General features: G+C 39.5%; 3 protein-coding genes across 3 annotated transcripts; 1 reads left to right on the top strand and 2 right to left on the bottom strand.

Annotated features, from left to right (window-relative positions):
• Positions 1–2933: 2933 nt before the first annotated feature.
• On the bottom strand, positions 2934–28369 carry LOC139722071 (equilibrative nucleobase transporter 1-like). The gene is made up of 9 exons (XM_071633392.1): positions 28200–28369; positions 23744–23867; positions 20501–20593; positions 19968–20340; positions 12532–12783; positions 11977–12090; positions 11267–11462; positions 8469–8592; positions 2934–3044 (listed from the first exon to the last, which is right to left on the bottom strand). The coding sequence occupies exons 1-9, from the start codon at positions 28367–28369 to the stop codon at positions 2934–2936; spliced, it is 1557 nt and encodes a 518-aa protein (XP_071489493.1).
• Positions 28370–43722: 15353 nt separating this feature from the next.
• LOC139722070 (equilibrative nucleobase transporter 1-like) lies at positions 43723–77841 on the bottom strand. The gene is made up of 11 exons (XM_071633391.1): positions 77703–77841; positions 69001–69294; positions 65866–66053; positions 60540–60663; positions 58313–58405; positions 54787–55207; positions 53908–54159; positions 52868–52981; positions 50681–50876; positions 49143–49266; positions 43723–43833 (listed from the first exon to the last, which is right to left on the bottom strand). Exons 2-11 carry the CDS (start codon positions 69181–69183, stop codon positions 43723–43725), a joined length of 1806 nt encoding a protein of 601 aa, XP_071489492.1. The 5' UTR covers positions 69184–69294; positions 77703–77841.
• A 16840-nt stretch (positions 77842–94681) lies between these two features.
• On the top strand, positions 94682–104869 carry LOC139722069 (uncharacterized). The gene is made up of 5 exons (XM_071633390.1): positions 94682–94733; positions 96663–96817; positions 102212–102334; positions 103066–103183; positions 104670–104869. Exons 1-5 carry the CDS (start codon positions 94682–94684, stop codon positions 104867–104869), a joined length of 648 nt encoding a protein of 215 aa, XP_071489491.1.
• Positions 104870–140568: the final 35699 nt, after the last annotated feature.

Genomic DNA, 140568 nt, shown 5'->3' with positions numbered 1-140568 from the left:
ATCACATTTTTGGACCAATGAAATTTGTAATAGTTTATTTGGGGTGCTTAGTTCATTTATGAATGGTCAAAAGCCATCAGTCTGAATGTGAACTTGGTATCAGCGCATTTGATTTTGCAAATTTGATTAATTCATGCAAAATATGGTATTTTCGTTTTTGAAAGTGATTCTTCATATTTGGAAAAAATGAAAATTTGTACAGTAGGTATTGTAGGGTGCTGATTCCAAATATAAATGTTACTAAATCAGTTAATTTGATGATTGTACATATTTGTGCTTGATTTAGTTAATTAGTGTATGCAAGATGCAGTAATGTCTTCTTTCTTGGTTGGTCTCTTTATTTGGATTTCCAGAGTCTGAAGAGCTAGAAGATTCATAAATTCCTGCCAAAACAGGTAAAGCTTCCATGATGTGTGCATTGTCAACAGTTGAATGATACTTTCACTGAGGTCTATTGTTGTGTAGTGATACTCAACTCCATTGCCAACCCCTTATAATATCCATCCCACTTTAATGGCCATGCAAGAACTGTCTCTTTTTCGCGGCCAGTCATTGACCTCTACCAATACTCAGTACTCCATCTCCACTTGCAGTGAGTTATGGACCTCCATCATCCCTCGAGTATAGGCCTGCCACTATCTAAAATGTTAGAACAACCCCATTGTCGCCTCACTGCATATCAGACAACATCCAACCACCACTTCATAATAAGGAACGAGTGTAGTCTAACCATGATTTACGACCAAGGTGATTCAACCCATCACGTCCCTGGTCAATCCCAAACATCAAGTCCTACCACTACTTCGAATTGCTGCCGAGCCAAAAGTCTAAGAATTTACCATGGAGTTACAACGAAGTATAGCTACATGAATAAAATACCTCTTTTCTAAAAACTAGTCCCACCTTTGTTCCCCTGGTATAGCGACTAAAATTTAGTCCAATTGAACACTTTTCAGAGATGTCCAGACTCCATCCCCATTCACCAGTTCATTGTAAGTCTTGTTGTCTTTGAATATTTATCGATAAAGAAATATGTTACCGGTATTCGAAAAAAAAAAATCATTTGAATTGAACTGAGAATGGTACGTCTACAAGTTGTGCATCATTGCTAAATCATTATGTGACATGCAAGAGGACTTTGTATTGAAAGCTGAAAGAACATAATATCGCATGTAATACATCAGAAAAAGAAGCCTCTTGAACAAAAATTACTTTATACACTTCAAAACTACATTCATGATGCATCACACGTCTAGTCCATGGTACACAACCTGCAGAGATTGGTAACTACAATTGTACCTAGTCTTTGCAACCACAGTTACCACACACACAATGCATGTGCACAAAGATAAGTGAAACACACTGAAAGAGGGTGGAAATCCCATTGACTGCTGCACATTGCACTCACGCGCACACACACATACAATTGTATGCACCGACGCACACAGCTGACTGCTCAGGCATGTCACTGCACACGATCTATAGTGATCTCGTTCATGTTGAGTCCTTTTTTTTTCTTACTTTTGAATTCTTTTTTATCAAAGTAAAATGCACATTTAGCTAAAATGGCAACAACTTTTTGAGTGCAATATATTCTATACTAAATTGTTACAGAAAAAAAAAATCAGGTGGGTCCCTTTAACGAATAACAAACAGTCAGAATTTGGGATGTCATCCCATGGTCTATCAAGACTGACTATAAAGTACATTACTTGAGATACCTTGATCGGAAAAGTAGCTAATGTTATCACTTTCTTTCCTGCTTAATGTACGCAAATGGTGCAAAAAATCGCGGTATTGCCAGATTAAACTCCTTCGTTGAGATAGTTTGTACCTCTGGCACATCTTTCTCAAAGAATACCGTATACCGCATACTAAGAATAGTGCCGTGCTTTTAACACATTATCAAATTCTCATGATTTTCAAAAACTACGAAAGATCTATGTAATTGTTCTGCCGGATATCAGCCCCACGGGTAATCATGGCGACTTGCAAGGACTTGTGCAATAAATTCTCATGCAATAGTATACAAATAATGACTGCTATGAGGGGCACAGTTAAAATTATGGGCCCAAGGTGATGTGAAAACCATAACTATGCCCGAAGAGAAGCTGAGGGCATAGTTATGGTTTTCACATCACCGAGGCCCGAGGGCCTACATAATTTTAACTGTGCCCCGAATATCAAGCTGTCATTATTTGTTTTATATACCGAAAATACAGATACCGAAATATAGATACCGAAAATATAGATGCTAGTCTCTTTTACAGCACTCGTAATCAACGCTGATCGACAGCGCGGCGATCGTATCATTGGTGCGTACATATGAGTGATCTTTGTGTACGGGGTTGCGACTGTCTCCAAACCTATATTTACAGGGCACAGTTGATTCTATGCCCCGGGCACAGTTAATCATGACGTAATTTTGATCAAAAATGGGGCACAGCTATTTTCATGACTCCACTTTTAACCAATTAGATGAGAGTAATCTATATATGAGGTATATAATATTTTCTTTTGACTTCTAATAGTGATCAGACAAAACTTTTTTTTTTCTCAAGTTACGTGCGTTTGTCAGGTCATTACGTTGGTAATTACCTTGCATTCATCTGACATTCATGAAAACAACAACAAATGCAAATTATGTTTTAACATAATTATGGTGTCTTACCCATGTTGTAAGTTTTAAGAAAAAATATAACTTCGCTTTTTGGAATAAAACCTTCATTCAGATAAGGTCAATGCCTTTAGAAAAGCGGCAAGCTTTCAAACACAAAACTTGCTAAAAAAGATATTTGGTTTTGCAAGATCTGGACCTAATTAATACTTTGGCTATATTTCCAGTAAATAGACATTATCCATGCATGCGAGATCTTCTAAAACTTAAGTGCGTCAATGAGATTCGCCAATGCTTTAACACAGCTTGCACCCGACTAGTTTGTTGCCATACTCCTGGCTTGCGCGCGTCTTCTGCGTGCGATGATGTAGAGTCCTATGGGTAGAACTAGGGTCAAGATGTCCGCTGCAATAAACCCGATAGTTACCTGCGAATATGAAAAAGTTGAATAACAAGAACAACAGAGACACTAGAAATTATAGCCACCCAACTCATGGGCGTCACCAGGGGGGGGGGGGGTGCGTTGGGTGCGAACGCACCCCCCTTCAGATCCTTAAAAAAACAAAAACAAAAACAAAAAAAAACAGTCTGCGAGCGACCTCAACGCCGGACGCTAAATAATTATTCTTTTCTATTTTTTTTTTAATATTTGGCACCAGAGACACACACACACAAAAAAAAATAAAAAATCGTCGGCAAAAACAATTCGCACCCCTGGTTCTGGCAGCACTGATTTTATACATATCTATTAGTATTCTACAGTGTTTACTATTTATCGACCGTACTGTACATCCGTGCGATACGGAGCACTTATACACGTTTGCACGTACGTGTGCTACTTACAAGTATGTAGGGTCTATGTACGTTACTTCTGACCAATCCATATTGCCAGCCCAAGAGCGAGCCTTAGCCTCATAAAAAAAAAAATGGAAAAAAAATGGAGGGCAAGCATATCATTTTGCCCACCCCCCCCCCCCCTCCATAATTCCAGAGACGAGAAGATTTTCTTCTTTTTTTTTTTTGACAGAAAAACAAAATGTTACCCCCATAAAAATATTGGAGGGGCAAGCATATTTTAATTTTGCCCCCCCCCCCATAATTAATAATTCCCGTAATGAGAAGATTTTCTTGCTTTTGAAAGAAAACAAAAATGTTGCCCCCATAAAAATATTGGAAGGCAAGCGCACCATTTGCCCCACCCCACATAATCATAATTCCCGCGATGAAAAGATTTTCTTACTTTTTTGTTAGAATTTAAGAAATCTGTCCAATTATTTCACCCAAAAGCAGTGGCGTAACTACGGAGGGGGGGGGGTGCGCCCCCTCCCAATCCGCTGGTAAAAAAAAAAAAAACAAAACAAAACAAAACAAAAAAAAACAAACAAACAAACTTACCGAAATAGTAGTTCAAGTGTTAGTAAACTGCTTTTTGAATGAAAGGGTGATCAAGAAATAAGATATTTTTTCTATGATTTCTTTTAACCATTATTAAATAGGTATATATAGTGTGAAACATTGTTCAAAAAACGCGAACCCGACAAAAGATTGTGATTTAGCGTGACTCCTGGTTGGCATTCTGCATATTATAAGCAGGATGTGCGCAGTGTACTCAGTACATCCGAACGAAGAGTCGCTACAATGTTGCGCAATGTGATGTAGAATGTACACCTTTGTACCTCACGCTTCGTTATATCAAAGCTAGATCATTGATTTTGCAGTGTTGCTTTACATACTAAATGTCTTGCATTGCCAATAAAAAGAAAATCCTAACTTTTCCATGTATATAATACACACACACAAACAAACACGCACAATTAGTTTAGGGAATGCTCTAAAGTGCAGATTTTGGACATCCTTTCCACGACGCCACCTCGCTGGTCATAGCTCCCCCAGTCATGAACATAAACCCACACCCTTGACTACAGTGGCGGATCCAGGGGGAGGGGCGCACCGGGCGTCCCCCCCCCCCCCCCTCCCCCTTTAATTTCCAAAGTGAAAAAAAAATAATATAGCTTCAAACGACAGTTTTTGGACAGTAAAATGTCAAAATTTTCAAGCTCGCTCGCTCCTCTCGCTCGCATTTAGTCGTAATGCCATTCTCCTGAAGTTGCTGCCAGTAATTGCCGGCAGTTGCGCCTGGTGCGCCCCCCCCCCCTTTGATTTCCAAAGCGAAAAAATATAGCTACAAACGGCAGTTTGGGGACTGTAAAATGTCAAAGTTTTCAAGCTCGCTCGCTCCGTTCGCTCGCATTTAATGTTTATGCCATTCTTCTGATGTTGCTGCCAGTAATGGCCTGCAGTTGCGCCCCGTGCGCCCCCCCCCCCTTAATTTCCAAAGCGAAAAAATATGGCTAAGAACGGCAGTTTTTGGACTGCAAAATGTAAAATTTTCAAGCTCGCTCTCTTCGCTCGCTCGCATTTAATCGTTATGTAATTCACCTGATGTTGCTGCCAATAATTGCCAGCAGTTCCGCCCGGTGCCCCTCCCCCCCCCCCCCCTTAATTTCCAAGACGAAAAAATATGGCTAAGAACGGCAGTTTTTGGACTGTAAAATGTAAAATTTTCAAGCTCGCTCGTTCCGCTCGCTCGAATGTAATCATTATGCTCTCCTGATATTGCTGCCATTATTTGCCAGCAGTTGCGCCCGATGCGCCCCCTTAAATTCTAAAGCGAAGAAATATAGCTACACAACGGCAGTTTGTTTGTTTTTTGTTTTTTACTGTAAAATGTCAAAATTTTCAAGCTCCCTCGCTCGCTCGAATTTAATTGTTACGCAATTCTCCTGATGTTGCTGCCAGTAATTGCCAGCAGTTGGGCCCGGTGCGCCCCCCCCCCCCTCCTTTATTTCCAAAGCGAAAAAATATGGCTACAAATGGCAGTTTTGGGACTGTAAAATGTCAAAATTTCCAAGCTCGCTCTCTTCGCTCGCTCGCATTTAATTGTTATGCCATTCACCTGATGTTGCTGCCAGTAATTGCCAGCAGTTGCGCCCGGTGCGATCCCCCCCCCCCCCCCTTAATTTCCAAAGCAAAAAAAGATGGCTACAAACGGCAGTTTTTGGACTGTAAAATGTCAAAATTTTCAAGCTCGCTCGCTCGCTCGCTCGCATTTAATTCTTATGCAATTCTCCTGATGTTGCTGCCAGTAATTACCGGCAGTTGCGCCCGTTGCGCCCCCACCCCTCCTTTATTTCCAAAGCGAAAAAATATGGCTCCAAATGGCAGTTTCGGGACTGTAAAATGTCAAAATTTTCAATCTCGCTCTCTTCGCCCGCTCGCATTTAATTGTTATGCCATTCACCTGATGTTGCTGCCAGTATTAAATTGCCAGCAGTTGTGCCCGGTGCGCCCCCCTCTTAATTTCCAAAGCAAAAAAAAATATGGCTATACAAACGGCAGTTTTTGGACTGTAAAATGTCAAAATTTTCAAGCTCTCATTTAATTGTTATGCAATTCTCCTGATGTTGCTGCAAGTAATTACCGGCAGTTGCGCCCGTTGCGCCCCCCACCCCTCCTTTATTTCCAAAGCGAAAAAATATGGCTCTAAATGGCAGTTTTTGGACTGTAAAATGTCAAAATTTCCAAGCTCGCTCTCTTTGCTCTCTCGCATTTAATTATTATGCCATTCTCCTGATGTTGCTGCCAGTAATTGCCAGCAGTTGCGCCCGGTACGCCCCCCCCCCCCCCTTAATTTACAAAGCACAAAAATATGGCTACAAACGGCAGTTTTTGGACTGTAAAATGTCAAAATTTTCAAGCTCGCTCGCTCCGCTCGCTCGCATGTAGTTGTTATGCCATTCTCCTGATATCGTTGCCAGTAATTTGTCGTTTCACACCGTCATTCCGTAATCCATTTATAGGGGGTACAACCCCCTCCGGCACTTCCACACCCTCCCCCCACCCTTGCTCGCTCCCTCGCATACTAACCCCCCCCTCCCCCCCCCCCCCCAAGATGAAATCCTATAGCTACGCCGGTGCCCTTTCCCCGCTTGGTTTCCCTAAAAAAACAGTAAAAGTCTAGGGATTGAAAGCTTCCTATATTCCAAATGTCTGTCCAAAAAATCTCGTAAACATTTTAGTGTCAAAACGCACCCCCCTTGAAAAAGTGCTGGTGACGCCCCTGCAACTGCCATCATCATCATTGTCACCATGCTTAATATGATGTTATTATCATTGCTTCGAAGGCTATTATCATCAGAGAAATAGATACATATCGTCACTGGGAAGACAAGACTTTGTATCTCAAATTTTGGTGAAAATGACTTTTTTGATAAATGGTCATTTAAATAAGATGTCTTTTTCAGATCCTAGCTGTTCTGCCCCCAAAATGAAGCCACCATTGCATGTCAAAGGAAAGGCTATCCCGTTTGGAAGAGTGGTTTAGCTGTCATGTCTTTTTGCTCTCTTGAACATTTGACTTTTTTAGATACGAGGTCTTGTCGTCCCCGCCATGATATGTGGAAAAAATGTGTTCGCATAATTGAAAAACTACACCAACGCATAATAGAAAGGCATGCAAAACAAGGTCGTGGGCTTGTACGTTTTGCATTTCACCCGTATTCCATACAGGAGCTTATACAACCATGTCATGTCTTTTTGCTCTCTTGAACATTTGACTTTTTTAGACACGAGGTCTTGTCGTCCCCGCCATGATATGTGGAAAAAAAAAATGTGTTCGCATAATTGAAAAACTACACCAACACATAATAGAAAGGCATGCAAAACAAGGTCGTGGGCTTGTACGTTTTGCATTTCACCCGTATTCGATACAGGAGCTTATACAACCAGATGAGCATTCTCCCGATGATATCGCAGTATATTGATATTTCTTTCATCCTGTGTGTCATTTCAATATAAAGAGATAAAAACAAATAACTGACAAAAACTGATAACCATACTCATGTTGTCTTCAAACATAAGCATCTGTATTAAAAATTATCATTGCCGTTATTATAGGGACAAAGGTTTTGATATTTTTTTCCCTTTAGACATATAAAATTGAATGGAAACAATAGAATTTTAATAAACATTTATAAAATTAATTCCTGATTATTATAAACACATGCATGTTAATGCTTACGCAGATGTACATCATGATTTGAATTAGAGCCAGAAGCATGTGCCAAGTGCTTGACATGACCGGATTATTTGTGTATGTATTACATGTATTATTTCCCTAGTTTAGGCAAACCTTCCACTTGTAGAATTTGAATTCAAGGAATCGTCATTTGCAGCCTGCATTGGTCAGTGTGGCAGAACATAATATCCTTGTAACACTAAATCTCTCCTCTTGCAGTCAGGTGCCCACCTCTCTCTCTCTCCCTCTCTCTCTTTCCCTCTCTTCCCTTTAAAAGAACGGTATAATGTTGATTGAGTTGAGGATTCAGCTTTTGAATTTTTGCAATATGCTTAAAAACCACTCCAAAAAACGTTAAAGAGCAAGGAATTCTAAGGAGAATTCAACGTTTATTTGATGAAAGTTGGTTTTCAAATGGCTGAGGCATCCAAAAACAAAGTAAAACAAAGATATTTTTGATAAAATTTTGGTGCCGTCTTTTTCTTAGGATCGCTATATTTCGGATATCCTAGCAATTTCAAAACCTATAATTATATAATAAATTATTCATTAGAGGTTTGTAATAATCTAAACAAACAACATTATATTAAATCGAAAAACGTTGGAAACCTGAAGCCCCACCTCAACCGGAGCTGTGTCATATCGTTAACCTCTCAATCTATTTTCCTTCTTCTCTCCATCACTCGATATTCCTCTCCTTCTTTTAAGACCGCCCATCTGGTTGATATTCGTCTGAACGAATACCGATAACAGCACTATTTTATAGTGACTTACGTAGAACGGGTTATTGTCCAGGAAAGTTTGTTGGATGATAAAGATTGGGTACTGGAGGAAGGAGAAAATGCCGCTCAAAGTCTTGATGGCACCAAAAACACTGACCAAATGCTCGGCCGGAAAGCTGTGGAATAACAAGGCATGATATTCACTAAATTCATGATCGTATTCACTTTTACCGTCCGAAGGGGAGGCTGAAAAAGAAATATGTGTACATGTTACATGCTCTACACTACATAGGTTGCTATTTTACTTGCAAAAGTATGTTGTGATAACAGTAAAATTACAAAATGCCTTCAAAAGTTCATTTCTTGGGAAACTTACAGACGTTTCTGTAACCAGGTTGCTAAATCGGTTCACACTGCACACTCAGATTATGTCAATTCAGTCACTGGCGCGAGCCCAGCAGAAAATCCAAAACGATCCTCGTCCTACATTAAGTCCTGCCGGACCGAGAGCTTTGGAATACGATCACTCCGCTGGACCTCTAGGCTGTGTGCAACATAAGTCGACACAGCTGAAAATTTAAACGAGTTCTTCCAGTCAGCTTTTATCCAAGAACATGATCAGTTACTGCCCCACAAAGGCTCCTCCCCATTTCCCGAAATAGAGCACCTCCATATCTACAGTAATGGTGTTGAAAAACAACTTCAACAGCTGAACCCATCAAAGGCCAGTTGACCAGATGAGATACTAGTACCTCCTAGGCTATTGAAATCTATAGTCCATGAGATTGCACCAGCCTTGTCCTTCCATTATTAACAAAAATATGACAGCGGTGTGATTTCGCATCTAAGGAAGCAAGCCCTTGTCACCAGGTCACGCCAATCCACAAATCTGGTGATAGAAGTGATCCATCCAACTATCTTCCAATTTCCTTAACCTGTATACCCTGCAAAGTAATGGAACATATAATGCTGAGCCACTTATCCAAACACATAGCAGCAAACAACATCTTTGCAGACTCTCAGCATGGTTAGGCTTATCACCAACAACACAACTCACTTCTGTTATCAATGACTGGTGTCAGACACTCCAAATCGCAGCCAATCTGATGTCATATTTCTGGACTTCCAGAAAGCCTTTGACAGGGTGTGCCACATGAGCGATTTTCTATTAAGCTATACGATATTATGGCATTACTGGAGAGTCTCTGAACTGCAACTGGATATGTGCTTTCTTGACTGATAGGTCACAAGCTGTAGTTGCTGATGGAACCCAGTCATCGTTGAAGGAGGTCTCGTCAGGACTCACGCAGGGTTCTGTTATCGGCCCTGGAATTACCACAGTATAATGTTCATCAACGTCATCCAGGATGGCGTGTCATCACCCACCCGTCTGTATGTTGATGACTGTGTGACTTATCCGGAAATCAGGTCGACGATGACTACAACACTGTGCAACAAGATCTTCAGACATTATCATTATGGTCATCCAAGTGGCTCATGAACTTCAACACCAAGAGGTGAGGAGTAATGTCAATCACCCGAAAACGCAATCCTAAAATCTACAAATACCACCTTCAGAATGGTGTATTGCCAAGAGTTACGGAGTATAAATACCTTAGGGTAAATGTAACACCTGACCTACGCTGGAATACACACTGGCATCGCAAAACGCCAGGTGCAAGGCCCGCGAGACCCTCGGACTTAAATATATGCCGAACATTGTCATCATGCTCAAATGCAGTGAAGTATAGAACCTACACAGCACTGGTTAGGCCTAAACTTGAGTATGCCCCTGAAGTGTGGAACCCTCACATCTTGACGTCCATTAACAGCCTCGAACAAGTGCAGAAGGCAGCAGCTCGGTTTGTTGCTGGCGACTATAGACATGATAAACGGTCTACGTCATCTATCCATCTGGATAGAATACGTTACACCATCGGTCACACCTGGATCAATGTTCACTTTTTTTCACAAAATCCACTATGGATTGGTAAGCCCACCAGTGCCTTCAGAGTTACCCCTGTAACCTATCATGCAAGGAACGATCATGACCTCAAGTTTAACATGCCCAAGACATTCGCTGATGCATTCGAGTACTCATTCTTTCCAAAGACAATTTAGATCTGGAACAGCCTACCTAGTCAAGTTGTGTATGCCATCACCCTGACAACATTCAGAGAGGCTGCTCTCCCCTGTATTACAACCTTGCAGCCTTCTTCTGAATCCCACATCCTTTAAAGAAGGATGCGTTTAGATTTTACTTGCGCAGCGCACACTTTTATGGTAAATAGAGATCATCACTTTGGCCCCTCCCAATGACACCCATGTGTAGTTCATCCCAGTATAGCTTCTTGGAGCTGCGAGATGAATTACAGTACCAAGTATCAAGTACATACAACGAATATTGCATGATCTGCATGCATTTATGTAACTGAGATATTAATATTAGTCTCATATAAGACTTCTCCTGACGTAGAACAATCTAATCATATCATCAGATATGTTTTTTACTCATCAGAAATTTAACATGTGTATATCTCATATCATATTTGTGTGCATCCCTTTAAACACGCAATGCTCCATGCACTTAAACTTTGTTCACAATTCGATTACCCTCTCCTGCTGTTAAAGGGAAAATGCATGCTTACTCACAAAAACAAGCAAGAAAAAAATAGGACAGCCCTACAAGAACAGTAACTAGATGATAGAAAGGGTCGTTTTGGTCACAAGTATAAGAAGAGCTGTTGCCGTAACCATGAGCTGTATCATTGCTCTATAATAACCATTGAACTGAAAACATGTTTTACGTCTTGGTTTATTTATAAAGCAGTAGTATTCTGTAGTACGTACATGATTGCGACCACAGCTGGCCCGATTCCTTTGAGGAAGGTGCGCGTAATGAGGATGAAGACGAATGTCAGGTAAAGTAGCTCGAGACTCGGGATGAGGAGACAAATCGAGTAGCCGAGTGAAGCCAGGCTGGTCAGGGCCAGGGGCAGGCAGCTGTCTTGGAGGTCAGCAAAAGCTTTTCTCTCGGTTGATCCATCTGTGTGAACAAGCAGTGAGTCAGTATGTAGCTTTATTGAAATATATTTCAGTTTCATTGCTATAAAAATTGTGCTTAATAACTCTATTGACTGTTTACCTAATTATGGTGAACGGAGAGTTTTGTAATGACATGTAGATGCCGAGCATATCGTTGCCAAGAATAACCACAATTCAGTACAATCATGCAGGATATCATAACGAGACGATTTTAGTATTGAAGTCAGAATGATGATTTGATAATTGAATGAGAAGAGTTAAGGTGGATTCATATGAGCCGTGATCGAATACAGTAATCCTAGAGTTCTTTTTAAACTGACCAAGGAGAAGAAAGGTCATAAAAACGTGATAATTCACAGTATAACAGCATAATTTTATGGTGCCTTTCATCACGAGTTACTATTCTGCCCACATTATCTTGTAAACATGTTCTCAGCTTTAACGAATTTGCGTGAAAATATGGTGATACTGGTCTTTTTACAGTCCAGAAAGGTGATTCATGATAATGGACTCACTCTTGTCGCGGCAGGATCGCCACGACTTGTTGCGGTCCATCAGAAGTCCGCTCAACGGACCCATGATTATTGTCATGATCTGGGTGATGGAGAACACATTCAGGTAGGAGCTCACTGTCATTACCGTGGGCGACGGAGAAGAAAGAAAGCAGGGAAATAGAATGATCATATACAAGGGAGAGGATGCAAACACATATATCCATTCAGGTGAATTGTCATTCTTGATATTTTCACCATCATGATCACCTATGTTGATACCCATACTCAGCCACGTTTCTATATTACATTCCATCTGGACATCGTCATCAGCATTGTTACAAGCCAACTGACAATTAGATGCCATGCGGTTTTTGTGCTAATTGTGCTTGAACATCTATATGTGACTACACTGTCATGTATGTTTTGTATGTTTGTGTGTCATCATCTATGTGTGTGCGCGCGCACGCGCGAGCGCGCGTATGAAGGAGCCGATTGAAGGTAATGTGGTACTCCATTCTTGTTCTTTTACTAATCAACATTCATGATACTGGTGTATAAAGACAACATTAAACATACCCACGTCGTCATCCCCTCCAGCCAGTTCTTCTATGACGTAGTTGACGGTCCCGAAGGTGTACAGTAAGTCGAGCTCAAGAAACATTTGCCAGACGAAAATCAACCAGAACGGCGTAGAACAGATGCACGACGTGAGGGAGCTGTATCCCAGACCGTTCTTCTCCTCCATTTCATTTCCCTCTCTGTAAGTAGACTTCTGTTTATTGTCAGCTTTCTGTTCCGGAACGGCATAATAATTGTCCTCTTCATTCCCTGCGTTTAAAAGACAAATTATGTTTGGGTATGGCAAGGTTAAACGTGTTTTATTATCCTCCATGTAGCAAAGGCCTTTATGGCAGATATAACGAAAATTCAACATAATATATTTTTACTTTTCTAGCATAATGAAAGAGCACTAGACTTACCTCTTTCATCGTGTTCATAAAGCAGGGGAAATACTATCATCCTTGTCATACTATTATGTCGGCAACACGTACAGAGAATGTATTTTTCATATGAAATTATATTTCGTAGAATTTTCTTTCGCACAGTTATGGCATGATCTGTTGTAGTCTTCTGATCCAGTAGTTTCGTCGCAAAAATTTAGAAAATTCATAGTTTTTGAACGGATTGTCCTATTGGTGAACAATTTTAAAGAAAAAAATAATCGCAAAGGGATGAAGTCAAATCTGGACGGTTCAACTCTTACATACCATGCAAGTGTCTTTGAGATATTTGAGGGTCTCATTTATTTCTTGGCGAGTAGGCGATGAAAAACTGATCCTCTGAAGTGAGAGGAATTTTGGACCTACTGTGAAAACCAGTAATTTTGAATTTTTCAAGTATTTTAGTAAACTAAATTTCAGTTGACTTAAAGGGATGGTACAGTATTGGTGGAGATGAGAATTGGGCATTTCACTTTTTGCGAGATACCAAGAAAACACTTATGAAATAGTACAGAGCATATACCATTTTAAGAGGAATTCAAAATTCAGTTGATGAAAATCGGGTTTGGAATGACCGAAAAATCCAAAAACAAAGTAAAACGAAGCGATCGCAAAAAAAAAAAGGCGGGTCCAACACTTTTCATCAAATAAAAGTTGAATTCCTCATGGAATTACATGCTCTTTCATATTTCATAAGAGGTTTCTCATTATCTCACCAAAAATGTTAGAAACCTGAATAAGGTCTCAACCAAAACTATACGATCCCTTTAATTTGTTACATTTGTCCAATGTACCCTCCCCCCCCCCCAAAAAAAAAGACAAAACAAAACAAAACAAACAAACAAACAAGCGAATTGTAGCTAAAATATGTTTCATGGGTACAGGCCTTTAAAAGGCTAAGATACTTTTGTTTTCGTGAAGTGCAACGAAAATGATTGAGGAGAAATTGTTCTACAAGATCTACAGAGTCAAATTGTTGCACATTGAACTGCAACCGTTTGGGTAGCATCCAAAGTTGCCCCACCCCCACAGCCCCTATACAAAACATACATTAACCAACGCCAAATTTAGTTGCAATAAGAGCATTATTTTAAAGAGTCGTTAGGCCGTCTAGCAAAAACACTTTTATTTTCTTGAAATACAATGACATTGATGGGGGAGACATATTTCTACAATATTTAATTAATATTTTAGACAATAAAAAATGTTGCACATTCTAAGGCAACCCATTGGGAAGTGCCCAAAGATACCCCTACATACCCTCATGTACAAAACATGCAATATACCCACGTGAATACACCTGTTTTATATAAGCTTACACACCTTTGAAAAGTCGTTCCTCCACACTCTTATTTCTGCCGATTCAAAATTTCAACTCTGAATCCGAGTTAAAATTTTTTCACTCCGATCCGTGTAAATTTAACACCAACCGTGTACTTCTGACTCAAATCCGAGTTATCATTTTGGTTATCGGACTTTTTACACCTGCGCAGAGTCACATCAGAAATACCCAGCGCGGTGTACATGACATACGCGCGCTACAATTGGACAAAACATGTCATGTGTCCTACGTGACGTAGTACCCCCGAGAAAAAAAAAAAAAAAGCGTCATTTCTCGTCGATCCGCCGCGGCCGCAGGATGTCTTGCAACTTTTTGTCTTCAAGATGGACAATTTTGTGTGCACTTTTCTAGAGGAATGCGGAATGGAGGAATATATTGTACATAGGAGTTTTCATCGGTGAGTACCCACCTCATTCACAACACTCATATAAATAATTGCCTGAAACATGGTCTAAACAGTCAGTTTTATTTAGGGCAAAATGAACTTTCGACACGGATACATTGACTGGTAATGGCGTAGCCGTAGGCGGCCGTACGGTAGCTCGTACCTTTTGTACGTAGCCTGGGCTATATGCTATACGTTACAACCAATTGTGAACCTACCTATTCTAATAACATGTAATAAATAAGTTTCAATCCACCCCCTTCGCGTAGTTTCATCGTACCATACGGGTAGGTTCCATGCATGTACAGTGGAGGTGTAGCAAGGTAGGTTCACATCTATTGCAGATTGGTACTAACGTATAGCATATAGCCCAGGGCTACGTACAAAAGGTACGAGTTGCCGTACGTCCGCCTATGGCTACGCCGTTACCAGTCAATGTGTCCGTGTCGAAAGTTCATTTTGCCCCAAATAAAACTGACTGTCATGTAATTATTTATATGAGTGTTATGAGTGTTATGCGTGTTGTGAATGAGGTGGGTACTCACCGATGAAAACTCCTATGTATTCCTCCATTCCGCATTCCTCTAGAAAAGTGCGCACCAAATTCGAGTCATTACTACACCAAAATGGGTTACTTACAATGCGGGTAACGACACCGTATCAGAGTGAAATTGTGATCTTTTGATTCGGAAATCCGTGTCATTTTGCACCTAACTGACCCAATTTCCGAGTCAAATTTGACACTTTCCGAGTTAATTTGACGCCACAGAAATGACTCGGAAAGTGACTCGGAATCGGAGTGAAATCATTGACTCGGAAGTCCGAGTAGCTTTCACTCGGAAGGAGTTGACTCCCAGCTGGCGCCATTTCCGAGTCATATTTCACACTTTCCGAGTTATTTTTGACTCCGCAGAAATAAGAGTGCATAAAGAAAGACATGTTCACGTCAAATAAAATGTCGTGGAATTTATGGGAGAGACAATGTTCTACAATAACTATGAAGTACAATGGTTCACGTATAAAGGCAACCAAGTGGAGGTGCCAAAAATTACCCCACCCCCAGAGAGTAGAACACATGTAATACATACCAACGCATATACATTATGTTCCATGGGTACATGCCATTAAAAGGTCCGTCTGGCCCTCTAGCAAACACATTCTAATTTTCATGAAATGTATTGCATTCGATAGAAGATACATTTCACTACAATATCTATAATTAAGATGGTGATAATTCCGAAGAAATGACACCTTTATTTTCATGAAGTGTATTGCATTCGACAGAAGATACATTTCACTATAATATTTATAATTCAGATGGTGAAAATTCGAAGCAATCCCTTTGGAAGTGTTAAAAGTTACCCCTACCCTCATGTCCCCCTACAAAACACGCATCATACCAACACAATATTGCGGTGTTCTAAAAGTGCATTTACCAGTAAAAAGTCGTTTCTCCCATAATTTCAAGACACTTTTATTTCAATTAGATTGCTTTGGAAATGATGGAAAAGACATTTTTTTACTATCATGATACATTCAGAAAGGTTCACACAAAGGCCCGAATTCACGAAGGTGGTACAAATGAAACCATGTTTTAAACCATGGTTTAAACCATGGAGCGCCAAGTGTCGCATGGAATATTTCGTTACGAAATCAGTCATTTCGTCGATGAAATGATCATTTTGTGACGAAATGACAACGTTTTGTAACTAAATGAACATTTCGTCCACGAAATGATAATTTCGTTAACGAATGGTCATTTTTGTCTACGAAATGACCAATTTTGTAACGAAATATTCCGTGCGACATTTGACGCTCAATGGTTTTTGTCCATGCTTTAAACCATGGTTTCATTTGTACCACCTTCGTGAATTCGGGCCTTAGAGGCGACCAGAGTCATTGTGGGAGGTGCCCAAAGTTACCCAACCCCTATACAGTAATCATAGATAACAGGCAGTATATCACCGCCAATACATTATGTTCCATGGGTTTATGCCTCTGAAAAGTCACTCCGGCCATTTAACCCATGTTCTCTTGTTTCATGAAATGTAATGAAAGTAATAAAGGAGACATTGCTCTACAATATCTATCTTGTCAAAAGGATGAACATTCAAAGGGCAACCCCTTCGGAAGTGCTCAAATTTACCCCTACCCTTACGGTCCCTTATGCATATACCGACGCAAATTCAATTGTTCTATAAGTATACATGCCTGTATTGAAAGCTTTTTACTTTAATTTTCATGAAATGTTATTAAAAAATGATAGAGGAAATATTGCGCTACAATGTTTAAATATTCAAAAGGGTGCTACTATATCTACTATACATCTATTATATACGCTCATGGCTCCTACAAACACACATTACACGGGTATAATGCTAAAAACAAATGTGAACCTAGCTGCATTACGAAACCAACAAAAAGTCGCCAGACATGGATTTTTAGTTAAGGCCATATTCTGAACGAGCAGACTTGCAGCACTGCTTTAAAATGATGTAAGACTCAGTACAATACAATGGAGTCAAAGCATACACTCTGAAAAACTGTTTACTGGGAAAAGAGACTTTGAATTAAGGTAAGGTCACATAAAGTTATGCTCTGTGCAATAAATTGCACAACACGAACAGAAAATAAAACTCCACAGCAACCACAAAGAAAAGATTATCAGATTAAGCTAAAATGTTGCACTCTTTAAAAATAGCTATCTCAATAACTTATCCACTAACTTTCAAAACAGCAGCACCATCCTAACTATACAAAACAAAACAATAAAATACGGTGATGGTCAATACGATGATTGTTTACTTTGATACGCTCTTCCCAAGAAGCTCGAGTGCTAACAAAATTACAGAATTAAAAAAGATCATCAAGATTAAAAAAAAAGAAAAGTAAATAAAATAACGACTTATTGATTGATCTTAGATCCATCATAAGGACACCACACAATAGGAAAACACTGATAAAGGTCCTGCAGTTCATATACACATTTAATACACATACACACACACATTATACATATAGCTGTGAAGAGCTGAAGATTTAGAAAAGATGTATTTACAGAACTTTTCTGAAAGAGTTTGTTGATACACATATTGCCTGATAATCAAGGCAAGTTATGACACTTTATAATGTTTACAGAGCTTTTCTGAAAGAGTTTGTTTTGATTGCCTGATAATCAAGGCAAGTTCTGATAGTTTGAAGGAAAGAGTAAGCGAGGGATTTGTAAAACATGTACAGTAAGGAGTCTGTAAGACATAGCTAGAGTGTTCTACAAATTGTTCCCCATCAGAAATTATAGAAAAGTAAAGACAGACTTGACTGACCTATTATATGTCACGTATTTTGAGTCTTCAGTTCAAGAAGAAGATAGGTCCATGATTTCATTTGATTTGATTTGATTTATTCATTCTCCGTTTGGCATCATTTACAATTTTTTCAACATAATCAAACATAATGATATACAAATATGAAACAAATATGAAACATAATGATTTACAAATATGAAACAAATATGATGACCAGGTTCTAATAGCATTTTCAAATGTACCTGAGCAATCTGATTGTGCTGCATTTGTTACGATGTATCAGAGAAACTGTTTGAGAGACTGTCATGTAAAATAGAAACCTCTTCAAACCTTCAGTCCATGTCCCAACATGAAAAATAGTTGACATTGATATTCTGAATAATATTCTGAATGCAGTCAAATGTTCTTTGATTTCAGGATCATCTTATATAATGGATGAGATCAATGAAGAATAATTATGTGACTTAACTTGAGGTAATCAATGTTGATCCAGGTCTTAATCATCATAAAATCATCTTTAAAGAATAATCAGTTAAAAGTTTATAGAGGAACCTAGATTTTTTTAAGGCATTATCTACCATTTGCAGATGAAACAAAAACCCATCTTAAGTGCTTCAAAACAGTTCTAATAAGATGTTTGTAGACTAAACCGTCTACATACCAGTTAAGGTTTAGTGGGGAAAAGATGTATATTTTAGGCTTTATTAGGAAATTCTTTAATATACGGTAGGATGTTTGGTGATATAACTCACCTGGCTACCTACACACATGCATCATTTGTGATATCTCGGACATTTTTTAAATCACTTCTCCCAATGGTAAATAGTACCTTTAAGTCACGTCGGGCATGTGTGAAAGTGACTTTGTGTAAAGTGAGAAACAATGAGGTAAATCTTTAGGTGATATTCGAGAACAAAATGAAGAGAGAGTTGTCAAATGCTTCGGAAAAGTAGCCTCTCTATTGAGGAAAGAACTTTCCAAAAAGTAACCAGTGGAAGTTTGCTGGCTCTCAGTTTCTCAGGCTAAGAAATCAGTTCTCCACCAACGCTGGCCAGCTTCAAGGTGGCTCATATTCGGAACACAAACAAAAAAAGATGTGAAAGTCAGACGTGATGAAGCTGAAAAAAAAGAGAGTAATAGGTTTCGCTGCACAGCGGCTACTTCACAGCTTCAAAAGTGAATGACAACTCTGAGTCGCTGCCATATTGAAATTAAAGATGACTGTCAAAAATGATCAGGTAGAACACAAAAATGATTGAAATGATAATCTGTGGTATCACAAAATCACAAATTGTATGCAATGCCACCATTCTACTACTTTTCATCGCTCACAAGTCGAGATACAGAACGAATCCTATTCTATAAATCCGCGGCCATACTGAGATTCAAGATGGCCACCAAGCCTGATGAGGCATTACAAAATGATGATTTGGACATTTAATCACTCAGTGCATGCAGATATGGGACAAAACTTCTTTTTTTTTCAATTGGTGGCCAAATTGAAATCGAGGATGGATGCCAAACCTGATGAGGCATAACAAAAGTGATGATTTAAATTAAATCTGTTGCATCAGATACATGAGTATATGAAAGCATTTTATACGAATTTTATCCCCCACAAGTGGAGAAATGGGACAAAACTTACTTATAAATGGCGGTCAATTTGAAATTCAAAATCGCTGCAGAAGATGTGCTTCGGAAAAATGGTACCTTAAATTCTTGGAAACAGCACCCCCAAATTGACGAAGTTAACAAATTAAATCCATTTTGGCCCGAAAATCCAGGTAGAATGCTTATCGTACAGTACTTTGATTCGTGAATTTCCGAATTTACTTACCATCAGCTGGGGCATTGAAACATACATGAAATGCGTTGGCGATGTAAGGGACAGGATGTATAAAAGGAAGACCTGTATTGACTTTATATAGAGCTACTAAAACACCTAATGAGAACGGGAAGGACCAGTAGTTGAAACTTACTGTTTTTCGCTGGTCCTGTCTCTTCTTGATTAGCTGCTCCCACAGTCTTTGGGGCAGTAATGCTGATTTCATCTTTGCTAGGTTGGTCAGCGTTAACTGCTACCTTATCTCCAGGTTTTTCCCCGTCTTCATCAACTTCATAGGCGTCGTTGACGAATACGTTCGTGTCTTCAGCAGCCACCACCTCTGCCTGTTGATCACCCAACGAACGCCCTCCCTGCCCTCTGCATCCGGGAAGTCGATAATTGTTTGGCAACGGCCAAGGAATGAACGTGTGCGGGAGACAGAGCGTGGTGTTAATGCCCATGAGAACGACGGATGCCGCCATAAGGAAAAAGAATACGTTGAAAGCAAAACCAGCCTCATGAACTGTCTAAAAAAACAGAACAAAACAAACAAACAACAATAGTAATTTCAAAACCAACAACAATTATTTTTGCCTCGCTTTCGTCGCAGACAAACCCAAACACACAGACTGATAATGGGACTAAGAAAACAAGTAGACAAATAAATTAATTTGTCATAATTCTTACTTTTAGGAGAAGAAAAATGATCACAGATCCGCTATACATGGAGCTGACCATGGAAATAACTGTAGAGCGCTGTGATGGAAACAAATTGCCAACCTGAAAGATAATAAACATCAAGAACGAGATGATTCTTAATATAGATGAGGGCATGATGTCATACGGGTTCGTTTGCATTTGTGTGTGCGTGTGTGTGTGTGTGTGCGTGTGTGTGTGTGTGTGCGTGTGTGTGTGTGTTTACGTTGTATTTGCATATTAAAGGGTGTGTGCAGTTCTGGTTGAGGTGAGGATTTAGCTTTTAACATTTTGCGAGATATTCAGAAACCACTCTATGAGATGTCAAAGAGCATGCAATTCTAAGGGGGAATCAAAAGTTTATTTGATGAAAATCGGTTTTGAAATGGCCGAGATATCCAAAAACAAGGTGAAACAAAGAGATCCTAATAAAAGGCGTGGCCTGTCGCCTTTTATTATTAACACTTTTTGGGATAACTCAGCCATTTGAAAACCAATGTTCATCAAATAAACATTGAATCCTTCTTAAAATTACATGCTCTTTCATATATCATAAGAGGTTTCTCATTATCTCACTTAGGAGTGCTCAAAACATGAATCCCCACCTCAACCAGTACTGTACAGTCCCTTTAAATGTTATTATAAAAACTGGGTTGATATGACTACAAGTCTATGTACCATCCAGAGGGTATTTTGTATTTCTTTCTTTCGTACTTATCTCAAAGGACTCATCTTGTTCGATTCGAGTTCGGTTATCATCAACATTTCTGAATATTATTGCGTCTTAGTATTGAAGCGTGATCTCTGAATGATTTTCATGGAGATGGCACACACTGCTTCTAAAAATTTGAATGGATTTATACATATAACACATTTTCAGAGCATCATCTCTCATCTCATCTATCCGAAAAAAAAGTCTCCAAAGTCCATTTTCAGCTGCACGAGCTGGGTACCGTTTCATGAATGTTGTCGGCACTGACAAGTTGTCAGTCTCTGACAATAACAATAGTAACAGTCAGTGACCAGAGCATCTCAGCCAATCAAAACCAAGGATTTTGCTGAAATTGTCAGAGACTGACAACTTGTCAGCGCTGACTAAGTTGATGAAACATCCCTTGTCTCCCATGGAGTCCAGTTACAGTATCTACAGTACTAGAGGAGGTACATGATAACGGGCTGCACAAAATGTATGCACACTGATCTTTCCTATGAATGTACGGCAAGTAAGCAGGAATGTTTTTTACGTGCGTGGGTTATGATTCTCCTTTTCTGTCCTTTCCAGGGTCAGTATCACATAAGAAAAAAAAAATGTCTATGCTTTAATGGCAGAGTGCGGGAAAGTATACCAACGTGCAAAAGTGAATGAAAGGGCAATAGTGCATTCCTTGCCACGAAATAATTATTCATTGAAAAAAATACATTGTTACAAAACAATACTGAAAAGCATTTTTCCTAAATCGTTGCGTTCGGCATGTTCGGAGCAATAGAGTGAAATAACATTACAATTAATTTCTGCAACGTTTTCTTTCAAAAATACATTGTACAAACAAAAATACAACAATGCTTAGATAATTTGGTAATGTTTTATTTTCGACTAAGATATTTTAATGAAGGTAATTTCAAGTAGGTGATGATATAAATTTTTGTTGTTGTATGACAGAAACTCTATCGTAATTTGAGATCTCATACAGCAAATTTACTGCCGGTACAGTGTACTCTTTCAAGTCGATGGTTTTGGAGAATATTTCTCTCTCTCTCTCTCTTTCTCTCTCTCTCTCTCTCTCACTTACAGTGATTTTGTTTCTTAGGTGCCATGCAGTCCCAACAGTCAGAAGTGTAAATATTTTATTAAAAAATGAAATATGTGGTCTATTAGTTCATTCTTTAGTATTGATTTTATTTATATTGAAACAATTTTAGTTGGTCAAGTTATGCATATCATCCGTTCTCCATATTAATTCCACATCTATGAATTTGGGTGCCAACAGTTTGAAAAGGTATCTTTTATGTATGTAGGCCCCATCATATTTCTGTTATTTCCTTGTAACATCTTTATATCATGATAATTATGACCATTAACATTTGTGTTAAATTTATGTTCCTTTTTTTCTTCGATCAAAAGACACGGCTGCATACATTTTGTATTCTTACTTGTGTTATTGTCAATCATTTTGAAATTCCTTGGAGAAAAATGGAATTGTGAAAAGGAATTGAACTGAAGTGAACTGAACAGTCGTATATATATATGTGACCGTGCACCTCAAAACGAACATAAAGTCGCACACAATGATTTTGCGTGAGGACTGAAAATAAGTGAAATGGGTCAACCTACCTGAACTTGACTTTTTCATATTTTCTGAAAGAGCAGGTCTTCTTTTACATTATGCTAAATTTTGGTACCATTAAACGGGCAGGAAGGTGTGTTTTTTAGCAGTTTTATCTCAAACATTTTTGGTAGAATAGTGTGATTAGGTGTGTCTTTAGAATCCCTTTTTCATTTCTGAAAAAAACCTTGTCCACACTCTTCACTTACAACTCTAATAACTTCTGAAAAGATAGGGCTACTGCTTTGAAAATTGGCATTGATTATGGACAGAAGAAGTTAATGAGGCATGCTTAATTTCACTTTTATCTGATAATCCCTTCATTGTAGTTACTCTGGTGGTTTACTTCCTGTTTTTTTGTCCCATTCATCACACAGCCAGCACGGTTTGGTAAAGATTAAGCGCTTGAATAGACATTGTACTTCAGAGCCTCTTTTCTCAGTTCACGCTTTTCCTGAGTTTGTGCTTTCTTTCCAATATTTAGATGGGTTAGGAGAGTCCATTTGATTTGAGTTATATATCATTTTAAAGCTTAAAGTCTGCTCTTTCAGAATATAGTCTGAACTAAAAAATCATGTCTGGCGACTTTTTGTTTGTTTTGAGGTGCATTGTCACATATATATATATATATATGCATTTATATTATATAGTATGTAATTATAAAGTCCTAATACACACCAAATAGCATTCCAATGCCTATCCATTTGTCTCTCTCTCTCGCTCTCTCTCTCTCTCTCTCTCTCTTTCTCTCTCATGTTTTTTTTTTTTTGTCATTAGCAAGTCTAACAAACTTCCTCATAAATATACTTCTCCCATTTTAACACTACTTCCCTGCAAGAATTGTGTGCTAGTCTGTTGGTGTATGCATCTGTAGTATTCCACGTTTACATTTTGCAACTCGGAATATTACCTGTATGCTAGATAGAAACAACAGGACGCCTCCAATCGTGAACAGGATGGTAGCGGGAAAAATAAGAACCAAGTATTCCGCCGAGCTAAACGCCATCAACAGGTACCCACTCACAATGAGCAAACTGTGAGAGAAAAAGAAATAAAAAAGAACGTTACTTGAATAATTTCAAGCACATTGAGAGTTAAATCTCGTCAATTTTTGAGTCCGCTCTGGAAAATCCCTACTGCTATGTCGAACAAAATAAAAGCGTATTTCATACCAATATATTGCTATATACATTTTGCACAAACGCATACACTTGGTAGAATACAAATCAAAAATCAAATATCATATCGCAGAAGAACATAGATTATTGATAGATAATCTTGTAAACTACTGGACTCAATCTTTTTCTCCGAAGCATTGCTTTTCATTAGCCCACCTTTCATCCCTTTCTTATGGACCATTGATAAAATGAAATGCTTATTTGAAAGAGTTTGTTGCTTATTTTTCATACATCATTGTTGTGGTATCTTATTGGTAGGGTAGTATGTTCACGTTACGTACATTATGAGTTGTTTTTGCCTTGAATGTGTAACAACACAATTAGATAAATGAATAAAGTTAAATCAAATTAACTAAACCATAACGTGCATGAGAGTTGCAGCATACCTTGAAATTCCGTCAAAGAAAACTGATGAATGCGTCAATACCTCACTTACTGACAAACACTCTATTTTTATTTCTAAGCGAACGCTGCAAGGGACAAAATGTTTGAAGTTACACGAGCATCCTCTCCATTACTTTTTTACAAACAAAACTGTAGATATCCGACAAAGACGGCTTGAACTCGCGACTTATCATGGCGTCGATTGCGATATAATTATAGTATGTCTAAAAAAATATACAACGGGACCCCTCGCAATGATATCTCTAAAAATAGTGAATCAATCTAAATACAAATTCAGGGTATGAAACTATAACTCATTGCCCACATCTTACAGAAAACCCCATTCGATTTGCTTCAGTGGTCAAAGAGAAATGAAGAATTTTGTAGAGGATGTCGGGAATCTCTTTTGTCCAAGTTCTGTCTATTATTCACGCACTAGAGCATTGAATTGCTAAAATTGAAAAAATTAGACTCATGACATGCTTTGCAACAATCTACATTTCTCTGTGACCGCTCAACCAAATTGAATGAGGTTTTCTACAAAATAGAGCTAAGATGTTATATTTTAAGGCCACGAAGTAGCACTGAGACAGGTCGATCACTTTGGATGTTATCAATTCGAAGGTTTTATTGTAATTTTTGAGGGACATACTGCAGTATGTCCCACAAAAATTACAATCAGATTTTCGCATTGATAACATCCAAAATGATTATTCTATTTTCAATGCTACTTCAGGGTCTTAAAATATAACATCTTAGCTCTATTTTGCAGAAATCCCCGTTCGATTTGGTGAAGCGGTCACAGGGAAATGGGGATTGTAGTAAAGCATGTCATGAAGCAAATCGAATGGGGTTTTCTGTAAGATGTGGGCAATGAGTTATAGTTTCATACCCTGAATTTGTATTTAGATTGATGCAATATCTTTGAAGATATCATTGCGTAGGGCCCCGTTGTAATTATGCGTAAGGCCCCGTTGTAATTTTTTGGGGGACATACGGTATATGCACTGTGAACCAATTTGTTCATTCCCTTTTGTTTATATAACTTTATATCTAACTTTATCGCTTTATATAATGCGATTGAGTTAGATCCGTTCAATGTTGTTGATTTCATTTCATTTTCATTTCTGTTCATTTATCAAGTTTACACACAAATCATACAGTGTTGTGTTTACAACAGCCATCCACGACAAAGTAACACATAGATGAATAAGTTATTCGTTTAGTAACACAAATAACATTTACATGACACAAAATCAATTGAAATCATTCTCGAGTACCTAGTACATTCATGACGGATGAATAAAATTGTGTGTGGTGGGAACCTAAATAGAAGCAGGTGCTTGTTAGAGTAGGTTCCCCGATAGATAATTTGGGTATAGGCCAAATTTTTGTGCATTCCTGTGTGCGAAAGTGTGTTTGTCTCAAAGAGATTATTCCACAAGAGGGCGTAGTCAGTGGGGGAGGCAGCCGCGCGAGGGAGCTGCCATTTCGCGTTGTGGGAGCCGCCATTGCACGGATCCTGTACTGTCATTAATCAGTAGATGGCAGCACACTGTTTAAAGGACAAGTTAACCTTCATAGACATGTGGGTTGAGTAAATGCAGCAATACAGTATTAGTAGAACACATCAGTGAGAGTTTGAGTAAAATCGGACAATCCGTTAAAAAGTTACGAATTTTTGAAGTTTCTGCTCAGTCACGGCTGGATGAACAGACTACTATAGCTTGTGATGTCACATGGGTACAACGATATAAAGAAAGAATCAAGAAAATTCAACATATTTCCATTTTTTTCCAATAACAAAAGAACACTCGTCTTCTCTCTTTCAGAAGGCAGGGGGAATAATATTACCCTAAACATACGTCAGTAGCAAGTCGAAGAACTGTGCACTTTATTCAAAAAGTAAAGTTTTGTGAAATTCTCTTTTTATTTTCCTTATAATAGTTGCACGCATGTGACATCATACACTGTAGTAGTCTTCTCTTCCAGCAGTGACTGCGCAGATACTTAAAATATTCGTAACTTTTGAACGGATTGTCCAATTTCCCTCAAACTTTCACTGATTTGTTCTACTGATATTGCTGCATCCTCTCAATCCTTATGTATATGAAGGTGGACTTGTCCTTTAATGCGCTCGACTTGAATACTAGTATTCAGCGCAGTGACTTTGCGCCGTTTTATTGTGACGTCACAATGGCCATGTTTAAGCGTCATAATGGTGCTGATGTTGTTTGATTTTATGGCGTGATGAGGGGGAATGTTCGCGAAACAAACGTCTAATGCTCAGACTACTGTCTAGTCTACACCCAAGTTCCCACTGTTTATTTTGCGAACAACAAAAAGGTCTGGACTTTATCAAATGGTTCAAATGATATGATATCATTGCAGAAACTAATATGTAAACAATCAACCACATTGCGATTCTGAAAATGAAAATGTGTTATGGAGAATAAAATATTACTCCTGGGTGCCGTTTACATAAAACTTTTTTAGCAACCTTAAAAAATTAAGGTTGGCATTCGCTTAACCTGCATTTTTTAAGGTTGCTAACATATACGAATGTAAAATCCGTTGCATAAAAACTCTGGTTGGGAGCTTCCAACTGGAATTTTGTGATTTCAACCGGAAAAATATCCAGTTGGAGTTTTATGCAACAGGCCCCAGGTATTATGGTATGAGAAGATAAGACATGAACGTAGCCTTAGATCCAGTGCCTGGATGTGTGAGGGTCAGAGAGATTTTACTCCTCCCCACCAGTCACTGGGGAAAAATCTCTTTGGTGAGGGTGCGCTCCCTCTTCAATTTTAGACGCACCATTTGTACGCACGCGTATGGCGACTACTTACTCTATAATCTCTTTGGTTTGTCTCTTTTTGTGAAATATACTGTGTGTTTGTGTGTGTGTGTGTGGGGGGGGGGAGGGTGTCCTGCATGACAATATCTATGGAACAAGGGCTTCTCCAATATGTAGACTGCACAATGAAAACAAATCAGGTTTCTTTACAAACATGAAGCAAGTAGGACCTACATATACAAGGCATTGACAATGGATATCTGAATGTGTCCCAAATAGAGTTATAACGGTTTTTTTACGTGTGTAAAGTCGGATGCTGTGTAAAGAGGGAAAGTGTCTGGAGAACATAAGTGATTCTTAACATGTCAAAATAGGAAGTTAGTGATTTCACGAGGGTGTGAAAAAAGTATGTAGGCCCTATTTGACTCGCAACTTGAGAATGAGGAAGTGGATTTCATAGCCTGTCATTCAGCCATAATCACTCATGTCCTTCCACATAGTGCAAATGGATAATCAAAATTATAGTAAATGTATATATATATATATATATATATATATATATATATAATAACAGCAATTAGTTTCAGCTCGGAGTCCTAAGAAAGTATAGATTCACAACAGTAGGTCAATATAAAAACTCCTTTAGAGCCGTAAATTTGACGAATTTTCGCCCATAGGGCTTTGTCAAGTCAATACATTTGACATTTTATTTTGAATAACCACTTTTACCACTTCAAAATAACCACTGTTACCACTTCAAAATAAAATGTCAAATGTATTGACTTGACAAAGCCCTATGGGCGAAAATTCGTCAAATTTACGTCTCTAACGGAATTTTTATATTGACCTACTGTTGTGAATCTATACATATATATACATACATAAAATAGTTTACATATTTGTAAACTGTGTGGTCGTGTGCTACTTTTTTAAAGGTGTTTCATACAAAGCGTGCGAAAAAAAAATGAATGTAATCAATCAGACAACAATTAGTTACTGAAACTAACCTCACAACCAAACGGGAAAGAAGAGTTCCAAAGCGGTCAAAGAAGTATCCTACGGGAAACATACATAAAGATTGCGCAGCTGTTGCCAGAGAGTATACCAACTGAAGCTGAGCGTCTTGCTCAGGGCACGAGGCTGTTACTCCTTCTCCAGTCTGGATGTTTGTTGCCATGGTGATAGCATCGCTAATTTGCATGGATGACTAAAGTTTAAAAAAAAAGAGAAAGGAAATGATTGCTGTTCATATGCTCGAAGATAATGTTCACGTCCGTTGAATATACTGTAACGCGAGACCCTCTCACTAATAGTACATTGTACTAATAAACCTCTTGGTAACGCTGCCACCACTCGGCCAACCATGGCCAGCTCTATGCCCATACACAACAATCACGTTGGCACACATTGCACACTAGGTACAGCCAGCAATCCAGGCGACCAAGACTCCATACTTCACTAGTCTCACATTCTATCTCTGGTAGTCGTGAATCATATCTTTACCGAAAGGTCATTCGATGACAGGTAAGAACTTGACGAACTATGTGCTGCCTTACTATTGATTATGCTACGGAAAGAGAAAGAGGATATATCTAAAAACGATCTAACAAGCCCCCATGGCCCATATTGATTACCGAAAAGCATTCGACAGGGTGCCATATCGACGTCTGATATGCGAACTTAGATCATACGGAATAGATGGTACCTTTTGCCTGGATTGCTGACTACCTTACAGACAGAACCCAAAAGTGATGATCAACGGGAAGGAGTCTAATTCTATTCCCGTGACAAGTGGCATACCACAGGGTAGTGTGCTAGGACCAACATTGTTCAACATCTTCATTAACGACCTGCCCTCTACAATTGATTCCAGTGTGAAACTATTTGCAGATGATACTAAGTTATACAGGATAGTGGACTCCAAAACCGACTCAGACTTATTGCAGAGGGACGTACATGCAGTAACAAATTGGTCTAACAAATGGCAGCTGCCATTCAACGAGAGTAAGTGCAAAGTAGTGCACTACGGAAGGAAAAACCACAGGTATGATTATACACTGGATACTGACACAAATCCCATTTCAATTACATGTGGAAGTGAAGAAAGAGACCTGGGGGTGTTGTTTCAAGAGAATTTGTCTTTCAGTAAACACACAGCAGATGCTGCTATACATTGTATTAAGAGCCAACATCAAAGTGGGAATGATTAAGAGATCTTTCACAACTCTACAGAAGAAGGGCTTTCTCTCACTCTACAAAACAATTGTGAGACCAACATAAGAATACTGCAACTCAGTATGGCACCGAACACTGAAGAGGGATGAGGACATGCTAGAAAAATTAGAGCAAAGGGCAACAAGGCTTCTTCTGGAACTGAAACAAATGACATACCCAGAAAGACTCAGAGAGCTGCAACTTCCCACTTTGGCTTACAGAAGACAGAGGGCTGACTTGATAGGCCTACAGATGTTCAAAATCCTGAAAGGCTTCGACAGAGTAGAACCCTCTAAATTCTTCCAGCTGGCCAGCGGTTCAACAACGAGAGGTCATGGTCTCAAACTTGTCAAACAACGTATCCATTCTAGTCTGAGGCAGTCTGCTTTCTCAATAAGAAATGTTAACAATTGGAATGCACCACCCAAGGAAGTCATCAACGCTACCACCATAAACCTATTCAAGTCGTCCCTAGAAAGACACTGGAGAAACAACCCAATCAAATATGAGCCCTACCTGAGACGGGACAGAACTGTAACGAGGGACAAATAAGCTTTGCTTCCAGTCTCTACACCCAAGTATACCCAAGTAAGTAAGTATTTCCTAGGTCCATATAGCAATACTGTAATTATGAGCTAACTTGAGCTTGCCTGTTAATGTATGCGTATTGCTTGTCACATGCCACCTCACTAGCATTCACACTTGCAACGACACTTGTCACATCATATGCACCCCACAGTAGCCACTACACTCACTAACGCTCGCTACTGTTGCCACTACACATGCCACGACACTTGTCACGTTAAATAAGTCTCCTACACTTACTTATTCCTCTGCCTTGGGTAAGCTATGGTATGGTATACACTTCGACAAAGAAAAATCGAAGAAAGCTGTCCAATACATTTGAAAACCAGTTTATTATACATGACGGATTCATTCTATTCCGTTCCATTCACAGCAAAAGATACAACTATCACACTGGCTGTATTCATATTGTTCACATCTGATCTTGAACAAAACTTACACTGATTCATAATTGAAATTACTGTATATGCAGTTACACTTGTAAATCATACACCTTCACTTGCAATTTATACTGACAACCTTCAGAATGTAGTTTGAGCATGTCTGAGTCTGAGCAAGATTTACACATGTCGTGTATATGCACACACTAGGTCACCTATTGTTATCATTCAAAACTGATGTGGTCGTTACTAAAAGGGAGGGGGGCTTTGAGATCAATGCCTTAACGTGTCAATAAACAATGGCCGACTGATTTACATAAGTCAGGGTTTTATTATGAGTCACTGTAGATCTTCACTCCACACAAGTTATCTCGCTTGTGGGTCTTATCTTTCCACTAACATTTCCTAGGATGAGATCTTGCGTTAATGCTTCCCATCTTCGTTAACAATCTCCATATCAGTATCACTCAGTCTGGTAATTGGCCATAATTATTACCCTTGAATCTTTTTCTGGGATAGACCCACTATTCCACTCAATCCACCCTTCCAGGATTCCACTAATGCCACCGGCCCTAGCCCTACTCTCTTCGCATGTCACTCACTCTGTCGGTGTACATGTTACTACAGATTGTAGTGCTTAACCAGCACTTGCTTTCAGCACTTGCATCTATCTGGTCTCAAGTTTAATATTCCTTAAACTTCCAGAAAATAATGCCGGTAAAAGAAATCACACCTAGAAAAGTTTCACTAAATTAGTAACAAGTTTGTCGACATTACTTGTCACTCGTCCCTTGCTTTCTGTGATCTACAAACTTTTCACACCTGACTATGAAATCTCTCCTATTAAATCAATGTATAACTGAGTTATATTCAGTGACATCACAATAACAACACTTGTCGTAACAAGTGTCAGTAACAATTACACTTGCCGCAGTGTCAACAAGACAGAACCTCAGTCACAAGGGGGGGGGGGGGGGGGGGGGGGGGGATGTTCCTTGGGGCTGTATGTTTCTGATGAAGTGACACTCGGGATCTCTGTATTCAAGATTGTTACTATTGCAACTGTCAGTGTCGGCATTTTCCTTGTTCAGGAATGAAATCAGATGACGTTCACTTTCCCTGTTCGGGATTTATAGTGACGCATCAATAATGGGACATCGATAATAAATGGGACATGCTTATTCCAGTAGAATCATTATCCACAATCCAAAACTTATCTCATCAATTTCAATAACATCTTTCAACTTTCACTAAGAAATGTAACAATTGCAAAGGTTCTTAATATCTATCGTATTCCTGGCCAGTAACGTTTGCCATAGCGACAACTGTTATAATTTGTTTAACTGTTCCTAATCCTTTCAATTGTTCTTAGTCCGTTTTAACTGTTGACATCCGTTAAGGAGTGGCAAATACTTAAGCCAGGGTCCCAGACCCTGTTCTCTTTCCCTATCACCATTGTATATTATTACCTATTTCACATTGCAAATGTTAATGAGACAAATGAAAGAATAAATGCATTCGTAAATCGACATATCCTAGACTCCTCTCCGAGTGTCTTATTATCTACTCGTCATAATAGAGAGAACTGGTCGAGGCTAGACTGTAAGACTTTGGGTGACAGATGACTTCAGCCGCTTACCATCCTTGACCTGATCCAAATTAAAATGGTAGTGACGATATTTTGTAGTTGTCACTGTAAGTGATCATCACTCGGCCAAAATTGTATTACTTGTTTCACCTCGTCCATCAGTCATCTCTTTACAATGACTGCATGTAAAAATGTGTCTTTGTTGGACAATAGCAGACACAAAAACTTGCATATGAACTATAGCACTTATTCTAACTGAAAAGCTATATCAAATAAAATTATTATATTTCACTTTGTTTGAAATCGAATTTGGCAATCATATAAAAACAGATTGAGGTAGTCTATATACCTAATTTGAGAGGTAAATTTAGAATTTAATACCAAAAGGGTGAGAATGATTTCAAAGATTTAGTTGTGAAGGAAACTAACTATCCTAACTTCTTCTCTAAAATACTTCCTATATACTTACTTCCTATAAACTTACTTGAAGAGTGTCAACACTGGAAAGAACTGGAACAAGAAGCTTGGAAAGGACTCGAACAACAAGCTTGGAAAGGTGTCAAGAGCTAGGTGTGGCGGAGGAAAGTTTCTTGCAAGAAGAATGATGTAAAAAAAGTTTTTAGCATCGGCTGTCTACCCTTTTATACGAAACCCCAGGATCCACTGTCACCAAAATCTAATTTGCATATTAGTGCCAATTGGTTTAAAGTAATACCTCAGACAACCTAGTAATGCTGACTGGTTAATTCATTTCCAATACATTTGTACATGTCTCTATTATCAAAGTTCATTGACTGTACAAGCAGTTCTCGTCTGTGTTTGACTCTACAGTTTTCTTCTGTGTCTAACATACCCACAAGACTCAATTGACATAAAAAATGCCACTTACTCTCCTAATTTCAAGCCATAAAATTTACATTGATAAAAACTAGAACATCATACCCAGATGAATATGATACCTTTTATTACATTAATCACTATTTTCCTTCCTAAATGTTTCACAATATTCCATAATGTATTGGGCTTAACCCACTTCTTTTCACTGCTACTGATACCTCAGTTTGTATTTGCCGGTCAAAACAATGTGGACACACCCACTACTAAGGTATGGAAATTAGTGTGCCGGTGAGTGAATCAAAATTCCAATCACTACTACGTGTTCCTGCGTAAGAGATTTCTTACGCGGGAAAAGCTTCTGTTTGCAAATAAAAAGAATGGGCGGGGCCTGACTGGGAATCACGCACACACAATAAACCAGTGCGCGTACTCGACTTGTCCGCCGGAACAAAACGGAAATCAAGTTGATAAACAACTTAATTGTATCCATTCATAACAGCGTCGGAGGTAAATAACTGTTACAAGAGCTCCAGAGAGCGCTATGCCTAAATACCACAGCTTCCTAGGGTTCATTTCCCTATCGCCAGTAGTTATACTCGGAACCTAAATCTTCTTTATGAATAGACTGTCTTCTCTTGAATTACATACATGAATCCTTCTGTACTGTGCTTCTTAAAAGGAAATATATATTTTCGATATATATACATATATATATATATATATATATATATATATATATATATATTGAAACAAGAAAGGGAAAACTGACCAGAAACAAATAATAATAAATAGTGAGAACTTTGAGCAAAGAAAATTGGTTTTCTTTGCTCAAAGTTCTCACTATATGGGTGAGAATTTTGAACGATGTACAATTGCCAATTTTCGTACCTTATGACATTCTTTCCCCTAGAACACGCTAGGATGATCTAAGAAACCAGGTTTTTTTCATGTCATCTCAAAGATTGATAAATTTTCTTTCAGGAAATATATGGTTTGGTTGACTTTTGCCTGATATTTTTCATTTGACAAGGACTTAAAGCATAAAAATACGGTAAAAACGCTATTTTCACAATAATTTTTGTTTTTCAAACTAATGACGTGCAATTTTTATGGTACGTGGCATCTAATATCTGACCATGTTCTGGATCTGACATATCATGGGTATGTACCACAAAATTACAAGAACTTTATGAGCACGTATAAAATTACAGAGAACAATTAAAATATCAAAGTCCTAAACAGACGAACGTCCGTGATGCTTTTATTTCTATCGCTGCTGCAAATTCTACTTTGTTGTCCCAACTGTAACGTATACGAAAATTTGGTGTTCCACCTACTGAACATATCCTGCAAAAATTGTACGTCTGCTGGCTGTACATGGGACGTAATATTCTTTTATGCAAAATTATACTCAGTTTTCGTCACGGACGTGTTTCCGCAATTTTCTAATAAAGATCGTAGCCCATGAAACGTTATTGGCGATATTGTTCAGAGTCGTAATCAACTAAGATCTATCAACACGATAATATGTTTGTTTTTGGTTTCTGTCCATCCTTTGTCAAATAAGAACCGAAATTATATTTTTAGACGAACCTCCAAGAAAAAAAGAACGTCCGTGATGATTAAAACGTTTTCGAGTGGGACACCATCTTGCTTTGATGGCGAAGGTGCATTTTACCTTTGGCTCTCTAACCGAGGAGCTGCATGCCATTTTTGGAGCGGATTGAGGTTCGTCCGCAGTTTTTCGACCATGCAATTCACCAAAAACCAAGCATATAATTAATATTTTCTCTGAAAATTCACCTCCTGATCCCCCTCTGAGCAATACATATGTTGTAAGGATGTCAAATTCCTTATAATTTGCATTGACAATACCTTTGAAATTTTTGAAAGAGTTAGGAATGCTAGGTACTTTCTGCCGATTAGTTATCCGTCCTGGAACATGACCCTAGTAGTAGAACGAACGTCCGTGATAATTCCAGAGAACGTCCGTGACGTATGCAATCCCTCCGATAGGGATAACTTGTCCCGAAAGTGTCCTGTATTCTTTAAAACTTTTGGCTCGAATAGCGACAAATAAAGTTTTACAAAGTAGAAAATGAGTTTAGAGCAGTAGTTTCAGAATTTCTAAGGCGTTATGTGATCATAATGAACAAACAATTGAAAATTTACTCACAATTTTACGCTTGTTTTCCCTCTAATTAGACAAAAAACAGCTAAACACTTAAAATAAAGTTATAGGAAAATGGAATTTTGCGTAATCTGTAATTTCTGTGCGTTTAAATTTCTTTCTAATGAGGTTCTGGAGACAATGTGTACTGTTACAGGTTCTGGAAGTTTCGCTCACGGACGTTCTGTCCGAGAAAGGAAATTTCTGACAATTACAAATATATCACTGCACATAAGATTAATGTTAGTTGAAAATATTACCAAATCACCGAGCCGCTCATACCCGAAAGTGAATAGCGTTCATAACTCAATTTACCTGTAATAACAAACGGAAAACGTTTTTTTTTTTTTTTCACGGATGTTCGTTGGTTGAAGTCAGTGGATTACATAGTAGGAGAAAGAGGATCAGTGCCACTTTTTAGTGACAGGTGCTCTAAGTGTTTATCTTTTGAGTATGGTAGTTGCCGTCTCAAACAGAACACATCCAGTTTTGGTCTCCATAACGGACGTTCGCTGTATAATTGTCATGATATTAAATGCCTTAATTCATTCTTATTTTTCTCTTCATGACGATTTTTCTCTCATTCCCTCAATAGCCTGAACATGCTGCGACCATATAGAAAACAAAAAACAAAACAAAACAAACCAAAACAAATCCGAAAAGTGCTACGCAATCACATTCAGGATAATGACGGAAGAAGTCTGTAATGAGCATGTATTGAATAAGAAACGGAAAAGTTTCAAAAGGACGTGGAAGCAGTTGAATGAAAATGACTGAGAAACAGAGAAGGGATCGAGCTCCAACACACAGAGAAAAGAATTGCCAGTGGACTCCCGTTATACCAAATTCCTCTGGATAAGTTTTTGTTTGTTTGTTTATGTTTTTAATTCATCGAAATGCCGTCACAAGCGAACAAAAATCATGCAATATACAATTATTGTCTGATGAAAACACACAAATCTTCCGCTTATCATCACATGATGTTGTTTTATACTCATCAATGAAAAGCAATATTCATTTGTAATTTTTTCCAAGATTTTTTTTTTCATTTTACTTTTAAGAGACAGAGAGATCGTCAATTTGTTTGTGTATTTGTGCTTACTTTGAAAACACATGTTAAAAAAAAGTAATGATTAAGAATAGGTTTAAGGTTGCACTTTGATACGTTCGCTCCTCCAAAGATTCGTTACTCCGATGTCCAAAGGTTTGTTATTCCAAAATGAAAAAAGAAAATTGTAGTTAATTCAGGAGGTTTGTCATTAGAAATGTTCTTCGAAAAATAGATACCAAGGATCATTATTTTTAGGTCCGTTCTTCTAAAAGTGGAATGGGCCTAATATTCGTTTAGGTGAAAACGGTTATTATGAGGTTTTGAAATTGGAGTATTTTAGTTGTTAACTTGTTTCTCCACATTTGGATAAGCGAACATAATTGTTCATGTTCCAATTAATAAGCCTTTCGATTAACCTTCGGAGATTCCTATCATTTACCGAATAAAGAAGATTCATAATTATACGAACTCTATCAATTTTCGTATTGACAAATTGTATGAATAACGAGCCTCCGAAATGACGCGTTACAAAAGGTTTGTTATAACAAACCATATTGTATAATATCGAAGTCACAAACATCCATCCACGTTATATGGACTTATTATGGACTTGTTATGACGAAACTTCGCAGTATCGAACCAATCATCATTTCTGACTAATATAATAACACAAATTCTCCTCGGTAACAGTGTGTAACACAAGGAGCAAACACAGAGGGATTTCTTCCTGACGTATTCGTTTGCCCTCCCCAGCTAAACTTTGTATTTCTATAAAGGAGCACATTTCTGTTGTTTTTCTATATTAATTCTTTGTCATGATTTTAGCTGTGACCTTGTTCGTTATATCAAAAGCAAATTTTGCATTGTAGACTTTATATAACAACTTTAGGACCTGAATATTTACTTCATGATAACGAAATTTTGATAAATATATTCGTTCTCAAGGATGGACTACGTCACTGAGATTACACGTCCGTTTGTACGTTCATTTACGAGAGATCGAAAAATTGTTTTCTTTGATTCCCCAGTATGAGAAGATAAACAAGCTTATATAATTGAGAATTGGTAATATCTATTCAGGATTTTGCAGAGGAGTTTGTTCTCGACATGAAATTGCTGTTTGTTGTGAGTAGAATGCGTTTCCAACTCAAGAGAGCTGCATTTTTCAATATCTTGTTTGTTCCGAACGTCCGTGAGCTACATGCGAACCTCCGTGATGAAAAGTATGCAATGTTTGTTGGGTTATAGAGACTGCCCAGATGAGATACATCTTAAAAAGGTATATTATTATTTGGGAGTGAGGATTAAAGTATGGGATAGTGAAATAAGAGGTGAAAATATTGAGTTTCTGTAAAATGCGCGTAAAGTTAAGAAAGCGTTTAGCGGAAGAGCAATATTTCCACAGAAATGACGAATTTAGTTAAATCATCAGTTGTCTACCATTACGTACAGGTTAAGAGTGCAAGCTTAATATTCTGCAATCACGTACACATGTCCCTTAAGATATTTCGTTAGGATTTTGAACTGAATCAGATCTTTGGAAACTATGTTAAATGGTATTCAAATGTATGTGCAGTACTATTCCTCACGGACGTTCACTGCTCTGGACATGGTAAACTTCAGCGGTGAATAAAAACGTGTTCCTCTGGGAAAATCCTGGTATAATTGGGTTCATATTAAAGCTTGAGTTATACTCTTTCAGGTAAGATGAATGATTTGGAGAATTTCCTACTTTTTAGATTTTGCCTTGTTTTCGCTCAATTGTACATCGTTCAAAATTCTGACCCATATATATATATATATATATATATATATATATATTAGAGGGGGGTATATGTCACAATATAATATGAATATACTTCGTGTATGTTTTAATCAGCCATAACTTATTACTCTGGAACATATAGGTGGAGGACGACAATTTTACTAAAAATGAAATGTCGAAGACCGCATTTTTTAATTTAGTTTGAAATCATCAGATTCAAAAAAAAATCTATGATATTTACTATACACATATATGTATATTTGAGGCGGACACAACGGTTATAAACAATAACAAGGCGAGCAACGATTCACCAAAATAATAAGGCAGACAGTGACAAGTCAAACTATTTGTACTATTATTGTCAAATATCGGGATACCCGTCTATTTACTATGATCCATTTCACTGCAGATTTCAGACATATCCAAACCATATTGTCAATATCGCTGACAATCAGTTGTACCAGTACCAGTTGCCAACTGGTTTTTCGACATGGGTCATCAAGTATGTACAACGATGTCTAAAGTCGACTTGGTATTGACATTATTGAAGGTGATATAAATCCCCTGATGCTCTCTGCTGAAAGAGATAAGTGAAGTGCTATTTTCATTTTTGCTAGAAAAATGAAAACACGTTTTTTTTTTTTTTTTTAACATACTTTCTTTATCTTGTTGTCCATATTTCAAGTGACAAAGGCTTGTAGTCGTCTCATCCAGCGATGGCGTCGCCGAAACTCTAAATGTATATGTGTATACATATATTTTTTTTTTCAGCGGATTGTTCAATTTTCGTAAAATGTTTGAGAAACCAAAGAAATTATAAGTAAATCATCTTCTGTAGATTACGAAATTAAAGCATTGATACCTTGTTTGTTTGTTTGTTTGTTTGTGTGTTAATAGCTTAACTTTTATCTTATTTTAGTAAATCATGATGATGAAAGAACGTGAAAAAACATGAGGAAAACGCAGGCATGTATTTTTTTTTACAAAGAATATGGTTACCATATACCCTCAACATCACTTTTGCGGTGAAACGGATATCTAGAAACATTCCATATATTTTTAACAAATTTTTTCTTCTATGTTTTCTTCAGATTACTTGGGAACGCCCACCAAAAAATCCTTCCAAACCAATATTCCTCAGATGACCTCATCTGTCAATCATTCTTATAAAGTACTGAAATGTTTAACAAAAGACTTTGGAATGCACCTTCCCCTCGATTCAGCATAACCTGCATGTTCCCTCGCCATGTCTTTTGTTAGTCACATTAATATCACAGAACGTGTATTCTTCATTAAACATCATAAAAACATACTCTAAGCACCAACATAAGTTGATATAAACATGTCTTTGATCAAATTAAAAGTCACAATTCTTGTAAAGCCATGGCTACCTCATAGCAACGATGGTTGCTAAGGTAACAACTATTTTTATAAGGAAATAGTGATATTTTCATTAGAAAGCAAGAAAATATGATAAAAAAATCATTTCACTTCCTTTTCGTTGCTATAGCAACATGACAAAAGCTGCCTTTTAAAGAAAAATTGGTATTTCAATTAAAAGAAAAGCAAGAATAAAATAAATCGGTAGATAATACATTCCTGTAGAGTTAAATTTTTTGTGCTCTTTTCCCTTATTTTGGGAGTGCCGTACACGAATCCAATTGTTGCCATATTTCTAAATTATATCTTTAGCCGTTACCATGGCAACAAATTATTTTCTTTAAAAGAACATGTAGGTAATTCTTCATTAAACATTATAAAAACATATCGTAATTTCCAACATATGTCAATACAAACGTATTTCTTTTATTAAATCAAAATTACAATCCCGAATGTCACAGCTACCTCATAACGATGACGATTGCCATGGTAACAGCTATTTTTAAAGAAAAAAAGCATGAAAACATGCAAAGATTGAGTAGTTATTCATTACCAGCTAGGGTCCTATTATGATTATCAGCTTCTTCTTTTTCACTACGCTTATACCACATTATTATTGTTGCTATGGCAACAACATGAGGCAAACTTTCTTTTATAGAAAGAAAAACTTTCAATAAAAAGGAAAGAAAGAATAAAATAAACAAATTATCAATTTCTGTAAAGTTTAAATCTTTTTTGCTTTTTCCTCTATTTTGGGGATGCTGTACAGGAATACACCTCTGGCCATTTTTCTAAACGACGTCTTCAGCCGTTGCCATGGCAACAAATTATTTTCTTTAAAAGAACATGCGTTTTTCTTTAAACATCATAAAACATGCTGTTAGCACCAAAATGTGTCAACATAAATATGTCTCTTTGATTCAGTAAAACATCACAATTTTCTAATTTCATGGTTGCTAGCAATGACAGTTCCCATGGTAACAACAACTTATTACAGAAAATTATATTTTCATGAAAAAACATTTAAAAAGACAAGATTGAGTACTTAGCATATTCATATCAAATTATTATCAGTTCTTTTTTTATTCATTATATATTCATCCTACATCGGCACTGTTGTTATAGCAATAATTTAATGTAACACGAGGAAAAACTCCTTTTTAAAAGAAAAACAATAATCTTAATCATTAGATTAGGAAAGAAAGAATATGCTAAACAAAAAACAAATAAGTAAAATAGCAAGCTTCCTTAATTTCTGATCACATTGCACCTTCAAAGCCTTTAGATATCGGTAATTATGGTTAATATTTAGCATAATGGTTGCCATGGACATGCATCAATTTGTTAGAAAAAAAAATCTTCTAGAAATAAAATCTTGAAATTATGGCCTGAGTTTTGAAGTATTACAAATGAACTAGACTATTAGCCATACATAATTCTGTTCATGGAACATCATTTCTGTTCCTATCGCAACAACATGTTAAGGAATAGATTTTGTTTTGATTTTTTTTTTTAAATAGGAATACCTAGGGAAAATAAAATTTACAAATAACAAGCAATACAAATTTGTAAAACCTCCCCAAAAGTTCAAATTTTCTCGTCATGATGTACTCTGTTTCAGCATTAATGTCTCTAAGACATTTGTAAACCTTAAATGACTATGATACCTCCCTATAGCAATTTCTAACAGATTGGGAACTAGGAATATAGGATATAGGAACTTTTATTCTTGAAAAAAAACATTTTTTATGTTATTGCTATGGCAACAGAAATGATGATGAATGAACGCCTGTGAAAAGGAAAGCTCATAGTAATTTTGTAATGAATGTGCTATTTAATCTTGTCACATTTTCTTTCGTTTTTTTCCCATTAAAATATTTGTATTTTCTTTTTAAGAATTGTTGCCATGGAAGGGATCATTGCTATGAGGTAACAATGAAATCGGAAAATTTCACTGTTTTTTAATTAGTTGAAGAGAAATGTATTTTGACATAGTTTGGTCTTAACAACATGTTTTATGATGTTTGATGAAGAACACATATTCTTTTAAAGAAAATAATTTGTTGCCATGGCAACGGCTGACGACATCATTTAGAAAAGTGGCTACAGGTGGATTCCTTTTCAACATTTCCAAAATAGAAAAAAGGGCCGAAAAATTGAAACTCTACAAAGATTGTTTATTTTTTCTTTTAATGAGATACTTCTCCTTTCTGTGGAAAAGAATAATTTTGTTGCCATAGCAACGATAATGTGGCGTGAACATAGTGAAAAAAGCTGATAACTATCAAAGTAATTTGATATGAGCACGCTACTCAAACTTGTCATGTTTTCGTACTTTTAGGTGAAAAAAAGATCATCTTCTTTTAAAAAAATAGCTGTTACCATGGCAACTGCCATTGCTATGAGGTAGCCGTGACAGTCGGATATTGTGATGTTTAATTCTACTGAAGCAAAATGTTTATATTGACTTCTTTTGGTGTTTATAGCATGTTTTTCTGATGTTTAATGAAGATTACATGCTCATTTAAAGAAAATGATTTGTTGCCATGGCAACGGCTAAAGATGTCATTTAGAAATATGGCAAATGGTGGATTCGTGTTCGGCACCCCCAAAATAAAGGAAATAGCCCCAAAAATCTCACTATAATACAGAAATGTATTATCTATCGACGAATTTTATTCTCGCTTTTCTTCCAATCTCAATATTCATTTTTCTTTAAAATGCAGCTTTTGTCATGTTGTTGCTATAGCGTAATGCGTAATGAACATAGTGGAAAAATAAGCTGGCGTTTATCAACTCGTAAAAATTCTTTGAAAGCTGCTTGGATAACCTGACCGGAATTTCTGCCGAGAAAGGAGAGTTGATAAACGCACCCTTTGTCATATCGTCAGGCTATAACACCTTTTTGACCGGAATGTCTTTTAATTCATCCTCTTGATGGTTTCATCTTTTTATGCATTGGCCAGAATTTCAAGAACTATCAAAGTATAGGCCCCTACATACAGCACAAAGAAAATAATGGGAAAAAAAGAAGCAGACATGCACGGACACACATACAATCACCCTTGCGTTTGCCACGTGAATATGCATGAAATCAGCGGTTAATTTCTGCTTTTATCCAAAATGAAACTGTGAATCTTGATTTTTCTTTCTATTTACACAAGTTTTTATTCATTTCACTTCTGCATTTTCAAACACAAAGAACATTATACAGCAAATGGTACTTAGGTAACAGGACATAAATTGAATACATAACTGAATACAAGGTGCAACATACAGTATTATTCGGTATAATTTCTCGAGAAAAAAAAGAATATAAAACAATTAAGCAGAACCCCTTATGCACAACTGATATTCATAATATTTTCATGTTAAGTAATTAATCTTTTGGAAATAGTGATGAGAAATGTAAGACACCCTCCCATTGGTGATCAATCGGGGGGGGGGGTGGAATGATATCGAGTTATTAAAAAAACTGTACATTTGAAAATGAGAGAAAGTGAAATTCATGAAGTGAGAGCGGGAGTGGGAGTGGGAAGTTTTACGTAAATTTGTACTAACACTTGTACTGTGCAATCTTGTTATAACGAACACTGTTATAACAAAATTCCGGTTACAATGAAGTTAAAATTTAGGCCTTAACATTATCCGTTCTTTATTTTTTACTGTTTGCATGTTTGGCTATAACGAAGTTTTGATATAACGAAAGAAAACTGCCGCTCCTGAGGACTCCGTTACGGGAGTCTATTAAGTATCCGTCAGTTGTAAGATCAGTTGTGATCGTGCAAGCCCAGATCCCACATCAGCATGTTTTGGTCAATACTGTGCTACGAAAGGATTTTAGCCTGCCGAAGTCCTTAATTTTGTCGTTTTAATCACGAGATTAACATTCCTTTACATCTATTTGAGGAAAACTGACGACATCTAATAGATAAAGACTGCTATACGTAATATGAGATACCTTGCTTGGAAAATGATTAATGTTGTCTCTCTTCTCTTTTTTTTTTCTCTCGCAAATGTACGTAAATAACGTAAAGAATACTTGGTTTTGTCAAATGATACTCCTTCGTTGAGACAGTTTATTTGTCCGGCAGAACTACTTACATGCATGATACACGCATTTATTTTAAGCAAATCTTGCTTCACATAACAAATTTTCATGATTTATAAAAATCTTACACGCATCTTTAGTTAAATACTGTGCGTGCCGTGACGAAAAACGAACGATTTATGCATGCAATTGTTCTGCCAGATCTCAGCCCACGCATAATGATGGCGACTTGTTGGTACTAGTGCAAATAAATTGTTGTACTACTGCTAAACTGTCTTAATCTTGTATTATTTTCCTTGGATTTGTAACTGTGTTGCGGTTCATAAACATGATGAAACATTACTTTAGATTATAAGAATAAACTTAAGAAAACAGCACGCATTAAAAGAGATACGTAGTTTTGCCGGAATTGTGCCGATTTGATGTTTTTGACATGTTCGTATTATCGTTCTCGTTCAAACTTGTGCTTCAGTAGAAAGACTCGACAATGATTCACAGCTTGTACCCAACTAGGTCGCTGCCATACTTCTGGCTTGCGTGCGCCTCCTGCGTGCAATGATGTAGAGTGATATGGGTAGAACAAGGGTCACGGCGTCCGCTGCGATGAATCCGATAGTTATCTGAAAAAAACAAAAAACAAATATGTGATGGCATATGACATGTATAACATGACAACAATAATCTATCTCCATCACTGCCATTATCAAATAGCCAACATGCCTAATATCACTACCATACCTGATTACCTTACTGAGATTGTACTTATTGTTGAAACAATCAATACTATCCCTATTATTAAGTAGATGCATATCCCAGATTGCATAAACAACGTATATGAATAAGTGAACACATAAAAAAGCAGAAAATATTTGTTCATATTTATAATGTTTATGCATTTTCCGAGTAATTTCCACTCGTAGAACTTCCATTCAAAGGAATCTCGGTTTACAACATGCATGAGTCCGGGTTGCAGAACATACCATACTTTGTCTTCTTCTTCTTCTTCTTCTTCTTCCAGTAAAGTACAGACCGCCGTTGGCGTATTATCGTACTTGTGCTTGTCAAGTGCCCAGATGAAAAGTGCGAGTAAAAGGATCACTACAGGTTCTATATATGTGCAGTTAAAAAAAACAGAAGAGGCTTAACGAAGCCTAATCTGTTGCACCCCATGTTTGAAGAACTGTAGGGAGGTGCTTCTACTTATACTTGGTGGTAAAGAGTTCCATAGTTTAATTGCGTCAGGAAAGAATGTCTTCTGATATGTTTGGGTTCTGGCATACGGGATTTGAAATTTGTTTGGATTCCCTCGTGTAGATGGTCCAGTGGCTGGTATGAAGTGTTCATGCGGGATGTCGATCAGCCTGTGGATTATGGAGTATACCATGCACACTCTCTGCTGAGCCCTTCTCTCCTGAAGAGTGGCCCACTGAAGTTGCTTCAACATGTCAGTTACGCTGCTTGTACGGCTAAAATCTCCTACAGCAAAGCGAGCGTAGCGGCGTTGCACCATTTCCAATTTCATGATATTCTTCTGGGTAAATGGGTCCCACACAACGGCAGCATATTCTAGAAGTGGGAGGACAAGTGTTTTGTAGCAGAGCACTTTTGTCTTCAGGGGGCAGTCTCTGATGTTTCTCTGAAGGAAGCTGCTTGTTGAGTTAGCAGACTTGGTAGTGACATCCACATGTTTGTTCCATTTGAGATTACCCTGGAGATTGAGGCCAAGGTATTTTGCCTTTTCAGTTTCTGTCAATGGTATTCCATGTATGCAGTAAGGTGTTGAACTCTTGACCAACTTCCTCTTGTTGGTAACATGCATGACTTGGCATTTCTGAGGGTGAAATTTCATGAGCCAGTCTGTTTCCCACACTTGGAGTGCATCCAGATCCCTCCGCAGCTGTTCAGTATCTTCCTCCGTCTTGACCCTCCTATACACGATGCAGTCATCCGCAAAAAGTCGCACAGTGGTCTCTGCAGAGACATACTCGGGGAGGTCATTGATGAAGAGGAGGAAGAGGAGAGGACCGACCACACTCCCTTGAGGAACCCCTGAGAGGACAGGTGTTGTATGTGATGCCACTCCTTCAAGCAGAACCCTCTGGGAACGATTACTGAGCAGACTTTGGATCCAAGTGTAGGTGCTTCCTCTGATTCCATAGAAGTTGACCTTGTACATCAGCCTACCATGGGGAACCTTGTCAAATGCTTTTGACAGGTCTAAGAGAATAACATCAAGTTGTTCACCATCCTCAATTCCTCTTGCAAGATCTTGTACAGCAAGTAGGAGTTGAGACGTGCATGAGCGTTTCTTACGGAAGCCATGCTGGGCATCACTTAGGATGTTATGGTCATCGAGGTGGTCAAGAATGCTGCTACACACGATGTGTTCCAAGATCTTACATACGATGGATGTCAGTGAGATGGGTCTGTAGTTCTCTGCCTTATATCTCTCCCCCTTCTTGAAGACAGGAACTACGTCTGCCTTTTTCCAATCATCAGGAATGATGCCTTGGTTGACTGAAGCCTGAAAGAGGACAGTGAAGATAGGCGTGAGTTCCCTGGCAAGTTCCTTCAGAAGCCTTGCTTGTAGACCATCTGGGCCAGTGGCCTTGTGTATCTGCAGGTTTGATAGCAGTTTGTGGACTCCAGCTGGATTGATATAAATTTGATCCATGTCTGGATAAGGGCTGGGTCCTTTGTCTTTAATCGTTGCCATGTTTTCATCCCTGTTGAAAACAGATGAAAACTGATTATTCAAGATATGTGCCTTGCTTGCACTATCTGAGACAGTCCTTCCGCTGGGAGCTTTGAGAGGTGCCACTCCAGTGTTGTCAGTCCTCTTGCTGTTGATAAAGCTCCAAAAACGTTTGGGTTTTGATGACATGTCAGAGCTTACTATGTGGTTGATGTAGGCACTGTACGCTTGTTTGCAGGCAGTCCTTGAAGACCTTTTCAGGTCCTTGTACCTCTGGAAGTCTTGTGGCTGGCCAGTAGAGCGGGCTCGCTTGAATGCACGTTTCTTCCTTCTAGCAAGTCGCTTGGCTGCAGAAGTGATCCATGGCTGGTTAAAACGGCCTGATGTCATCTTTGATGGTACATGCTTTTGGAGTAATTTATGTAAGGTGGTCTTGATTTCCTCCCACATGTCAGCAACAGAACTGAGTTCATTATGTGACTTTAGGAATTGCTGTTGGTACGCATGGCATTCCTTCCTCATTTCCTCCAGGTTGGCATTTTTCCAGGTGTGCACTAACCTCTTTACTGGTTTGCGTCTCTTTGCTGTAATATCTGTGTCTATGCTGACTATATCATGGTCTCCAATGCCTGGAAGTGGGGTGCACTTGTTGACCAGGGTTGGTCGATTAGTCAGGAACAGATCCAAGGTGCTCTCCCCACGTGTGGCAAACATCACCATCTGTTGGAGAGCACAGTTGTAAGTCATGTCCATGAATCTATTGTTCAGGCTAGCTGGGTGGCTGTGACCGCTGATGTTGAGGTCACCCCAGTCAATATCTGGTAAGTTGAGATCACCGCCAATCCACAGAGCTGCTTTCTTGTTTTGCGATGCAACCTTTTCAACAACGGAACAGAGGTCATTGAGGTAGTGAATGTCACTGTTTGGGGGGCGGTATAGAGCTCCAATTATCAAGCTGATGTTGGCACCGAAAGAGAGTTTTACGAAGACCTGCTCTCCAGTATCTGTTGTGTCCATGATGTCATATACGAGGTCATTCCTTATTGCCAGTAATACACCTCCATAGCCATCCTGTCGATCTTTACGAACCACTTCATAGTCACAAGGGAAGATCTCTGAGCTCCTGATGGTGGGGTTGAGCCAGGTTTCGGTGCCGATAATAATAGAGGGATTCGTTGTCTCAATGAGTACGGCCAGTTCTTCCTTCTTATTCTTGATGCTTTGAAAGTTTATGTTGAGCACCTTCATTGTTCTTGGCCTAGAGTGTTGTTTTTCCCTTCCAGCCTTTAATGGAGAAGAAGCCCGCAATGGAGAACCGGGACCATCGGCTGATAATGAAGAACTACTGGTCGTTGTCTCCATGCTGTTTGTAGCGATATTATCAAGTGATCCTAGGACATCAAAAGTGTTACTAACTTCTACATTTGTGGAGTTAAAGAGGCTGGATGAAAACTGTGGCATGCCGCATTTGATACAATGCCATGACACATTGTTCAAAGCTTCATAAACTTGCGTCGACATTCCCATGCAATCTGCATGATACCACTGGTCGCAGTCATCGCAGGCTACACCACGTTGTCTCCAGGTTACAGCACGTGAGCATATTTGGCATGGGTATTTCGGAGTTCGGGGTCCTGGATTCAGTTCAATGTCAGCAGCATTGGATAGTAGGATAAAACTCAAGTAAAGAAGTGTATGGCTCTTACGATGCATGGTGTACTGGCAGTTCCTCAACTGCTTGCGAGCAAGTGTTGACATAACTAGGGAGTCATGAAACAAACTGGAATAATTGCTTTTGGGATTGCAAAGGTTCCCATGAATTTGTATGAATACACCACTCAGGTTGCCAGTCAATTGCAAGTTCATCAGCTCAGGATCGTCAGGCATGTAACATGATGAGGTATCAGATGTGATTTGCCCTTGGTGTGCATATATGTTGATGATAGAAGCTGCTAACAGTAGCCAGGAAAGGTGGTCTAAAAGAAGGCTAGGCATGATGACATGTAGGCCTACATGCAAACTTTCAGTACCAGTATGTGTTCACTCAACCACACAGCCACAGCATCCAGATAGAAGCAAAACAATCGATATTTCGTACCGGTAATCAGATTGTTACTCACAGTTCAGCAGTTGAACATGTTAAGACAGACTGATATAATCTGATCATCATCATGAATGATCATATCATTGCTTGCCAAGTAGAAAGCATGTTGTATGTCACAGGTCATAAATGATGTCTCCAAGCATGGGCACATCCAACATGAGACCTCATGTGTGGGACAAGAATGACAGTGCTTCCAACATGAAACTTCATGTGTGGGACGTGAATGATATTGGATCCTTCAGGCTGGTGCTCCAGGGTTGAAAAAATATCCTGTAAAATCTCTGCAATCCTAAGAAAGGACTCCTTAAGAATTCAACTCTGAGCTTCTGCTGTCCTTAATTGTCATAACCAAATAGGTTATGACGAATATTTTCGAAATTCTTTGAACAAAAAAGATGAAATTTGGAGGAGGTTCCACAAGCACAATCATTGGGCACTGACATAAAGCACAATCGAGGAGAACTCTCTCTCTCTCTCTCTCTCCCTCTCTTGCTCTTTCCCTCTTTGACCTGCTCTTTCATCTGCCAGTTTTCTTCTTCTATTGTCAAGACTTTACATACAATTGAAGACCTGAATATAAGAACGACCCAAGTCAAATTTTTGGCCAAATTCAGTTTGACATGGGAAATTACAGCTTATGCATGGACTCATCTTGTGTATAAATGATAAATCCTAATTATTCCCGGAAGTGCCTGAAATGAATGAGTTAAATCTTATATGAATATAAGAATGAAGGACTTGGTCATTCTTACATTCATATTATAGCGCCCTCTCTCATCCTTCTCTCATCTCTATAGCAGAATATCATGTATATATGATTCAAAGAACGACCCCAGTCCATATGATTCAAAGAACACCCCAATCCATCACACAAAATGGCCTCTCCACAATTAATGTAAATGTTAATTGTCATAATAATATATGTTCTAATTTGTACATACCATGTTGCCTTCCCATCACAGTTGAATAGGATATCATTGCACAAATAAAAAAGATATGAAGGTTTTTTTAAGTTTACTCGAAATGGTCTTCCATGAACTTTGGTCGTTCTTCTATTCAATTACTGTATTATACTCAATTGCTGTATGTCTCAATGAATACTTTAAGAGCAGTATTAGATAATGACTTACGTAGAATGGGTTATTATCCAGGTAATTTTGTTGAATGATAAAGATTGGGTACTGGAGAAAGGAGAAAAAGCCGCTAAGAGTTCTGATGGCGCCGTACACACTGACGAAATGCTCCGCTGGAAATCTGTGGAATAAAAAAGACATGATATCTCAAGCAGAAATTCATCGTCTGAGGTCTGGACTTTGAAAGAACTTTGATATGTGCATGCTACACATGTACTCTCCATTAATCTTTTACTAGCCCTATTCACATGTCAAGAAATTTGACAGGACCGATTATATCTATATACCCGCGGTATGTTGTGAAAACAGTAAATGTTGTGCAACTATACTGTGACCGTCATCATTTTCCATAACAGCCCCAGTAATCGGCTTCTCCACATAGATTTGGAGTAAATTTCAGGGGGTAAACTTAGAGTTAACATGCACTCACAGACACGAACGCATGTAAAATTACAAATACCTTCAATAATGTTCATATCGTCCACAGTGAAGATCGCATAATGTACATACACGTACATATGTGTCTGGAACTCTTTGATATCATAATCACACCGTAACGTATTCAATTATTCCACATTAAAAGAAATACGACATGTAAAATGTCTTCCGCTGGTGTAAAAACGATTTCATATATACTCCTATTACACTAAAAGCAAGACACTTCGAATCCGGACATGCCGGATGGGACAAAGTGTTTATATCTATACACTTTCTCTACATACAGATTTTACGATGTGTTTTCAAATAATAGATTACAGATAAAAATGTGAAAAGTCAGGCTCCAATATTGGTACAGTATCCCCTTCCCTGCTAGAGTCACAAATGTACTTCCTCATAAAACAAATTTAGCTTATCACTTTGAGTTCGAGGGGAGATTACATACGTAGGTTTTGTCTCTTCTCTCTCCCCAAATTGAAATGGAGCCCCCAGGGGCCCCACGTGGAGAAATGATGCCCACTTGTGCATATATGTATTCTGTCAGTCCTGCAATGATACCGGCCAAGTTCGGTTTAGAATTTGGCCATGAGCTTTTAAGAAGAAGATGAAAATATATGGGCCTATTGTTTCTGGGTCCAATTTGGAACACCCCCACCCACCCCCACGACGGATGATGAAAAATCTTCATAATTCGAATATATATTTCCTGCTACAGCATTGTAGGATTACTTTAGCTAAAAGGCTCGAGTGAAATATTACTATTATTCTTGTCATCGTCCGGAGTCCGCATCGTATATCGTTCATCGACCCACGATGGATTTTCACCAAACTTGGCAGAAGGCATCGATAGTTAGATAGGATCGCAATTCGATCAACTAGGCACCATGCCCCAAACCCTAAAAGTACAAAATGCAATGAGTTTTGTAATAGAGATAGTAGATAGTGCTTGAGTAAGCACCATTGGTGACTGAAGATTTCCTTTCACCTGACAACAGGTTTACACGAAAGATCATGACAGATGATCCTTGCTCTTCAGTAATCATCAAACGCAATCATGGTTTGGCATGAATAATCGTATCCTGCATAGTAACACGTACATGATTGCGACAACGGCTGACCCAACACCAAAGAGAAGCGAACGCATGATCAGGATAAAGACGAATGTGAGATACTGAAGTTCGAGGCTCGGGATGAGGAGACAAATCGAGTAGCCGAGTGAAGCCAGGCTGGTCAGGGCCAGGGGCAGGCAGCTGTCTTGGAGGTCAGCAAACGCTTTTCTCTCGGTTGTTCCATCTGTGTGAGCAGACACTGCAAGGTCAGTTCGTTTTCATTTCATTGTAGTTCCATCTCATAATTTTTTGTATAAAATTATACCCGCATACTGTTACCCATATAGTTTGTACCAATAGATGCCGAGTAACATAAAATAACCACAATTCTATACAATCACTCAGGTTATCATATACGACACGCTTTGACTGTGTCGGAAAAATGATAGTATTGTAAAGAAAGGAGAGGCAGACTCATTCCTACGTGTTAACATTAAACATAAGTAAATAATGGGGTGATCTTTTCGAACTGACATCGGAGCAGAAAGGTCATAGAGACATCATGACATAACGACTGCGGATGCGTGTATAACCCTTTCATCACAAGTTATAAAAACCTCTAAAGGGCTTTTTACACTTGTGTTTCTTAACCCCGGACTTTCTCTGACCCAGGACTATCGTTAGTCCCGTACCAATTTTTTCAGCTTTTTACACTCGCCAATTAGTCCCGTACTTTCTCTTGTCCGGGGCTAAGGAGAAAACTGACCTTTTTACACTCGTATTTTTTAGCCCCGGACTTTCCAAACCACATGAATATTCATAATTACGCTGTGTACTGTACACGTACACGCACGCACCGGCAGCACTTCATTACCTCGTTTCTGATTGGTCAGTGAGGGTCGGACTTCGTCTCCGTCGCTTAGCCCAGGATTATTTTTTCGTTCTGTTTACACTCACTTGCTTCGCACCGCAATTGCGGTGCTAACCCCTGCTATTTTGCAGGGCCAGATAGTACCGTACTATCGGTGGGGATAGCCCACTTTGGCAAAAACGAGTGTAAACAGAAAGTGGGCTAAGGATAGTCCCGTACCAACGGTGGGGCTAAGCCCCCCCCCCCCCCCCCCCCCCCCTTAGCCCCACCGTTGGTCCGGGGCTAAGCAAAAATTTACAAGTGTAAAAAGCCCTTTTCAAGTCAGATATATTGTTTACATACAAAATACAGCATAAATTCACTGAAACATCAGTGCACACAGAGCTGCCTTGGGTAAGAAAAAAAAAGGTTATCACCATGATGCAACACGTAATTCCGAGAGAGCTTTCCTTGCTAGTGTCGTATATTTGCAAACAGTAACTTTACCTGGAGAAGATTGTAGAGTTTAAATACATTTAACGCATAAAAGAAATGAACGATCACCAATAGAACCTTCAGCTCGATTGACTTGAAATGGCTCTGATTACACGCGAGTGTGTAAAGTGCGAGGGCACAAGGAAAGGATAGTAGATAAGTAACTAGGTTGAAAAGTAAGGGGTTTTTATTCGATATCCCAAAGGTTAGTCATTCCAAATTCACATCCGTGAATGTGAGAATGATTGTCGTTGTTCCAAAGGTTCATAGGTCCGAAATTTAAAAGGGGTTCTCTATTTGCAAGGTTTGTTAATCTGAATATGAAATCAGGCTCGTAATTCCGAAGGTTAGAACGTTTTTTGGGTTTTTTTTCTTCATATTAACAAACCTGATTTCAATTTCGGATTAACAAACCTCAAGAATGACGCCACAAGAGTAATGTTCGGATCAATGAAACCTAATGATAGTCCATTTTCGGATTAACGAACATCTATAGTAGGTATACGAAATTGTATTTCGAAATACCGAACCCTCAAAATAACCAGTTGATAACGAACCTTATTTCATTTTCGGGTAAACGAACATCACCGGATTTACAAAAGTCCGTTACAATGGTCCGTTTATGTTCTTTCGATAATACTTATTTTGTGGACCCTCATCAATATGAAAATGCTGTCAAATGTCCGGAATAAGGGTACGAATAGCCCTCAAATCAAGTTACCCTTTTTGTCGACATTATCTTCTATAAGAATGTCAGCTCCAAAGTTTTTTTTTTAATTATTTTTTGCAACAATTGCACTGTCAAATCATGGAGCTTGTAGCTCCATAGTCAAACAGATCTTTTTACGGAAATGAAGAATGATGTATAATAAGCATGGCAAGGGACTTACCTTTGTTGCGGCAGGATCGCCACAACTTGTTGCGGTCCATCAGAAGTCCACCCAGGGGACCAACAATTAGGACCATGAATTGGGTGATGGAGAACACATTTAGGTAGGAGCTCGCTGTCATTGCCGTTTCGAAGGGGAAAAAAAGAAGAGAAAAGCAGAAGAAGAATGATTATTTTGAAATTAAGATGGTGCAAGCGCAGGGTACTGTTTCTATCAATGCGTGAAGATGTTCAATTAGAACATGTAAAATTAAAAGCGAATTATATTCGGAAACTAACAACCACTCCGTAAACGACTATTCATGTTATCTTTATATTCATCGTCATTCTTGCCGTTTTAACCGTCATTACCACCCATGGCACCATCTCATTTTGTTACCCATACTTTTCCTTGTCAATTCCTCCATCGACATCACCAGCCACTTTATTAACTTAATGTCATCACCACGATACAAGAACAACATTCACTGTCTTCCACAATGTACTTCCTATCGCTGTCATAATTTTCATCAATTATTGTTAATAATGATAGTAATAAGGTGTTATTCATCCGGGGTATAGCCTCTTCAGTGTTGCCACTGCTCAACCAGAGGAACCTGCCATTATTATTACTCTAGCGTTGCCAGGTACCCATTTATACACCTGGGTCGAGAGGGACATGGTGGGTAAAACATCTTGGTCCAAGAACGTAAACACTGGGCGGGATTCGATCTCGGGTCCTCCGATCGCGAGTCGAGAGTCTTATCCATGTTATGCCATAGCGCCCCCACATCATGATTTTGTTCGTTTTCATCAAATTCATTAAAATAATTTATCGTCATCTCTACACCTACCACTACCTTCATCAACGTGTGCGAGTTCATAAACCCACAAGCAAAACTATAATTCCAACTGTGCATAATGTAAACTTCTATATGATTATCGTGAGATTCCAGTTTGTGCACGCTTGTCTAAGGAGCAGGAGCAATATAGTACAACCTTGAAATTCTTTTACTATTCAACATTGATAAAACTGGTGTATAAAGAGACAATAAAGCATACCAACAGACTCATCCCCTCCGGCCAGTTCTTCTATGAAGTAGTTGATAGTGCCGAACATGAAGAGCATATCGAGCTCAAGAAACATCTGCCAGACGAGAAGCAGCCAGAACGGCACCGAACAGATGCATGACTGGAGGGAGCCATACCCCAGATCGTTCTTCCCCTCCGGCTGATTTCTCTCTTCGCCAGTAGGCTGTGGCTCACTGTCGATTTCTTGTGCCGGAACGACATTATGATTTACCTCTTCAGTCTCTGCCATGAAAAACGGAAAGGTTAGACAGTCATAGCTGTTTTGTCTCACGAATACACGAATAATGTCATTGTAATTCAAACTGTCGATTACCGCCTTCGCAAGTTTGGAGTTTACGAGTTACTCAACGCAACTGCGTCTATGTACGCTATTTGATAGTGTGAGCTTTCGGCAGGTGTCTGAAATTGCAACGCTTAACACTTGTAAATCTATTCTCAAAACAGATTGTTATCCATATATTATGTGGAGTGATTTCATGCTAGTTCCTTATCATTTGCTATAGATATAGGTCATTATGCATGATCCCGCAATTTAGAGAGCTTACATACATTTTGCATACTAAAATGTATTCAATGTAGGCCACTTTTCCAAGCCAATTTATATGAAAAGAAAAAAAAAAACCACTTCATTTTTTATACCTTTTATCCATTATATTGCTTACATAATATGCCCTTTAAAAATATTTGACAGATTTACATGAATACATTGGCGATGTAAACTCATTGTGGATGTGAAAGATTGCATCAATCATTGTGTCAGATGTAGAGAGGAATAAAAAGTTAGGAGAATCTTATAGGAATGAGGCAAAATGATAATGGAAACGGGTAGGAGTAATGGTTGTGACGTACTGTTTTTCATTGGTATCGTTGTCTCTTCGTGATCAGCTGCTTCTGTCGTCTTCATGTCGCTGACAACACCATTTTCTGTAGCGACCGTCTCTTGAATGCTGATTTCATCCTTGTTAAGATGGTCACCATTTGCATCCTCCTTTTCCCTAGGTTTTTTGTCGCTTCCTTCCCTTTCCTCATCAACTTCAAAGGCCTCGTTGACGAATGCGTTCTTGTAAGTCTCAGCCCCCATCTCTGCCTGTTGATCATCCGACGAATGCTCTGTCAGCCCCCTGCATCCGGGAAGTCGGTAGTTGTTCGGCAACGGCCAAGGAATGAACGTGCGAGGCAGACAGAGCGCGGTGTTGATGCCCATGAGAGCGACGGAGGCCGCCATGAGAAAAAAGAACACGTCGAAGGCAAAACCAGCCTCATACACTGTCTGAAAAAAAAAAAAACCAAACATACAATCCCATATCAACAACTGTGAGAAAGATGTATATATCTTATGTCTCTTAGAGAGAATAGTAATGATCTTTGTTTACAACTGACGGTTGCGAGTAAAATATACCTTGCATTACTCCATTTTTCCTTTTCTGCTAATCTCTCTCTTTGCATGTATATGATAATGATTATGCACCACTCATGCAAACACTTATATGCAAGCACAAACACACACACACACACACACACACATATATATATATATATATATATATATATATGTAAAGATTTAAAACATATCAATGCATTTTTGGTAAATTAATCCATTACCTGTGAAATTTATCTTTTTTCTTGAATGGGTTAAAATAACACCAATGCTGGCTTGCTTCTCAACGCCTGTAGATGCTATCATTGACACAGGTTTTTCCTTTTACCTAGAGCTTCATTTGAATTCCTTCATAAGATACCATATATAAATCATAAAGCAATTTTTAGAGTTGCATGTTCTACAGTATCATTTCAATTCCTTACATTTCCACAATCTACTTTCATAAGGCAAATTTCTAAAGTATAATTTCAAAAGTCATTTATTAATCGCATTTTCTGTCATACACATAACGCAAATATTAGATAAAAGATGACACATATCTCAATTGGTAAGATGTATTTACGCAGAAAAAAATAAAGACAAATAAAGGAAATCTGCAAGTACTTAACCTTTGTATACTCTCATTTCTTAGAAATGCAAACAAACCCACAAGCGCTTAATAACACAAAAGCATACACTTCATTATCAAAACACTCTCAAGCCTCACCCATAATGTATCACTTCTTCCCACACACCCTTACCCTGTTTCCTTACCAAACCTAACTCACACATGCATATACCCTTTTGAACCTTGCATCGTACCCTTTTGAACCTTGCATCGTACATCCGATGTGCATCAGAACCTTCCTGTTTACAATTCAGATTATGGCATCCTTGAGTTGTTTAAAGTATAATTATACAATAGAATTATAATGACGTTATACATGTGTGTACACAAACACATACATATTGCCATATGCATTTAAGTACACACATTATACGCAGAGACACATTTAATACAAGTATAATACTTGAATGAAATACCCATGCAGGATATACATTCTTTAATAATTTCTAAACCTTTGCATTTCTACAAATGGGGAATTGATTATCTATGCCTTTGGTAGGATCATTTTTCTTTCATTTTCCCTATATCAAACTTTATTGTTGTTTAGTCATAATGCAATAAAGGAATAGCTGATTTCAAATCATCATAATCGTCTGAAAAATATGTTTGATTATAAAGGTAACTGTAATACATTACTTTATTGTTAGGAAAATTCCTTGTATTGACACAACAGGTTTGGGCTTTGTACATTTTCAAAATGTGCGTTTATTTGTCTCTGTGAATTTGGTTATTATGCAGAACACTGACTGTCTTCAACAAAGCTTAACTTTAGGAACGATTCCTTGATGTAAATTGCCCCATGCATGGTATTGAAAATCTCTGCTCGATGGGTTTCCTGAGCGAAGCAGTGTTTTATGTCTTTACCAAAATATACCCAATGTGCTTTTCACCAAACCTGTTTCCTGTCTCCGATAAACTCTGCTAAACAGAGAGCGGGGATTTTGTAACCTTGATCAAAGATGTAGATACATTCTCTCAACGTATCTTTCAATATAGCTTTCTATCCCTAAAAACAGAGAAAATGATCCATAAATCATTGTATTCATATAAGGCCTACATACACCATGTCCACCTTATAGTGCCGAGTGGGTTTTGTCCCATAATTTCTACTTTTCAATATCATAACACAGCACCAAATTTGAAAATTCACTTTTCAAACCAAAACTTTGAAAATATACAATTGTTTTAATATTTCCTCTCTGAAATATGTGGTCCAAACAATAATTACCTCTATGTTTAAACAAAGTCCTTGTCATAAAAATATTAGGATGAATTTTCCCACTCTCATAACTGCAACTGCATACTTCTTTCTAGGCCTTCAAAATCTTTAAATGAAACATCGTAATTGCAAATGAATTTTTCTCCAGCAGATCTAAAACTGTAATTAAGACCACCTTTCAACTCATATTACGTTCACCATAAAAAAAAAGATATTATAAACGCATAACCCATTGTGCGTAAAAAATCATTCAATATTATTCATCCCTTAATCCCAACATCTCTATAACCCTGCAAGTATAGTGCCCTCTTGATTCCATTCTTGCCATTGTAGATCAATTTTTTTTTCTGAGAACAAAAAAAAAAAACTATCGGTGATGAATATGATTTGGAAAGCGCAAAATGTTTTCGGTAATTAAGTCATTTCCTCCATTATAGTTAAATTTCTCTGTTTCCGCAAACTAACAATCTCTAAATTTCACTCAATGTTTATTCATGCTTAAGATCTTTTCCATCTCTAACATCCAGAGGAAAAAAAATAATGTTTTTATTATTAGTTCTAGCACGGGATAAAAACAACCGATGTAAAAATTTGAATCAGGATAATCCATGTCAAATATTGTAGAATATACAAAATGTGAAGAATAGTCACATTGAAAAAAAAAAGCTTATAGACTAGACCGTCTAAACTTATGGTTTATTAAGAAGAATGATGATATCTCCTTATATTTTAGGTCTTATTGCGAATTTGTTTATATCATAGAATGTTTGGTGATACAACTGACCTACACATATTCATCAAAATGATATCTCAAATGTTTGGTTTTTGTTTTTTTTAATCGCCACTCCCAGTGGTAAGTAGTGTACCTTAGATTTAACGTTTAACCCACTAACTTTTAAAAGTTAATAAAATTTGCATTATCTACTAACTTAGCAACTATCTCTAACAAAATAGTAGTCATATCATCTGCCTATATGTGATTTGTCTTACACACCGCACACACACACACACACATCCATCCACACACAAACACACACATTCTCACACAAACACATACATTCTCACAGACGAACACAAGCACCAGTGCACAAGTGCAGAAAATGACGCGAATAGCAGTATAAAGGAAAAGAGTGGACAAATAAATAAATTGATATATCGCAATTCTTACTTTTTGGATAAGAAAAATGATCACAGATCCGCTATACATGGAGTTGACTATGGAGATAGCTGTGGAGCGCTGTGATGGAAATAAATTGCCAACCTGAAAGAAAATAAACAAACAAGAAAGAGAATATTTTTAGACGTTAAATCTTTAATCCCTGATAAGGGTTTCTTCGTGTGTGGTTAGATTTATTTTTCCAGATTTTTCCAAAACATCCAGAGGTGAAACTTTTTTATTTCTTGCAAGTGGGTCACACCTTTTAATTAGCTTCACTTTTTTGTGGATATCTCGGCCATTTCAAACCAATTTTCATCAAATGAACTTCGCATTCCTCTTTGAATTGTATGTTTTTCAATATTTTATTTACGTGGTTTGTGGTTCGCAGTCTGATGAAACCGACGTGTGTTTGGTTGACTATCAGGTTAGTGTCGGGCATATGTTATGTCACACGTGATCCTCACCGGACGCTCTTGCCCGATCGGATCACGTCCGGCATGTCTGACACTGACCTGATTGTCGACCAACACGAGTCGGATTCATAAGACTGCGATCCGATACACTACGGTGTGTGGTCGGAAAAAACAAGCTTTGCTTTTGAGGAGTTACTTTTGTTTGTTCATTTTTCATCTGTGAAGATGGCGGGATAGCCCATATTCAGCTATGCTAAGCTGGTCTTCCATGGGGTCCAGTTATGGATGTGAGGCGGGACCACTTCACCGGGTTAAACACCCTCCTCTTTGCGATGAATGAATGCAGCGGGATCTTTATGTGCATGAGTTGTGATTCTCTCCCACACGGGACATCCATTGCATGTCCTATCCGATTGTTGTCGAGGAACAGAGTGTTTTGCCTCTTGCAAGAGGGGACGGTATGATTACACACAGCATCACTCAGTCCAGACTCGGGTTCTAAACCCGGGACGCGCTACCGAAGGAACTAACTCACTGCCGTGACTAATGAGAAAGAAATCTCAGTGGAAAGGGGGTAAACCCCTTTGTTTTGTCTTGGACCGAAAGGCGCAAACCCATGGACACCTCACAAAGAAAGCAGACACAGAGAGAGAGAAAAGAGAGAGAGAGACTGAATTGACAAGACAGAAAATAACTGAACAAAAAAGATGGGTAAGGCAGCTTTTGTGTTGAAGTTCAAATATTGCACTCAGTTTGACAATCACTCATGCGTAGAGCATTGTTTGCTCCTGTAAATCCATATTGACATACAACAACTGTATGCACTACATTCTTTTAAAGGAGCAACCACAACTATTTCATAATCACAAACTACAAAACAAAACTTTAGCCAGCTATTTTATCTCGTCTACTTCCTGTGGTTTACACTGGTCAATAACCTGTATCAAATTCGTGTCAGGGTGGCTTCTGACGTTGTCTGAGATGATGCCAAAGAACAGCCGTATTTAGGCATAAGTACTATCTGCAAGAATGTGACGAAACGACAATACAACCTATCATTCTCTTTAGTTCTCTAGGGTATTATTAAACAATGCTAAACTAATCTTTACCTACTTTACACTATTACAAAAAAAAACACCCACCACCTCACCACCCCCCCCCCAAAAAAAAAGCCAATCTTGAATAATTTTATCAAAAGAAACAAGCGATTCTGAACTCATTAAGTCTCTTATTTCATGTCCTGCGTTCATGAAACCTCTAGCATTCCGTCAGCGTGATTTTTAGCTTCAAATTACAGTCTGACATACATATAGGCCTTACTAATAAATTTCTCCTTTTCATTTGCTTGTAAAAGAATGTATAATTAAAAGAAATGGCCGTGTTAAAGGATATGACATGATAGTAACTGAGAAGTCATAATTTCTGACAGAAATCTGTTGTAATTAAGAATCCAATGTGGCATATAATGACTGTTGTTATATCCTTTCAAGTGTATAAATATGGACTTCATTTTGTTTTGTTTCTTTTTTCACTTCAAGCTGTTTTGTTTCAAAGCTCCATTGATCAGATTTTTTTAATGAGATATTATCAAACATAATATGATTCATAGATTTATTTTATACACCATGTGTCACGTAATATACCGATCTTTTCATGTCTCTGTATATAATGTCCGTGTATGTATGTTTGCGCTTTTCATCAACATGTCTGAAGAATCATCGTCATGCTTTTCTACTATCTGAACACTTATTGTCTATAAGAATTGTGTTTCCGTAAAAGTTATACTCAACCTACCTTGATATTTTGCAAAGTGGAATCTTTACCTGCATGCTGGATAGAAGCAACAAAGCACCACCTATCGTAAAGAGGATGGTTGCGGGAAATAGGAGCGCGGAGTATTCTGCCGAACTAAACGCCATCAACAGGTACCCACTCAGGATTAGCAGGCTGCAAGACAGGAAAGCACGCAAAATGAATACACTTTAAAGTGATGATAAGAATAATATGTTCAAAAGCAAGAGTCAACTTGATACCAGTCAATAATCCTTGAACGAAAATATTTCTTTTCACTAGATTTCAAATTGTAAATTCGCATCAATAGAAACATTAGCAAAGAGTTATCACGCCGTTACGCTCTATGTACAGTGATGGTGTCTGTCTTTTGAAATATGCGGATCGTAGTAATCATCTTTCCATTCAAACAATGCCGAAATGCATCATGAAGAGGATTTTTATCTGCATACAAAAGAAATACGTGTATGAGTGAAGATGAAAAAACTGTGTTAATGAGAAATTAGTAGCTCTATACCTAATTTGGACTTACCTTTTTGTGAGCGTATTTCCTTACTTATTTGTTTGTTTGTTTGTTTGTTTGTTTAGTCATGATTATAATCATTTTGAAAAAATATATAATTTATATATTTTCTTTCATCTAGGAAAATAGCTGGAGAGTTGAATCACCTCAGAATCTCTTCCGGTTCAACGAACAGAGTTGATTGAGGTCTATTCCCAGATGACTGTACTACTCTTGTACATGGTTGTTGTGTTTAATTTTTTTTTCTCAACGAATGTCTTATTTTTGCAGACTGCTAGAGGTATAACACGTTTCCTTCCCAGTAGCTTTTATATACAGAGATGTAAACATCTGCCAGCGAGATGGCTGCGACTCATTTGGCCTTGATTCTTAGAACTGTGTCTCATTTTATTCATTCTGTATTGTCCAAAGTTTGATGAACCGAATAGAATGAGATCCGTGCAAATATTGCTGTGGGCAAGTTTATTTGCATGTCTTTGTGTGAAAGTATATATGTGTGTGTGTTTGTGTGTGTGTGCATGTGTGTGTGTGTGTGTGTGTGTGTGTGTGTTCTGCATGACACTCCCTGAAAAGGAGCTCCATTATGTAGACTGCATGCGAAATGAAAACACATCCAAATTCTTTATCAATACGCGAATACACAGTAAAAGCGTTGACAATGGATGTCTGCATGTGTCAAAATTAGTGCCGACGTATGCTAGGAATCTCTAATGCAAATGCATGCTGACTTGTGTGGATTTATGATATCCTCAACATCACTTTATATGGTTAAATGAATATATCTAAATTAGATTACTTGGATACGTCCACACACACACACACAAACACAAATAAATAAAAGTATTCCGACCCATTTTGCCAGTGACATCATCTATCAATCATTTCTGAATACTATAATTTTGATGAACAACGGGCACTGGAATCACCCTCCCCAATAAATCGAGCATGACTTACATCTTTCCATGTTACTGATATTATGATTACTAGTAACAAAAGATGTTGCAGGGAAACGTGCAAGTTACTCTCGGTCTTCAAGGAAAGGTGCATTCCACTGCCCTTTTGTTAATGACAATAATACTTTGGCAATGATTGAGAGATGTCATTAGCAGATTCTTGCCTTCGGCAGGTTTATTTTGTGGCGTATTCAAGTAATCTGAAGACAAATAGTAGAAATATTATCATAAGATATGTAGCACATTACTATAGAATATTCTTTTGGACACATAAGTGATGATCAGGAAATTACGAATCAATGTATATTGACATGAATTTCCACTACATTTTTCATTTAAGATTGTACGTGTGTAACTGGATACTACAAGAACAAAAGCGTCTGCAGTGCTTTATAATGATTATTACCATTATCCAAATAATCTTCTTCTCGAGTCACTACGCAGAAAGGAACGTTAGATTCGTTCAGTCCAATGTTGGATGCACTGCCTGGCACAGGGCGTTAGAGCTGCCAGATCCTCCTTTGTGCAAGGCTCTGGTAGAAGTGGACAGACCAGGAGATGTTGCATAGTCTGCTCCTCTCCACACAGGCAGGTGGTGTCATCATTCTCACTATACCCCCACTTTGCTAGGTTAGATTTGCAGCGGCCGACAGCACTTCTTAGGCGATTGCAGCAGGACCAGAAAGGCCATGCCTCACTGGCACCTGATGGTGTAGTTTCCTTAGGGCCGGTAGTAGACACTGTATGCGGTGTATGGGTAAGACGTTCAATCCACATGGATACACGCTGCTTGTCAGGGCTTTTGTTCAGGGCCTTTACAGAAGCATGAAGCTGCGCCTGGATTTTAGCCTCTTTCTTGAATGATCATGATTGAAGAGAGGATGGCGAGGGTCATTTTCTTGCTTCAGCTTTTCCTTCTGGGATGCAACGGTCCTACGGATGCTTGGAGGAGCAATCCCACTCAGTAGGTAGAGGTCTTCAACCTTTGTGGGCTTTAGGCAACCAGTAATAGCACGACATGAAGAGTTTAGAACAGTGTCAATCTTAGTGGCATGAGCTGATCTACTCCAGACATGTGACGCATACTCAGCTGTAGGGTAGCATAAAGCCAGTGCTGTTGTACGTACCGTCTTCCCGTCAGCACCCCACTTCGTATAAGTGAGCTTTCGGAGGATACTATTCCTTGATGCCACCTTTGCCTTGGTCTTAATGATGTGATCCTTGAAAGTGAGGGACCTGTCAAGTGTCACCCCCAGGTAGACTGGCTTGGATACATGTTGCAGGCGTTTCCCATACCAACTAATCCGTAGTTGACGGCTGGCTTCCCTATTCTTAAGATGAAACACACTGATTTGTGTTTTGTCTGGGTTAGCTCTTAGATGGTTGTTGGCATAGTAGGGATGAGTAAGTCCAGTGCACTGGAGAGGGACTCCTCTACTTCTTCGAAGGTGTCCTTTTGAGATGCAATGCAAAGGTCATCAGCATAGAGGAAGCGTCTAGTGTCTGGTTGAGTAGGTTGATCGTTTGTGTAGATGTTAAACAACAAAGGGGCAAGCACACTCCCTTGAGGAAGTCCGTTCTTCTGTGTCCTCCATCTACTCTTTCTACCACCGAGGTCTACGAAGAATCTGCGGTTTGATAGCATGTTGCAGATCAACTTTGTGAGTCTAACATCTGAGGTCATCTCATACAGTTTCTTGGCAAGGATACGGTGATTGACTGTGTCGTATGCTGCAGAAAGATCGACAAAGGCAGCACCAGTGATTTTTCTGTTCTCAAAACCATCCTCGATGTACTGCGTGAGGTTCAGTAGTTGTCCTGTACATGATTTTCCCGGTCTGAAACCCGCCTGCTCCGGGATAAGGTGATCATCAACGAACAATGCTATGCGGTTCAGGAGGAGGCGTTCAAACAGCTTGTACATGTGGCAGAGTAGGGATATCGGCCTATAGCTCTTAGGGATGGCAGGGTCTTTGCCAGGTTTCAGTAGAGCAATGACTTTTGCTTTCCTCCACATCTTTGGGATCTTGTTGGACTTAACACATTCGTTGACCATGTCAAGAAGCCATCTGCGTGCACCTGGCCCGAAGTGTTTGATCTGTTCCACTAGGACATCATCAAGACCTGCAGCCTTGTTGTTTTTCATAGACTTCATTGCAGATTCCAGTTCACTCATTGTGAATGGCCTTGTGAAACTTGTGGCGTCTTGTGAGGATGCATTAGCAGCTCTGGGAAGTTTAGCCCTCTGAGGACGGTGATTTGGATTTCCCCGGCTATTCAAGAGGAGTTGGTGGGCAACCTGGTCAGCGGTGACTTGCGGCCTTGGCTGCGGCTTTGTGTAGTCATTTCCTAGGATGCGGATGGTCTTCCAGGCTTCCTGCTACTATGAGTCATATCTGTGCTTTCAATGAGCTCTTGCCATTTCTTCCGCCTTTCTTCAGTGATGGAATTAGCTAAGGCTTCACCAAGCTCAATGGTGTCATCACTAAAAGGGTCATCCTCAAAACGCAAGATGTAGTCATCATATAATGCTTTAGAGTCATCAGTCAAGCCCTGGATGTACCTTGTGCGGCAGCCACGAGGAATGTTATGGCGCGATGATGATTTAACTGATTCTACAAAAGCATCATAATTGTCAGGGGTAGCAGGAAGATCTAGAATATCAGAGTCTAGGTCATCAGAGAAGCCCTTCCAGTCGGCTTTCTTGAGATTGAAACGTCGCCTGAAGGGAACAGCACGGGGAGAGATGACTGCAGTGATCTTGAGACCACTGAAGGAGCGTTCACGTCGCGGTCCCTGACAGGTGTTTTACACTTGCGAATCCTTCAACCACACTACGCTATCAACGATTATCACACATCATTATCATGACTCAACTAGGCCTTAGAACTGTTGATGATGCCCAAGGTCGCAAGCATGGGCCCTTGTCAGGGCCGGCCTTGAGTATAATATCATCGAACATCGAAGGTCTAACTGGCGCCAAACAAGATCTTTTGGCAGATCTATGCACCAAGCATAGCTGTGATATCCTCCGTCTCCAAGAGACTCATCGCGGACCTTCACGGGTACGTCCTCGCATCTCGGGTATGACCCTCATTGCTGAGAGGCCACATGACCAGTATGGAAGTGCAGTATTCTTACGTAATGGGCTGTCTGCTGACAAGATATCTATTTCTGATACGGATAACACTGAAATCATTACCATCAACACCAAGGGAGTATCTGTCAGTTCGGTGTATAAACCTCCTTCCATCATATTTGACATTCCCCCTGATGTCACCAGCGGTCGCATCAATGTTGTCATCGGAGACTTTAACAGCCATCATGTCAATTGGGGTTATGCTGAAACTAATGAAGATGGTGAGCTAGTCGAGAGCTGGGCAGACTCCAACCAACTGTCTCTCATTCATGATGCCAAGCTCCCCCCTTCCTTCAACAGCTCACGATGGAGGCGGGGGTACAACCCAGATCTGATTTTCACATCCAGTATTGTTGCCAATCAGTGTGAGAAGATTGTTCTGGATCCCATTCCCCACACACAACATCGGCCAATAGGTCTCAAGATCCAAATAATAAGATGATGATTTCATGAAGATGGGAAAGTGTTTGTATGACTCACAGCTTAAAAATGATGAAATAGATTTCGCTGCTTGTAATGCAGCCGTAGTTATTCATAATGCCAACTGGATAGTAAAAAGTACGGTGTATAACATAAATGTATGTGTATAATGTATATGTTTATGTATATGTATATCTATATGTATATAAACACATAGGTGCATATATGAATATATATATGTATATATATATAGATATAGATATAGATATAGATATAGATATAGATATATTACAACCAAACGAATATCAGTCACACATACTAACCTCGCAACCAAACGGGAAAGAAGAGTTCCAAACCGATCAAAGAAGTATCCTACGGGAAACATACATACGGGCTGCGCAGCGGTTGCTAGAGAGTATACCAGCTGAAGCTGAGAGTCCTGCTCAGGGCACGAGGCTATTACGGCTCCTCCCGTCTGGATGTTTGTTGCCATGGTGACAGCATCGCTAATCTGCATGGAAGACGATGATCCAAAATAGAGAAAGATATGGCTACTGTTTACTATCAGGTAATTTTTACATCTGTTTTGTTTCGTCTTACGCTGTATTACGCTAGACTAACTTGATTAATAATAATGGTTTGATTCTTTGTTTGCTCGTTTGTTTGTTTGGAGTCGTCTTTATTTTTTTCTATTTCACTTCAGTAATGCCAGTCATCAATTGCATACAAAGAACAAGCACATAGTATTATGTAAAAGCTTTTATGGTATGCCTATGATACAAACTTATCTTTATAAAAAAAGAAACATGATTGATGTTTATGGTAGTTTTATAGAAAAATAAAGGTCAAAATATGAACGAATATACAAAACAAGACACACAGCTTGAAAGTCGCCAGACTCCCAAATGGAGAGAATGCGTTTGTCTTGACAGAATTGGATTTTACAGAACAGAGCACTGTCAATTATTAAAGTTAAATGCAGTACTACTACAAGAAAAAATACATTAATCATGTTAATCGGGGAAAAAAACCAGCATTTGGCAAATATCAGAAGGGTTATGCCAGGGACATACTATGGCTTACAAAAAGAAACAAAAAGGTTTAAAGAATGTCAGTGATCCCGGAAGTTTCGACATTTGGAAAAAACCAACAACAATGCGCCTTTCCCGCGCAAAATAGTTGAGATCTGAGTCATGTCTTTGAATACATAACGACGGTAGCAAAATGGACAACAATTTCTTTCATGGAGCTTACCACTGCACTGCACATACCAAGCCACTACACATACCAAGCTGATAAAGAGTATTCATGCAATAGCATCAGGGGGTGTTTCATCAATTTAGTCAGGGCTGACAAGTTGTCAGCGCTGAAAATTTCAGCAAAATCCTTGGTTTTGATTGGCTGAGATGATCCGGTCACTGACGGTTATCATGGTGACTGTCAGAGACTGACAACTTGTCAGCGCTGACTAACCTGATGAAACAACCTAGTTTAAATCTATGGTCTAAAACCACTTATTTCTGAATTTTGATATATGAATAACTTTAGCAGGGTAATCACTTTAAAATTTAGGGTCTTTAAAAACCAATATTTTGTATTCAATTGCAAGTAGAGTGCGCGCGCGGGGAAGGTGAACAAAGTCCCTTTGGCGCGTCTGTTTAGAGATTTCTGGCAAACTTCAGTGGATAATAAGATGCATATACTCCTAGATTATACAAAATGATTCAGTAATCTTCAGATACTTGCTTTCGGAAAGAGAGTCTATTTGTTTAATAATTGTAATCTCAGTGATTTATATAAAGAATCGTTTAATTTTTGGGCAAAATATTATATCAATGCGTAGTTTCCCAAAGCAGGAATATCATAAACTGAATATTGCAAAATTACTGTAGCATGTAAGTGAAGTTAAGGGAAAAAGGAAAATTGGTTTATGTTGCCATTATTTCTTGAAATTTGTCTGCATCAATAATTCATAGATATGGAATATCAACAACAAATCACATTCAATGTACAATCCCAGAAATTTTGTAGAATCCATCCGAAAAAAAAAAATCAATAGCTCTGACACCTATTTTTTTTTTTTTTTTTTTTGCTGTTGTTGTTGAGGAACTTGATTATGATTCCTGTAAAGCACAAGTGTGTTTTGTCTGATATTATTAAGCAAACATGTGTTGGCTTAATATAGAAAGAGGTACTAATATAGGTCCCTACAAGTGAATTTAAAGAGCACACAAACCAATAACAAGGGTGTAAAGAACTGGCATCGGGAGTAGAATTAAAGTGAACTTGTCATTGTAACTATTATTACTATATCTATTATACCAATTGTTTTATCGTTATAATCTTAATGATCTTGATATTTCATTCATGCATGAGTATCATCATCGTTATCATCATCTTTAAGGTTACATCATTAGAATCGTTATGACACTGCCTTGATTTATAGATTTGATTCATCATGAAGTTGACATAAACTTGAACTCTCGGGCGTCAATCCCATATGAGTCCTTTATCTTCATTACAAAAGGTTGCAAACTCTATGAAAATTTGTCGTCGTCTGAATGTGTAGGGATATCTTTTCATAAAAGCATGAGTTCGTCAGTTTGATTCATTCATCAGATACAGCGAACAGGATTTTATATGTCGAAATTGCTCACGCATTCATTTTTGTATTCAATACACCTACGTGTCATTTAGGTTGACCTACATCTAAAAATGGGATAAGCCAACTCTTTGAATATTGTTCCTGATCGCATTTTTCTGCTCTGTTATATTATCATCTAGAAATGAACTATGCCACGATATATCCTGTTTGGAATCAAATACTTCATAACATGGGAGTGACAGTGCAGCATATACATATGAATATTCGATCCACAGCATTTGTATAGCGCCATATATCTGTTGTAGAAACATCAAGTTTCTACAAATTTCGTGTTTGTCTGCGTAGTTACAGCATAGCCTTATTATACTGAATAAACTCACGAGTATGTAATATAATATATTACGATACATACAAATGATGTACTTGAGGGTTTGTTTTTTTCCCGACTCAAAGCCGAATTTCGACGGCGTTATAGGCAGTTTTAGCACTTATCAACCATGTCAACAGATCTCACAAATTTCTGCTGAGGTAATACTTGTATCAAAAGAAAGACTTAAAGAGAACACGCTGGCCAATGATCAAACTTCATAGGTCTATTATTTTCCTATTTCGAATTATAGTTGTATTGAGCATCTCGAGGCACCTTTATCAGTATTTTTATCAGGATGATAGGGTATAATATATTATATTGCTCACTTCATTCCCCTTATCAATTTCCATTTTCGAGCTCTCCAATGTGGTCCCAGATATACAAAATGACAATCAACAGACCAAAATAACTACCAACGAGCACGACTAATGAAGCATAAAAATCATTTTGTAAGTAACATCACCCATTTTTTTTTTCACTTACGCCACCAGCTTGAGTTGTTGTGTTTGAATGGCTGTTCTCCGGGCAGAGGTAACCAAAAAATCCCATATCATTGAGCACGAAAATCAGTGAGGACCAGCCAAAAATTATACCGCCATGCACCAGATTTTCCAGGCATGCTAGTGTTATGGCGATTAAACGCTCGACCAGAACCACTCCCTTCATTTTGGCGTCTGGACAGGTCAGTGGTGTCACGTTATGGACCGAATGTCTGCTGTTGTCTTCCTGGCTTCTTTACTCTTTCAGTCGAACTAATTGTCGTTGGTTGGTTTTCTCCTGATGGATATCAATGAGAATCGTATTTCAAGTTGTATCAAGTCAGAACTAAGCACTCTGTTTAGACACCATGCATGACTGATGTAAAGTTTAAAACAGATTTCGCGTGCCAAGTTGAAGTTCACAATCATTTATTTCAGCGAACTATTATATACATGCTAGGTGTTACAAAAAAAAAAACATTCCCACTTTTGATCCTTAATAGTTCGAAAACTATATATCACATAACAATGTCATTGATATTAGTAAAAGCTGAATAGTGTGCAATTTAGTTGGAGGTAATTTTGAATATGAGAGCATGAATCAGTTTTGTTAAATCCATAATTAATTTCAAAGTTAAGTTCCAGATTTTGGTCAAAATTGAACCCTCTGTACAAAATTGAACTTTTCGCATGAACCAACTATGTGCATGTGAGTGTGGGCCTACAATGACCCTGAACAATAGACAACCACGAATACTACCTTTTCAGAGCTCTGCTGACTAGGCTTCTGGAATCTTGCTCAAAGGCTCATGAATGCTTTATTGATTATTCATGATGGATTGCCTTAGGCGCTGCTAGTCTAATTTCATGGTGAAGGTTAAAATGCATGCACATGGAAAAAAAAGAAGAAGAATAAGGACATGTTTCTATGTGCTTGCATACACTATGATATTTCAGGCTGAATAAAGACTAGATGTAATAGTGGAATTTCTCATGAGTATGTAATAGAGCATTCCAATCCTGGCCATTGTTCAGGACCATTGTCAGGCTGTTAACCACAGTAACCACACAGTCCCATACACACAATTGACCCTTGTGCAAAATCAACATTATTTTGCATTGAGTGTTGGAAACAGGACAAAATGAAAAACCTAACTTAAAAATAAATCTTGAATTTAATGAAACTGATGTATGCTAACTTCTTTTAAATAACCTCTAATAAATTGTACACTATTCTATTCAGCTATTGCTCATGTCAATGTCAGTGTTATTTGATATATAGTTTTTTAACTATTAAGGATCAAAAGTGGGAAATGTTTTTTGTAACATATAGCACTTAAAAATCAAAATGGGATTATTTTGAACATACTTCGCTCTACCTCTCTGCTAGAAAACAAAACAGAAACAAATGTAGCCAGTAAAATATAAAACATCATGAGGGATGGCGATATTGTAGAAACAGAGATATGGAAAAGGACAAGAACAGACAAAAAAGATAGAAACATGAAGATAAACATTGACATTGAAGGCCACTGACACTTCTTCCCTGTTAATTGTCTAAACTGTTATATCATTTGTTTGAAGACACTTTACTACATACATTTCAAAATTTATTTTAACAGTAATGTCTGTATAGATGTCAAACTAATCAAGTAATGAATTATAATGCACTTTATATAGACCTAGATACCATCCATACAAAAACTTGTTTGATATTAAAATAACTACATTCGTGATTATATAAAAGCACAAAAGGACTATGAACAATGGTAATCATGGTCATTTCATTTAATAAAATGAGAGAACATAACCATTAAAAAAAATATGATAAAGTACTGAAAACATCAAAAATCATATTTGAATAGTAATGCCCCATCCCAGGGGCGGATCCAGGAATTTCGTAAAGCGGTTGCGGTCCTCCCTGGATCCGCCCCTGCATCCCCCCCCCCCCCCCCGAAAAAAAAAAACAGACAAAGGGCCTACCCTGTGAATCTGAATCGTAATGTATTGTAAATCTACAGCCTGTCTGTCTTAATTCATCATAGCCCTGTGAGTACAGATCACCATATAATATATATACATATATATATATATATATATATAAAAACATAGAAGTAAGCCTATAATCTGCACCCTTGACCCTAATCTTCCTGATAATACAGACTGGCACTAAAGACATAATAGACATCAGTTTCGTGTTCTGCCGATTTGTCATCGTAAACGACGCAAAAGCTTGTTATGGTAAAGGCATGGACGAATGGAGAAATGTTATGATATTCTATTCAAAATCTGACCTCGAGACCTGACCAGCAACCGTAGTTTCAAACGGTTTAATAATCAGAAAGCCTCTCCGAAGGCCTAGCCCTGAAGACATACTCTTCCAACAGTGAGGGTCATCCCTTTTTTTTTACAGGAAAGTAAAAATATTTTGAATATTTCATTTGCTGTTTATGTCCAGAGGGGATATTTTCTGTTTACTTTAAGAGGACAATGCCCAGCCTCTAACAGGAGGGTTACTCTGTTCTCAGCTAGGGGTACATCAACATTTCGTCTTTTATCCCTATTTCCATGGAGGACCACCCCCTTCTCACAGAAAGATGATCCCCTTATCCCTATCCCCTTATCGTTTGTAGCTCCATGCTATAACACAGGCCTATGCATTCCGAGGATCCTCCCCTACCCCCTCCATCCGGCTATCCCTCCTCGCATGAGGACTAATCCCTTTTCTCATGATTATCAATTTCCAATAAGAGAGCCATTCTGGCAACTCCTTCTATTGGAGGACTATATCCCTCTCTCTAAATTAAGAACTATTTCCTTTCTCAAAGGCATCATCTCTTCACACATTAGAGAACCATCTCACTTCTCATCGGAGGACTATCGCTTTCTTATACATGAGATCTATTCGCACTCACTGGATGACTTTCAACATTTTGTAGGATTATTCTAGTCTTATATCCAATAATCCCTGGCTCATGAATAGGAGCGTCGTTAACTTTCGACACCACCAACTCCCTTCCATGGTCGATGCTGCTCCACCTTCCATTCTACATACATACGTGCGGGAGGGGGGGGGGGACTTCTGGCAGACTGAAGAGGTTGGGAACGCAAACTCCAAATGAAACGACAATTTCTTTTTTTCCTTACCATTCAAAGAGTATTTGCTCTGAAAGGTGTTTTTGAAATCTGACATCAATACAATTGTCTATTCGGCTATCGTTTTCGATAAATTCCAGTCGTCTTATATCTTTACACATCACATTTACCATCATACAACGTCATTATTATGCGCCATAAATGCCAGTCCTTGGGTTCCATTTTTTTTTTACAGTACACAAAAGCAAAACGACCACCTATAACCATTTCCAGAAGGATGACTCAATTACAGGATGGTACATCCGTATCGGCATTAGAGGATTACCTGCCTTCCATGTTTATTCAAAGCCTGAGTGGTTGCACTATCATGATTGTTCTTTTATGACTCTTTCATTTTATTTATACACTAAGCATTTTTCTCTTTATTGCCCTGCCCACTAGATAGGTGAGTGAGCTCAGATTTAAAAACCGTCATTATGACTGAAACCGACCGAATCACAAATTTCAGGTGAATATTATTTCCTTATGGACTGACACTTATTGTTTGTTCACTTCGGTTGCCTTTACTGTTTTCAAAAAAGAAAAAAATATCAAAGAATCCCCCCAAAAAAAAATAAAAAATAAAAAATAAAAATAAAAAATAAATGAATAAATAAATAAAGAATGAAATGGACAAAGAAACAAACAAAAACTTTTACGTGTTTGGAAGTATCAAAAAGCTCTAACCGACCAACACCGGGCGCCGAGCGGTCGTCAAGGATCAACAACAGTCACTAGCATGATATTCTGATATTGGTCAATTTGTATCACTACATCGTTATTTCATCGCATACCTTGTGAATCTGTGTTCTGTTGAAATACAAAGTGGCTATTTTGCAGCGAATTGAGCTGAATTTAAATGCCGACTTAAAAAGAAATAAATGAAAAATAAACTCTGACAACCAAATGCCGACCAGTGGTTTATAAGGTTATAGAAAGGTCGGCAAACGCCCTTTGCTTTTGTATGACCGGGGCCAAAAGAATTGATTTTAGACGAAAAAGGGCTGCAAGCATGACAAGGTGGCACAAGCCACTAATAAATGTAAACCTAATTGAACAAGATTTATGAAATGGTATATGTAAGATCCTAATCAACTGACAAGCTGCAAACTTTCGCGAGATCAGTCACATTTTTCCTGATAGTTGAAATTTACTTTTTACCGGACGCAATACCCAACCACATGTCAGCGCTTGCAATAGCACCACTGACTATGTGTCAAAAATACATCGCAATATCATGTTTGTGCGTTACGCTCAGTCGATGTAGAGCTTCTGCTGGTCTAAAAATCTTTTAAGAATGGCTGCCGCAGAAAATCATGTCACTATCTTATAGAATAAATAATGTCCATTTCTGAGTTGGGCGTTAGTAAAGTTATTCACCCTATACATGACGTTTGTCCTCGCCTCGCATGGTTTCGGGTGGCTGATTCTCACTAATATCCTCTGTAATGTGAATTATCATTTTTTTTGTGCTGATGTTAAACGCTCCATTTTACTCAATGAGTATTCTTACTTTTATGCAAGCATTAACCTGTACAAGGATTAATACAAGAATACTATCAACAAGGAAAAATATTTAAGTATAGAATCACACACACCCGTGCAGACACATGAATTAAGCCTTACTGTAATAATCATAATCATGATAAAACACGTATCAACATGCCTATACGAACACCCACACACATACTTGTGCATAATATACACACACTACCACATCAAAGGATAAGACCTCAATAACCATTTCTCTCTTTTCAATAGTGCTATAGACATGCCATACATATCGGGACAAAACATGTCAACGCATTGAGATTCTTAATTCATCCTCACCTCACTGATCCCATTTTTTTTTCAAAATCGTTCTTTCTCATTCTGTTTACGAACGTCTTTACACTTTGAGCAGCGGCAGGATAAATCATACACATATTCATGTCTTTCCTGCTACCTGGAGTTACAATGGTATAGCAGGGAGGTGTCCACCTCCCTGGGTATAGCTATAACACACAGGCGATTTGCGACACAAACTTTCAAACAAATTGTTGCTTTCAACCCAATATCAATCCGTTCTCCATCGTTCGATGTCGTTCTTTTTTTATATCACTGACACACACCCACAGGACTCGACAAACCAATATCATTCTGATAAGCTGACAAGTGACAAAAATCTGAGTTCCAAATCATTTGAGTATGACCTCATGTTTCTTCATGATGAATCGCAGAAAAGTATGCGGATATCGAGAAATTGTGCACATGGTCTATGCACTGATCTTATCAAAGAGGATCACAGAATTTCAGGATAAAGTTCGACGACCTGGCTTCGCCGAATCACAGCACCAAATGAGTTCTACTATAGATATTTAGTCTAAAGGCCGTGTCACACCATTCCGGGCAAGCTACGCGGGCTTGTGGCGAGGAGGTAGTTTTCAGCAAGTAGAAGATTTTCAGCGGGCGAACAAGAATGTTGTGAGTTGGCTCAGTCGGTAGCGCGTCTGCCTCACGATCACGCGGCCCGTGTTCGAACCCGAGTCTGGACTGAGCAGTGTTGTGTGTAAACATACCGTCCCCTCTAGCAAGAGGCAAAACACTCTGTCCCTCGGATAGGACATAAAATGGAGGTCCCGTGTATGAGAGAGTCACAGCTCATGCACGTAAAAGATCCCGCTTCATTCATTCATCGCAAAGAGCAGGGTGTCTAACCCGGTGAAGTGGTCCCACCCCACATCCAACTGGACCCCATGGAAGACCAGCTTAGTGTAGCTGAATATGGGCTATCCAGCCATCTTCACGGATGGAAAATGAACAACAACAATGTTTGCAATTTTCATTCATGCCTTGTCATACCGTACGGGTGAACTTCTGCGGCTTGACTTGCGGGGAAACAAATTTACTCCCCGGAGCTCTCCGCAGTTGGTCCGCACCTGACAGTATCTAGCGCGTAGTTGCCCGGAGGTGCTCACGCACGTCCGATTTAACCGCAGCCAAGTTTTGAGCATGACCAAAACTTTTTCCGGGTGAGTCGCGGGAATGCCCGTAGAGGTCCACGCAGAACGCCAGTAAGAGACCCTTAGCGGCAGTACTTCCCAGGCAATTCCCACGCAGGTACTTCGCAGTCCCGTATGCAACCAAGATAATGAAATTCTGTGAGATTTCAGCCATTCCATTTGAGGAATTCCTTCACTGAGTTGTCAGCCCCCACGCGACTGGTACAAAGGTCACACAGTATACTCGCAAGTATAACGCGTCCAGCAAGTAAGACACATGCGCTGACTCGCACAAATCCTTTTCCGCCCTCAGGAATGTCCGGTATGCTAGAAAATCCCTACGCGTAACAAGCCCGAGTAGCTTGCCCGGAAAGGTGTGACAGGGCCTAAACGCGATTGCGGGTAAAAAAAAAAATATGCGTGCGCACCTCCGGGCGACTACTTGTGAGATACATGCTAGGTACTGTCATGTGCGGATCATCTACGAGGACCTCCGGGTAGTCAAAATTATTGTTTGCAAGTCGCACGCAAGGCTGGTGTGACACGGCCTATGGTGATTGAGTGTCTGAAGCCACAGGAGAGTCGGATTCTGAACATTCTAAAAGTACCCCTTCACCTCCCTAGAAACAAAATGCTGTGATCCAAAGTTTCGAATTATATTCACAGGTAAGTTTTAGCAACAATCAGCTGGGTCCCTTCAAACAATATTCAGAGACGACATTCTGCACTAAGCACATTTCTTTTGGCATATTTATGCAGCTATACACATTTCATCTTTTCCTATACCTATCCCCTTAACTGGATGAGGCTACTTATAGCCTTTATTATGGTGGGTATAAAGACTCGCAAGTTCCTGTCGAAAAGGATCTTATTCAGAAAGAAATCACACTACTTATAAAATTTGCCAAAGAAAGATAATTGTAGAATAGCCCGCCATTGGAATCCAGCAGTTTTATTGCTTCAGATGGTATGACCTGCTATCCCGGCTATTGATACGGTATTCCAAAGGTTCGTCATTTCGAAAGACACAAATACCGTATACCTATTGATGTTCGTTAATCTGGACGTGGAAAAAAAAATTGGTGTTCGTTACTGCGAAGGTTAGATAAACCAAAAATGAAATACAATTCATCCATCCAAAAATAAAAAACAAAACGCGACATATGTAAATGAACCTCCGGAATAAGGATTGCTTCTTTCTTCTTCTTTTTTTCATTTTGAGATTGATAGGCCTACAGAATAACAAACCTCATTTTATTTTCGGATTAAAGAATCTTCGGAATAACAAACCTAATTCCATTTTCAAAATTTTTGAACCTTCGGAGCATCTAATCTTCGGAAAATCGGAACTTCGGAATAACGAACCATCTGAACAATAGACGTCATTGGACGGGGATACAAACAAACCGCTTCCGATATGATATCCAAGAGTCGGGAACATAGTTTTTACATAGTTTTTAATGTAGAGCCTCCGATAATAAGCCTACACATGAAGCAAAGTGCCAATCTATATTGATCTTAATATATAATACGATTTATTGTACCTGAAAGGCAAATTCTACTTGAATTTTACAGCCAAGACTCGCAAAAATTTCCCTGCGCTGGCAAGAGACCATCCTCCAGGTTAAGGCGACCCGCCCCTCCAACCCCACCCCCCCCCCCCCCCCCCCCGTCCTCCTGGCGCGCTCAGTATCTTCACTCTCCCCTTCATTAGGGTGTAACCAATTGTGCAGTTTATGGATTATAATGTCTGCACATGGAATGACACTTGAAAGCATACTTCATAATGAATATGTATTTTTCAAACGTTCTCCATTTGGCTGTTTTGTCCGATAACGAATTAATCAAATTTGATTCAGTTTTGCGTCTCCATGTCTTCCTTTCCTTCTTCTATTTTCAGCTATCTGTCATACTATCTTTACAAGGTACCGCGGAAACAACCACTTCAACTCTAATTCCCGCCTCCACCCTCCACCCCGAAAACAATGCAGAACATCGTATATCCACATTGAGCTTTGAGCTCGATTATTCTACTTCTACCTAAACATTTCCTTCCATGGATGATGATAATGAAATTTGAATTGACTTGAATTGAATTGAATTGAATTGAATTACCCTTAATCCTTCATACACATACCGGGTACACACTATACCAGTGTATATAGTGAAACTGCTACTAATTAAATCAATTCAATTCAATTCAGTTCAACTCAATTCAATTCAATTCAATTTATTTTTCATTATTTTTCCAACAAAGTATAACATAGAATAAATCAAGAATTATATCATAGGCACATAGCAAACGACTGTGAAAAATAAATGATAGTTAACAAATAAAGATAGTATATGGCCTTGTATGGGGCCTACATACCGGCATACCGGTTACCAGAGTGCAAAGTTATGTTCAGAGGGGGAAACGAAACTGGTGATACTTAGCCCTCTTTGGTAAAGTGTAAGAGAATGATGATCATGACATAAATTATGGTATGATAGTAGCAATGTGATATACGGATAGGTCATGTAGATATTAAGAAATAGTGATATAAACACCAGAAGAAATATTAATTTTGAGAACAGTGATTCCACTTACGATATCGCTGTTGATGATAACAACATGACCATGTTCAATGGGAATTCTCGACAGTTGGCCTAGCGGTCGTCATGGACCTCCACTTCCCGGACTATCACTGCCTTCAGTGCGTAGCTACCTATAGCTTTGATCATGCAATGTGGAGCGCGGCACGCGTGTCAGCCAAACTTGCCCGACCGCCAACTAAGAATCCCAGTAACTTTATTGACAAGAGGACCAATATTTATGGCACAAGAGGAGAACCATATTTTATAGAATTGTTAGCACCGAACTGAAGGAAGCCTTTTCGTACCGACAGCTCTTTATATTGTGTTCTGAACGTTTGCTCAGTCGGGTCGCTTGGTAAACACAACTGTCCTATCATACAGTTCAATCAGAAAGAATGTTTGTTGTTACGTCACTCTGAATCCGCTTGTCAATCGGAGGCTAAACAGAAAGAAACGTGGTTTGCGTTTTATGACGCACTGACTTTAATACGAATTTTTGAACATAAATCTGTATTTGTAATGTTTGACGCCAGACTTGCTGCATGAGTGCTTCTTTGCTTGAAGCTAACAGTCCTGTATTTTCAAAAGCGTTACCACACACAATGAAAAGTCAATGGCAAGGCTCGCTCGGTAAAGCGCGAACAATAGGCCTGACAATAACGGATATAATGTCATGTTTTTGCGTCATGATCAAGAATACATTGCTGAAAAAAAAAGGGCATGTGACGACTATTCTCATGATGTTTTTGATACTTTCGCAGAAACAGGTGATTTCAGTGCGATTGTGACGTACCACGTTATCCACCTTTTCATTTCTTTCATGTCATGTCACTTAAGTATATTGTTTTTTTTTTTGGAATTTGGAAAATTAACAATTAACTTTCAGAAATATATTTCATCATTTTGATTTATATCTCATTATTTCATTCCCGGCTAAGTTTGCACATAACAGATAAATAACCCATCGTGGTAGAATACAGACATAAATACGGGGGAAATAAAACTATTCCATCAGGTGTGTCAGGAGGATCTCAAGTAACCCAAGCTTAATATTTGGGGCCTCATTAGATACACAGAAAACAATATAGACCTATAGTTTTAGCCTCATATTGACGATATGCATTTTTTAAACCAAAATACTGATTTAAAAAACAGCAAACTATTTCACAAAACAAAACATTTAGTGTAGAACACGCGCAGTGCCAGTACCTGAAAAATATAAAAATATATGTAAGTCACAATCGACTTAAAACACCAACCAAACGGATGCAGTGAATAAACATCTTGAATGGAGTGGTATAGGCGCACAAACCACCTGTGATTGTGCAGCAATTATTTCAGAAGAACTCGCTTTACATTGCATAGGCCGGATTTAGATTTTCACAGGGTTAAAAGAAAATACCTTGTAAGTAATGAAAACAAAATATCAGTGATGAAAAAGAAGACAAAAGATGGGCTGATAAGTAAAAACAAAAGAAACAAACATCATGAACATAGAGAACAAATTGAATGCAAGTAATGGAACAGAAAATCTAGCTAATGGTAATCATATAAAATTACTATTCTGGCATTGGTGTAAATGATGTCTCACTTACTTACACGGCATGACAAATGTCAATATCAAGTGCTTGTGTTTGTTGTTAATTTTTTTGCTTGCTTCTAGTCGGTAATTTTGCGGTCCAATTACTTTATATCAATTCTGGAGAAAGATGTAGATGGAACAAGTTGTATTCAGTAAATTTTGCGCAAAATCGACAAAAACAAATCCATGCATTCAGGAAATTCTTAAATTAAGACAGAAACATTCAACATGATCTCACATCAGTATTACCAATTTAAGGATCAGTTGGATATTATAAAGCGATTTGAAAGCTTCAGAAAATTATAAATAAACAATGACGAACAATGACACATAAAGTCAAAAGTTTATTGGCTCAAAAGGTAAAAGTTACATTCCACCTCACAAAATACTATAACCAGCAACGAATAATCATAAAAGATACTTATCACAATAAAGATGGTAGCATGAAACTACCAGAAATGGGGTGGTTGTGCATGCGCATGCTACATCAGAATTATATCTTTAACATTATCTTTATGAATATCATCGTCTTTATCTTTATTGAATCCCAGGTACCAAAGGGCTACCATACTGGAGATCAAAAAAGGCTACACTCTACACTACCCTATACCCTTGTTAGCTTACGCATTTATGCACACACTCACATACATTTTGGCAAGTTGTGGGGTATAGGGGAAACAATGAAGTCTTGCACACACACAAAAGAGACAGAATAGAAAAACTTCCTCTATAAAAACCAGATATGATTTGAGTAAATACATTAGAGAGTTTGATGGCAGATTTATCTTTGTGGGCCCTTGGCACATTTCCTGTATGATACCAGTATGTAAACATTATTATCTCTACACAATGACACAGGGCATTAGCAAATATGTTCGATCCGATCATAGAATGTGTTTTCTGGGCACGGAGGGTGGATGTTTTTCCTAACGCCTGACGAAAGTACAGGGTGACGCGTATTATTTGTTTTATGAGATCTTGACATGATTCAAATACCATTTTTGCAAGATGTTCGGGCCATAGCAACTCCAAACTGACTGAAGCAAATAATAGCCATGCATTAACACACGTGCAGTGTAGCTGAGTGCACCAAATGCAGTTAAAGTATATTAAATTTTAACCTTATGACAAAACGATTTTAAAAAGGTCACGTGATGTGACCTTATGTAATGTGACCTTTTATTACTGAATAAATGTATGAGTTGAATTAAATTGAATTGAATTGATGTCTTTCAGCCAGTCATTTGATTACAATCACTATCTTAAGCAATATAGCATAAATAAGGGAAACTTGATAAAAAGCAAACAAAACACAAGTTCCTATAAATGGGTGGCTGGTGTTATGAGATGAAGCAGAATATAAAAACATCAATGTAAGGGTTTAATCAAGGTTCATATCAAGCTGGATTTTTTTTTTGTTTCATTTTTTCAGTGGAGTACACACACACACACACACACACACACACACACACACAATTAAAAAAAGATGGCCGAGCTCGAAAACACAACGTCGTTGACGGGACGTTTGCTGGAAATATAAGATGCGGCTATAACTCCTGGAATTGATTGCAGTGCAGCGGTTCAAATACATAGAATCTGATGAAGTAGTTTTCAGATCACATAAAAAGGAAGCCACGATAAGATCAGTAAACTTGGCTCACCTGAATGTTTGCAGACAGTTCATTCAAGGCGAGAGCCACTGTTTAAACGAACCTTTGGACCTACAATCAACCCATGAAGTTCAGACAACCCCAGTGGTACAATCTGTCGTTCCATGCTGCATACCTCTTCATGATAATTTCTATCATTCACTGCTATACCTTCCTGATGTTTAGAAACGTGTTTATGTATTGTGTATTTCGGTTTTAGAAATATTAAAACCTTTAAATCACCAAACTCTTCACTGATTTTTTTTTTTATGTGTGTGTGCAAGTCGGCATCATTAATACACATATTTAAAGGGATGGTATAGTTTTGGTTGAGTTGGGGCTTCAGGTTTCTATTTTTGTGAGATAATGAGAAACCTCTTATGAAAATGACATTAAACAGAGCATTCTATATGAAAGAGTGATTCAAAGTTTACATATGTGATGAACATTAGTTTTAAAATGCCTGATATATCCAAACAAAGGGATCCTAATAGAAGGAACCCGACTTTTATTGAGATTGCTTTGTTTTACCTGTTTTTGAATATCTCACTCATTTCAAAACCGTTTTTCATCAAATAAATTTTGAATTCCTCTAGAATGGTATGCTCTGAAACATTTCATAAGTAAGTTTCGAAGTATTTTAACAAATGGTTGAAAGCTCAATCCTCATCTCATCTAATACTTTACCATCCCTTTAATATTTTCGTCTCATTTTGGCAACATATCTTTGTATGCAGTAAGATCCAGAGGTTCATAATTACGAGATATATATGTCGATTTCTGCAGCAAAATTACCCCAGTACTTCGATAAACAGTCATAGCAGACAAGAGAATACATTAGACGCTCTTATAAAAACAGACGCTATGATAGAGTGTTTGTGGCCACCTGTACCATTGACATCTTTCCTGTTTGTTTCACGTTCGAATGTACATGCCACTCACTAATGCTGGCACGCTCATTCTCACATCCGCCAGTCTCCCTCTGCCTCCTTGGTATAGCTATTAAATGATGCTGAGGTGAATGTGCACGTTTCTCCTTCTTCTTCTCCTCCTCCTCGAAGTCCTCATCCCTCTTATTTTCCTTCTCTTTCTTCTTTTATGTCCTTAAAAAGGATAAACGATTTCTATCAATCTAAACTTTATGTCACGGTTACCCCTGGCTGCTAGAACACAGCATCTCTCTTTCGAAAATCTACTTGAATAAACTTTATGATGCACGCATTTATGGACTATTTCACTACGTGTTCAAACACATTACAACAGTATACAGCGTAAGCCTATTTCAACAAGAATAGGGCCCTATTACGAGGAAAACATTAAGTCTGTGAGGTTGAATCGCTGGATCACAATACGAACCATTCACTTATGCAATAATCATCAGGGCTTGAATTCTTGAACAGCAAGTGCATGGCACTGGGTTTCTTTTGAATCTTGTCAGCACTATGAGTTTGATAATCTATCCCACATTATTTCTGGTTTCAATATATCTGTACTAATGTGTCATAGTGCAGTCAAGACATGTTTATATATTAGAGAATGTGTGCTCAAATATAGTTTGTAGCACGTTTCTGGCTTCTCAACATTTGGCATACATATCATCATTTCTGCTGGTGGATGCATTGATCCATAAAAGATAAAAGACAATTGACAATTAAAAAGAATATAAAGTAAAGAGAATTCCATAAAAATTCACTTTTCGAGCAAAACGAAAGAGCATTTGAATGAATACTTTCAGAACGCAGGGGGAATAATTGCTACCCCTTGCATGTCAGTATCAAGTTGATGGAATGTGTAATTTTCATGAAAATGAATTTTTATGAAATTCATTTTCTACTATAATGTTTGTGCTTTCAATCAATCCACATTTCTCTTTGGGTTTTGATTTCCTTTAAAGGTGACCTCCGGATGATTTTCAGACTTTTACATTTGAACAACTATAAATTAGTTAAACTGATACAGAGTTTCAAAATTTTTAGTGATTGGGTTGAGGAATGAGAATGTTTTCAAAATCTATGACAAATTTCAATGAACAAGGATGATGACATGGCAGCCTCACCATAAGAATGCAAGAGTTGGGGCTCAAGGAAGCAGAACAAAAGAGGAAGGCATGCATAATTTTCACAGGTGAACTTGTTGAGCAAGCGGAATTGTAATAGAATTACACTGCTACATTTCTGAAATATATGAGGCTCCGATGTCATCAAACAGAACACTGTTCAGTGTAATTGGTTTAAGATTTTCAATTTATTGGTTTCTCTGCTCAAGGACCACAAAAAAATTCCACAAATCTATACATGGAGCTGTCGATTTATGTACTACATGATATGAAATTACGGAAATCGCCCGGAATGCCCCTTTAATGTCTTTACAGATTATACCAAATTCGGCAACCGCTTTATGCTACACTGACTCTTCTTCTTCTTAGGCCAACTCCAAAATTATTGATGGTTTTAAAGTACAAAAGAAAACTCTTCGAACTTCAAATGAAGAGCTTGTTCGCAAAAACCGACAAGTCCATTTTTGAAGATTTTGAAGTACGGTCTCTTTCATAAAGTACAAAATAATACCTTTTAAATGATACATTGGTCATTACATATAAAGGTACATTTTTGAAGTTATGGTCAAAACAAGCAAAACTTTTCTTATTATTCTTTTCATTTTTCTTGACCTTTAATCGCAAATATCTCCATTTGGCAAATATGGACTTATCGGTTCTTACGAACAAACTCTTCAAAATACATAGGTAAAGTCATTGAAATAAAAGGGATATGAATCTTCTCTCTTGGATCCTTCATGTCTCAAACCTTACATGAATGAATCTACACCTGCAATTTTTGATGTTTGAAGTTTATACTGTTACCTATTCTAAGCTGTTTTTTATTTTGTATTTTCATGCAGGATGATGTTTGTTATTTCTGCAGGGAACATTGATATTGGAAAGCAGTTTTACGAAACTGAGAAGGCCAACCCTGCAGTATAAAATGAATAAACCAATATGAATAGAATAAAGAATAGATATCACGCAACTCATCAGTATTTTTGTACACGCACCACTTTTTTCACAAAACACTGTTACCTATTCTGGTCCTAAGCTTTAAAATAATTTGCCAATGGATGCTAAATCTGCCCCAGTTTGTCTGTATACAGGCAGATGATTAAAACACCTTCTTGCATTAAAAAAAAAAAATATTGATTGATGATCATGTATCTTGCACTTACAAATGCAGTTATTTTTCTGTATAGTCGAACGACACGTGTAAAACATTTCATTGATGCCAAACAAACACTGTACTCCGCATATCCTATGTATCCTATATAATTCACAACTCTCTCCGTTTTCTTCCTTTTTGGTAGTGAAATAATATTTTATTACTTTCACCATGTTCACTTACCTGCATAACTGTGGTGCGTATAGCAAGGTCATCATGTTACCCGTATGAAGTCGGAGATTACATTAAAATGTTGACAAATGCGCGAAGAGCCGCCTTCGGCAACAACCTTTTGTAGTTTTCTAACATTTAATTAGGCCTACTTCTTTTTGAAAGATATTTTCCGTGTTACTAAGTACAGGGCAAATTACATTATTTAAAACGAAGGATCTAACGAATTCAGATTTTCTATAATAATAATAATAATAATAATAATAATAATGATGATGATGATTGTGATAATAATAATGATCATAATGATAATAATAGTAATAATGATGATAATAATAATAATTACAATAATAATAATAATGATAATGATAATGATAATAATAATAACAATAATAATGATAATGATAATAGTAATAGTAATAATAATAATAATCTTTTGCTATGATAATGATAATAATATTTTCCCCATATTTTATTGCGTTTCGTATAGAGACGCAACACAATTCATAACATTCAGTATTTGGTGGGGTGGGGGAACCAGTCCTTGGGATGTAGGCTGTAACAAGCTCTACCGGTACCTTTTTTTTCTTTCTTTCTTTCTTTCTTTCTTTCTTTCTTTCTTTCTTCTTCTTCTTCTTCTTCTTCTTCTTCTTCTTCTTCTTTTGCATTTAGGTCCCACACAACATAATCTATGTAGGCCTGTAAATTCTGTGATTGATATCCAATATGGACAATTTCAAATAACGTGGTATGTGAAAAATGATGATTATGTGAATGTTTGTGAAATAAATTGATTGATTTGAATTGAATTGAATTGAATTAAACCGATTTCTAGGCCCCCGTCAGGGCCCTATACTTCGTGGGCACTCGGCCGTGGCGCCACCCGCCAGCAAAATAATGTCCTGCGCCGGCGTCCCACGTGAGGGCGTTTTCTATCACAACAGCATGTGTATGCATGATGCTAACATCCAAGTCCGGCAAGAGCAGCCCACCTACCAATCCAATCAGGCGTCAACCAAGAACCTTGGCCTTAACCCCACATTGGTGAAGGACTCGAAGAACAGTGGTGTTTGTGACATTCTGTGTTATGGCAGAATTATCAGGTGCGTTATTTCGAGATTTTGTGTACAGAAAATAGCCCAAATAATAAACCCAGGCAGTTAGGACCTAGGGCAGTGCATGCCATTAGCCGCCCGTAGTCCCTACTGCGCATGTTGGTGTCAGTGTGACGATTGTTTACGTGATACGTGGTCGGTGGTTCTAGGAACAGTACCCCCTGGAAAACCACCCTCCGGATAACTACCACCCGGATAATTACCCCCCAGGACAATTCCCCCCTAGGGCAACTACCCCCCGGACAAATACCCTCCAAGGGCAATTACCCTCCAGGGTAATTACCCCCTAGGACAACTACCCCCCGGACAACTACCCTCCAAGGGCAATCACCCCCCAGGGCAATTCCCCCTTAGGAAAACTACCCCCTGGATAACTACCCCTCGGATAACTACCCCTGGATAACTACCCCCTCGGATAACTACCCCCTGGATAACTACCACCCGGATAACTACCCCCTGGATAACTACCCCCCGGAGAACTACCCCCTGGATAACTACCCCCCGGAGAACTACCCCCTGGGTAACTACCCCCAGGATAACTACCCCCCGGATAACTACCCCCCGGATAACTACCCCCCCGGATAATTACCCCTCGGATAATTACCCCCCGGATAATTACCCCCCGGGTAATCACACCCCCCCCCCCCCCCCCGGATAATTACCCTCCGGATAACTACCCCCCCCCCCGATAATTACCACCAGGATAATTATCCCCAGGTTAATTACCCCCTCCTCCGATAACTAGACCCCAGATAACTTCCACCCGATAACTACACCCTCCGATAACTTCCCGAGGATGATTACCCCGGATAAGCAAGCCTACAACTCCCCCTCCCCTATAACTATCAAGACGAAAATTACCCCAGGACAGTGCACCACGCCAATTACCCCCTGGGTAACTACCTCCCGGGTCATTGCCCCCCCCCCCCCCCCCATCTTACCTTTAATAAAAAGAATATCATTACTACAGGAAACGAAGTTCTTTGTATTATTTGCCAGGAATCACGGAGATGCCATACTGATACATCATTTTATGAAAACAACATCTTAAAGATTTACGATTTGTATCGTTTGCACTTAGGACAATTTATGTAAAAGCTTAATTTCTCCCTCTGTATTTTGACTCTATGTTCATAAAAAACGAAGCTGTCCCTTCATATCCTACCCGGTAATCCAGTAAATGTCAATGCCTTTAACCAAACTATTTTCGCTAAATCTGTATTTTCTTTTACTGTTCCGAAATTTCGGATTTCTCTTGATAGTATAGTATAAAAGAAGTTTTAAGTTTGAATGCCTTTACCATTGAACTAAAGACATTTTGAAGAATTGTTACACTTCAGAATGAGTTAAACTTTTTGCAATATTTTTTAACCACAATTGTCTATCGTTTACCACAACTCCATGTAACACTTCTTTATTTTGAGGAGCTTATATCTCATGCCTCACGTGCCCTGGTTTTGACCCATCATCTTCCTCTTCCCTCTCGCTTTTCTCTGTCCACTGTGAAGGTAGTCTATTCCTGTCATTCATAACTCACCTTTCCTCTTTCTCTCATTACAAGGGATTTATCTCGTGTGTGTTCATGTGCAATGCACTCCCGTTAAAACGAAATGCTCAGGACCGGCAGTTTTTCTTTTTCGTTTTAACGAAATTTCGTTGTAACCGAACAAATATAATATGCAATGTATAACGAAAAGAAGGAAACCACGCATAAAAAAATTTTGTTTGTTGAATCCTCATCATACGCTGGAAAGCTATGTGAAATGGGAGAATACCTTTTTAATTTCGTTTAAATATTACATTTTAAAAAGAGCATAAAGTTGTTTGTGTTGTCACACATGTGTAGAAAATGACGGTGTAGGATTTGGTTACAGTTCGCTATTCCAAAGGTTCTTTTCTTACTAAAGTACGTTACTCCGAAGACTCCTTATTCCGAAGTTTCGCCATTCCCGGGATTCCGATGGTTTGTTTATGTGAAGGTTCGCATTTCCGCAGAATCATCATTCCGAAAGTTCATAATCTAGATCAAAATAATATACTGTTCATTTTCCGAAGGTTCGTTGATCTGAAAATGAAATGAGGTTCGTCATTCTGAAGGTTTATAAATCAAAAAAAAAAAAGAAAAAGGTTCACTAGTCAGAAAGTCCGTTGTTCCGAAGGCTTTTTCATCCGAAAATGAAATAAGGTTCGTTATTCCGAAGAAATTTTGTTAATGAAAAAAAAAGATGAGAAAGGTTAGTTATTTCGAAGATTTATTTATCTTAAGACGATTATAAAGATTGCAATTCTTAAGTTTTGTTAGTGTACTCTCCTTTTTCCACCATGGATTAACGATACTTTTTGTAATGTTCCGATTAACGAACGTTTTGAATTCCTATCATATACGAACCGTATAAGAATAAGAATAAGGACCATATTTTATTATCGAATTAACGAACCTTTGGAATAACGCCAAAATGTGCTTAATAACAAACCCTCTTTCATTTCCGAACTAACGGACATTTAGTTGTATCAGAATCTGTGTGTTTTGTATTAAAGGACTTTGGAACAATGAAACAAACCTTATCTGAATTCAAATTATTTTATTACAACAACGCGAGTTCCCCTCGGAAACTGTGCGTGATACACGGAGTGAACATTTAATGATGCGTTCGCTCATGCAGAGACGCTTTAATAATGCTTGTTCCGCTACGCATTTTGGAATGCGATCCGCATTTCGTTATAACGGAGCGCATTTCTTTTGTTTTTCTTTGTCATAGGCGCTCAGAAAAGACTTCGTGATAACGAAAATTTTGTTATAACCGTCTTCGTTATAAGCGAATTTTGTACCAAAGACTTTAATGGCGATAATTTTGGGACCAGAAGTTTTGCTTCGTTATAACGAAATTTCGTTATAACCGTGTTCGTTGTAACGGGAGTGCACTGTATCTTTATTTGTGTACTTCGTCTCTGTCTTAATTTGCTTTCTTTGCATTGTTTCATCAATTTTGTAACTATTTTACTGTTATACCGTTAACGCTCATTTCAGAATTGCCCTACTGCATTATTGGGCATATTAACAACTAGTATATCAAGGATGTGGGAAGAGATTGTCACCTCCTTGGTATGATCACTGCAGAACATTACCTCCCTTGACAATTACTCCTTATTAAAATTAGGCTCCAAACAATCACCCCTCTTACAATAACTCTCCCCCAGAAAATTACGTCTCTCATTGTTATTTTCGAACACATTAGCTATTTGAATTGAAAAAAAACCCAACATTTTTTCATATCGTCTGGTTTTGGTCGAGACCTAACTTCAGGTTTTAAACATCTTTTGGGTGAGATAATTAGAAACCCCTTACGAAATATTAAAGAGCATGTTATTCCAAGAAGGATTCAATTTTTTGAGAAAAAAAATACTCTTGAAATGGCCGGGATAAAACAGAGCAGCCCTATAATGTAAAAAGGATTCTGTCAACTACAACTCTCCCTAGATCTATTCAAAAAGAGGGTGCAGGACAAAAGACTTCGTTAACAACTAGGGGTGTTTTGTAAAAAAAAAAAATACCGTTAAACTCGTAATATTTTACTCTTTCTAATGAGACTAACTTATATTTGAACTGGATTTCCTCTTAAAGTGTCGAGAACATTTAATTTGAAAACTAGCACAATTCTACTTGTATGTAAAACAAGCTGTAATTTTACTCTCATGACAGATTAGGGCACCTTTTGATAAAAGTTGCCAGTTATGACATCTTGTTAGTATCTAATCATTTCAATAAAACCATGGGTTCTGCTTGATTGATAAGCTCGAGTCACTGACTTGTTACCATGGACCTGCTTTGATCGACCTACAACGATTGGTAATTGTGTGGAACTGACAGCTTGTCAGGACTGATAACTTTCATAAAACCGTGCCCGGATCCTATCAGAAATTATGGCTTTATATCGAAGAGTCCCTCGCTAATGTTAAGGGAATATGAATTGCAGTGAAATCAACTCTCCTTTTCTTATGTTTATCGTCTATCATGTGTTATAACGGTAGAAAATAAATGACAAGCCAAAAGAGTGATGACAGTGTAAGAGAAAGGTGCATCTTCTGATATGGTGTTATGAACTTATGGAAAATATACGACGGGTGGTAACTTTCGGGGGGCGGGGAGGGAGGGTTGTCCAGTAGGTAAGTATCAGGAGGGGGCGGGGGGTTCGGGGTATTGTTAATGGGGGGGGGGGGGTAGTAATCCGGGTGGTAGTTATCCTGGGGGTAGTTATCCGGGGAGTAATTATCCGGGTGGTAGTTATCCTGGGGGTAGTTATCCGGGGGGTAGTTATCCGGGGGGTAGTTATCCGGGGGGAAGTTATCCGGGGGGTAGTTATCCGGGGGTAGTTCTCCGGGGGGTAGTTACCCAGGGGGTAGTTCTCCGGGGGGTAGTTATCCAGGGGGTAGTTATCCGGGGGGTAGTTATCCAGGGGGTAGTTATCCGGGTGGTAGTTATCTGGGGGGTAGTTACCCGGGGGGTAGTCATCCAGGGGGTAGTTACCCAGGGGGTAGTTATCCGGGGGGTAGATGTCCTAGGGGTAATTGCCCTTGGGGGTAGTTGCCCTAGGAGGGTAGATGACCGGGTGGTAGTTTTCCTAGGGGGTAATGGCCCTGGAGGGTGATTGCCCTGGGAGGGTAGTTGTCCGGGGGGTAGTTGCCCTAAGGGGGAATAGACCTGGGGGGTAATTATCCGGGTGGTAGTTATCCGGAGGGTAGTTGCCCAGGGGGTAAGTGCCCGGATACGGTGGTGGTTGGTCGGAGCGCTACATTAGCCGGGTTCACACGTACAAATTAGCGGGATGACGATCGCGATGCTCATCCCGAGTTTTTTTGCGAGCGTCCACACGTACCAAATTAGCGGGATAGCGATCGCGATCGGTATCCCGCTAATTTGGCGAGCGTCCACACGTACCAAATTATCTCGCTAATTGCCGATAGAGATAACAGCAAAGCCTGCAAACTTGGTCACACAGCGCCCTTCTCGATCACTGCCTGTGCGCACTTACCTTTGTCCATTGTCTTTTACGCGTCAGTTGTGTGGTTCGCGCGCTGTTGTTATTGTTCTCCAAAGAGGTGAAGGACCTCTTCGCAGAGGCCTCGCTGTTGTGATGTGCGCATTGCATGATGGGATATAAAAACTCGAGATTGTAATCCCGACCGTTCACACGTACCAGCGCGCGGCCAATTATCCCGCTAATTGACGAACCAGCGCAAGATTTCTTGGGATTAGCATCGCGATGCTTATCCCGCTAATTTTCGGGTTTTTTCTGTCCACACGTGCAAAAAACTCGGGATGACGATCGCGATGCAAATCTCGAGATTTGTATCCCGCTAATTGGTGTACGTGTGAACCCGGCTATTGTTAATTTACTTTGTAAAACCGTCGCTATCATTAATAGGCTACCGGGTACTACGTTCAATGTCGTGATATTCTCTTAGAGTCCTATTTCTAGCTACTACAGTACACGTAAGTGTACATCCATAGTATAATCTCAATGTACCATCTTAATCTTAACTGCCTGACTAGTCTAGAGTAAGAACCCCAATTTTCGGCCGGCCTCCAATATCCGGACACTTAGGCCAAGTAAAAAAAGAAAGTAGTTTCTCGTCCGGGTTTTTTGAGCAAGGCGATGAGGGAGGCCCTTACTATTTGATATCTTACTATTTTTTCGAGGATTGTCAAAATGAAAGTAATATGTGTTTCTCGTCCGGTAATTCTGAGAAAGGTAACGAGAGAGGGCTTTACTATTTTCTGTATCGAATCTATGAAATGAAATATCACTCTGGTAGCTGTGTTATGAGAGACCAGGTCCCAAGTGTACGTCTTGTCTGCACTCTGTACATTTTCAAACAAATAGATGTATGTACCATACTCAGTACTTGAAACGAAACTTCATGCATGCAGAAATACATTTGCTTTTTCTTTCCACTACAGATGTCAAGGGAAAATGACCATCTTAATACTGGTGTTTAGTGTTGTAATGGCATTTCTGATACCAGTGTACTTGCAATTCTGATGTATTGTGCTATTAATTGAAACAGGTATAAAACGTGCATGTCTTTCAACAAATGTACGACTGAAATTAATTCCATGATATTAAAAACACTGCTTTATTTATCATTTGTGTTTGTGACTTTTTGAGTCCACACAGCTGGTATGTACAGTAAACCTCGCATGAGTCGAAGCTCTCGGGACTGACAAAAATGCGTCGACTTAAGTGAACTTCGACTCTCGCGAGAGTCGATTTTTTTTCGACTCACAGTTATGTACATGTATTATAGTACATTTGCATGCATGTGTGTGTGTGTGTGTGCTTGCGTGTGTGTGTTTGCATTCAAATTTGTCTGTTCTTGAAGATAATGTTCTTATTTTGTTCTAAATTGAACATGGAATTTGTATCAATACTAGTGTAGTTAAACGTAGTTCTGAGAATGTCTGCGCTAATGTGGCAACGTGCATGTGCTATGTCCATGGTGCAACATAGGTAGCCATAAACCTACCATGAGACAAACACTCTCCCAGGCCCATCCCAACTCCATTGAACAAAACTATACAGCCAGCCGGGCACGCACAAACAAGCTCCACCCACTTGGCCTGTCACTAAAATATTAAAGCAGCGATTGGTTGACCAAGGAGTTCTGGCTTGACATGGATAAAGTATGGATGTGCTGTGTGTATGGATAAAGTATGGATCGATGTGCTGTGTGTATACATGTATACATGTGTATGTATTCGACATGCGTGCGGAGCAGTACGGTGAGTGTGCATGCTTACCTGCAGCAGGTCAGGGACGGGGTTCTGCGACATGCCGATTTTTTATTCTCCTCTAAATGTAATGAGAATGCCAGAGAAATTTTCTTCGGCTCAAGCGATGTAAACTACGTGTATTTTGTACAAAAGGGACTGAATGTTTTACTTCGACACAGCCGAAATTCGACTCTCGCACTTCGGCTTATCCAAATATTTCTTAGAAAAAACACATAGGGAAAAATCGGGACTTTTCATTTTGCTTCGAGTTAAGTGATTTTCGACTCACTCGACGTCGACTTATCCGAGGTTTACTGTATCTGCATTTCTTCATAGTACAATTGTAGCACATTCAACTGGAAACTGGCTTGTTCAATTGCAGATGGATGTCAAAATGATACTGATATGGCATTATAACATTAAACATTTAAAGATGTTTCTTCATGTTCTAAAAAGACATTTGATAATCACTCATCATTTGGATGATGAATGATTGTATACCAAAACTACATGATTATGTAGTAAAACATGTACCTGTGCTGGTAAGTCATATCTCCCTTCATTTCTTCCATGGCCATCATTACAGTGCTACCAAGAAGCAGCAGTGATATAAACAGCAAAATACAACGTGTAATGACAATTTCAGTTCACGCTCATCAAAACTGCCTATTACTTTTCAAAGTTTTGGCTATCAACATTCGTTCGTGGGTGTATTTTGTTTGTTCGTTTGTTTTGTGTGTTTTTCCCTCGTGAAAGACGTAATGATTTCTTCGTATCGAACGTAAACTGCATGTTTACCGTAAACAAGCCATTCAGCTCAGCTCTGATGGCGCATTCGATTCATCGAACAGCACATGGCGCATTCCTTTAAACTCGAAAGTGAAGCCACGTGTTTGCACATCGGCGCTTCCACACACAGCGCGGCATTTTGCGATCATCGTTATAGCAGACTTTCCGATTCCAGTCAGGGGAAAACTTCGGAAAATACTGATGTTTAAAATCCAATAAAATGAAAAAAGCCTGAAAACAACGCATGATTATGTTTTCATAGTAAACGATAATTGGAAACACGGAACAGAGTATTGCATCCGCTCACAAAGAAGCTCTCTTGAGAAGATGAAAGCATTCCCCGTCCCCTGCTAGATAGTGGAAGCTTCCATAATCAGCCCAGCAAGTTTTTGGAGGTACATACTTGCACTTGTACACATTCATTGCGAGAAAACAATCAATCAACGCTGAACATTGCGTAGTTTGGCATCTTTATCGTGCTGGTGACAAGCTCGATGCTTCGGCATGTGTCATAACGTTATGTTTAGAGCCTGTAGGCCTCATAAGTCGACGAGTTTAATTCAAAATAGCAAAAAGAGGGAGATTGAAAAAATAAGAATTCTGGTAGAAAAATACGAATTTTGGAGCTGCTGACTACTAATTTGTGCTTCCAAAGGTTGGCAGCTCTGGTATTTAAAGCCGTTCGCTGTGCACACGTGCGCTTGAGATCGGTTCTCTCCATCACTGCACTCCACGATTTTTTTTTCCAGCTCCAGAACGCGCGCATGCTATGCTGGCTGGCTGGTCTCCTCTATTATGTGGTTACATTGCGCAATCAATCTAGCAGCACATGAAGCGGGCAGCGAGCAACAGCACTAGAAAAATGTACAGGTGCTCAACGTCCTGTCTACATCACGACGTACCGAGTGCGCTGTACATCACAGCCCAGGCCGCGCCCGCCCGCGCCCATCCAACTACAGTTCAACTGCTTTGTACATGGGTCATTCCTTCTTGCCGAGCTCGCGGTGTGAAATGCATGCGTTATTACATACGCACTACAGAAGCTACAACTGTACTACAGCTAAGTAGAGGACGCAAGGCGTAATTAGAAATGAGACATCACGATTGGTAGGTGAATTGTCGATTTTTTTTTTTCGGCAGCCGAAAAAATAGTGAAATATCAAACAAGTCGATGCGGCAACTGAAAATCGATGCGGGCGGGGAGCGGGCAGGGACGAGAATTATGAATTTCTTGGTATTTTCAGCGCCATTTTGAAAATAGTAAATAGTAAAAAAATCGATGCGGCGGCCAAAATCGATGCGCGCGAGGACGAGAAACTGGTTTCTTTTTTTACTTGGCCTTACCACTTATCACAAGGCAGCAAAGTCGACTGTAACAGCACAAGCATATCACATCGTTTCACATACTAGCACACTCGTTCACCACACGAAAATGCCCGAGTCACCTCCAAAAATCCATCTAAAATCCCGAATTTTGCCGTCAAAAACGCGGAATCGCCGCAACTTTTCCAAAGTGCGCGCAAATTAGGGCCCGTGTAAAGAATCGGGGTCGCCGAAAAAGCACTAAAAATCGAAAAATTACGCCGTTCCGTTGCGAGATTTTTCGCTTATCGCAAGCTCAGAGTGTGATGGTATCCTCAAAAACACAAATAAAAAACAAAATCTCCGTACGTGCCGATGCAGTGAATAAATGTACAGGGGCTGAATGCAAGTGCAGAGGCCCCAAAACATCCCCAATGCAACCTTGCGTCAACAAGGTATGGCGCGCGCGTATTTTTCAGCGGCCTTGTATGCGTACTGACATTGCACGCGTGTCCGGATTTTGGAGAAGCTGTGCGAATTTTGGGGAATTGACAAGGTGATAATATTTGGGGATTTTGTGAAATTTTATGATCGGTTTAACAAAATCAATATTGGGAAAAATTAGTTTGATATATGTAACAAACATTATTATAGATTTCATTTTGTGGAAAATTATTTGAGTTGAATAAATATTGCAAAAAAGCTTAAGTGTCCGAAAATTGGGGCTTTTACTCTACACCAAGTCTGAGGTGAAGATCTTGTTGAACAACAAGTGTTGGCATCCTGCTCGGAGACTGTCCTGATTCCTACTGTCCTGTGGCGGCTGCCAGCCCCAAAACTCCAAGGTCAGGGCCAAGGCCAAAGGTCACAAAAGTATGGTACTCTTCCTGTGGCGCCGTTCCTGCAGCACCTGTATGGCAGAACCCTTCGTGTACGCACGTGCGGCGATGGGCATGCGAGACTGCGCGGGACCAGGATTAGGAACTTAGGAGTTCCATGGACCGTGGTTTGTGTAGTGCAGTGCTAGCCTTGCTAGTCTGGACATCTGGACCTATTTACTTCTGTCTGGCAAATCACTGTGGAAAGCCTGCAGTCTAAGTAGGACAAGGATCAATGCAAATGTTACTATAGAATTCTGGTCTAACCGGAGGTAGACCTCTACTTTATAGAATTGATACTGATGGAACCTATGATAGTTTATACTCCTATAGTCTATGAAGAATCTTTAATTGTACCTTCATCAGGAGGTTATTAAAGCAAGCTGCCCATGATTCGACCATAGCACCGTTCAAAATTTGACAGCCTGCTACATGTAAAAAAAAAAACCTATGCGTTTGTGTGTGGTCAAATTTGGCTCCGGGAGATCAACCCTTGGTATTTTGCTATAGGCCCTAGGCCTAAATTATAGTTTAGTTGGCACTGGTTTGTTTGTCCTTTTGCCTCTTTGCAAAATAAGTTGTGAATGCAGTTGGATGAACTTCCACAGAAAACTGATGTGATAGTAAACAAGGAATAGGTTAGATGATTCAATTTTGGTCCAATTTTGATCCAGGTACCCATCTGATCTGGATCTGGGTTTTTGTTGTTGTTGTGTTTTTTGTTGTTTTTATTGTTTAAAGGATTATCATTGACAAGGAGGACCAACAACAAGGAAGTACATATTTCAGATTTACATATGCATAGATCTACGCACACTGAGCGTACACGCGAGTCAAGGCGGCACAGTGTGCAGTATTAAAGCTGATGATGATAGGTACAAAACAAGTACCGGTAGACATGACAGAAAGGCTTAAGGTTTTTTATCATTTGAAAAAAAAAAAAAAGGTGATTTTTCAGCATGCCTGTATGGATGGAAATACATGTAGCTGCTTCGTGGAGGTCTTCCTCCGAGTGCTTTTCTGGTTAATTTGATGCATTCTGTTGAGCATTCCACTTCCAGACATCTTTTCTGTGACTTGTAAACGTAAACAACAGTACACACATGGTCACTATAAACACTAAGATATAAACAATTTCGATTCAGCATGACAAGAAATGAAATCAAATACAAAAACAAGCAGAAATGAAAAAGTAGATTGTGACACAATGAACAGGGCTGCCAAGGGCTAGAAAAGTTAAAACTTTGTGACCGACAGCTCATGCAGTCCCTCCCCCACAGACCACACCTTATCAAACTATGAACATCAGCTATGTCATAACCTTCTCCTTCTTTAGCATAGACATCTCCCTGATCGTACTGTAGACATGGTACATGCAGTCACCATTTTCAGCAGGAAAACAATAACAACATAACAGACACATTACAAATGCCTTGAATTATTCATGTCATATTCCTGTTAATTTAATCGCAATGTTTCCATATTTACCTACCAAAATTCCAACAGGTGGTCAATCGTCGTCCACTCCCTCTCTAGGCTTCCAGGTGGTCATGAGTGGGGTTAAAAAGAGATTCCCAAGGGTCAGCGGCATCTCCACGGAGGACCTTGCAGATCTCATTGAGAGGCAGGAAAATGCTAAGGAGAGGAGACTTGTTGTGATAGTAAGTACTTAGGCAAACTAGTATATACAAATTATTTGAATCTTTCTGATATATGTTGAAATTTGGCCAAGACTGAATCAAGTGTAACTTCTAGTGATTTAACATTTTGCAAGAATAAACAACAAAAACAAAACAACACAAAACAAATGCAATGCGGTTATGATAGTAGCTTTTCCCACAATGTAAAAAATCAAAGTTATTCTATCAGTAAATGCCTTTAGACATCCAAATGTGGTCCTGTGCCCATAATTGCTTCTACTGAATGGAAAAGGTCATGACATCACAAATTCAGGACTTGTTTATGAAAATGTGCAGCAAATGTGTATAAACTGATAATATACTAATGATGCACAGGATAGAGTGTGTTAGTGAAGGTGCGGCGCACTCGAGAGTATTGACAATGGTGCGACATGCACGAGGCGCAGCCGAGTGCATGTTTGCAACCGTTGTCAATACTCGAGAGTGAGCCGCACCTTCACTAACGCCACGAAATAATCCTGTGCATCATTAGTTTTATAAAATGGGTCGAAACCTAACAGCATTATTCACGTACCTTTGTGGGTCAATACCAGTCAGCTACATGTAGCACTCGCTCAAAAGTCAAGATGTCCGAAGATGTTCGTCCCAAACATTTACGCACGTCGCACTCGGAAATCCCGCACACTGATAAGTACTGTACGTACGCATAAGAGTATACGTACGCCACGTACTGTTATGCACAAGAAAGGCCGCCGGCTGTTGTGGCAGCTTGCGGCCCGAACTAGAAGTTGTTTACAGGATTGACAGCGCGTATAGTAGCGCGTGACACACTTGTAACAACTGATTGAGTGCGCACTGCTAGTGTAAAACATTGTGACGTACGTCAGGCCAGGGGGGTGGAAGAGAGACTCTTCTTAGTGCTTACCTGAAGAAAATAATGCACGCACACGTGACTCATTTCAGCGCTTCCAATTGGCTACATTCTTGAACCCATTTTATAAAATGGAATTTGTGCGTGCTGCATGCATGCTGCATGCAGCTCACACGTACACACTTAATTACCCGCGTACTACTATTATACTAATGATGCACAGGATAGAGTGTGTTAGTGAAGGTGCGGCGCCCTCGAGAGTATTGACAATGGTGCGACATGCACGAGGCGCACTAACGCCACGAAATAATCCTGTGCATCATTTGTTTTATAAAATGGGTCGAAAACTAACAGCATTATTCACGTACCTTTGTGGGTCAATACCAGTCAGCTACATGTAGCACTCGCTCAAAAGTCAAGATGTCCGAAGATGTTCGTCCCAAACATTTACGCACGTCGCACTCGGAAATCCCGCACATAAGTACTGTACGTACGTATAAGAGTATACGTACGCCACGTACTGTTATGCACAAGAAAGGCCGCCGGCTGTTGTGGCAGCCCGCGGCCCGAACTAGAAGTTGTTTACAGGATTGACAGCACGTATAGTAGCGCGTGACGCACTTGTAACAACTGATTGAGTGCGCACTGCTAGTGTAAAACATTGTGACGTACGTCAGGCCAGGGAGGTGGAAGAGAGACTCTTCTTAGTGCATACCTGAAGAAAATAATGCACGCACACGTGACTCATTTCAGCGCTTCCAATTGGCTACATTCTTGAACCCATTTTATAATATACAAATGATGCACAGGATAGAGTGCGTTAGTGAAGGCGTATAGTGCACTCGAGTTAAATACCCGAGAGTGAGCTATACGCCTCCACTAACGCCACGAAATAATCCTGTGCATCATTTGTTTTATAAAATGGGTTGAAAATTCGAAAACTAACAGCATTTTTCAGCGTTTTTCTCGCATGACGTAAATCTCTCGTTTGAAGAGGCTACACCCCAGTAAATTATGCCAGTGCATATCTTGGCAATCAATGACTTAAAGTCAAAGATATAAAACACCTGTTTCTTGACCCTGGCCTAATCTAAGCATCAGTCATCGCCACAGCGCCACAGGAGGGGGGGGGGGGCACCGCGAGAGGAGGAGATTTTTTGGTTTTGGCATGGGCCATGTAGCTCCATGGTGCGTGTGTGTGTGTACGTGTGTGTGTGTGAGTGTAGACATTCAGCGTATGCAGACAGAGCATGCCTGTACCATGGAGCTACCAACATGCCTGTACTGTAGTGACCGGAACTATTGTCATTCCATTTTGCTCTCCCCTTCTCCCTCCCCCATCTCTCCCCCCTCTCCCTCCCTCTCTCCCGCCTCGCTCTCCCCCCCCCCCCCCCCCCCCCCCCCCCTCTCTCTCTCTCTCTCTCCCTCTCTCTCTCTTTCTCATGATCCAGTCAGCAGGCTGATTGTAACCAGCGAGGTAGTCTCACCTCCCCGTTGTAACTCACTGCCAAATAGCACATTGTCAGCACCGGCAAACTGGCAATGCTCTCCTTCTTATTCCTGTATTTTCGTTATTTACGGGTCGATTTTTTTCGTTCGAAATGTAAAATGGATGACCATAGAATTTCTCAATAGAATATAAAATTGAAAACTTTAGAAAGGATAGAGAAAATTGAGTTCACTTTGAATGGTCTGCCACAGGCAGATATCCTTATCATGCTCTTACGTAATACGACAGCTGCTTTCTCAATGATCCAGTCAGCAGGCTGATGTAACCAGGGAGGTAGTCTCACCTCCCCGTTGTAACTCACTGCCAAATAGCACATTGTCAGCACCGGCAAACTGGCAATGCTCTCCTTCTTATTCCTGTATTTTCGTTATTTACGGGTCAATTTTTTTCGTTCGAAATGTAAAATGGATGACCATAGAATTTCTCAATAGAATATAAAATTGAAAACTTTAGAAAGGATAGAGAAAATTGAGTTCACTTTGAATGGTCTGCCACAGGCAGATATCCTTATCATGCTCTTACGTAATACGACAGCTGCTGGAGTCATCAAACCCTGGCTTGGCCTCCAGGTTTGTCACGCCTGAGCAGAAAGTTTATTTGCAATGGACAAGTACTTCGACTCCCAACTCCCAAACGACAAAAATACGCACCCCACTTTGGGTATGCCCCAGTTGGGGACTCGCCTCAAACGAGGGATTGACGGCATGGTACCTTTGTGGGTCAAGACGTCCGAAGATGTTCGTCCCAAACATTTACGCACGTCGCACTCGGAAATCCCGCACATATACATTTAGTAAGTATGATGGGGGGTTGGGTTTCCGGACACTTAAGTTCCCGCATGAAAACTTACTTATTTGACATAGAATATGCACCCTTTACCTTGAAGACTTGATATAGACTCCTCATATAGGCCTACTATACAACATACTTTGAAAACGGCGTGAGAATTAACCTGCTAAATCGTTGGATTTGCCCTTCAAAGTGACTCCATGTACGCGTCCGGTCCCACAACGCTTGGTCTACTGTACTGTACGTATAAGACTATACGTACGCCACACGTACACATGTTATGCACAAGGGAAGAAAGGCCGGCGGCCGGCAGCCCAAACTAGAAGTTGTTTACAGGATTGACAGCGCGTATGCATGCAATTCAAAGGAGCCGCCGCGCGCACAGACGATCAGCAATAGGATTTAACACGCAGTGCAATGGGACTAGAATAACCAAAGCACACATGACTCATTTCAGCGCTTCCTATTGGCGACATTCTTGAACCCATTTCATAACTTTATTTATGTTAAGTTTTTCTACCCCTTGTACGCTCCACTCAAAAGAAAAAAAAAAATTTGTATGCTCAGCTGCAGTCTTGAAGAGGCTTTCCAGAATGACACACCCAGAATGAACTATTTACTGTAAAGTCACCCTTTATCCATCCATCTATCTATTTTTTCTTCCGTTAAGTGCAGCTTCATGCTTGAAGATTACGACCTGTAGTGTGTGAGAGTGTGCAGCCGCATGTGTGCTCCACCCGTCAAATTCCACAAGTAGTGTATTTACAAAATATATACATGGAGTGCAAGTAAAAATCCATAATTTCATACATGAGCTGCAGTTACGTCTCCCTCAAGAAGGACTTGAATGCCTCGAGGGAGGGTGAGTCAGCTGGGTCTGCTGGTAGGTGGTTCCAGTCTCTGGCAGTTCTGGGGAAGACGGATGAGCTATACACCAGATTGGTGCATAATGGTGTCCTGAAGCGGGAATCATGCCCTCTTGTGGAAGATGTTGACTTTTGTAGGTATTGCTGCCAGTCAATGTCCACCAGATCATAACGGATGCGATACAGCATTACAAGACGGCTTTGTAGACGCCTGCTAGCAAGTGATGGCCATTGTAACCTGTCTAGCATGGCGGTGACACTGCTGTGACATTTGAAGTTGCCAGTCACGTAACGTGCACTTCGTTGCTGAACCATCTCGATCTTGTCCACATTTTTTCTGGTGTGTGGGTCCCATGCTGTTGCAGCATACTCCACAACTGGACGAATGTAGGTGAAATAGGTGGCCTGCTTTATCTTCTGATTGCAGTGTCTGAAGTTACACGGAGGAAGGCACAAACAGAGTTAGCCTTCTTGACGTTGGCATCAATATGCCCATACAGTGCACTCCCGTTATAACGAAATGCTCAGGACCGGTGGTTTTCTTTCATTATAACGAAATTTCGTTATAACCGAACAAATACAATATATAACGAAAACAAGGAACCACGCATATATCTCATATTATGTTTGCTGAATACTCATCATACACTGGAAAGCTATGTGAAATGTGATGGGATAACTGTATTACAATAATAAACGCAAGTTCCATTCAGAAAGTGTGTGTGGCACAAGGAGCGAACACACAGTGGTGTGAAGCGTTCACCCATGCAGAGACGCTATGAATGCTTGTTCCGCTACGTATTTTCGAAAGCAATTCGCATTTCGTTATAACGGAGCACATTTCTTTTGTTTTTCTTTGTCTGTGGCGCTCGGAGAAGACTTCGTTATAATGGAAATTTCGCTGTAACCGTGTTCGTTATAAGCGAATTTTGTGCCATAGACTTTAATGGTGATAATTTTGGGACCAGAAGATTTACTTCGTTATAACGAAATTTCGTTATAACCATATTCGTTGTAACGGGAGTGCACTGTATATCCATATGACATGCCAGCAAAGAAAAATAAAAGAATTAAAAATGAAAATAAACAAATTGGGTGTCAGGTTAGATGCCAGCATTACTTTATTAAGGGAGGACATTTCATATAAAGAGTATCTCTCCAATGTGACTGCCTGTATGAGCATATGACCGAAGGCTCTTTATTTACGAACAGTCCAGGGTCCATTTGTTTTATTTGCCCAACAGTGATTTCCCACTGCTCTGGGCAAGTAGGCATGGAGCATCCTGCCCTACATGTGTAGTTCAGATCCATCTCTCATCCTTGTATTCTTTGTCATCAGTAGCTGGCATTTCTTTTAATTCAGTCTTTTCTCTTCCCAGGATGTCCGGCCAGAAGAAGAGTACAGCATTAGCCACATCCCTTCGGTTGTTAGGGTAGACCCAGGGACTGAAAATATGGACATCGTCAGGAGAACTGTTCATGAACACCTCACAGGTGAGCAAGTCAGGTTGACCTTCACATGAATGATGCAGAAATGAATGTTTGTAAGTTCCATATGTGTTAGTTGCTCTTTATCCCAAGTTTTGTTGATCCCCCATCTGGAATGTTTGTTTTGATTTTCTCAAATTTGAAAATTAGGTTTCTACCTGAGCTAGTATTTTGTAGAGGTACATTGTAGATCACTCAGACTGTTCCTCAGAATGATAGAACAGGAAACTTCTTAATGATGGAGGACGAATGAACAACTGCTAGAGATTTCCAATAAACATTTTGTTACCCACACAGTATTACGCCGTTGAGCTTTTTGTGTCAGTACTCCAACAGCTTACATGCATTGTAAGTTATTGCACTTGAATAGTACGTTTTGATGCATCTGTGTTTGTATGGGTGCAGTTGATACTGATTGATATGCTGACGCCTTCAAGAATGTCTAGTGTACCTGACCATACTTATGGGCCTATGCAGTTGCTGATACGTAAAACCCCACAGAATGATTATAGAAGGATATAAGTTCATCAATTTTGAACTGATGTAGCAATGATGACTTGACAATATAATTTTCATTATATGAGAAGGTGTTTTGATTTCCGTCTGCATTTACTATAACAACTGAAATGGCAATCTTCAAATCACTCAATGCATCATTGGTAGATTATAGGTTAAGAAGCATGTCCCACTAAATAGAAAGTGTCTGACCATTAAGCACAGCAATAATATTTCCATAATCCTTCTTCCATCAGGAGAAAGGTCTGAACCAATCCATGTTGTGATGTACTGCTCACTGGGCTACAGGTCATCAGCTTTAGCAGAAAAGCTCCAGCGTTGTTTGGAAGTGGATGACAAAAAAACAGGTGTGGTCATGCACTATTTAACTTTTGCTGTGAAGTTTTTCATCAAATACATTTTGTCATTTTGAAAATGCATTGTCCCCAATTCACAAAGGTAGATTGTGAAAATTCTGTCTGTGTGAAGATGCGGGACAGATTGTGTATGCCAGCAGACGCCCAATAATGAACATACGCTGACACATACGTACACATGAAAGTATGCCTATTTCGTCCCTGTTTTCGCTGCTGGAATAAAATTTAAACCCTGGATTTTATGCAAATGACCTTTGTGAAATTGGGCCATTGAGGCTTAAAGATTCATACCACATTTAATAGTATGTATACTGCACTCTTTTGCAAACGTGAAACTCAATGTATAAAATGCTGCAAAAAAAATAGATGCAAGCTATGTAGTAGCTTTCAGTCTTGAATGTTTCAGGTCACTAATGTTCCCTCTTTGAAACAGCACAGAAAAATCATACTTAGCTGAGCATGTTTTTCAACCCCATCTTCCCCCTTCCCCACTTCCTAGATATCCCTTTGCAATTTTTGTTTGAGAAAAAATGGATAGCGCATCTCTGACGTCACCCATTTCCACTGACTCCCGAGTTGAACTCACAATTGACCCCCAAGTTTTTTTCCAGCACATGGCTCTGATGTCACAGTAAACAAACATTTGCCGCGCGCACTCAACAATTACAAGCACGCTTACAAGTGCGTTATTTTGTCGCTCATTTTTTTAACAACTATAACCGATCAGCTTTACATCTGTATGTACACAGTGACTTTGACTGTGTGGTGTCTCATTCGTCTTTCACAGAAAATAGTTGCCATTTCTGTGCTAAATTCAAGAGTCTGTGTGAACCACATCTGTTGATGTTCTAGCAAATAGTGTATTGTCTTTATTTGTGCAATGGAACAAGATTTCGTACTCGGTGAAAGATGAGGCGCACTTTTCAACTCGACTTCGCCTCGTTGAATAGAGCTCCTCTATCTTTCACCTCGCGCAAAATCTTGTGCCATTGGACTTGTGACCATTCACTGTTTGTATAATGGTACTGCTCCAGCCAAGTTGACAGCAACTATTGTACTGCCTGTGGTCATTCTTGAGCAATGGAGGTTCACTTGTGAAATTTTATTCTTATTGATTTCATGTTAAAGAAAAAGTAAATGCAGCAAATATTTGTGCACACTCTGCAACTTTCTCATATTGAAATGAGACTTGACAAGTGTAATTTCAGCTAAACATCTGCAAATTGTTTTCATCTGATTTTAACTCTATTTATTCAAGTCAACTTAAATAAAGTATGGAATTGGACTTAAGATACTCGTTGCTGAGACAAATTACGGAGAGGCAAACAACTTCAAGATCACAATTATAGTAGTTGCTGTACAGTAGTACAGCAGCAAGAGGCACTGGTACACATCTGTCACACACAAAAACGTATTAACTCTTGTGCATTTTTTCTTGTGTTCCGTTATATCTCATTTTATTCCTATCCTCACTCAGCTCCAAAGCCTTCTTCACACGGTTTCCCGTCAAACATGCACATCTACAACCTTGAGGGCGGTCTCTTCAAGTGGGCGATGGAGGAGAGAGAGCTGGTGGATCGCTTCCAGCAGCCAACAAAATTTGTCCACCCATACAACATCGTATTCGGCCAGCTGCTGAGTAAAGACAGGAGGAGGTACGAAGTGCCCCGAGCCTGAAACGACGTGAGAGCGGAACGGTTTGTCCATCACTCTGCTATATATTTGGATGGTCTGACAGCCTTCTGCAGAAGGGTTTGTTAGGCACTCATGTAATTCTGATGATCCAGGAGCGTTTTGTGGAATGATTTGATGATGGCCTAGAAATCAAGTCCTTCTCTGGATAATGGTATGATGATAATAGGATGCATTCAAATGTACAAATGTATTTTACATGACCACTAAGGATGCACTTAACCCATTGAGGATGAGCTGATTTTGCTATACCATACATTTCCCATAGACACCTACCTGATTATATTTGGGACAAGTCTTCAATGGGTTAAATGCTTTCATACCCTTTTGCAAATTACCGTGTGACTAGTAAACAGCATTGCATACTGTATTACAAAGTCCTCTCTGAAGAACAAGGCAGTGAAGACAAAATATTTTGCCAACAGGAATATGCAACTGCTGCTGCTCGTGGACCGGGACCAAGGAGATATCACTGAGTGGCCTTTTAATCTTATCCACTGAGCCAGAATGGATCCTCAAAGAATGGAGTTGCTGATTTGCCACAAAATCACCAAAGAAGAGTGATAATGAATGCATTGTATAAGGGTGTTGGTGCTTGATGTTCAAATATCTTTGCAAATAGGAAATTATCAAGTTTATGAATGTCAACTTCAAAGTACTTATATGTCATTCCAAGTGCTATTATCAGAGAATATCAAATTTGCTATACCAAGATGTGCATTATTTTTTTTTATACAAATCAGTGTCTATTATATATTTATACATCTTGTTGTAAGATGAGGAATTCTTTAATATGTATATCAAGTGCAATCTTCAGGGAATGTATTGATGCTGCAAGTCGTAATTCATTGGCTTCCTTGGAAAAGACAACAAAATGTACGGGTCTAATTTCATGTTTAACATTTATAAGTGAATCAATGCAAGAATTTTTTTTAGTTTGTTTGTTTTGATATTTGGTGTAAATCCTATCCCTTTAATAAGCAATCCCTAATGTAATGTATATGATTTCCTAACAAAGTAATCATTGAAAGGGCATGATTTAAATGATGGGAAATCATGCTATCATTAAGAAAATTTTGTGCAATTTTGCTGGAAAAAAATAGGAATTTTCAGTTCATACACATTTCAAAATTATGAAATGACTGTGAATGTATATGTCGTAAAACCAGATTAGCTATTTTAAGGTCTCTTAGGGAGTCAGTGTGCAGTAGGATAACCAACTAAATAAAGCTTTTTTTTTCTATATTAGTCTGATTTTGATCAAATTGTGATGAATCTGTATCTGTCATTATCCTTGTGTCAAACAAACATTTTTTGCATGCAATATTTTCTTTCTATGCATGGTTGCATTCTCTCATCAGTCTTACACACCTGTAAATTTGGCCCCTTTTGAACATTTGTTGCCAGGCAAGCTACAACACTAAAACAAAACAAAACAAAATTGCCTCCCCTGCCCATATCGAAGGTTAATTTGCTGTTTGTTTGTTTGTTTGCTTGTTTGTTTGTTTCTTGTTTTAACTACAAATTTTTGTAAGTCACAATGCATTTGACACAAATCTCCTTTGTAAGGGTGTGTGTTCCTTCAGTCTGAAGGGGGGTGTCTGTTTGACCCCCCCCCCCCCTTCAGATTTCATCTGCCAATGGCGTGATTGCTGCAAAATTTTGCCTTAACATTGAGCTGGATGACAAGCACAAGATTATATGGTTATATAATGTGATAGAAAATATATTTTTTTCTGTTTTGTGCTAATTATTCATTCAACTCGGCTTCACCTCGTCAAAAAGAGGGCCTCTATCTTTCACCTGTGGTGAAATCTTGTACCATTGCACTTGTGTCTATTCACTATTTGCATCGGTATTCTACAATATGCAAATAATGCACATTACAGAGGCTGTTGATAAGAATTATCCACCCAATAGTACCACTGGAACAATCTGAAACGTACGAGGCAAAGCTAAATATGTTTTGGACCTGATAAAAGCAGATAAAAACATCTCATACTATGTAAACATAATGAATCTGTCAAATATTATGCTGGTCAAGCTCAGTTCAGTATCGAGTCTACCAATATATTTAGACAGATGATGAGCAATCAACACAGACTTGGAGGAGGAGACTTCTTTGCAATCCTGTGTGCTGTTGGGCCAGGCACTTTGGTGTGTTTCCCAGTTTGTTTTGCCTCGAAAGTTTCCGCCATGATGTCCCACACAAACTCATAACTTTTGTCCTTGTATACCTGCCGTGGCTCCCATTTTTCCGTTGCTTATGGACACACAACTCTGTACTGCACGTCTCCAAGTTGGCTGGGTCCTTAAGGTCATTGGAATGTTTTTTTTTGTTTCCGTCCAACATTTGAGTTGTGGTCCATGATGGTCAGTTGCATTCTTGCATTCATCATGGGCTCATTGAATCCCACCCACTTTGTACAATACTTGAGCATGAGTGAGTGATAGGATTCTAGCTCTTCGGTACGGCAGAACTCACTCAGATGGCTAATGTTCTTCAAGAGCCTCTTGTCTTGAATGACACCCTCCAAACCCTTGAATGCAGAGCTGCCCTTTTTTCAGCCACCTTTTCTTTTCCAGCTACTTCCAGGTCCATTGGATCATGACCACAGCCTGGCACTATGTGTCTTCTGAAAGATGTGCTCATTGGTGATGTGATAGAGAATGCCGTGCAGACAAGTTTGTCCACATCTGGACAAACTTGTCTGCATTTTTGTCACAGTTCTTGGTACAGTATCAGAGGTGGTTCGTGATGGAGGGTATCCAGGCACTCAGTTCCTTGCAGTTTTGACCTGTGACCTTCTTGCACAGTTTCTTGTTTACATAGACTTAAGCAGATGCCAGATGTCAAATTGATGTTTGACTTGAGGGTAGTTGTCCTTTAGTTCCTTCCAGATCTGTACATGGTGATCATAGTGATATTGGGTGGAGTGATGTTATTCTGCTTGAGTACTTCCATACAGCTCTTGAATCCTTTAAGCTCCTTTCAAACAGATGAGCTTGTGTCAGTTACTGGTACAACTTTGTAGCTGACAATCTTTCCTGTATCATGGTCCATTAGACTGTGTCAGTGCAATATTGGGCACTAAGGCCAGGTGAGGTACACCTCCCACACCTGTGAGTCGGACAGAAGTTTGTCAATGACAAGAAGAGAGCCTGTTGCTGCAGGTTGAAAAGGCTGTTGATGGATGGAAGAACATAGTCTGAAATGATAAAGTGAAAGACAATCTCAGAGAGGAATGCAATATTCATGAAGTGAAACAGATGCTGGCTTTGAAGAAAAGGACTGCCACTGCAGAAGGTTACCACTTCCAGCTGGAGATTGCCTGTCCTGCCCCATTCTGCCTTGCAAAGGTTGTACATGTAAGTACCACGATGACCGCAGATGCAAGTCAGGTCGATGGTCAGCAAACTATCATCTTCTCTCCAATCACTTTGATCTGCATCGTTAACTGCTCCGCAAATCTGGCACCTAATACAAGAAATCAATGTCCACATCCTCTGTTTGGATTGTTGCCACAATTTCATAATTTGTCAGTTCCTCATGACACTCTTAATTTCTGTCAACTTTGATGTACAGCTGCACTTATCTAGTTGATGGAACACCCCCAAAGAGCCTGTTCAACCTATCCCAAATCTTCGTGAACTCCCTGTTTTGTCTCATGATCATTGACATATGGATCCTGATCAGATTCTTCAGGGGCACATTTGAGATTGATCTGGTCTTCAAAATCACCTTCAGTATCAGGCAAGATGAGACATGCATGGGGCTACAAAGCCCAACTTTTGGTAATGTTTGCTATGGCTGTGGAGGTCACTACAACTACTACAGTTGAACCTCTCTTATCCGGCCTCCCTTTATCCGGATCTCTCTATTATACGGACGCAATCTCGCTGTGATTTTTATTAAAAATAATTACGGGAGGAAAGGGGGATTCCCAACTCCTTGAGAGCTCCTACACAAACACACATGAATTACATATTACTTCCAACATGATTACCATACATTACATCAAATTTCCTTCCAAATTGCTTACCTTCAGACATTTTAACATCCCCAAATGTAACAATGAAAGGGTTGCAGGATACACATTACTACATGTGGTCCTACAATGGGCTACATCAGTACATGTGTATGTATATGTACATGTATAAAGCATTGAGTCTCCCATATCCGGCCAAATCCCTTATCCGGATGAGCCCCAGTCCCGACTTGTCCGGATACGAGAGGTTCAACTGTACTATGTGATAGCTAGAATGTTACTTGAGACTGTCAGTGCTCAGATATTTGGTGAAGTATTTGGTGAAGCCAAGATACTCCACGTGATTGCCGCAGCATCACTTTGCATACGTTGGACATTCACCTGTCATTCATTTTATACACTCAGCATTCGCTGGATGCTCTGTACGTACACATTGGCTTTCATTCAATTCTTTGTCCACTAATGATATGGTTAGCATCTCTTGTTAGCCCATCGGGACCAACTCTGAAACCAATATAAACACCTGATGGTTCTGGGAATTCCTGTCTAATGCAGGGAATTGCACGGGCTGGTATGACTATCCTCACACCTTTCCCCAGGATTCCATGGACCAGATATGTGAACAGTCTGTAGCTGGTATAGCGACATGACCTGTAATATTATACAAATAATGAATGTTTATGAGTTCTATGGAACATTCAAAATCTGTCAATGAATGAAAATATTTGAACCATTGAACAAATGGAAACATTCTTTATTTGTTTTATGCAACGTCCAGGTAGATCTTTATGTACGGTACTGCACACGTACACTGTGCTACAGCTAGCTGCATGCATTCTCAGTACCATAAAAACGAGACAGAAACTTATCGAGTTCTGCATTACCGCAACCTTGTACTGTAGCCAAAGACATTCCAGCACATTCCACAAATGCTTCCAGACGATACACACATACTGTATTTGTTTTTTTGTGTTCGTCGAGTCTATGGCATCAACCAATTTCGTCGTCATTTAGCAAAACGAAACTAGTTTGAACAGCCACCATTTCTGGTGTCTTGTTTACAAACAAACGAGATTGTGTCGTTAACGACTGAGCTGCAGTTATAGCTAGTACCCATATGTACACTAGCACTACGTGCGTATACGTACCGCACACGTACACTGCGCGAGCTGCATGCATTCTCAAATATGTAACATACTGTATATGCAGTACGGTACAATTTCTCTAATAACCGTGGAATAGAACGAAAAAATCGAACCAAGTTGCACGCAAAAATGGAACCAAAATCTCACGGTGCATTGAATGGAGTACTTATCGAATATCACGTCACCAACAATCCTCCAATCAAATGACAAGAATCTACTTGGACGTTGTATAAACATGTACAATAATTTGAAAAATAGAAAATTATTTATAATCAGTCACAAACAAAAAAGGAATGGTTTAACCATTGCAAAGACTTCCATACCCCCCCCCCCAATTTTGCTACTGTGAAGTCTTGTTTGCAGCATTACTCAAGGTTATATCATGACTGTACCACCCTGTCACTTTTCTCTCTTTTTTTGGGTGAATTATGGGTAGCTTGCTTAAGTTTAGACTAAATAAAAGATGGCCATTATGGAGTCTGTTTACAAAAAGCTGATGCATAGCCAAAGGATCCACATCATACATTGTAAATGCATCCTAAGTATCAGCCCTTTTTCCACACCAGAAGTGTTATATCCGGCATCGTGTCATTGATCTTGTCAAGGTCTACAGTCGACCGTGCCATCTAGATCCATCTACATTACCTACACTTGGAAGTTGAATCTTGACCTCCCATTGTTCAAAACTTTCTCAGTAGACACAGATCTAGACAAGAACCCAGTAACAGCTAGACAGAGAATTCCTTGAGCACATACCAAGAGCTTTCTAGACTGCTAGGGTCTTCTACATTTATTTCTGTGAGCGAGCATGAACAGCAGATGAAACGCTTTTTACTGTAAGACACAGACATTCAGGCACATTGTATCTAGAGAGTGTAGACTCTAGACAGTGCCAATGACACTATTAGTGAGCATGACTCCAAGTCATGAGGGTATCTAGACTCTAGATCTAGAGATCTAGGACCCTATATCTAGTCTGCTACAGATGCAGACTGAATTATGTAGCTAGAATTAAGTACAATGTCTAGGCTTCTAGTTCAAGCTACATTTGTAGCATCGATACATGCGACAGTCGTTCATTTGAACCAATGTGGAATGGCAATGACACGTTATTATTGGCTGAAGATCAGTACATTAGCTCTACGTACAATGGAATGTGCACATGTGTGACTTCACTGTGCTGTGGTGGAGTTTAATTCAACTGTTTGTACGTAGAAAACAGATCACTCATTTCTAGACTATCTACTCACTTGTTGTCCAAGTCTCATGGCACATGTCTCTGACGACCTCGAATATATCTCCTGAAGACATAAAAGACGCATTGAACTGCACAAGGTAAGCACACAGCAGCAAACTCATTGTTCGTCGTGATGCACCCTTCCGGTTTTAAGTCCGTGCATTGTTCAAGTTCCCTGCAGCAAACACACTCTACCTGGGTTGTCATCACCTGACAGTTGCTGCATTGACACCACTCATCAATGTTCATCAATCGGCGATCACGTGCTGGACGCTGGTCAACTCTCACGTCTACACGTGCTGCGTTGACAACTCTCTCCTCCTCTTCAGCGTTGCAGCGTAGTGGGAAGACATACACATTAGTTGCGGATATGATAGAACTATATCCAAATCAATGTGCACATATTTCTTAAAATTTGTGACTGCTGCCAGCACCATCTGACGTGCTACGCCTCACCATGACTGAAAGCTTTCAAAGAGTTTTACACCATTCTGTACACACATTATTGCTGGTCCCTACCCATGATTTCACAAGGGGGGGGGGGGGGGGGGGGGGGGGGCGGAATCCGCCCCCCTCCAGTTTTAGCATAGCCAAAAAAGCCCGGCCTGATTAGGGTTAAGTTTAGACTATAAATAAAAGACAGCCATTATGGAGTCTGCTACAAAAAGCTGATGCATAGCTAAAAGGTACACATCATACATTGCAAAGGCATCCTAAGGATCAGCACGTCAGAAATGTTATTGTTAACCCATTCGGCATTGTTGTTGATTGTCTCAAGGTCTACGGTTGATCACGCAGTCTAGGTTCATTCACAGTACTTACACTTGAAGTTGAGTCTAGATCTAGAGATCTAGGGCCCTAGCTCTAGTCTGCTACAGATGCAGACTAGACTGCATAGTTACAACTTGGTACAACGTCTAGGCTTCTAGTTTTAGTTAGCATCGATACATGCGACAGTCGTTCATTTGAACCAATATGGAATGGCAATCACTTGTTATTATTGGCAGAAGATCATTACAGTCCCTCTACATACAGTGTAATGTGCACATGTGTGACTGCACTGTGCTATGGTGGAGTGTACCTCAACTGTTTGTACGTAGAAAACAGATCACTCATTTCTAGACTTTCTACTTGTCCAAGTCTCGTGGCACATGTCTTTGACATCCTCGAATATCTCTCCTGAAGACATAAAAGACGCGTTGAACTGCACGAGGTAAGCATACAGCGGCAAACTCATCGTTCGTCATCATGCACCCTTCCAGTTGTAAGTCCGTGCATTTTTCAAGTTCCCTGCAGCAAACACACTCTACCTGGGTTGTCATCACTTGACAGCTGCCGCATTGACACTACTCGTCAATGTTCATCAATTGGAGATCACGTGCTGGACACTGGTCACCTCTCACGTCCACAGGTGCTGCGTTGACGACTCTCTCCTCCTCTTCAGCGTTGCAGCGTGGTTGGAAGGCATACACGTCAGTTGTAGACATGATAGAATTGAATATTTTACCTAATTAATTATTCATATTTATATGCATATTTTTTTTATGTCCATTACTGGCTGTACATTTTGCTTCAGGAAACGCATATGAAACAAACCTGCTAAAAGTTAACTTTCAGATAATAACATAAATTGATTTGGGGAAACCAAAGAGAATTTCTTCTTTCATATTATGCTAATCATGCAAATTAGCTGTAATGTACATTTCACCATGACTGTGATTACCAGAAATGATCATGTTACAAAGGTTGTCATTGAATTTTATGTCCTGAATTCATATGATGAATCACATCTACCATGTATTTTGAAAGATTTCAACTATAAAAAAAATGAGACCTTCCTGATTCAAGCAAATTCTGCAAAATTTCTTGTATTGTATCAGGGCATTAGGAATAAGTATGATTACATAAAACATGGCATCTTTACATGTACATGTATTATCCTTGGTAGGATTATTTCCCTTGAAAATTGTACAATTTATCACATGTAATGAGATTTTCTACAGGGGTTCATTCTAGTAGGAATTTCAGTCATCATTATTCACCAGGCAAATTTCTTATGAATACTCCATGTCCATACTTCTATAAAAGAGGACAAATATCTTACTTTTACTACCTGCTACCAACTCTCGGGCAGATCACACAAAAATGACATAGACGATATGTGTGACAAAGTATACCTTCACCGACAAATTCCTCTATCACAACAAATGCTTCATATCTTGATTTTGTCATTACAGTGAAACTCTTGCTACCTGTCAAAATATATGAAATATCAGATGTATTCACAGGCACTGAAAATATATGTCTTTCTCAGTTGTAGTTCACTTGTCATGACAGCCTCTGCATGTCAGCACAGAATGATCCTGGCAGACTGCTTCACCACAAATTTGGCACTGACTCTGTCACTTCGCCATTTTTGTCTTGGCAGCTTTGTGTCCCTGGCCATGGGATGCATCGATGCACATCCTGCATCTACAAGGAGTTTTGCATTTTCTTTCGAACTGCACTCTGTCCCTTTGAGGCTGGGCATGAACTGGTCCACCCAACATAAACTCCATCTTTCGCTGGGTGGTGGTGGGCAAACCATTTAGCGACCGTTGCTGAATGAATGGCAGGACAACCTTCGCTAAGCTGCCACCAAAACTCCAGTGCTTCAACCTCACGTGGCTCCTTCCTCTCGTTCATCGCCAGAATGATGGATGCATTTATCCTGCATGTGTCAAGGAGGAAGGCAAATGCAACCATTGTCCACCTGTTGTGTTTGGACGTGCAGGTCAATGACTGCGCTCTTTGATCCACTATGTCAGTTCCCCCCTTCATGAAATCGTATAGCTTGTAGATGCCTGGTTTCTTCTTACCATCATCCTTCGTCACCCCAAGCACTGGCTTCATCGTAGTTAGCATGATGACGTTCCTGGGTCCTGTACTTTTGGTTCTGACTACATAGGAGTGGATACTCGTATTTCTGTCATCTGCATCCCACCAGACTTTGTATGACAGCTCGTCACGTCCTTCAGTAGACTTGCAAGGTGGGGGAACTCCCTTCCTGTTTGCCATCATTGTGCCAACAATGGTCACTCCTTTTTCTAGCAGCCATTTCGCTAGGCTAACCGAAGTGTAGAGGCGGTCTACGTATGTTTCTGCCACGCAATTCCCCATGGCGGAGCATGTTCTCAACCAAGTACTGAACTGTTTCCTCCGTGCCTGTTACATAATGTTCAGTTGGCTCCTCCTTTGGTTTTAAATACCACTGTAAACATGCGTTGTGAAGGTGTATGGGTATCTTGTCGCATTTACAGATTTGTACAGGATGCCATATTTGGCTGGTTTGCTTTTGTTGAACTGCTTGAATGAAACTGCATTTCTCATCGGATAAAGTGTTTCATCCAGTGTCAAGAAATCATCGGATGTTAAAGCTTCCATACACCTTCTTGTGAATTGTTGGTGTATCTCTCTGAAAGCTGTGAACCTGTCATGCTTCCATCTTTCCTCACGTGTGTCTACATCGTCAAAAGAAAGCTTTCCCAGGAGAAACTTGAACCTGTTTCGGCCCATGGTGGCACTGTAGATTGGATGCCCAAACCGCTCAGTGAAGAGTCTGTCGATGTCGTGCATGTTTTGTCCGAGAAGACCGCGTGCGTACATCAATCCAATAACAGCACTAATCTCCGCAAAGTCTGTATCATGCAGGTGTGTAATTTTGTCATTCTGTAGAATTTCATCAGGCAGCTCAGATCTCAGCTTCTGTATTGTGACATTAGTATTTGCAACAATTGTGTTAATCATCTCATCTGTGAAGAGCATTCTCCATGCAGCAACGGGGGAATCTGCACCTCAGTACTGTCTGTTCATGCCGGGATTTCCGGAGAGAACATTTGCCCTGTTTTGACGTCCAGTTTGTGACTGGTTTGTGAAAGAGACACGAATTTAGAAAAACTAGAGGCATGTCGTGGGTTCGGTGTAGTTTAATCACAATCCATTTTGCAACTCCTTCTCGTGTTAACGCTCGGAGTGGTTCAGTCACGCTTGAAAAGTTTGGCAAGAAGCAAGAGTAATATGATGCCAAACTGATGAACGAGCGCAGTGAGGAAACATCAGTAGGAACTGGGGCATCCCGAATGGCATTCATCCAGTTGTAGTCCCTTGCTGGATATCACATGCCCCAAGTAGTGGATCTCATGTAGACTGAAATGACACTTTTGAGCATTGAGTGTCATCCCAACATCCTGCAACCGCTGAAGTACTGCACGGAGGTTTGCATCATGTGCAGCTTGAGTATCGCCATAGACAACCACGTCGTCACAAGGTAACACTGTACACCTTCCAGGCCACAGAGAACTGAAGCCATGAGTTTTTGAAAGGCTGAAGGTGCTGATGACAGTCCAAAACACATACGTTTGAATCTGAACAGTCCATTATGCGTGATGAACATAGTCAGATCACGTGATTCTTCATGCAAAAGCAACTGGTGGTATGCTGATGCAAGGTCTAAAGTACTGAATACTGTCACACCTCTCAGTTCAGCGAGCAATTCCTGTATGTTAGGAAGTGGGTATTAGTCCTCCACAACAGCCTTGTTCACATCACGAAGATCTACACAAATGCGAATGGCACCATTTTTCTTGTGGACCACCACAAGTGAAGAAATCCATTCACTGGCATCCACTTGCTCAATGATACCTGCCTACGAGATGGCGCATTTACAGCCTCTGCCACCATTCCTACCAAATCCTGGCCCTCCATCTACTAAGTATGCCATGGACGCAATGGCAAGGACTTTTCAAAACTTTCTTGCTCGCAAGTGGGGCGAACAAATTTGCAGACGATCGCCGTAGGGCTATGCTGTTACACTGCCTTGAGCCTGAGGGGCAGCGCATCTACAATACACTCCCGCCCAGTGTTTCTCCGGGTTCATCAGGTGTCCTAGGCCATGGCGTCCTAGATAACCTATAAATGTATAGACTAGTGACCAGTAGTTCGCTGTACACTTGTGAGGTGGTGAGTAGAGATAGAGAAAGGATTCTCGTGATAGTATTAAGTAGTGACACTGACAGTGCACTAGTGCTACTCAGTAATTTACTTAAAGTATAAAGGGAGCTTTGAGTTATAGTAGTACTAGTAGTCCAGTTGCAGATTCATTAGAACCTACGTCAGTAAGTGATTTTTATTTTGTTTGTATTTTTACCTTCATGGATGCATCCAGCTGTCTGCTGTGATCTGACTGTGTACTTTTGTCGAGACAGTTCTATATTCTACACTTTATTTCAAGTGTAGACTTCATGTAGACCTACCTTCATCTCGATCTCGCGTGGAACCAGGCATGGGAACCTCCAATTTCCCATCCGCATCAATGCTAGTAGGTGTAGGGTCTTCGCCTTTGGTTGTCTTCCCAGGTTCAACGGCCCTGGAGTCCAAACTGGCTACCGGCTTCGTACTGGGTTTCTTGTGTAGTACAGCATCGAGAATGCCAAACCAAAAAGGTTCGTCATCCTCCCTCCCTTGGCCTGAGGGGGTTCTGCTTGTCAACAAGGGCCCTGTAATGTCCCTTTATCCTATTGACCTTGTCCTGACAACTCGCACCTGACCTCCGACTAAAGCCCTCTTTCGCCAACCGATCGGCGAGTTTGTTGAATACATGTTTATTGCGATGGACACCATCCAACTCACCCTGGCATACTGGCTCTGCCCACAGAACTAATAGAAGCCTCAGTTCGTTGTCAGTCCAGTTGGTTCTTTTGGTGGACATGGTGGAACAGGCAGCCATCAGTATGAAAAGTATTTACTAGTATCTCGATCGCAAAGTAGGACTAGCTAGATACATGTAGAAGCGTCAGACACTGGTGTTGAAGTAAACGAGATCGAGACCTTGGAATTGCATACAGTATACGTACTGAAACACAAAATTCAAAAGACGTTCACTGCGCTATACTATACTGTACTGTACGAGTATCCACCAAGCGCGCGAACAACACCGGTACCGGAAGCCATGGGGAAACCCCGTGAGACACGCATGTGAACATTGCACAATGACTTCATAGAATCATGATTGAAATCACTGTTGTGTTCATACGGTTCTGCGATCGTGATTGTGGCAGAATCATGATTCAAAACGCCCTTTTTTCCGCGTCTCAGATCGGCGTTTTGAAATGCGTTTAAATGGAAAAATCGCATGAACGCAACGCAGCTAAACACGTTTATAGTGACTAAACACGTTTAGAAATGCAATTCTAGTGTCGCATGAACGCAGCCTAAGACTGGCCTTCCACAAGGAAATCATCTGCCATGTGCTTCCTTGTTTGAATTTTCATCACCTGAAATAATCTATAGCACCCATCATTGAGGAGAAAATTTCTTGAATCCAGTGTGTGACTCTGTGTGTGTGGAATGTTCATGTTGCAGTGTTTGCATGTAACACATAAACTGGTGACCAATATGGAATGGCAATGACATGTCATTATTGGCTGAAGATCAGTACAGTAGCTCTGCGTACAGTGTAATGTGCACATGTGTGACTGCGTTGTACTGTTGTGGAGTTCAACGCAGCTGTTTGTACGTAGAAAACAGATCACTCGTTTCTACGTGTAGACTTTCTACTTACGGTACTTGTTGTCCAAGTTTCACGGCACATGTCTACATCTTTGACGTCCTCGAATATCTCTCCTGACGAAATAAAAGACGCGTTGAACTGCACGAGGTAAGCACACAGCGGTAAAACTCATCGTTCATTGTGATGCACCCTTCTGGTTGTAAGTCCGTGCATTGTTCAAGTTCCCTGCAGCAAACGCACTTTACCCAGGTTGCCATCACTCGGCAGCTGCTGCATTGATAACACTTATCAATGTTCATCAATCGGCGATCACGTGCTGGACACTGGTCAACCCTCACGTCCACAGGTTCTGCGTTGACAACTCTCTCCTCCTCTTCAGTGTTGCGGCATGGTTGGAAGGCATTCACATCAGTTGCAGACATGATAGAATTGTTCCACAACCATGCGCACAAATTTCTTAAGATTTGTGACTGCTGTCAGCACCATCTGAGGTGCTATGCCTCACCAGTGAACTGAAAGCTTTCAAAGAGTTTACACTGTTCTGTACTGGTACACACATTTTTGCTGGTCCCTACCTGTGCTTTCACAAGTGTAGTATGCATAGAGCCTTGAGGCTAGAAAAGAGGCCTTTTAATACATTTGTACCACCAAACAAAATGTGCCTTGTCAGTTTTGTCTTCTCACCTTGACAATGTTCTTTAAAGATTTTGTGCGCACTGGGTTCGTCAGGATTTTCCCTTCACGCAAACAGCAGAATTTCTGCAGCTGTGTGTGCCGTTGTCATAATCTGTTTTTCCGTTGCTGGTTGTTGTACATTCATTCATCTCCAAAAAGAGTTATACTGCAGCTCTTAGTCTGATCTCAATCCAGTAATTCACAAACGCTCAGAAGTATTGAGACCATCTCTTTTAAACAGGTTCATAATAATATATTCTGTGTTTGTTTTAAATACATTCATGTAAATTGTTCAAAAGCAAAGGGGATGCTGACTGAAAAGATTGTGAACCCTAAGATTGGGTATTGATAGGAGGAACATTAAAAATGATTTGTTGTTTGACCGCAAGTGATGTTGCCAATTTTGTGGAGCGCAAATTAACGATTTGCACATACGTGTATTCATCACCATGAAGGGCATCTCACATCTTTAATACTTGTTCATTTGAAATAAGTTTATAGTATGAGAATGTCCTTGATGAGCTAAGTTTGGCCTTCCACAAGAAAATAATCTGCCATGTGCTTCCTTGTCTGAATGTCCATCACCAGAAATTAACGGTAGCACCCATCATTGAGGAGAATTTTTTTTTTTTAAATCTAGTGTGTGACTTTGTGTGTGTGGAATGTTCATGTTGCAGTGTTTGCATGTTGCACATAAACTGGCAACCAGTGTTGTTATGTAACATGATGGCACAGCAGTCTGAGGGTAATGAATCAATGTGTTACGCGTTTCCATGGCAAAGTGTATGGATGCACTACAAAATTTTTACTGGCGATATTTCAAACAAAACAGATGATGGCATGGAGTTACCTCAATGAGATGATTCAGTACATTATGGCATATGGTGCACATTAGAAACTTCTCTGCCTCTATTTCTTATTGTGTAATCATCCTGATCATAGATTGAGGTGCATTTTGAATGTGGACTTTCGAAACTCCCCCAAAGTTTTTGCCATTTCAGGCCCTCCCGGCAATGCCTTTCTCTGTGGTCTGCCCCCTTCTTCCATTGTTCACACATTTCGCATGTCTGGCAGTCATCTCTTGTTCTTGATATGAAGTTTCCTCTTCACTTTTGGGCCAACTGTGGGTTGATTTGCCTTGATTTGGCAGTAGTATTTGGAACAAATTGATTCAGCGTAAACATCTTTGAGATATTTGATATGTCAGTTAAACATACTTGATGGATAAGATCATTGTAATTTTGTACTCTGTGTATATGCAAATTTGCAAGTGCTTTCCTTTGTCTGTCCATAGTGTTTATGATGGGTTTCTGTTGGGGGGGGGGGGCTGCAAAAAAAAGAAGTGGGAATCAGAAGTAGATGTTAAACCATTGAAATGTCAACAAATAATCATCTCAAACTGTCAGATGTAAGTTAGTGTGAAAGTACATACACTGGCACTTGTTGTACAAGTTCATTGTTTCTTTAATGTTCTCATACAATGTAAGTAATCAATTACATTATACAATGAAACTAGTCAGAGTCAGAAGACGATGTCAATCTCTCAACTGCCCTTTGATATTGTTCATGGTCACTCAAAGAGTCTTCACTACAATCACTGATGTCCAACTCACTTTGGCTGTATTCTACATCACTTGTCACTTCAGGACACACGTCAGTGATTATTGACCATACAGCGTCTAGGACACTCTGGTTGATTACGCCATACTTGTTCAAATGCTCTCTGTCCATAATGTACTCTGCATTATCCACAGTGGATTTTAATAATGACACTCATGTGAAGGGATGATGTAAAATGTCCTTGCCTGAATGAAGGATAGCATCTGATTCCTTGTCGTTTCTTTCCTCCATGCAAAGATAAAACTTTGATAGCTCCTCTGACAGTTGTGCCTTGCTTGTAGAATCCACCATACGCTGTCTGGAAGTTGTGTGTGTGTGGACAAGAATTCTACTGGATTCACATCCTTTTGACACCACCGAGTATGGCTACATGCACATGTTCTGGCACAGATGTCACAACATTTGTGCTTGGGTGATGGAGACTCAACTTCGCTGCCAGGGTATTGGGAAAGGAGGATGTGCCTTCTGCAATCTGTAGAGTTTGAACAGTACTCTTTCATCTGTTTATCCCCACAAAAACGCACATTCCTGGTCAAAAGAAGTATGGCATGGCTCTGCTGCCCATCACGGCCAGCTCTTCCGGAAGACTGACAAAGGTCATCCAGCGAGGATGGGGACCCATAATGTATCACAGTCCTTATGTCTTTGATGACCACGTCCATGCCAAAGGCAACAGTTGCAATGTGGACTCTAATAACTCCATGGCAATCGCCAAAAGATTCTAGTATCTGCTGCTTTAGCTTTTCATCCATTCCTGCATGGTACGTGCTGACTAGACTGAGCAAACCTGCTGGCTGCAAAAAGGCTTAAAAAAGGGGGGGGGGGGAATCAGAAGTAGATGTTAAACCACTGAAATCTGTCAACAATCTTCTCAAACTGCCAGATATAAGTTAGTGTGAAGCTACATACACTTCAAGTCTGCCGCCTCAGGGGTTTTTTTTCATGCTCACATGCCTTATGTACACAAATAAATCCCCAACACACATTATATGCAAAAACAATCATGGATTCCATTACCAACAAGAGTCACATTTTGAGACGATTTATATTTTATGTCTGAGCAAGCTAAAATGTTACATTTTTCATGCACCACATCATACAATACAGAGCTTACCAATGCTACAGCTTCTTTCTATGGGGGACACAGCTGTTTTTTCATCCTCTTGCCTCTTAAGCAGCACTCGCGTAGCAGACTTGTTTTCCTTTATTGTCTGTGTTTAAAAAAAAAAAATATGCTTGAAGAATGTCACTGACTGCATTCCATGCATTTCTTCAGACCATTTTTCAGTAGAGATTCCTTGTGCAGCAATGTGGTTGAGATGTTCCTCTTGCATGTGAAGGTGGTACAGCTTTGTTTCTTAGTCTACATCCAAAGTGTTGTTAGTAGATGGTAACATTGTTCTTCTGGCTGGCTTTTCTAGCAGAGATCCGACTGGGAGTGCTTGGTCATAAAGTAATGGCAGTACTGGTCCCAGATGTTGAGAAAGGGCCTTTCAGTACTTAGCGATCCTGAAGACTTTCAAACCTCCGAAAAACAAAGAGTATACGCTAAACATAAAAATTTGTATTTGTACCAGGTGCAAATTATGAACTAATCTGTGACATCAGGCATGAAAAAGACCTTCCTCCAGTTCTATCCCCATGTAACTTTCTCGCATTATTGGAATTATCTTATCATAAATGCAATCTTCTAATTTTTTCAGTTACAAGAACTAAAGCATTGTAGTGATTTTAATAACAATTGTAAATTGATAGAAATCATGTTGAAATAAAACTATCATTCCAAAGTTGAGGTGAAATTTGTTTTTATTCTAGCTTATTTTACATGTGAAAATAAGAGTATCATTAATTTCCCTTTGCAAAAAGAATCATCTTTATGTTATTTCATGCATAATTCTAAATCATAGATGATGAATTATGAGTAAAAGTTATCTGCCCTCTGCATTTTGGCTACTGATGGTCTCGTCGTAATTCCTCCATACTGAGGCCTTGGTGATGTTGCATGATAGAAGCCGTACCTGATGATCGGTGCACTCTCCTTCACATTCACACTTGCTTTGGTACAGTGGAAACTGTCCTACGTACCCACTGTTGTCAGCACGAGTCCACAGTTTATACCCTCTCTTGATTGGCTTAATTGGGTTATACTGCTTTAAGGTGGACCTTCCTTCAAACAAAATCATGCTCTCATCCATGCTCTGCTTCTTCCCCATGTGGTAGAGGTAGGCGAAGCGCTCATTCATTCCATCCACAAGTGGTCAAAGTTTGAAGAGCCGATCAATGTTCTCAGCTGGCATGGTCAAGTTGTTGGTGTGAAGATTGCTGAGAATGTCAGAAAAAACACTTTCTGGGCATTGCATTTGGCAATGATGGCCACATGCAGATCTTGGTTACACCACCAGTAGTCTCTACATGAAGGCAGGCGATGGTATCCCATGAAGAAATTGAGAGGAATTCCTCCCCGTGCTCATGTCAGAGCTGATTGATGAGCCAGGTCAGTGCTCTCCAATGCAACAAAGCTGCCACAGTAGAGCGTAGCCTTACCCTCAGCTCAGCTTGACATCTCCAGCCCATGGTTTGAATCAAACACTCCATTTTCCTTGCCAAATGATCAGGCACTTCCCAGCTGTACTCATTTGGTGCCTCCACATCTGATAGGAAGGAACCGCAAACAGCCCACGTTCTGCAAGCAATACTTCCCTGAGATGGGATCACCATCATCCTTGAAGCGAAAACATGGTGGCAAATGAGAATACAGATGCCACTTGAGCTTGCCCAAGGTAACCCCTGGGCAGCCTTGGTGCGGGCATTGTTGTCTCTGTACCTTAGCCCGTGGTTGTGTTGGGGTGAACTCCGCTCCTCCCTTATATCGTACGATCAAGGATACCCCTTCTTCCCAGCCTTAACTACGATGTAGACCTTTCCAATGAACGTTCTTAGTTTGTTTGGATGGTTCTGGTATTCTTCAAGGTTCCTTCACTTTTCGTTCCTAAGGTGTGCGCTGTGGGGGGGGGGGGGGTAAGGGAGAGGAGTCGTTCCAAATTATCACTGGAAGTTCGCGCTCGGGCAAGAAACCGCAAACAACCCACTTGCTGCAAGCAATACTTCTATGAAATGGGATCACCACCATCCTTGAAGCGAAAACATGGTGGCATATGAGAATACAGATTCCACTTGACCTTGCCAAAGGTAACCCCTGGGCAGCCTGGATACGGGCATTGCTGTCTCCGTACCTTAGCCCTTGGTTGTGCTGGGGTGAACTCCGTTCCTCCCTCATACATGTATGATCAAGGATACCCCTTCTTCCCAGCCTTCACTGGACCTTTCCAATGAACCTGGGAAACCAGTGGAAACTTCAAACATTAAATAGTACATCACCTTTAAATTGGCATATCCAGCACCTTCAGAACCATGCTAGTATGCTTGTGTGATACCTTTATTTGGTATCTATTAACCAGACCAGTGGAAACTTCAAACAGTTAAGACTACATCACCTTGAAATTGGCATTTCCAGCATCTACATTACCATGCTTGGTATGCTTGTGTGATACCTTTATTTGGTATCTATTAACCAGTGGAAACTTCAAAACTTCCGTAATCTCCCTGCAATGGTGGTGAGCGCGCGGGAGCGCGTATCTAATACCAGTAGCTTCAATACTCGCCACTTAGGCCTACGTAACATACTCACCAAAGAGTAAAAGCGCACATGGACGGAGGCACCGTATATGCCGTATCCTATCTTGATATCCGATTCCCGGCCGATGGGTCTGGCGGTGTGTGTGACTCTCTGCATGCGTTTTTTTAGTTAAAATAGGGGACGGTGCGGTATAGCCAAAGAGGTTCTATAGCACCTCTACGCATGGGTGTATGCAAGGGGGGTCGGGAGGGTCGTACAATCCAAAAAAAAAAAAAAAAAAAAAAAAAAATCAAAAGGTCCACTTTTTGTAAAAAACATTTCTGTTTTTTGAGGGCTTTTTACCCTATATACAACAGGATAAAAAGTGACCAGGTGGTGTTCCAGCAATTTGTCAAAAACCTTGTAAACTTCATAACTTAGTTTTGATATGCCACACCTTATTTCTAAGCTGCACTGCCATGCCGAAAAAGGTCATTTTTGTATGCACCAAATGGCCCCATTTTAAGATATAAAATTCAAAAACTCCCTACCGTGGGATGGGGGACACCCCCCTCGCACACCCTCCCCCCGCTCGGTCGCTCCGCTCCCTCGCAAAGGTAAAGGTCCAAAAATTTTGATTACGACCCCCCCCCCCCCAAAAAAAAAAAAAAAAAAATCCTGGATACACCCCTGCTACATGCGTTACGCACTTATGGGGGCCCCCTGATGAGATTTTGAAAGGCCTTTTTTTTTAGTCATCACACACAGAAATGTGGCCATGGGTGCCGCTTTTTTGTAGATGACCATTGACCTCTTTTTTTTTTTTAGTCATCACCCAAAATTTATGCTCTGGGCCGTGCCGACGCTTTTTTGGTGATGCCCTTTTCTTTTCTTTTTTTAGTCATTGCCCCCCCCCCCCCCCCCCCCCCCCCCCCCCAAAAAAAAAAAAAAAAAAAAATTGCTGCGGCACTATTTTGCTTACCTTTGACCTCTTGTCATCACACAACCGACCGCTGAAACAAATTTTGTGCACCCCTGACACCAAATCCCTGGTGCAGCCGCACCGCACGGCTGGGTTGCTCGAATGTCTCACTATTCGCTATTGTCAGACGGCTTTTTTCGAATTCAAAAATGCAATGACACTTGCCTTTTAAAACTCAAATGTTTCCCTCCAGTGCATGTTTCAAAGCAGGGCATTCGTATAGGAGCGCGTGGAGGGACCTTCTCTTTCAAGCAATATCACAATTAGCCACTTTTGAAAAAAAAAATACACTTTTTCTCTAGCAATGAATGCACTTGTAATCCTTGCTTTAGCTATGAGACGTCTTCTGTTAGTGGTAGATTTGTCTTCCCCGTGACGTCAGTAAAACATCACCGGATTTTCCCGAAATTCACCGAAGAGCATATACACGTATTTCAATGGCCATTAAATGATGTTTTTTCCTTGTTCTTTCAGCATTGCCCGATGATGTGAAGGTAGCAAAGTTTTTAATTACCCATTTATGATCTCCAATCTCCTTGCATAATCACAGAACAGAGTCTGTGCAAAGTTGTAAATTTCTCTCTGAGGGTACTTTAAACTTACCCCATCTTCATGAAATAGGCAAGGGTACGTCTTCTTCATGTAGGGTACTGTCCAGTGGCTGTTGATGATACCATTGCGCCTATGGGCTAAGGTTACAGACATGAAATGGTCTATCATTGCTTTGTTTTGTCTTGTTTTTCTGGCTTCACTCTGGAGCATCTTGATATGTTTGCTGATGGTTCCTTCATCCTCACCCTCTGGGGACGCAGGTAGGTAGTTTATGATGCCATACATCTGCTTGTTAGCTTGGTCTCGTTTGGATGTAGCCAGCCTCGTTTTTTTTTTTTTTTTTTTCCACAACGGATTGTCTCGTTCGTGACGCTTCCTGTAATTCCCTAACCTATTGCTGAGCAACTTCTTCCAATAGCCCTGTAAAAATTGATGAATTTATAAGCAAACAGGCCTGCGTGAATGAATGAATATAAATACATGTAAATGAGTAATTATAAGATGAATTGTAATAGTCACAATTACAAAAAAAAAGAACACATTCAGCTAGGAAGCATGTAACACTAAAGCAGATCATAATGTCATATCAAATGAAAACTAGAAATGTTGCTATGGCGACTGGTATGCCTCCGCCATATTGCATTATTCTCCAATAGGTACAGTACATATTGCCAGTGTGCAACCGTAATGTAACACCACTGACACATAATCATTATTTGGTGATTATACACCAAGTTCCATGACAGTACTTAGAGCCACTTTCAAAATATGGATAATGAGTGCAGTTTAGCATTTTCACTTGACCTAATTGACTCCATTTTATCTGAATATTGTAGTGTTAATTATTCCGAAGCGGTATTAGAAACCTGGGCCCGTTTCTAGATAATTAATCAAAATGCAACTAAAAATATCAAATGCAGGTGTATCAAATCACATGCAACTTTGCATTAAACGCAAGTGCATGCTGAAGAGACGTGTGTTTGATAATCCTATGAAACTAGAAAATAATTGTACGAGCCTGAAACTCAATTGCGTTTAAACGCATCTCTAAAAATCAAATGCAAGTCCATCAAATCACACACAACGCTGTATTCAAACGCAAGAGCGTTGCAGAGAAGACTTGCGGTTTTCGTATGAAACTAGAAACTGCGTTTAAAAGCATCTCTAAAATCTACGGAAGTGCGTTATTGTTGAAAAATCTTGCATTATTTTTTATTTCGTATGCAAAATTAAAAATTAAATGCAACTCTGAAAATCAAATGCAAGTCCATCAAATCATCGGCGCCCATCCGAACCATCGTATATGTCAGCGGTGTGCGAGATGCGTTTTCGAGAAAAACGCGTTTGAAGTTTGGGGGTCCTTTAAAGTCTAGTGTGAAGAAATTTCTTGCTTTTATTCCCGATCTTTTTATATGAAAAGAAAGGTAAATTCCTGACGATTAGTATAATATTTATGTATTCAAAATCATTTATGAATAAAACTAATGCTGCGTTCACAAAAAGAAAGGCCTCCGCACAGGAAGAGTCGAATAGTAAAACAGGTATATGACGGTTCGGAGATCGCACTGTCAGTACGCGCGCTCATCCAAACTGACGTATCGGGATGATACGTCAGTTTGCTGAACGCGCGTACCGAGAGTGCGATCTCCAAACCGTCGTATCCTATTCTTATAACACGCACGATATGCATGGTTACTTGGTATTTATCTATAAAACGAGTGATTTCGTGCATATTTTTGTGTGAATGCAACTATGCAGTGTCATAATTTCATAAGATGTAGTACAAATGCGTACAAGGTCTAGTTTTGACATGCATGATGAAACACTGGTGGGGGGAGGTTCCTCTGCAGATTTTTGTTTTGTTTTGTTTTGTTTTGTTTTTTCACATGAATTACCCTTCAGGCATCAGACAAGTGTTCCTTTGACGTAAAAACAAACAAAAAACCCACTCCATGTTTAGGACACATTATCTTTGATCAGTTTGTATCTAATTTGTATCACGCAAAATGTAGTTATATTGTGAAAGAGGTGGGGCCTATGAAATTATTGCTTTTTCATTGCAGCCTGCCTCTTCTTTTTCCTCTCATTCCATCTTCTCACTGCTCTCCTCCATGGACCTCTTCTCTTTCCGTTGCCACGCTTTAACTCTCTCCCACTCTCCAATACTATTAACAAAAACCAAAATCACACATCCAAGCCTTGCTATTCTTTGTGATAATTCATATCGCAGTCATGACTGTAATGACCTAACTTTCATTCTTTTTAAGCTGCCATGGTGGATACAGTACATTTGAACCCATGAATAAAGTGTGTTTTTTTTACAGCTTTTGTAAACCAGACCACATGCATGGCAGACATAATTCATGATCATTCAGTAAACTGTTGGGGTAAAACTCAATTATCAGCTTGCTCATCAGAGATAACAAGGAAAAAATTACTTAGCCACTCGTCTGTCTCACATTGTTTTTTTTTAAAAAATAGGTTCAGGACTCTGAAACAGATGCAAATTAATTTTCTACACAAAAACATCCACACACACAAACATGGATTGTACTTGTTCACACAAATGATAAAAGGTATATTGTCCTACAGACTCCAACAGACTTGAATGATATTCAAGTAGTACTATGGATATCATTTCACTTCCAATTATATATGCTGACATTTCAGTGCATAATATTATGATTTCCTCATGATATGAGATCACAGTACATAGAAGAAAAAAAAAGAAAGAAAGCGAGTCTTGAGACAAGGCTGCAGCAATATTTATTTCAAAATCAATCCATATCTCACATCCAAAAAGAAAAGAAAAGGAAATGAGCATGTCCTTGAATACAATGGTCAAATTTCATTAGAAAATTTTAAATTTACACAATGATCAAGATGTCTGTGGTAAAATAGATATTGATTTAAAGTCATTGATAATGAACATGTCCTTAAATATAATGGTTACATTTCCTTGAACATTTTTGAATGTACACATCAAGATGTCTTAAGTAAAATAAATATTGATCAAAATTTATTGTTAAACAGATTTTAACATGAGAAAATTGTACACAATACAGTTTATATAGAAATACATGTACATTCTGAAACATTCATTAGATGGAAATGGCTTAAAGCAGAAGGCCAACTTCTGATATTAGTGAATCTGTGATAACTCTTGACTTAGGGCTAAAAAAATAATCAGTATGATATGAGTTGTTATTATGTGCATGTTTGTGATTGTACTTTCATTTTGATATAACAGTAATATCTACACAATGATCCTACAGAAATCAAATCACATTTGGAAGGAGGAATAAAGCTGTTACATGTACATCTTTCACATAACAAAATATGACAATTATTGTTAAAGAAATATCAAAGCTTATTATGTAATCATAGAATATTGAATAGCTATAGAGTAGACAAATCATAACATGGCGAATTGTGGTTGGGAGATAGTGCTGAATGATGAATTATCAAAAATGTGAATACATAGACTAAATTGCTTTTGCATGCATGCACAAACAACTGTAGACTCCATAGGCAAGCAATAATTAGTGAGAAGTAGGTCAGAGCTGACATTTTGCTGGGATGGATCTGATGGTGCTTCATTGTTCAATTCTGGTATTGGTATCTCTTGAATGCAGTCCATGTCCTTGGTGATGCCAACTGGAGATGAAAAAAAGAAAAGAAAAACAAGACACACATGGTGCATAAATATTACATTTTTATCATATTTATATAAAGACTGAATTTATCATTTCTTTGAATGGACAACATGTCATCCAGATTACAACTCGTGGTGGATCCATGCGTGGACATACACATATGGGGTGTAAGAAGCCCTTATTGTTTTGTTTTTTAACAAAAATATCAACAGAAAAAACTGGAGGACGTGCGTGTGGTCCCCCCCCCCCCACACACACACACACACACTTTACAGAATTCCTGGACCCACCCCTGACAACTGCAAAAAAAAAAATAATAATAATGGTACATATTAGCCAGGATGCTGCATTCTATGCTTGTGTATAGTTGATGTCATCCTTTTTATTTTGATATTATATGACAGCAATAGCATCATTTAATCGGGATTACTAATGCTTATCCTGAATGTGTCGTCTGACCTCCTGGAATTGGGCTGGGGGAATTCTGCGGTAGGGCAGGCAAAAGGGGTCATCGTCAGCCAGGGATATTTCATGTTCGATGTCAGTAGCACACCCGTAGTCAAAGTCATATTGAGAGAACACGTCTGAGTATTTATGAAGGAGGCTAGTTAGGCTGTTCTCTCTGATGAATTGGTCAAAGACGACGTGGAAAGGTCCACTTCGGGGATATTGGGTGAGTGGGCAGGCCTGGGATGTGGGTGTGCTGAGACGTGGGCATTCCTGGCTGAGTTGCTATCGCTTGTGGTACGGGTATGTGTCTCATACGCACATGCAATGGTGAGCTGGGCCAGTCTTGTCCTGGGAAATATTGTTACTGGTCGGTCAGAGAGGTCGAGTACACGGACCGGGACATGTTTACCAGTCATGATGTCTACAAGTGTCCTCCCGACAAGTCCATCCTTGTTCCGCGGTGGGCCCTTCAGAGTGGTTCAAAGAGGGCAGTGCACCTTGCTACGAGTTCCGTAGGCCTGCAGAACACATCCCATTCCTCACCAGGGTTGATTGTCGTTAGGGATTTACCCTGGTAGGTAAGTATCCCAAGCCTTCCAGCCTGGTCACCAGGTAGTAATGACTCCATCGCGACGCATGCAGTATGCCATGCTGCATTTTGGGCCTTGAGGTGGGATAGATAGGCGCTTCCCCTGGCAGTTCGCTCGTCTCAGTGGACAGCCCGGATGAGGTTTGTGCTGATGAGGGCATCGGTTCCTGGTCCATAACTATTAGGTGGTATGATGAGGGATTCCATTAATGAGTACCCTGTCCGTATTGGTAGGGCCAATTATCGGGAAACTTTGATGAGGGGGGTGGGGTTTAATTGGGTGATCCTGTTTGTCCGCGCACTCGCCTACATCCGGCACGGGCCTGCCCAGTTTAAATTCTGGGCCTGATGAAGGGCGTCCGTCCTTACATTCATGACGTCCTCTTGGTGGGGTATGTTGTTTTGGGGGCAGTTGGACCGGAAGTGGCCAAGTTGCCCACACCTCCAGCAGTTTAGATTTTGTGGTTGAGTGCGGTGTGTGGTTGGTTGTGGTGCTACTCTTGGGTTCTCCAGCGCCAAAACTCTCTCCTCCAGTGTCATTAGTTTCTGCTCAACCGCCTCTTGGCGGTCGGAGATACCCCATACTACCTTCAGAACGTCCTCCAAAGTCTTGCTTATATGCATCAGCTGGGCTTGCGTCTCCGAGGGTTGCTGTGCAGCCTGGGCCACATGGGAGTAGGTGCCCGCTCGCTTGTTTCCTTTCCCCTGTCTCTCCCTCATAATGAGACGAACCTCCTCCCGGACGTCACGGAACGGCATCGTTTGGGGCCTTATCGGTGCCAACCTCAGGCGGAGCTCCTCGTCCCGCAGACCCCTCATAAACTGCATGGATAGTACCCCATCCCTCTGATCTGGGGATACTGCATGCAGATGTTCACCCTCGATATTTTTGAAGAGTGCCTCAAGCGCGATCGCGAAAGATTGAGCAGATTCCCCCGTTCGTTGAAACCGCTCGTAAAACGCTGCGAATGGGTCTGCAGCGAACGAATTGCCGTATTCTTGACGTAGCTCCAGGAATGCTCCCCTCTGCGTCTGTTCCTCAGGCGGCAGGTTCAGCACCAGCCTCCTGGCTTCCCTGATTAGGTTCCTTACGATGGTGGGGAATTCAAGCTGGGCAGGGGTTCTTGTTGCTGTGAGAAAATATACCACGTCCTTTATCCAGTCCTCTATACTGACCTTCGAGTCGCGACCGCTGAATATCTAGACGCCCCTCACTTGTGTAAACGTGGATGGGGCTGGGTTTGGCTGTGTCGGCCCGGAGAGGTCGATGGGCCCCTCCCCAGCAGAAAAGAGTGTTGCCTCCTCACGAAAGGCCACGATTCTATTTATGCGTAATGGTTTGTAATTTGTCAATAATTATAAAAATAACAAGGAGGTATACAAAGAGCCAACTAAGGAACTCTCTAAATAATAGCCTAAAAATTACAGTCGTCATCCTTTGATATCTCAATTCTTTAATTCTGTATGAGGACAAGAGATTCTCAGTATGAACGTACAGCATGTTTCTCAATACTCATTAAAATGCCACTCGATACTCTTTGACTTCCTGCTGCCAATGCAAATTGTGGGACACTCCCCTCAAGAACTCTAAAATGTCTCGGTTGGCATAACCTTCCACAAGTCGCACCAGCCTGCGGTTGACCTGCTCATATTGTCATCGTCTTGCTGGAGAAGGTGCACCAGCTTGCGCCTGAACGATCGTCATCTCATTGAGACTTTGTTCCTGCTTGACCTTCTTGAGGAATTTCCAAAAGGTTTGGAAAAAACAAGTGGTGGGGGTGGTCACCCAGGGGATTAGTCAACCTGGGAGTTGTCGTCCGGGGAGTGGTCCTCCGGGGGAGTGGTCGTCCGGGAGAGTAGTCCTCCGGGGGAGTAGTCCTCGGGGGAGTAGTCCTCGGGGGAGTAGTCACCCGGGGGACTACTCCGGGGGAGTTGTCCTCAGGGGGAGACGTCCTCCGGAGGAGACATCCTCAGGGGGAGTAGTCCTCCGGGGGAGTGGTCCTCCGGGGGAGTGGTCCTCCGGGGGAGTGGTCCTCCGGGGGAGTGGTCCTCTGGGGGAGTTGTCAGGTGGGAGTAGTCCCCGGGGGAGGTGTCCTCCGGGGGAGTTGTCCTGATATGGTTTGTATCAGGTGTTTGCTTCCGGATCTCTATTTTGTTCAGTGGGGCCCATGCAGGGGGAAGTATAACTACCTTTGATTTGACCGTCAGAAATTGAAACTTATCCATAAAAAGCTTTTCCCCGGTGCAATCAATGTAATCTCCTTCATTAGTACTGTCCAGAATCTTGTTGTTCACAGATGCAATGTAGTTTAGTAATTTGTGCCTCCTCTCCGGCATAGCTCCTTTTTTTTTTTTTCGTTATGAATGCTACATATATGGAGATAGTGTATGAGCCCCTTATACATTAGTATGAAAAACTGCAGTTTTTTTTTCGCCTGATATTTGCTTGGGCCATGTTCCACATGAAGAAAGTTTCATTTGTCACACAACTCTGTCTTTAAATCTCCCATGTAAAACTTTGAATAAATATGCAAATAACTCAGAAGAAGAATACAGCTGAATTTGCATCTTTGCCAATAATGGGCCCACAGTCATCAGTTAGACTTTTCTTAAACAGTCAGCCCCTCTTAAAGTATTTCATTGTTCTAATGGAGAGGATGAGGTGTGAGAATGCAACCGTGCGTGAATTTGTAAGAAACTAGCAAAACTAGACAAGATCACCGTTCATGCAATACATGTACATTTGTACTTCAAGGTCTATGTGATATATGTATTTTTTTTTTTAAGAATTCAAACACCTTTTTTTCAACATTCTCTATACTTAATATACAATTGTGGAAATTAGCAGATGGTATCACAAGTTCTAGGAATGCTGTAAGTGAGATATGTGTGATGTTATCATGGTAAGCTGGCAGAATCGTCTTTCCTTTCTTGCAAATGTTTGATTTGTTGACATTTCGGATCCAAAAAGTGAAGTTTAATTCAGCTCCCACTACTTTGTGCCTAACAAAATTTTGTTTTTGACCTTTTCTTGACCTGTATTCTTCCCTGTCATAAATACTTTATGTAGAGGTATTGCTTCTTTTGTTACCTTGTAGTGCAGTATTCATGCATTTCTGAATTAACCTATTCATTATATCTGTATTTTTATCCGTCTTTGTATTGACTGTTTTGTGTTTATTGCTTCATTATGCATTTGCTTTTAGTTTTTATATGCTTGGTTTTTGCTTCTGGGCATTTTTATGCAATCCCAGGGCTAGAGATGAGTGTTACAAAAATGTACAGTAAAATGTAAGTCATGAATAAATGCATGTTATGAATTCATGTGTATTGGAAAAGTTAGTGATGTATTCATGATTTCTATGGATGCATTTTGAGGGAAGTAAACAAATTGGCAGCTGTAAACAAATAGAACAAAATTGTTCTTTGTGTATGCAGTTATGATGAATACACCTTCTGAAGTCTTTGTAGTCATTTTGTTACAAGATGGCAGTTGTACAATACAGTGTAAAAATCCTTATCACTTAAAATACTTGTTTTTATAAATTGATTGAGGTACTCCACTTGGAGTTTAATTCTCAAGGGTACTTCTGCTTAAACTGTACTTGCCATCACCTAGCATGTCCTGCCAGTCTTAATACATCTAAAGCAGCTTGGTATTGAAATACTTGCCAAGGGTGTCATCAAGTATCGTGTCCATGATGTACAAGTGTAGAGCAATGATGTTAATGTCATACAGTGTACACTGGCAGAAACTGATTCCATTCCACTATATGTGGGTTTGTGTCTTGTGAGAAATCATTACCACATTCAATGGATAACAAGGTTTTATCAAAACGCACATAGTTTGATATTTATATGCGTCAAAGAACAAATTTAATATGAGTCATTGTTAATTCTCTCAGCACAAGGTTTCCATTCAGAGGATTTGGTGAAAACTCATGCAAAGTGCAATGAGAATATTACGAATGGTAGAGTTATAAGTGTCAGTACTTGTACAGAGTGATGTGTGTTGGCATGTTCAGTCTTAAATCGAACCACACCTCAGTGTGCTAGCCTGTGCAATGGTAGCGCTCTGTTACAATGTATGTTCAGTCTCCTCTTCTGATGCTGTAACATGCTCACAACCACATAGCTTTTGGAGCGGCGCAACCTTATCTACCTCAGCTTGCGTGAAGGTGAACATCTGATGAATAGCTTGCACATGTGGTCCGGCAGTATGCAAGAATGTTGCGCAGCGCACCTGTTCATGTTTATCTGTCAGTTGCGTTGCTATCTCATATACATGCATGTTGAATTCCCTTAACCAGTCGGAGAAGTTTCTGGCAAGATTCCCTTCCAGGGACAGCGGTCCGGGTGGCTTTAGACGCGACATTTTCTTTTCCACTCACTCCTGACACCATGTAAAGTTGTGACTGGCACAAAATTGGCAAGTGTTCACTCTTTCAGATACGTTCGCAGAGTGGTTTTATTTCAAAATACATTCTGTGTGATACATCAGTGGCAATTATCTTACTCTGGCTGGTAGGTGGCATTGTAGTACGTACATTACAGTCACCGTAGCGGGTTGCCTAGCTCAGATCGGCATACCACTGCATGCATCTGTCCAGATTGAATTCAGTCACCTTCAAGGCACATTCTGGCTCACTCTGGTACACTTGTAAAACTGAGACCAATAATATTGTGTAATATTCTGATGAATATCAAAATGAAATTAAAAAAATTATAATTATGCATCTGCTTTCATCTTTACATTATTACCGTACATTAAGTGTGTTGACTATGTGGTAATTTTTAGGCACTGTACTTGGTAGCGGTGTAAACATTGTACAGCATTGGATTGTGTTGTGTGTTTTGATGCCTGTATGAATGACAAATTTGAATGGTCTGCAGGAAAATGTCAACATAGTCCTAATTCCTAAGTCCTAAATGTAACAGGTGTTTTGCTTGCTGATAGAAGTAGAAAGATGGAATTGACATAGAGGTATGATGTCATGATGTGTGAACTTGTTTGTTGTGTGTCTGTGTATCTGTCTGTATTGCAGTGTGTATACCTGACATAATAGGAATGAATAGGATACATATAAGTTATGTCTTTTAAAAGTTTTGAGTGTAAGACTAATTGGCAAATTTTGGTGATACACACATTGAGCAACTCTCCATTTGTTTTGCACCACAGTTGCACTAGCTTTCTTTTTTTTTTTTCTTTTTTTTTTTTTGGGGGGGGGGGGGGCAAAGACAGAACTTATCAAGCTTATTTGGACATACAAAACTGTGTTACTCTTATTTTGTACATACCAAGAATGCAGTTGCGTATTTGCCTTACTACTCTATACTTTAACATTTCAAAACTTTTTGTGTCTGATATATATGTGTATATATATATATTATATATCTGTCTTATATATATATATATATATATATATATATATATATATATATATATATATATATATATATATATATATCGTTGCTGGGGCGACAAGACCTCGTATCTACAAAATGTCAAATGTGAGGAGAGCCAAAAAACATGGAGGCCAAAGCACTATAGCGAATGGGAAAGTCTTTCCTTTGACATGCTGTGGTGGCTTCATTTTTGGAGTAAGACAGTTGGGATTTGGACAGGGCATCACTTAACCTGTTATTTGACCATTAATTCAAAAAAGTCATTTTCACCAAAAGTTCAGATACAAGGTCTTGTCACCCCAGTGACGATATATATATATATATATATATATATATATAATGTATATATATATATATATATATATATATATATATATATATATATATATATATATAATGTATATATATATATATATAGATAGAGAGAGAGAGATCTATATATATATATATACAGGTATATATATATTTTTTTTTTTGCAATTTACCATTCTATCTCTGTACCTAGTACATTCTGTTTTCATACAAAGCAACATACAATGTAATAATAGGATGGAATTTCCTTTAACTCGTTGAGGACGGTTTGATTTTGCTATATACAACACGCATTTCCCATAGACACCTGCCCGAGTATACTCAGGCAAGCGTCTATGGGGAATGCGTGTTGTAGCAAAATCAAACCGTCCTCAACGGGTTAAGAGTGTGGTATGATATCAACGTGTAATAAGTGTATAAAAACAACTGAAATCACCATCTTTAACTGCACACACACACACAAAAAATACTGCCACAATGCTCAATATGAATTGTGATAATAACATTTTATGTACACTTCTTCAGTTCTCTTGCTCATTTCCAACAAAAGTCCAACTATCTGTGGACAACTCTTGCATTTATAACACACAAAAATAAGAGAAATGCAATAAGAAGCAAGTGAATTACAAAACAAAAATCACACAGTAAAGACAGTTTTCTCACTTAAAATGTACATCTCCTTTAGCAAATTAACAGTTTAACCACTCTTTAAAAGCCTTTAATTAGTGTTTTCCCCCTGCAATTACAAGCATGTGACAAATCTATGGAGAGGAAATTAAGAGGAACACATTACATTGCAAACAAATGTGTAATGAATAAATTGAGCATATTTTGCCAGGAGAGATGTGCATAAATATACATTCTGGCAACACCCAACAAACAATCATAACACACTGTAAAGAAGTCCCGTGATGGGAGTCCCTTCAGAAAGGTGCCTTTAAAATATCTGAACATATTGCCTCTTAAAGACTTGGGACTCTTTAATCCACAAAGCAGCATTTGTGTGGATGCTGTTAACAGGGCATATTTCACAGCGTGGAAATTCCCACAGAATGTTGCACTTGTCTTACTTACTATCAAAAAAAAAGGGGGAAAATTTGCACACATTCTATTTGGATATCTAATTTTGTACAAAAACATTCTTATCTGCAAAATCGTAAAAAACAGAGTTCACTGAATGTGGCCCAGTTTGAGAATCAAAGCAAATAAGCCAAAGTTTGCGCTTTTACAGTAGGCAGCCAGAAGAGCTGGCTGCATTTTTAACGTGATATGAAAGCAAGGCATGAAATTAAGACTAGCTGTCAGTTTCCAGCAATGCCCAGGATGGGAAACAACAGTATTTGTTGAATACATGCCAAATATTTCCCCGAAAAAACCCTTGTAAGACAATTTTATGAGTGGTTAAATTTGCAATGATATGAAGTACCAACATCAACAGGATGGGAAATAAGCATCAATGCTTTTCTAAGAAACATCAGTTTTATCCATCATGGAGAGAATTATTCTTTTGCATCTGTGTCATATATAAGGCAATAGTTTGGCACCTTTTTTACTTTCCCGAATATGAATGGACTCATGAAATTTGTGTAAACAAAGTCACCCTAGCTTGTACAGCACTTGCAAACAAATGCAAATTAGAAATAATTATACCCAATAAAACATATCATTTGAATTGATTTCTTCTTTCTAATAAGGTTTTCAAAGGATGCTGACCATGGCATCACATAATGTATCGTCATCAACCACAGATTGACTACCGTTACTGGGTAATGACACTTGACCTACATGAGTACACGTAATACTGTATTTAATCCTGCACCAAGTCTTACCTTTGTCCCTTGACTAGTCAATAGACAGAAAAATCTGCCTGTTCGGAGGAGTTTTATAGTATATTTTTACTTTGACAGTCCTCCTCTGAAACAAATTCATGGAAGCCTCTTATACACACCACTGTGGAGGTACACTTCACCCCTGTCCCGATATATGGACGTGCTGGGTGAGGTTGCTAGGTGAGGTACAGTCCCATATTGGCAAATTAAAACTTGAATATTGAAATTAACACCTGATAAACACAGTGCACTCACCAGCTGTTTGAAATATTTGGGTGGAATTTTCATGGAAAAAGACACAGTCAACAGCACATCATTGCGCTAATAACACATTAATAATATAGTGTCCTGACAAACTGATCATCGGTGAATAGCCAATCACATTCAATTTGGTTTCCATGGGTAGAGCATCCCCCCTACAGTGTCTGGTATCGAGAGCCTTCAGTTTGTATAGGAGAGGGATTCCATGAAGTCAGACATAGTCTCCGTGGAGCATATCCCCACAGATAAATACAGACCAGGGCACAGTTTCTGAAAATCTTCCTAAGTTTCTTCCTAAGTTTCTTCCTAAGTCAGAAACTTAGGAAGTGCCTAGGAGAGACAGAATTGGTATTCTGAAATATCTTCCTAGACACTTCTTAATGCAAATTAGGCCATCCTTATCTCCGCCCACATCCTTAATTAGGCCAATACGAAATGCCATATCATAAGGAACCAACCAATGACAATCGCATATTACAATGACGTAGGATCAAATACACGTGTGCACCACATGTCCCCTTTCTCAAGCTCATTTCGCGCACCGAAGTACATGTGCGCGCAGTGAATGACAAGCGCACCTATCACGATGTCTGCAGATTGCTATTCTTAACAACATACTTAGGACAGGGGTGGAGCTTTCCTAAATATCTTCCTAAATTTCTTTCCTACGTGCATTCTAGAATACCAACTTCTTCCTAAGTTTAAGAAAAAACTTAGGAACAGACTTAGGAAGAAACTTAGGAAGATTTTCAGAATACCACTTAGAAAAAAATCCTGACTTTAATAGGAAGAAATTTCTTCCTAGGAAGGATTTCAGAATACCACCCCAGGTCTGCCAACAGTCCCCCATCCAAATCAGGGAGATTCCACACAGCAGTCAGGGAGATATCTGTGTGTGACATGCATTTCAATGGGTGAAAGTAATTCCAAATGAGGGAGATTTTAATATTCTCTTATTCAGACATGAACAGATTTTGACATTTTCAGGGAGATTCCTGCAGAATCAGGGAGACTTGGCAGCTCTGACAGACTGATCTTTCAGCCAATGGTCATGGAGTGGTATAACATTAAAAATGTCAATCAGCAAACAAGGATTGCATAATCCTAATCCCAACTGTATCCATCTAGCCATTCAAGAGAAGTTATGGAATTGGTATGTCTCTGTGGTGGGTTGTCAAAGTTCTTGCCTGGGAGTCGAGCATTAAAGGGATGAAATCAAAGTGCCACTTTGAAAGTGAAATGGCTCAGTATCACGTTACGATTTGATGCATAGAAATGTCATAGGTCAAAGCTAGTTTTCCCATCCATGCAAACTGTACGCAGACAGAAATGTCTACTTTAGCAACCAGGCAGAGAATGCCCAAGCCATAATCCCATGACATGTATATAGTCATACTATCATCACACACAAGTGTACGGGGACACAGTACTGATTGTTGCATATGCAGCATTAGATGGAAATTGATTAAAAAACAAACAAATACAGGTGATTTCCATTAAAACAATGTCAAGGGGATCAGCAGTTTTCTTTTGTTACATTGAAATTTTGTTATAGCAAAACAAATGGGGTATATAAAGATGTATAGAGAATGATTTCAGGTCCTGAATTTTGACCTCATAGCAAGAAAATTTCATCATATCAAACCGTGTTTGTTAAATCGGAAGTACACTGTACCATGAAATTAAAACTTAACAGAACATATGTATGCAAAAAGTTTTGCGAGTCCGCAGATGTTCACAAAAAGTTAACAAAATACTGAAATATTAATATTGAAATACTGACTTAATCACATCCACAAGTCCAATCATCTCCAATGTGGGATATTAATAGCATTCTGCTTCTTAAAGAGACAATACTTATCTATCATTCTATCAACGTGGTTCTCAATGGCAAAATTCAACCACTCATGCAAATGTCTCACAAACCCTGATTCCCAAAATATCTGACAAAATACCTTAGGTTGTAAATTACCCCCAAAATCCAGGCCATTGGACCCATTTCAAATCGATACAATTTACAGTATTCACGAACACTTGTCTTCCCACATCAACAAATAAAACAGACTTTAATCTGTTGCTACAGAAGAACGAACCACTGAAGAGACATGAAGTGAGTTTATGGGTCACAACTCCTGTTTCTTGTACCTAACTACGTGCAACTGGGCTTCTTCAAGTATTTGAATTGTATAATGAACTGTTATTCACCGTATGTCAACATTCAGATTATAACTGTAACTTTTACACTTAATGGAGAGAACATCATAGGTTAGGTGTATAGAGCATATAAAAACAACACTTTCAATTAAATCATGCTACATGTTGCTACCAAGAAGAACACAAAACACAGGACTATCTTACAGAAAAAAAAAATCCCTGAGTAAAAATCATACATTGGACATACCTGCACCCACAAATATGTTTACCTCTCTAAAAAAAGTGACAGCTGTAAACTAAACGTGATGTTTGATTGTTTGTTTGTTTGCTTGTTTGTTTGTTTGTTTGTTTACTTGCTTGTTGTCAAACTTATTTGACTTTGCTTGACTTCAATCTGGGGGAATAGGTACATACACAAGCCAAATTTGTGGCAGTCTTTATAAATTCATAGTAATGAGAGTCATGTTTTGGAAGACTTTTTGCCTTTTCCTTCCATTTGTGAAGCTGTTACCATCATACGCAGAAGAATGTATTGCTCCCTTTGAGATAATACAGTATCTGCAAAGCCCACTATGTATCATCACTGGCATTGTACAATGGTAAAAATCTTCCTTCCTAATGTCTTTGGGTAAAATCAGTGACCATAAAATCACATTTTTCCTTC

Source organism: Diadema antillarum, unplaced genomic scaffold, assembly GCF_040938485.1.
Source record: "Diadema antillarum isolate AM-2024a unplaced genomic scaffold, OU_Dant_1.0 scf00000156, whole genome shotgun sequence".
Classification (NCBI taxonomy): Eukaryota; Metazoa; Echinodermata; class Echinoidea; order Diadematoida; family Diadematidae; genus Diadema; species Diadema antillarum.
Note: the sequence above shows the minus strand (reverse complement) of the source record. Positions and strands in the feature narration are given on the sequence as shown.

Excerpts from the sequence above, each read along its gene's own strand:
- LOC139722069 (XM_071633390.1), top strand. The coding sequence starts at position 94,682 with ATGCAAGTGCAGAGGCCCCAAAACATCCCCAATGCAACCTTGCGTCAA. Across the intron at positions 94,734-96,662 it reads TGCAACCTTGCGTCAACAAG|GTGGTCAATCGTCGTCCACT; the intron begins GTATGGCGCGCG and ends AAATTCCAACAG. Across the intron at positions 96,818-102,211 it reads AGAGGAGACTTGTTGTGATA|GATGTCCGGCCAGAAGAAGA; the intron begins GTAAGTACTTAG and ends TTCTCTTCCCAG.
- LOC139722070 (XM_071633391.1), bottom strand. The coding sequence starts at position 69,183 with ATGAAGGGAGTGGTTCTGGTCGAGCGTTTAATCGCCATAACACTAGCA. Across the intron at positions 66,054-69,000 it reads CAACAACTCAAGCTGGTGGC|ATTAGCGATGCTGTCACCAT; the intron begins GTAAGTGAAAAA and ends TCTTCCATGCAG. Across the intron at positions 55,208-58,312 it reads TCATTTTTCTTATCCAAAAA|ACAGTGTATGAGGCTGGTTT; the intron begins GTAAGAATTGCG and ends TTTTTTTTTCAG.
- LOC139722071 (XM_071633392.1), bottom strand. The coding sequence starts at position 28,369 with ATGGCAACAAACATCCAGACTGGAGAAGGAGTAACAGCCTCGTGCCCT. Across the intron at positions 12,091-12,531 it reads TGGAGGGGATGACGACGTGG|TGAGCTCCTACCTGAATGTG; the intron begins GTATGTTTAATG and ends CGGTAATGACAG. Across the intron at positions 11,463-11,976 it reads GCGATCCTGCCGCGACAAGA|ATGGATCAACCGAGAGAAAA; the intron begins GTGAGTCCATTA and ends TTGTTCACACAG.